This window comes from Capra hircus, chromosome 18 (genome assembly GCF_001704415.2).
Source record: "Capra hircus breed San Clemente chromosome 18, ASM170441v1, whole genome shotgun sequence".
NCBI lineage: Eukaryota > Metazoa > Chordata > Mammalia > Artiodactyla > Bovidae > Capra > Capra hircus.
In genome coordinates this window covers 59,343,339-59,487,517 of record NC_030825.1, presented here as the reverse complement: position 1 = coordinate 59,487,517, position 144,179 = coordinate 59,343,339, and the positions used below count along the sequence as shown (strand labels likewise).

The 144,179-nt window shown below is 42.5% G+C and overlaps 2 protein-coding genes, 2 long non-coding RNA genes and 1 pseudogene across 13 annotated transcripts; 2 read left to right on the top strand and 3 right to left on the bottom strand.

Annotated features, from left to right (window-relative positions):
• On the bottom strand, positions 28,101-32,824 carry LOC102184752 (zinc finger protein 665-like). Of its 2 annotated transcripts, none has more exons than XM_018062910.1 (2): positions 32,750-32,824; positions 28,101-30,845 (listed from the first exon to the last, which is right to left on the bottom strand). In XM_018062910.1, exon 2 carries the CDS (start codon positions 30,766-30,768, stop codon positions 28,429-28,431), a length of 2,340 nt encoding a protein of 779 aa, XP_017918399.1. In that variant the 5' UTR covers positions 30,769-30,845; positions 32,750-32,824; the 3' UTR covers positions 28,101-28,428. The 2 variants fall into 2 exon arrangements, with proteins under 2 accessions (XP_017918399.1, XP_017918398.1); XM_018062909.1 differs by lacking the exon at positions 32,750-32,824 and adding an exon at positions 30,937-31,572.
• Positions 40,704-43,732, top strand: LOC108638019. The gene is made up of 2 exons (XR_001919552.1): positions 40,704-41,050; positions 42,244-43,732. It is a non-coding gene; the product is annotated as an uncharacterized LOC108638019 (long non-coding RNA).
• LOC108638018 lies at positions 42,995-83,868 on the bottom strand. The gene is made up of 5 exons (XR_001919550.1): positions 83,778-83,868; positions 67,556-67,615; positions 54,205-54,292; positions 50,183-50,265; positions 42,995-44,951 (listed from the first exon to the last, which is right to left on the bottom strand). It is a non-coding gene; the product is annotated as an uncharacterized LOC108638018 (long non-coding RNA).
• LOC108638016 lies at positions 44,949-46,388 on the top strand (annotated as a pseudogene).
• On the bottom strand, positions 113,460-137,360 carry LOC102179511 (zinc finger protein 160). 9 transcript variants are annotated; one of them, XM_013971601.2, is made up of 5 exons: positions 137,286-137,360; positions 135,673-135,798; positions 123,284-123,372; positions 122,260-122,386; positions 113,460-117,935 (listed from the first exon to the last, which is right to left on the bottom strand). In XM_013971601.2, the coding sequence occupies exons 3-5, from the start codon at positions 123,296-123,298 to the stop codon at positions 116,260-116,262; spliced, it is 1,818 nt and encodes a 605-aa protein (XP_013827055.1). In that variant the 5' UTR covers positions 123,299-123,372; positions 135,673-135,798; positions 137,286-137,360; the 3' UTR covers positions 113,460-116,259. The 9 variants fall into 9 exon arrangements, with proteins under 9 accessions (XP_013827055.1, XP_017918417.1, XP_017918422.1 ...); XM_018062928.1 differs by having other exon boundaries at positions 136,460-137,354; XM_018062933.1 differs by having other exon boundaries at positions 122,260-122,383; positions 136,460-137,354.

The following is a 144,179-nucleotide window of genomic DNA, read 5'->3' as shown; positions in this document are numbered from 1 at the left end:
TTTTGTTTAGTTTTTTTGTTGTTTTTGAAATTTTTTTTTTAAATTTTTCTTTTTACTTTATTTTACTTTGGCCACCTCATGAGAAGAGTTGACTCATTGGAAAAGACTCTGATGCTGGGAGGGATTGGGGGCAGGAGGAGAAGGGAATGACAGAGGATGAGATGGCTGGATGGCATCACCGAATAGATGGACGTGAATCTGAGTAAACTCCGGGAGCTAGTGATGGAGAGGGAGGCCTGGCGTGCTGCACTTCATGGGGTTGCAAATAGTCGAACATGACTGAGCGACTGAACTGAACTGAAGGAACTGATAGATACACAACTGAAATTAATACATTTTGAGGAATCTTGTTCCCATTGTAATTCTCCCATTTTTGGAATTAAGAAGTAATCTAACAAATGTCGTCTTTTAACATATTTTCGAAAAGTTAACACATCTATGAAATCTATGGGTGCATTCCAACTGGGAATTCCATCACCTACCATTATTCCTCAAAACTGGCATATTATTATTATACATTTACAGGCTTGCTTTTTTAGTATACCCATGGATGTGAGAGTTGGACTATGAAGAAATCTGAGTGCCAGAAAACTGATGCTTTTGAACTGTGGTGTTGGAGAAGACTCTTGAGAGTCCCTTGGCCTGCACGGAGATCCAACCAGTCCATTCTGAAGGAGATCGGCCCTGGGATTTCTTTGGTGGGAATGATGCTGAAGCTGAAACTCCAGTACTTTGGCCATTTCATGCGCATAGCTGACTCACTGGAAAAGAGTCTGATGCTGGGAGGGATTGGGGGCAGGAGGAGAAGGGGACGACAGAGGATGACATGGCTGGATGGCATCACTGACTTGATGGAGGTGAGTCTGAGTGAACTCCAGAGGTTGGCAATGGACCGGAAGGCCTGCCGTGCTGTGATTCATGGGGCTGCAAAGAGTCGGACACGACTGAGCGACTGAACTGAAGTGAACTGAACTGATACCCAATTCATTATCATAATCATATCAGGCGTCATAAACGATACAAATGGACTGTGTTGCCTCAGTCCATTGAATGATGAATTCTCCCACCATGTGTCAGTATTACGTAGCCAAAGCCCTTGAACCTGTGAGAAAACAATTTCCCGACTTTCTTGTTTTTCGTTATATGGATGATATATTGTGTTCAGCTCCATCTATTTTAGAAACTCAACAGATGTTTGACATAGCTCAGTTCAGCTCAGTTGCTCAGTTGTGTTGGACTCTTTCACACCCCATGAATGGCAGCACGGCAGGCCTCCCTGTCCATCACCAACTCCCGGAATTCACTCAGACTCAAGTCCATCAAGTCAGTAATGCCATCCAGCCGTCTCATCCTCTGTCGTCCCCTTCTCCTCCTGCCCCCAATCCCTCCCAGCATCAGAGTCTTTTCCAATGAGTCAACTCTTCGCATGAGGTGGCCAAAGTACCGGAGCTTCAGCTTAGCATCATTTCTTCCAAAGAAATCGCAGGGCCAATCTCCTTCAGAATGGACTGGTTGGATCTCCTTGCAGTCCAAGAGACTCTCAAGAGTCTTCTCCAACACCACAGTTCAAAAGCATCAATTCTTCGGGCCTCAGCCTTGCTCACAGTTCAACTCTCACATCCCTAACTTGACCACTGGAGAAACCATAGCCTTGACTAGACGGACCTTAGTCGGCAAAGTAATGTCTCTGCTTTTGAATATGCTATCTACGTAGGTCGTAATTTTTCTTCCAAGGAGTAAGCGTCTTTTAATTTCATGCCTGCAGTCACCATCTGCAGTGATTTGGGGGCCCAATGTTTCCACTGTTTCCCCATCTATTTCCCATGAAGTGATGGGACCAGATGCCATGATCTTCGTTTTCTGAATGTTGAGTTTTAAGCCAAATTTTTCACTCCTCTTTCACTTTCATCAAGAGGCTTTTTAGTTCCTCTTCACTTTCTGCCATAAGGGGGGTGTCATCTGCATATCTGAGGTTATTGATATTTCTCCCAGCAATCTGGATTCCAGCTTGTGTTTCTTCCAGTCCAGCGTTTCTCATGATGTACTCTGCATGTAAGTTAAATAAGCAGGGTGACAATATACAGCCTTGACGTACTCCTTTTCCTCTTTGGAACTAGTCAGTTGTTCCAAGTCCAGTTCTAACTGTTGCTTCCTGACCTGCATACAGATTTCTCAAGAAGCAGGTCTGGTGGTCTGGTATTCCCATCTCTTTCAGAATTTTCCAGTTTATTGTGATCCACATAGTCAAAGGCTTTGGCATAGTCAACAAAGCAGAAATAGATGTTTTTCTGGAACTCTCTTGCTTTTTCTATGATCCAGAGGATGTTGGCAATTTGATCTCTGGTTCCTCTGCCCTTCTAAAAGCAGCTTGAACATCTGGAAGTTCACGGTTCACATATTGCTGAAGCCTGGCTTGGAGAATTTCGAGCATTACTTTACTAGCATGCGAGATGAGTGCAATTGTGTGGAAGTTTGCAATGCTTAAAACCTTATAAATAAATCATTGCCCCTGAAAAGATTCAAACGTCTACACCTTATTATTACTTAAGATTTGTTGTTAATAGACAACATATTACTCCCCAATTAATACAGATTCATATTCGTAAATTATCAACCTTGAATGATTTTTGAAACCTTTTAGGCGATATAAATTGGATTAGACCCTCTTTAGACATTACAAATTATCAACTAATTTATTTAACTCTTTAAAAAGAGATTCCGATTTAAATAGCCTTCATTCACTTTCACAAGAGGCACGAGAAAAAGTGTTTAATACAAAATAAATTGCAAAAACAATTTCCTACTCGTATTAGACTTCATTTACCTCTAGAATTATTTATACTTCCCTCTCTCCATTCTCCCACAGGACTTCTTAGTCAACAAGAATACCCAATAGAATAGATCTATACCCATTTTAGAGGGACAAAGTCACTTACACCCTATCTATTTGATCGCGCTAATCATTATCAATGGAAGAAAGAGAGCTAAGACTCTAATTGGCTCCAATCCTCATAAAACTGTAGAACCTATTAATAAACCTCAATTTGAGAACACATTACAAACTTCTACTGATTTCCAAATAGCCTTTCTGGAATATTTTGGAGAAATTTCATTTCATTATCTAACAAAATGGAATTTCTTCAAAAATACTGAATTTATTCTCTCTCACATTGTCACATCACAACCTATACCTCAAACTGATGTTTTCTATATAGATGGCACTAAAAACGCCGAAGCCTCATTCTGGTTTCTCAAAGAATATAAAATCTTTTATACTAAATTTCACTCTGCTCAACAAAACGAATTAGATGCTCTCATTTAGGTTATTCACCTACATTTTCATCCTATTAATATAGCTTCTGATTCCTTATATTCAGTTTTTGTATTAAGAAATATAGAAACTTCTACCATAAATTCTAATCAATCTATTATCCAACAACATTTTCTTGAACTACAATTATTGTAAAGAACCACACTTCCCCCATTTATATTCAGTTCAGTTCAGTTCAGTTGAGTTGTTCAGTCATGTATGACTCTTTGCGACCCCATGAATTGCAGCATGCCAGGCCTCCCTGTCCATCACCAACTCCCAGAGTTAACTCAAACTCACATCCATCGAATTGGTGATGCCATCCAACCATCTCATCCTCGGTCATCCCCTTCTCCTCCTGCCCCCAACCCTCCCAGCATCAGAGTCTTTTCCAATGAGTCAACTCTTCCCATGAGGTGGCCAAAGTACTGGAGTTTCAGCTTTAGTATCATTCCTTCCAGAGAACACCCAGGGTTGATCTCCTTTAGAATACACTGGTTTGACCTCCTTGCAGTCCAAGGGACTCACAAGAGTCTTCTCCAACACCACAGTTCAAAAGCATCAATTCTTCAGCACTCAGCCTTCTTCACAGTCCAACTCTCACATCCATACATGACCACTGGAAAAACCATAGCCTTGACTAGACAGACCTTTGTTGGCCAAGCAATGTCTGCTTTTCTATATGCTGTCTAGGTTGGTCATAACTTTTCTTCAAAGGACCCATATTCAAACACATTCTTTCTTGTCTTCCTGAACCGATGGTTCATGGCAATGAACAAGCTGATAAACTTCTCTTTTGTTACTCCTGAAGAGCATCATGCTCTATTATACAATAATGCTGGCTCATTACATCAAATTTGGAAAATTCCATACCAACATGCTAAAGAAATAATTAATATCATCTCTACTTGTAGGCCCCTACATCTTCGACCCTTTGCACACAGTATCAATCCTCGTGGATTACAACCCAATGAACTATGGCAAATGAATGTAACTCATTGCCCTGAACTTTCTCCCTCTTCCTTCTTACATATCTCAATCGATACAAATTCTTCTTTTATATGGGCCACACCTCCCCAAGGTGAAACTACACATGTTATAACCCACCTATTAACCTGCTTTACAATAATGGGAACACCTAGTTCTATAAAAGGAGACAATGGCCCTACCTATATTTCTAGGCCATTCAAACAATGTTTACAATCATTTTATATTAAATATATTACAGGTATTCCTTATAATCCACAATCACAGGGCATAGTTGAATGAGCACATCACACACTGAAACTACAAATCAAAAAATTTAAAAAGGGGGAATACACAGGAACACTTCTATCTTCCTTATCTGTTATGGTCTTTACAGACCGGGACTTGGGGACTGGAGTCGACGCAAAGAAGGCAAAAGAAGGATGCGGGGGACCCAAGTCTCAAGTGAAACAAGGGTACTTTATTTGCAGAAATGCATGCTTATATATCTTCAAGAAAATGATTACTCAGCCATTAAGAATGAAATTCCATCAGTTGCAAGAAAATGGATAGTCCTATAAGTAAAAGGTCACTGAAGGGAATCCAAGCAGGTGCTCTTTCCCATGATCTCAGTCCTGAGAACTGAGTGCAGCTCTGCTCATTCCTGTTTTCCAGGGGAACTGATAAGGAACAGAGAGTCTTGCGAAATGGCACACAAAGGAAGAAAATGCAACATATTGGATCCCTTAAAGTTGAACGTTCCTTGACAATTCCCCCTTTTTTATTTTTTCATAATTGGGGGTGACTGTAGATACTTTTTGTGAAAAAGGCCCTGACCAATTGAGTTTGTTTAGTTTGAACAATTTTAGTTAAAAAGCATCAGTATACTACAAATATAATCACCAGGATAATTATCAGCATTATAATTCCAGATCCAATACTACGTGTAATTCTTTGAAACCATCCTCGAGGGTCTAGCCTAGATAATCATCAGGTAGCTGTTCTGCTAAGGTTTCCAAATTGTTGGAAGAGGGTAGACTCTTAGAGAAGGTTTCAAAGATTTCCTTTTGTAATAATTGTACATTTAAGGAAGCATTATCACGTATGTCTTGCAAATGAAATTTGATTTGTTCCCAATAGTAGGCACTATAGTTGAACCAAACAGGGGTAATACAAAATTGAGTCGAATTCCAGTCACATTTTAGTATAACTTGCTTTTGTAAATCTATTAATTGATCGCTGACTCATTGGATGGCTGTTTTTATTTCCTGTATTTCATGTTGAACTTCCTCATTTATCTGAGCCTGAGTGGTCCTCATAGTATGAGCATCTTTGCTCCAATTTTGAATAAAGTTGTGTGTTTGAACTGAGGCTTGTAAAGCAATGCCTGAGACAGTGGCAGTCGTGCAAATGGCAGTGAATCCCCAAGTGCCAAGAATTAGCCATCCAATGAATCGTTTAGATCATCAAAGTAATTTAGTAAGTAACTGGGAGGCAAGTCCTGCCATGGGACCCTCTTCCCAGGGTCGTTGGAGATCTACTGGCAACCATAGATTATGTCGAGATTGAAGAATGAAAAGGGATTCGTTTTTCAAAGAAACATAGGAATTAAGACAAGTACACAATTTGCAATCTATACAAGCCACAGAACATAGAGTATTATTAAACTGCAAGTTCCCTATAGCTATAACAAAAGGAAGGGGAACACAAGCTTGTATGAAATATGAATGATTATAACGAAAGGAATAGTTACTATGACTACAGCTGGTCCCCATGAAATATCCAGTCCAAGTTCCAAGTTCTTCGGTGCTCGCGGCAAGTTTCCAGATGTCCCATTGTTCAGGCCCAATCCGTTTATTGAGGATGATTTGAGGGAGAAGGGGTGCCATTTCACCATCAAGCCAGCCAACAAGTCATTTGTCATGGTAATGTTCCATCATAGTATTAGTAACCTTCTATGCTACTTCAGTAGCATAATCACATACAGTGCTATTAATATCATCTGAACAGTTAGACAACCACATACCATGGGGTCCCCAATCAACTATGGTGTAATTGGCCACAAACATTAATTTCCCTGATTTTGCTTGACATCTGTGTATATATATGAACAGGAATATATTTTAAGTTCTTATATTTAAACCCTTTGCAAAATGATTTTTGTCCTTTTCTTACAGTTTCAGTAGTGTTGACATGGTTCTCATAGAAAGGGCAGTAAACAGTCCAAGCAATGTCTGAAAGTTCTTCTTTGCAGGCAGAACGAAAACCCATGTTTGTTGGCTAATGTTAATGCATAATTCTGCTGGACCCATGCAGAAAGGAAGGACTTCATACCCTAGAGAAATATTTAGTCTCCCTTCTTCCTCAGGATGAAGGGGCCCCTTCAAGCTCCAAGGAGGAGGCATATGTACTGAGTCATTGGTGGATTCGATTGGTCCTTTATCTGTCAATTAAACAACCTGCAGTAAAGGGGGTTAGGTATATAGGCCCAGTTGCTGCTGCTACTGCTAAGTCGCTTCAGTCGTGTCTGACTCTGTGCGACCCCACAGATGGCAGCCGACCAGGCTCCCCCGTCCCTGGGATTCTCCTGGCAAGAACACAGGAGTGGGTTGCCACTTCCTTCTCCAATGCATGAAAGTGAAAAGTGAAAGTGAAGTCGCTCAGTCGTGTCCAACTCTTCGTGACCCCATGGACTGCAGCCCACCGGGCTCCTCCATCCATGGGATTTTCCAGGCAAGAGTACTGGAGTGGGGTGCCATTGCCTTCTCCGATAGGCCCAGTAAGTATGATTAATTAATTCAGCTTGGGCAGGGGAAGCAAAAGCAAGCAAAGCAAGCATAGCAACAAAAATATTTTCTGGATTCCAAGACATTCCCTGTTGAGAAACCAGATTTTCAGCTTGATTAGTAAGGGATTTTATTTGTCCCCAAGTAGGGAGATCATGAAGTCAATGACATCAAGGGTGGTGCTTCTTGAAGATTTTTCGAGCCGCCATGACCCGTATTCAGGAGAAGGCAATGGCACTCCACTCCAGTACTCTTGCCTGGAAAATCCCATTGATGGAGGAGCCTGGTAGGCTGCAGTCCATGGGGTCACTAGAGTCAGACACGACTGAGCGACTTCTCTATCACATTCATGCATTGGAGAAGGAAATGGCAACACACTCCAGTGTTCTTGCCTGGAGAATCTCAGGGACGGGGGAGCCTGGTGGGCTGCCGTCTATGGGGTCGCACAGGGTCACGACTGAAGCGGCTTAGCAGCAGCAGTAGCATGACCTGTATTGGGATATTTTCCTCCTGGGGTTTTGTTTTTTCGTCTTTATCTTGAACACTGGAAGCTCCCCTGGGGCAGATCTGCCGAAGAGGAAGCTGATTGAGTACGTTGGATCCATCTGGAGAAATACTAGAATACCCCTTTCCCTGTAAGATTAATTTCCCAGATTTCCATTGCTTAGTTAGCCCATCTTGATACCAAATGGGCAGAGGAAGAGAGGTATCTTTTAATTCCTCGAAATGTTTTTCTGCTCGTGTCAAGATATCTCCTTGCGATAAGTTTAAAAAATTTAAAACGAATAAAGCTGTATTAACAATAGTTATAGGATTACAGAGTATATAGTGTTGAGATCTAGTAAAATTTGCTCTGGATAAGGAAGATAGAAATGTTTCTGTGTATTCCCCCTTTATAATTTTTTTATTTGTAGTTTCAGTGTTCGATGTGCTCATTCAACTATGCCCTGTGCTTGTGGATTATAAGTAATGCCTGTAATATGCTGAATAGAAAAATATTGTAAAAATTGTTTGAATTCCCTAGAAGTATAGGCAGGGCCGTTGTCTGTTCCTGTAGAGTCGGGAGTTCCCATTATTGCAAAACAAGCTAATGGGTGGGTTATAATGTTCTGTGTAGCCTCACCTCGAAGAGGGGTGGCCCATATAAAAGAATTTGTGTCGATACAGACGTAGGAAAGAAGATGGAGAAAGTTCAGGGCAATGAGTTACATCCATTTGCCATAATTGGTTGGGCTGGAATTCTAGGGGATTAACACCCTGTGCAAAGAGTTGAAGATGTAGGGGTGTACAAGTAGAGCAATTATTAATGATTTTTTTTTTTTTAGCATAGTTCAGTTCAGTTCAGTAGCTCAGTCGTGTCCGACTCTTTGCGACCCCATGAGTCGCAGCACGCCAGGCCTCCATGTCCATCACCAGCTCCCGGAGTTCACTCAGACTCACGCCCTTCGAGTCAGTGATGCCATCCAGCCATCTCATCCTCTGTCGTCCCCTTCTCCTCCTGCCCCCAATCCCTCCCAGCATCAGTCTTTTCCAATGAGTCAACTCTTCACATGAGGTGGCCAAAGTACTGGAGTTTCAGCTTTAGCATCATTCCTTCCAAAGAAATCCCAGGGCTGATCCCCTTCAGAATGGACTGATTGGATCTCCTTGCAGTCCACCAGTATGGAATTTTCTAAATTTGGTTTAAGGAGCCAGCATTATTGTACAATAGAGCATGTTGTTCCTCGGGAGTAGCAAAAGAAACAAGTTTATCAGCTTGTTCATTACCATGAGTCATAGGGCCAGGAAGGCAGGAATGTGTTCGAATATGGGTAATGTAAATGGGGGAAGTGCAGTCCCTAATAAGAGACTGTAGTTCGAGAAAAACTTGTTGAATAATAGGTTGGTTGGAATTTATAATAGAGGTTTCTATATTTCCTAATATAAAAACTGAATATAAAGAGTCAGAGACTATATTAATAAGGTAAGGGTGTAGGTGAATAACTTGAATGAGTATATAATTCGTTTTGTTGAGCAGAATGAAATTTAGTATAAAAGACTTTGTATTCTTCGACAGACCAGAAAGAGGCTTTGGTGTTTTTAGTCCCATCTATATAGAAAACATCAGCTCGAGGTATAGGTTGTAATGTGATAATGCAAGAGATAATAAATTCAGTATTTTTCAAGAAATTTCAGAGTTTGTTAGAAGGATTATGAAATGAAATATCTTTAAAATATTCCAGAAAGGCTATTTGGAAATTGGTAGACGTTTGTGGTGCATTCTCAAATTGAGGTTTATTAATTACAATGCTATGAGGATCGAACTAATTAGTGTCTTAGTTCTATTTCTCCCATTGATAATTATTAGAGTGATCAAATCAATATAGGGCGTAAGTGACCTCGTCCCTCTAAAATGGGTAGAGATCCATTCTATCAGGTGTTCTTGTTGGGCAAGAAGGCCCGTCGGGGAATAGAGAGAAGGGAGTATAAACAACTCGAGAGGTAAATCAAGTCTAATACGAGTAAGAAACTGTTTTTGGAATTTATTTTGTACCAAACAAGGGCTATTTAAATAGGGATCTCCTTTTAAAGTATTCAATAAATTAGTCAGTTGATCATTTGCAATGCCTAAAGTGGGTCTAATCCAGTTTATATAACCTAAAAGTTTCTGAAAATCATTCAAGGTTGATAATTTATTAACATGAATCTGTTAGTTGGGGAGTAATACGTTGTCTATTAACAACAGAGCCTAAGTAATGGTAAGGAGTAGAGGTTTGAATATTTTCAGGAGCAATGTTTAATCCAGAGTCTTCCAAGCACTGTTGAGCTATGTCAAACATTTGTTCAGTTTCTAAAACACAGGGAGCTGAAGACAATGTATCATCCACATAATGAATAACAAGAAAGTTAGGAAATTGTTTTCTCACAGGTTCAAGGGCTTTGGCTACATAATATTGACACACGGTGGGAGAATTCATCATTCCTTGAGGCAATACAGTCCACTGATATCATTTATTAGGCCCGATATGATTAGGATCGGAGAAGGCAGTGGCACCCCATTCCAGGACTCTTTCCTGGAAAATCCCATGGACGGAGGAGCCTGGTAGGCTGCAGTCCATGCTAAGGGTCAGACACGACTGAGCGACTTCCCTGTCACTTTTCACTTTCATGCATTGGAGAACGAAATGGCAACACACTCCAGTGTTCTTGCCTGGAGAACCCCAGGGACAGAGGAGCCTGGTGGGCTGCCTTCTATGGGGTCGCACAGAGTCGGACACAACTGAAGTGACTTAGCAGCAGTAGCAGCAGCATGATTAGAATAAGGAAGAAAGAAAGCAAATCTGTCTGGGTCTAGAGGGTGTAAAACTATAGTAAAAAAGCAACCTTGTAAACCTATAATAATAATATGCCAGTTTTGAGGGATAGTGGCAGGTGATGGAATTCCTGGTTGCAATGCACCCATAACTTTCATAGATGTTTTAATTTTTCTAAGGTCTGTTAAGAGATGCCATTTGCCAGATTTATTACAAAAATGGGAAAATTCCAAGGGGAATAAGATTCCTCAATATGCTGTGATTTCCATTGTGTTGATAAGTTCTTTAGTAGCCTCCAATTTATCTTTTGTGAGGGGCCATTGCTCTGTCCAAATAGGCTCGTCATTTTTCCAAGTAATTTTAATAATTGCATTGATTGTTAGGTGAGCAGTGGCCCCTAGGAAAAATGTGGAATATATATTTGAGTTTGCCGTTGCATAAGTAAATCTCTTCATATTAAATTGAGGGGTGTACCTATCACATAACGTTGTAATGTTGCAGGCTGGCCTTTTGGTCCCTCACATGGATATATTTGGACACTTTGATAAACCTCTTGTGCTTTGGTTTGAGAAACTGCTGCAGTTTGGCAAGAAATTCTCTGTATAGGCCAAGATTTGGGCCATAAATATTTGGAAATAATGGTAATATCAGATCCAGTATCAAGAAGACCAGAAAATCTTTTGCCATTAATTTTGATATTTATATTCGGTCGTGCACATTCAGATACTATGGACGTCCATAAGGACTGTTTTTGATCTGAACCGCCAAATCCACCTGTGCAGACGCCATTAGAGGAGCTAATAGGCATGTAAGGTGAAGGGAGTAGTTGGGCCATCTTGCCCCCTTTTTGAACGCCATAGTATCTGAGATGACATCATAATTTGAATTTCTCCCTCATCATCTGAATCAATTATTCCAGGGTGAACACTAATTCCTTTAGAAGTCAAACTAGATCGGCCAAGTAAAAGGCAGAAAGTTTGTGGGGGCAGAAAGAGTATCCACTTCACTAGTTTAAGTGGGACCTTCTATACTTCTCAACTAGCTGCTGAGAACAGATAAAAAGAATACCTCAACGTTGTAAGAGGTCTATTAGGCCCTTTCCCAAGACATACATCCTGAGATAACTTTGGTACAAGATTAGCCAGGGAGAACAGGTTCCGGCCAATGTCTCTATGCAAGATATACTGTTGCTGTGTAAGCAGGGGTACAAGTCTTGAGATATAGGTTCCCAGGCAAGATTTGTTACAATTATAATCATTACCATAGAGCCTAAGAAAAGCATTTCCATGAGTAAGACATTCGGCTGTCTAATCATTAGTTCTGGACCTAAAGAAAGGTCAGTTCTCTGGCAAGCTATGTTGCTGCACAAGGCTTAAGGAAAGCATGAGTGAGAATGTTTGTCTCCTCCTTACAGGGCCTTGGACTGCCTGCCTAAGCATTAACTCTTTCATTTCCTCCTGCTTTTAGGAGAATAGTGTTGGCAGGGAAAGGGGTGGAGAAATCGTTCTGTAACTTCTTCCTGCCGGGAAGGGGCATAGACCCTAAATTGTTGAGGCAACATATTCTCCTCATCCTACTATTGAGGGTCTCTGATCCAGTGGCCCTGAGTAATAGCTAGAGGAGGTAGCGGAAACTGCAGGAGCATGAACAATCACTTGTAATGTAAATGCCTAAGTTACTTAGATACAAAGTACATTATATAGTTACAGATACAAATGCAAACAGCAAGAACCAGATGACTACATTTATTACAGTCAAGATAGTTTTCCACCAAGGAGGGCTTTGTATTTGAGTTTCTATAGCATTACATTGCCCTGTACCAGTTAACATTTCAAAAGTAATTTGCTTTTGGGCAGTACCAGCTCGGGCATTAGAATTGGCACGATCTTGGGCCATACCCTGAAGCCACATGGTCCACTGAAGATATTCTCCCGGTTTAAGATGAGCGCTTATCAAAAGTCGCCAATCATAAGTTGCAAAATTTCCAGGAGAAGATGCCATAGTGTTTAAAAGTTTCTTAGTAAAAGGTGAATGACAGCCATACATAGTTACAGCTTTTTTCATTTGTTGCATGTGAGAAAAATTAATGCCTTCCTACTGAGGTATTATTTGCCATTGGGCGTTCAGTTCAGTTTAGTTCAGTTGCTCAGTCATGTCTGACTCTTTGCGACCCCACAAATCGCAGTATGCCAGGCCTCCCTGTCTGTCACCAACTCCCGGAGTTCACTCAGACTCATGTCCACCGAGTCAGTGTTGCAATCCAGCCATCTCATCCTCTGTTGTCCCCTTCTCCTCCTGCCCCCAATCCCTCCCAGCATCAGAGTCTTTTCCAATGAGTCAACTCTTCGCATCAGGTGGCCAAATTACTGGAGTTTAAGCTTTAGCATCATTCCTTCCAAAGAAATCCCAGGGTTGATCTCCTTCAGAATGGACTGGTTGGATCTCCTTGCAGTCCAAGGGATTCTCAAGAGTCTTCTCCAACACCACAGTTCAAAATTATCAATTCTTCGGTGCTCAGCTTCTCAAAAACAGGAAAAGCAGAGAAACCCATCGGCCTCAGAGATCCAAGACTGCAAAGCCAGTAACTCAGAAAGCCTTTGTCGTGAAGGAGAATGAGTGGATAGTATTTTCTCATAAATACAAGTGCGTGCCAAAGGCTTATCATTGTCATCAAGAAAAGTATTGTCAGCCTTAGTGTCCAAAAGAGACTCAGAAGAATTATTTTCAGTGTCAATTTGTACTTGAATTGAGGGGACTTTCGGTTTTGTGTCTGTTGCAAGAGAAGGAAGAGGAGCACTTGGGGCAGGGCTGGTGGGAAAACTCTGAAATATTTTATATTGTTCTAATTGAGCCTTTTCTAAAGTTTCATCATCTAATTCATATTCATGTAACAAGTGTTCTGCCTACTGTCGAATATTGGGGAGGGGAGGGGCTAGAATTACCTTGAAATGGCAGAATCACAGCTTTAATAAGAGCCCATAGGTCCAGAAATCTATTGGAATATTTTTTCCCCATCTTGAGGCTCGTTTAAGATTCTCTTTAATCTGGTTCCAAATTTCTAAATTGAAACTGCCTTCATTGGGGAACCAGGGATTATGTTCAACCACCGTTTGGAGATAGGCCTCTATTTGCTGACACGAAACTGAAAGTCTTTGAACTCACACAAAGGAAGAAAATGCAACATATTGGATCCCTTAAAGTTGAACGTCCCCTGACACTTATGCAGAGCAGAGGTTACTAGATTCCTGTCAGGGAATGTTTAACAGGAGGATTCCTATGTGCTATTTCTCATAAATCCTCTGTTTCTTATCAGTTTCTGTTGTCAGAAACCAGTGGAGTAGCACGCTGCTCCCAGGTCATAGACTGAGACAGGCTTGAATCTCCTTCAGTAAACATTCTCCTTACAACAAAACTGCTTAGTCTCGATCCTCTTCCTTAAGATATGGATTGTCTCCTGACCTTGTGACCATTATTAATCCATTGTTCCCTTGGTAAAGGTTGCTGTACGTTTGGTTTTCTGATCTTTATCATTATCGAAAGAAATTTCTTGTACAACAGCCTAATATATACTCAAAGAAAGATCACTAAAGCATCTTTGCTCCATCAGAGCTTGGGTCCCCGTGTCTGTCTTTCTCTTTCTCTTTTTATCTCTTTCAATTTCTTATCATCGACTCCAGACAGCCAGGTTCTGGTCCATTAAAGGACCCCAACAAGCGGCACTTGAACAGGGACTCTGGTATACGTGGCATTTAGGACGGAGGGACTCAGGGCCTACTGAGGTTGGGACCTATTGAGGTAGCTAAGTACTAAGACACAGGTCAAATGTCTGGAAAGCCCCATCATTTCTCTACTTTATTTACCATTTGTTTAAAGCTCAGGGACTTGTGGTTTCATGCCAATGAATAGAGGTTGCTTTCAAACAGTGGTTAAATGAAATCCTTGGTTTCCTAATAAAGGTAGTTTTGATTTAGAAATTCGGCACTGGGTGAAGGAAAATGTTGAATGAGCCACCAGGCAGGGAAAAAATATTTCAGTTGATTTCTGCCATTTCAAGGTAAATTCTAGCCCTCCGAATAGTCGATGACAAAACACTTATTGCATGAATATCAAGTAGATGATAAAACTTTATAAAAGGCCCAAGTAGAAGAAAATAAAATATTTCAAAATGTTCCTACTAGCCCTGCTCGGCTGCTTCAAATGCTCCTCCTCTGCCAACAGGCACAAACCCAGAAGTCTCTCCTTTGTTAGAACCTAAAGATTCTGACAATGACTCTCCTAGGACGTTTTTTCAAGGTTCTTCAGATGGCCCTCCTGCAAGCTCCTGCTTTGAGGTTGCCCACAGGGTCAGAATTTAATTTGTCACTGGAAGAAAAGGAGTGGCCTTGGGAGTTTTGCCACAACCCTGAGGGCCTCACCAGCAACCTATTGCTTATCTAAGTAGAGAATTGGATGTAACTTCACGAGAGTGGCCCCATTGCCTAAGAGTAATTGGGGCAGCAGCTTTATTAGCACCTGAAGCTTTAAAAATAACTGACAAAATCTTAATGTCCTGACTTCTCATGATGTGAGTGGAATCTTAAGTTCTAAGGTGAATATTTGGATGACAGACAGTAGGCTTCTTAAATATCAGTCATTGTTGTTAGACCAGTAACTAAGCTTAAAGTCTGTGGACATTTAAATCCTGCCACTTTCCTTCCTGAGAAGGAAAATGAAACACCTGATCACGATTGTTCCCAATTCCTAACTTTAAACTATGCAGCTTGGGAAGATCTAATGGATACACCATTAGACAATCCTGACATGGAAATATTTACAGATGGCAGTTCTTTTGTTCGGGATGGAAAGTATAAAGCAGGTTACTCCATGGTGACTGCTGAACAGGTTTTAGAAACAAAATCTCTCCCCCAGGGAACCAGTGCCCAGTTAGTGGGGCTTGTGGCTCTGACCCGAGCTCTAGAGTTGCACAAAGGGCAGCAAGTAAATATCTACATGGATTCTAGGTATGCTTATTTGACTTTACATGCTCATGCTGCAATATGGAAAGAAAGACAGTTTAAAACAGCAACAGGAGAACCTATGAAGCATTTCAGAGAGATCAAGAGACTTTTAACTGCTGTATATTGTCCTAAAGAAGTGGCTATTGTGCATTGCAAAGGGCACAGCAGGCATGGGAGTAAAGCAACTGAAGGTAATCAGCTGGCTGACTGTCAAGTTAGAAAAGCAGCACTTTATGAAACCCCTGCACTGCAGGCACCCTTGATCTGGTCAGTCCTATAGAACAAGAAAAACCAGAATATACTGAGGAAGAATTAGAAAGATATGAGAAAAGAGGAACTAAGATTATGGATCAAGGATGGTTACAGTCCAAGGATGGATGATTAATAATTCCTGAAAAGGCTCAATGGAAAATTCTTAAGGGTTTACACCAGTTTTCATGTGGGTTCAGAGAGTACTTACCAGATGGCATCTCGTTTGTTTGAAGGTAAAAATGTAATGAAAAATTTAAAGAACATTATCAAAAGGTGAAGTTTGTCAGAAAAATAACCCAAAGACTGAAAACTAGCAAAATTTGGATTACAACAAAGTGGAAAGTATCCTGGAGAAGACTGGGAAATTGATTTTACTCATATGCCAAAAGCTAATGGGTATTCTTACTTGCAAGTTTGGGTGGATACTTTTACAGGATGAATCTTTGCGAGGTTCAGCAACGACCTTTCATGCTCTTCTGAACAAAAACTCCTTGGCACAGACTCATATTTGCAAACAATCAGCACTTACTCACTCTCTTCCGTGACAGAGGCTCTCTGAATTACAGGCTTTGCAATCACAAGTTTCTGACGCTGATGGTTTCTCCATCTTTCCAGTTTTAGAAACCCTGACGCTCAAGGGCACATAATACTTCAATATGACGGTATTAATCTTTTTTTACATGCAACGAATGAAAAAGGCTGTAACTGTGTACAACCCACATTCACCTGTTACTAAAGAGTTTCTAAATGTTGTGGCATCTTCTATTGGAAATTTTATTCCCTATGATTAGCGAACTTTAATAAAAGCTCTCCTTAAACCAGGAGAATATCTTCAATGGACAATGTGGTTTCATGATATAGCCAGAAATCATGCTAAAAAGAATGCTCGAGCTGGCACTCTCCAAAATAAAATTACTTTTGAAATGTTAACTGGCGCCAGACAATTTGATACCATAGAGGCTCAAATACAAGCCCTCCCTTCAGTTTAGTTCAGTTGCTCAGTCGTGTCCGACTTTTAGCAACCCCATGAATCGCAGTACGCCAGGCCTCTCTGTCTACCACCAACTCCAGGAGTTCATTCATACTTGCGTCCATCGAGTCAGTGATGCCATCCAGCCATCGCATCCTGTCGTCCCCTTCTTCTCCTGTACCGAAACCCTCCCAGCATCAGAGTCTTTTCCAATGAGTCAACCCTTCGCATGAGGTGGCCAAAGTACTGGTGTTTCAGCTTTAGCATCGTTCCTTCCAAAGAAATCCCAGCGCTGATCTCCTTCAGAATGGACTGGTTGGATCTCCCTGCAGTCCAAGGGACTCGCAAGAGTCTTCTCCAACACCACAGTTCAAAAGCATCAATTCTTCGGTGCTCAGCCTTCTTCACAGTCCAACTCTCACATCCATACATGACCACAGGAAAAAACATAGCCTTGACTAGATGGACCTTAGTCAACAAAGTAATGTCTCTGCTTTTGAATATACTATCTAGGTTGCTAGTAACTTTTCTTCCGAGATTAACTGTCTTTTAATTCCATGGCTGCAGTCACGATCTGCAGTGACTTTGGAGCCCAAAAAATTAAAGTCTGACACTGTTTCCACAGTCTCTCCATCTATTTCCCATGAAGTGATGGGACCAGATGCCATGATCTTCGTTTTCTGAATGTTGAGCTTAAAGCCAACTTTTTCACTCTCCTCTTTCACTTTCATCGAGAGGCTTTTTAGTTCCTCTTCACTTTCTGCCATAAGGGTGGTGTCATCTGCATATCTGAGGTTATTGATATTTCTGCCGGCAATCTTGATTCCAGCTTGTGTTTATTCCAGTCCAGCTTTTCTCAAGATGTACTCTGCATAGAAGTTAAATAAGCAGGGTGATAATATACAGCCTTGACGTACTTCTTTTCCTGTTTGGAATCAGTCTGTTGTTCCATGTCCAGCTCTAAATGTTGCTTCCTGGCCAGCATACAGATTTCTCAAGAGGCAGGTTAGGTGGTCCGGTATTCCCATTTCTTTCAGAATTTTCCACAGTTTATTGTGATCCACACAGTCAAAGGCTTTGGCACAGTCAATAAAGCAGAAATAGATGTTTTTCTGGAACTCTCTTGCTTTTTCCACGATCCAGCGGATGTTGGCAATTTGATCTCTGGTTCCTCTGCCTTTTCTGGAAACAGCTTGAACATCAGGAAGTTCACGTGTCACGTGTTGCTGAAGACTGGTTTGGAGAATTTTGAGCATTACTTTACTAGCATGTGAGATGAGTGCAATTGTGCAGTAGTTTGAGCATTCTTTGGCATTGCCTTTCTTTGGGATTGGAATGAAACCTGACCTTTTCCAGTCCTGTGGCCACTGCTGAGTTTTCCAAATTTGTTGGCATATTGAGTGCAGCACTTTCACAGCATCCTCTTCAGGATTTGAAACAGCTCAACGGGAATTCCATCACCTCCAAGTAGCTTTGTTTGTAGTGATGCTTTCTAACGCCCACTTGACTTCACATTCCAGGATGTCTGGCTCTAGATGAGTGATCACATCATCGTGATTATCTGAGTCATGAAGATCTCTTTTGTACAGTTCTTCTGTGTATTCTTGCAACCTCGTCTTAGTATCTTCTGCTTCTGTTAGGTCACTACCATTTCTGTCCTATATCGAGCCCATCTTTGCATGAAATGTTCCTTGGTATCTCTAATTTTCTTGAAGAGACCTCTAGTCTTTCCCATTGTGCTGTTTTCCTCTATTTCTTTGCATTCATCGCTGAAGGCTTTCTTATCTCTTCTTGCTATTCTCTGGAATTCCGCATTCAGATGCTTATATCTTTCCTTTTCTCCTTTGCTTTTCACTTCTCTTCTTTTCACAGCTATTTGTAAGGCCTCCCCAGACAGCCATTTTGCTTTTTTGCATTTCTTTTCCATGGGGATGGTCTTGTTCCCTGTCTCCTGTAGAATGTCACAAACCTCATTCCATAGTTCATCAGGCACTCTATCTATCAGATCTAGTCCCTTAAATCTATTTCTCACTTCCACTGTATAATCATAAGGGATTTGATTTAGGTCATACCTGAATGGTCTAGCGGTTTTCCCTACTTTCTTTAATTTGAGTCTGAATTTGGTAATAAGGAGTTCATGATCTGAGCCACAGTCAGCTCCTGGTCTTGTTTTTGCTGACTGTATAGACATTATTTCCTTGGCTGCAAAGAAAATAATCAATCTTGTTTCAGTGTTGACCACCTGGTGATGTCCATGTGTAGAGTCTTCTCTTGTGTTGTTGGAAGAGGGTGTTTGCTATGATCAGTGCATTTTCTTGGCAAAACTCTATTAGTCTTTGCCCTGCTTCATTTCGCATTCCAAGGCCAAAAATGCCTGTTACTCCAGGAGTTTCTTGACTTCCTACTTTTGCATTCCAGTTCCCTATAATGAAAAGAACATCTTTTTGGGGTGTTAGTTCTAAAAGGTCTTGTAAGTCTTCATAGAACCGTTCACCTTCAGCTTCTTCAGCATTACTGGTTGGGGCATAGATTGGGTTACTGTGATATTAAATGGTTTGCCTTGGAAACGAATAGAGATCATTCTGTCTTTTTTAGATTACATCCAACTACTGCATTTCGGACTCTTTTGTTGACCATGATGGCCACTCCATTTCTTAATTATTCCTACACCCTAAATTCAGCAAACTTCCTTTGCCATAAACGTTGCCACAAACCTTCAGTCTTTTACTTGGCCAATCTAGTTCGACATCTAGAGGAATTACTGTTCACCCTGGAGTAAGTGACTCAGATTATAAAGGAGAGATTTAAATGATGATGTCATCTCAGATTCTATGGCAATTCAAAAAGGGGGACAAAATTGCTCATTTACTTCTTTTGCCTTACATTACTATTAACTCTTCTAATAACATATGGACAAGCAGATTCGTCAGATCAAAAACAATCCTTATGGACATCATTGGTATCTCAATATGCCCGGCCACATATAAATATCAAAATTAATGGTACAATATTTTTTGGTCTCCTCGACACTGCATCTGATATTACTATTATTTCCAAACACTTATGGCCCCAAACCTTGCCTATACAAAAAATCTCTGGCCAAACTGCAGGAATTTCTCAAACCAAAGTACAAGAAATTTATCAAAATATTCAAATCTACCCATATGAAGGACCAAAAGGCCAGCCTGCAACATTAAGACCTTATGTGATAGATGCACCCCTTTAATCTAATAGGAAGGTACTTACTTATGAAATGGCAAACTCAGATATACATTCCACGTTTTTCCTAGGGGTCACTGCTCATTTAACAACCAAAGCAATGATTAAAATAACTTGAAAGAATGACGAGCCTATTTGCACAGAACAACGGCCCCTTATGAAAGAAACATTACAGGCTACTAGAGAACTTATAGACACACAATTAGAATTAAAATATATTGAGGAATCTTACTCCCCTTGGAACTCGCCAATTTTTGTTATAAAAAAGAAATCTAACAAATGACATCTCTTAACAGACCTTAGAAAAGTTAATGCATCTATGAAACCCATGGGTGCACTACAACCAGGGATCCCATCCCCTACTACTGTTCCTCAAAATTGGCACATTATTATTACTGATTTACAAGACTGATTTTTAAATATACCTTTACACCCTTTAGACCGAGATGCTCTTTCTCTCTCCCTTTTCCTAATCACATCGGGCCTCATAAAAGATTTCAATAGACTGTGTTACCTCAACATATACTTAACAGTCTTACTTGTCAAAATTTTGTGCCCAAGGCTTTACATCCAATGTGACAGCAAGTCCCTCAGGCATATATCATTACTAATATACTGTAACTACAAAAAGGAGAAGTGATATTTTTGACACTGAATGGCCATGATATTCATTCTTTAGACTCCAGAAAAAACTGATTCAAATAAAATCTTTTTTGAAATTGCAAAACCAGTTCTTCTTACATGTGCAGTTAGGAAAAAGTTAACTTGTTAAAATACTTTTTTGGAGTTCCAATTCTGCCTGGGAAACAAAAACAGGCCTAAGAAGAAACCTAAAGTTAACTCTTATCATGTCCTTGGGATACACAGCCCACTCTATCTGGGACTCCAGCCATAAAGAAATTGGTGGAACTCAGGAAAAAAAAAATATATATACATATACACGCACACATACACACACACACACACATATATATATTGAGATATTATATATATATATCAAAAAGATATTTTAAATGTCAAGTGGAAAACTATATCTGTCTATCTAAAATTATCTATGTCTCAATGTATGCTTTTGTTTTTGGATGATATGAAATTAATGAGCTCTTTAAATTCAAGTTCATGTGAACTGAAATATATTCAATATTAAATATGTTTATTTAAATATAATTGTTTGCTAGTCTATTTAAGACATGTCTTAAATCATCATTATATAATATTTTTATTGTGCCTAGATTTAAGGTAAAGTAAGTTTGTCAACAAAATAGTAACTCTTTATATATATATATATATATATATATACACACACACACATACATATATATGTAAATATATAAATGAGATGAAAACTTTTAGATAAACTCTAATAATTATATTTTCAAAATGTCTACCTAAAATAATCTCTTAGGACTGGGTTAACTTAAATTCATAAAATTGTACTAAACGAAATAATGTTTATTAAATAGCTAGGTCATTTCCAAATAAAGTAAGATTTTAGAACATTAGTTACTGAACAATAACTTTCGCTTACAAGAAGTTTTTCTTACAGGAAAACTAAAGAGATTTTAGACTATTAATAGATATATTTTTTATTTGCCATAATGATGAATACAAACATATAAAAAAGGTTTCTGACAAATGAAAGAGAATTTTATGGCAAATGGATGGAACTCATTGCTCTGAACTTTCTTCCTCTTCCTTCTTACATGTCTCGATTGATACAAATTTTTCTTGTACATGGGCCACACCTCTCCAAGATGAAACTACATGACATGTCATAACCCACCTGTTAGCTTACTTTGCAATAATGAGAACAGCTAATTCTATAAAAACAGACAATTATCCTGTCTGTATTTCTAAGCATTTCAAACAATTTTTACATTCATTCTCTATTAAAAAGATTACAGACATTCTTATACTCCACAAACACAAGACACAGTTAAACAAACACATTACACACTGAAACTACAAATAAAAAATTAAATACGGGGGAATACACAGGAACACTTTTATCTTCCTTATCCAGAGCACTTTACTAGATTCCAACGCAATATATTCTTTAAGCCTATAACTATTGTTAGTATAGCTTTGTTTTAAATGTTTAAAACTTACTGCAAGGAGTTATCTTGACACGAGCAGAAAAACATTTTGAGGAATTGAAGGACTCTTCTCTTCCTCTGCCCATTTGGTACCAAGACAGGTTGAATGAACAATGGAAATATGGGAAATTAATCTTATAGAGGGGTATGCTTGTATTTCCCCAGATAGATCCAATGAACTCACACGGCTTCTTCTCTGGAAGATTCGATCCAAGGGGGACCCCGGCCTTCAACATAGAAATGAGACAACAAAAACCCCAGGAGGAAGAAATTTCAATACAGGCCATGGTGGCTCTAAAGATCTCCAGAAAGCACCGCACTTGGTGGCATCAACCTTAGGATCTCTGGTCTTGGGGAACAAATAAAAACCCTTACTAATCAAGCTGAAAACCCGGTTTCTCAATAGAGAATGACTCGGAGTCCTGAAAATGTTTTTGTTCCCCTGCTTGCTTTGCTTGCTGGTACTTCCCCTCAACTCAAGCTGAACTAATCAATCACACTGGGCTTATATACCGAACCCCCCCTTTACTTCAGGTTGTAGAATGGACAGAGAAAGGACCAATCGTATTAACCAATGACTCCATATATATGCTTTCTCCCTGGAGCCTTAAACGGCCCTCACACCCTGAAGAAGACAGGAAACTAATATCTCTCTAGGTTATGAAGTCCTTCCTTTGTGTATGGGCCTAACAAAATTATGCATAAATGTTAGCAGACAAACTTGGGCTTTTGCCCTGCCTCCAAAAGAGGACTTTCGGATGTTGCTTACATTATTTACTGCCCTTTCTTTGTCAGTGAACCATGTTTATACTACTGAAACGTTAGGGAAAGAGTTAGGGAAAGAACAAAGAACACTATGCAACGCATTTACTAATAATAACTTTAAATATACTCCAGTTCATTGGGACAAGTGTCAGGGCAAATCAGGAAAATTAATGTTTGTAGCTAATCACACAATTGTCGATTGGGGACCCCATGGTATGTGGTTAACTGCTCAGATGATATTAATAGCACTGCATGTGTTTATGCTACTCAAGTAGCATAGAAGGTTAGTAACACTATAATGCAATATTACCATGACAAAGGACTTCTTCGGTGGCTTTACGGTGGAATGGCATCCACCTCATCGTCGAATAGTCCTCGATAACCAGATTGGGCCTGACAATGGGACACCTGCGAGCACCGAAGAACTTGGGACTAGGACTGGACATTTCACAGGGACTAATCGTAGTCACAGAAACTATTTCTTTTGTTATAATCAATCATATTTCATACAAGCTTCTGTTCCCCTTCCTTTTGGTCTAGCTATAGGAAGTTTACAATTCAATAAGATTTTACGTTCTGTAACTTTTATAAATTGCAAATTATATACTTAACTCTTCTGTTTCCTTAAGAAATGAATCCCTTTTGATTCTTTGATGTCGATGCAGTCTGGGGTTACCAATAAATCTCCAGCGGCCCTGGAAAGAAGGCCACATGGTTGGACTTGCTTCCCGGTTACTTACTAAACTGCTCCAGTGATCTAGACAATTCATTGGATGGCTGATTCTTGGCATTTGGGGATTAATAGCTATTTGCACCACTGCTGCCATCACTGGCATTGCTTTACAAACCTCAATTCAAACACATGATTTTATCCAAAATTGGACTAAAGATGCTCATACTATGTGGGCCACTCAGGCTCAGATAGATGAGTATATTCAAGATGAAATACAGGAACTAAAATCAGTCAACTGGGTTGGAGATCAATTAATAGATGTACAAAAAAAGGTGATGCTAAAATGTGATTGGAATTCTACTCAATTTTGTGTTACACCTGTTCAATTCAATAAAAGTACCTACAATTGGGAACAAATCAAATTTCATTTATAAAACACATGATAATGCCTCTCTGAATGTACAATTATTACAAAAAGAAATGTTTCAAACCTTTTCTAAAAATCTGCCCTCTTCCAGTAATTTGGAAACTTTAGCTGAACCACCAGCTGATCAATTATCTGGGTTAGACCCATGTGGATGGTTTCAAAGCATTACTCACAGCCCTGGGTCTGGAACTGTAATTTTGGTGATTGTTTTGACAATTATATTTGTTGTTCACCGTTGCCTTCATGCAAAATTGTTAGAACTAAACAAACTCAAATGGTCAGAACCCTTTTTACAAATAAGTGGGAATTGTCAGGGAATGTTTAACAGGAGGATTCCAATGTGCTGTTCCTCATAAATCCTTGTTCCTTATCAGTTTCTGTTGTCAGAAACCAGTGGAACAGCACACCACTCCCAGGACTGTGGTCATAGGATGAGACAGGCTTGAATCTCCTTCACTAAACATTCTCCTTACGACACAACTGCTTAGTCTTGATCCTCTTTCTTGAGATATGGATTGTCTCCTGACCTTGTGACCATTATTAATCCCTTGTTTCCTTGGTAATGGTTGCTGTCCATTTGATTTTCTGATTTTTATCAAAAGAAATTTCTTGTACAACAGCCTATACATACTCACAGAAAGACCATTAAAGCACCTTTGCTGCATCAGAGCTCGCGTGTCCATGTCTTTCTTTCTTTCTCTCTCACTTTCTTACCGTCAACTCCGGACCGCCAGGTTCCAGTCCATTAATCCTTTAACAGATCCATTTAACCCCAACAGATTCCAACACAATATCCTCTCTAATCCTATAACCATTGTTAATACAGCTTTATTTGCTTAAAATTTTTAAACCTGCTGCAAGGGGATACTTTGACAAAGCAAAAAAAAACATTTTGAGGCACTGAAGGATACCTCCCTTCCTCTGCCCATTTGGTATCAAGACAGGTTGACTAAACAATGGAAATCTGGAAAATTAAATTACACGGAAAGGGATATGCTTGGATTTCTCCAGATGGACTCAACGAAATCAGTTGGCTCCCTCTTCGGAAGATCCGCCCCAGGGGAGCCACAGGCATTCAAGATAGAGAAGAAACGGTGAAATCCCCGAGGAGGAGGAGTTTCCAGTACAAGCCATGGTGACTTGAAAAATTTCCAAGAAATGCTGCACTCAAGGTCATCGACCTTATGATTTCCCCACTTGGGGACAGATAAAAACCCTTACTAATCAAGCTGGAAATCTGGTTTCTCAACAGAGAATGCCTCGGAATTCTAAAAATATTTTTGTCACTATGCTTGCTTTTGCTTCCCCCACTCAGGCTGACCTGATTAATCACACTTACTGGGCTTACATACCTAACCCCCCTTTATTGCAGGTTGTAGAATGGACAGATAATAGGACCAGCTGTATCCACTAATGACTCAGTACATATGCCTCCTCCTTGGAGCTTGGTTGGAGGGGCCCTCTCATCCTGAGGATGAAGGAAGATTAACATTCCTCTAGGCTATAAATTCCTTCCTTTATGCATGGGCCCAGCAGAATCATGTATTAATGTTAGTCGACAAACGTGGGCTTTCATCCTGTCTCCAAAAAAGAACTTCCACACATTGTTTAGACTGTTAACTTCCCTGTGCTTTTATGAGAACCATGTCAATACTACCAAAACTCTAGGAAAAGGACAAAAGTTGGAATGTAAGGGGTTTACTTGTAAGGATTTTAAATGCACTCCTATTTATTGAGATAGATGTCAAGTTAAATCATGGAAATTCATGTTTGTGGCCAATTACAGCATTGTTGATTGGGGACCCTATGGTATGTGGTTATCTAACCTCTCAGATGATATTAACATTACTATGTGTGATTAAGTTACTCAAGTAACATGGAAGATTACCAACAGTTCAATGGAACACTTCCATGACAAAGGACTCCTTGGCTGGATTGATGGTGGAATGGCACCTCCTCGCCCTCAAATTGTCCTCAATAAACAAATTGGGCCTGAACAATGGGACATCTGGAAACTTGCTACAAATACTGAAAACTTGGAACTTGGACTGGATATTTCACAGGGACCAGTCATAGTCGTAACTATTCCTTCCACTATAATCATTCATATTTTATACAAGCTTGCATTCCTCTTCCTTTTGTCTTTGCAATAGGAAAATTACAATTTAATAAGACTTTATGTTCTGTGACTTGTATAGATTGCAAATTGTATACTTGTCTTAATTCCTCTATTTCTCTAAAAAAACGAATCCCTTTTGATTCTTTGATCTCGACATAGTCTGTGGTTGCCAGCAGATCTCCAATGACCCTGGAAAGAGGATCCCATGGCAAGATTTACCTCCCAGTTACTCACGAAATTACTCTGACAATCTAAGCGATTAATTAGATGCTTGACTCTTGGCATTCTGGGGTTAATAGCCACTTGCACCACTGCCGCTGTTACAGACACTGCTTCACAAACTTTAACTCAAACACAAAACTTTATTCAAAATTGGACTAAAGATGCTCATACTATGCGGGTCACTCAGGTTCAGAAAGATGAAAAAGTTCAAGATAAAATTCAAGAATTAAAAAACAGCCACCCAATGGGTTGGAGATCAAATAACAGATTTACAAAAACAAGTATTATTAAATTGTGATTGGAACTCTACTCAATTTTGTATCACTCCTCTTTGGTTCAACCATAGTGCTTATAATTGGAAAAAAATTAAATTTCATTTGCAAGATATGCATAATAATGCTTCCTTTAAAGTACAATTGTTGCAAAAGGAAATCCTTGAAACCTTCTCTAAGAATCTACCCTCTTCCAACAATTTGGAAACCTTAGCTGAACAGCTAGCTGATCAATTATCTGGGCTAGACCGTTGAAGATGGTTTCAAGGCATTATACATAGTATTGGATATGGAACTATAACGCTGATAATTATCCTGGTGATTGTAATTGTAACATACCGATGCCCTTCAACTATAAATGTTCAAACTAAGCAAACTCACTTGCTCAGGGCCTTTTTCTCAAAAGTATCTAGTCATCCCCAATTATGAAAAAGTAAAAAAGGGGGAAGTGTCAGGGGACATTCAGCTTTAAAGGATCCAACATGATATTTTCTTCTTTTGTGTGCTGATTCTCAAGGACTCTATTCTTTATCAGTTCCTGGAACACAGGAAGGAGCAGAGCTGCATGCAGTTCTCAGGACTGAGGTCATGAGAAAGAGCATCTGCTGGGATTCCCTTCAGTGACTCCCTTCAGTGACCTTTTACTTGAAGGTAATCTATTCAGTTATGACCCTCTTCCTCAGGATATGGAATGCTTTCTGGCCCTTTCAAGATTGCTATTTGCTTGGCTTTGTTTATCTTCAATGTTTTTACTGCTTAAAGCTCCCTTGTATAAAGATATATAAACATGCGTTTTTGCAAATAAAGCACCTCTGTTTCACTCGAGACTTGGGTCCCCTGCTTCCTTCTTCTCGTCGACTCCATTGCTCAGTTCCCGGTCTACAAAGATCGTGACAGCTCTGTCTTCAATTTCCACAAATAAGAGTAACTCTTCTTTAATCATACATACAACAGTTATTTCTATCCAATGGAGAACATGACCCTACTCGTATGCATCTTTCCTAGCACACCATCAGTCCCTGGTAACTGTCCCTCTCCTCCTACAAAAAGCCCAGGCCTTTTAACATCTTGCCTACTCTGTTCAAGGTCAGTTGGTAGAACATTATGTTTTATAACAGGCTGGACTATGTACAGAAGGGCTTCCTGATCCTATTGACCATGATGAGTCATGTCCTAGTTTTACATTATTTTCTTCCCTCCCTGTTGCTAATTCACACTCACTATTGCATTTTGTAATTCAGGCTGTGTTTTTCCAGGGAACATGGATGTGAATGAATTGAATCTAATGAAGTCAGTCCCTTCATCTCATTGATTCCTTTCCAGAGACCATCATGAAACACATGTAGCAAATGCATTTGATCAATGTATTACCAAAGCCAAGCTCTTAGAGCTCACCACACAACAGGCCAATAAACTGAGAGACTACTTGTTGGGAAAAGAATAGTGACTTTATTCAGAAAGCTAGGAGACCAAAAAGATGGCGGACTACTGTCCCAAAGAATCATATTTGCTGAGGTAGAATTCGGGTTTCTTTTACATGAAAAGATTTCTATAGCTTCTCTTCAAATATGGACTTACTGCAGTGGCTGAGTACCTGAACTAAAGTCATCAGAGAATACATAGAGTGAAAAAGGTAAAGGATTTGCCACAACCACTGAGTCTGGGAAGCATGGCCCCACTATGTTCCTATCTTGTGACTTTTGGGTAAGATCCTTGCCACAAACATTACATTGTTGTGTTTTCTCCAGGATAAATAGTCTGATGCTACTGGTGAGATGAGAGGATAGGGTTTTTTTGTTTGTTTTTGTGTTTTTTAACATTTGTGAAATTGGTGAGGAATCTTTCTAGAATGAATTCATTTTCTAAAGACCTGAGTAATAAATACATATATATCTGGCTTCTATCCAATATGAATATTCTCATAAAGCCTAATATGTTGCCACACTCACGATATTTGTATGGTTTCTCAGGAGGATGATTTTCTGAGCAACAGTAGGGTGTGAATTTTGAACTTTGACATTTGAAGACTTCTACCATATACCACATTCACATGAGTTTCCCTCATGTATGGATTTTCTGATGTTTAGTGAGTGCTGAGACCTGAATAAAGGATTTTCCACACTCGAAACATTTGAAAGCTTTCTCTATATGTATTTTCTGATGTTTTTTAAGGTTCGCATTTTGACTGAAGAACTTGCCACACTCATTACATCTGAAAGGGCTCTCTCCAGTATGAATTCTCCAGTGAAGTTGAAGGTGTGATTTTTGACCAAAGACTTTTCCACACTCATCACATTCGTAAGATTTCTCTCCAGTATGAACTGTCTGATGACTTAAAAGGGTTGACTTTAGACGAAAGGCCTTGCCACACTCATCACATTTGTAACGTTTGTCTCCAGTATGAACTGTCTGATGACTTACAAGGATTGACTTTACACAAAAGGCCTTGCCACACTGATCACATTTGTATGGTTTCTCTCCAGTATGAACTGTCTGATGCCTTAAAAGGGTTGACTTTAGACGAAAGGCCTTGCCACACTCATCACATTTGTAAGGTTTCTCTCCAGTATGAACCGTCTGATGACCTAAAAGGGTTGACTTTTCACGAAAGGCCTTGCCACATTCATCACATTTGAAAGGTTTCTCTCCAGTATGAACTGTCTGATGCCTTAAAATGGTTGACTTTACACAAAAGGTCTTGCCACACTCATCACATCTGTAAGGTTTCTCTCCAGTGTGAACTGTCTGATGACTTAAAAGGTTTGACTTTACACAAAAGGCCTTGCCACACTCATCACATTTGTAAGGCTTCTCTCCAGTATGAACTGTCCAATGACTTAAAAGGCTTGATTTTACACGAAAGGCCTTGCCACACTCATCACATTTGTAAGGCTTCTCTCCAGTATGAACTGTCTGATGACTTAAAAGGTTTGACTTCACACGAAAGGCCTTGCCACACTCAGCACATTTGTAAGGCTTCTCTCCAGTATGAACTGTCTGATGACCAAAAAGGCTTGACTTAAGACGAAAGGCCTTGCCACACTCATCACATTTGTAACGTTTCTCTCCAGTATGAACTGTCTGATGCCTTAAAAGGGTTGACTTTACACGAAACGCCTTGCCACACTCATCACATTTGTAAGGTTTCTCTCCAGTATGAACTTTCTGATGCCTTAAAAGGTTTGACTTTATACGAAAGGCCTCGCCACACTCATCACATTTGTAAGGTTTCTCTCCAGTATGAACTGTCTGATGACTTAAAAGGCTTGAGTTTAGACGAAAGGCCTTGCCACACTCATCACATTTGTAAGGTTTCTCACCAGTATGAACTGTCTGATGAATAAAAAGCTTTGACTTTACACAAAAGGCCTTGCCACACTCATCACATTTGTAAGGTTTCTCTCCAGTATGGACTGTCTGATGACTTAAAAGGGTTAACTTTACATGAAAGGCCATGCCACACTCATCACATTTGTAAGGTTTCTCTCCAGTATGAACTGTCTGATGACTTAAAAAGCTTGACTTTATACGAAAGGCCTTGCCACACTCATCACATTTGTAAGGTTTCTGTCCAGTATGAACTGTCTGATGACGTAAAAGGCTTGACTTCAGACGAAAGGCCTTGCCACACTGATCACATTTGTAAGGTTTCTCTCCAGTATGAACTGTCTGATGCCTTAAAAGGCTTGACTTTACACAAAAGGCCTTGTCACACTCACCACATTTGTAAGGTTTTTCACCAGTATGAACTGTCTGATGCCTTAAAAGGGTTAACTTTACATGAAAGGCCATTCCACACTCATCACATTTGTAAGGTTTCTCTCCAGTATGAACCCTCTGATGACCAGCAAGGTTTGAATTTCGGCTGAAGACTTTGTCACATATATCGCATTTAAATAATTTCTTTCCTGTATGAATTTTCTTATGTCTCCTGAGGTGTGAGCTGTGAGTAAAGGCCTTGCCACACTCATCACATTTGTAAGGTTTTTCCCTGTGTGCTTTGAGTTCTTCTCTTATTCCTGAAGGATTCATAAAATCACTCCCATATATGTTAGAAACACTGGTTTGGACACAAGGAGGAATTCTTTGAAGTGGTGAAAATGAGAAACTGTTGTTGACAGAACTCTTAACTTCATTATATTCAGAAATTATTCTGCTAGTTTGAAATATCTGCAGTTTATCCTGAAAGTTAAATCCAAACCTCTTTCCAAAGGGCTTGATGCCTCCATCCTTTCTATCATGCGAATCTCTTCCATCAGGCACATTTCCATTAAGGCTTATAGGTGAGCCTTTGTAATTTCTTTTGTCATCTCTCCCCTGACACTCAAAGTCACACATGTTCTCCTGACTTTCCCAAAGATGAACATGTTTGATTTCACAGCTTTCAGGGCTTCCCAGCATCAATGTTTGGAATGTTTCTAGTTTATCACTGTTCGCTGTGGGTTGTAAATGCTTGATCACATGTGTAGGAGAGATATCTACAAGATGAAAAGAATCATAGGTATCCTGCTCACAATAATTCAAAAATAAATGTTTCATGCTGTATATTACACCAAAAGTAATACTTACATCAAGTTATGAAACACCACAATGATCACCATAACGGTTTAGAAACACTAAAGAAATAGAATTCTTAACTTAAGAAAGTATAACAAATTCACCATTAATGTAGCCCTAGTTTTAAAAACTATATGCCAAACACATTCACATTAGACAATCTTATGCCAACTCTCAAAAACAGAGTGTTTTTCTACCAGGACCCTTAGGAACCTATTGCTGGGAGCCAGCACCAGGAGTCCCACCCGTGGCAAAGGTCATGAGGTTAAGGGGTCCGACAGGCAAAGGTGAGTCCAGCCTTAAGGGAGCCTCGCTGGGTTTTCTTGAGCATCTACCCCCCAAAACCAGAGTCTGCCTGCCGTAATGCATTATGCTTTTCGCTTATGCATCTGACATTAACAGAGGCTGTCCCCCACCACCTTCCTGTAAAAGGAATTAACTTAGAGCTCCACTCAGTAAGTCTCCTGGGTGTAAAAATAATGTCTAGGCTTAAACCCCTCTGATACCTTTCTAACTTACCTGACCGGTCTGTCCAGACTTTTACAACTATGCATGTGACTGTTTACAGGCCCCCAACTGCGAGAGGCACGAAGCTTAACACATCTTAAAGATACAGAGCCTTTTTTAAAGAGCTAAGAATTACGTCGGTGTAGGTTTTCATTGTTGAGTTAATGACTGCCGCCAGGCCTCCATATCCTTTATCTTTTAGGCACCTGGAGGATATTAGTCAATGTAATTGGGATGTAGAAAAAAGAATATAGTAGTTTTGATGTTAGCAATACTAGACTTTTGAGTTAATGAATTTTCTCTTTGTTATAAATCACTGTACTCCTCTTTCCTTGTTATAAATTGTTGTGTCCTTGCTATGTAAGAATGTAACCTTAATTAGTGCTTTCTAAGAGTGGCACCAGACTTTAGTAAGAACAACACTTTTAGGGCAAATAAGTTTTCTGGTTGACGGATCCTTATCAGAAAAGGGCCATAAAATGCTAACAGGCCTCCTGGCTAGAAGATGATATAAATCACCTAAGACCTGTGTATAAAGCGAAGCATGCAGAGAGAAAGCCTGGTGTCGATAAGGGTCAGGGCTGCTGACCCTACATGACTTTGTATTATCCATTAATATCTATGTACAACTAAAAGTATAAAAGCTTTTCCTGGAAAAAAAGGACGGACCAGTTTCTTGGACAGTTCCTGGAAAGACTGGCTTCCCCCATGTCTTCTTTTCTTTCTTACTCTATTTTCTGGCTGATTCCCATCTGGAGCATAAAGGATCACCGAGTCTACTTATTTGCCTGGGCTTCTAACACCCACTCAAGAGGGAGCTCAAGGTGGGTCACCCTCTCCTATTCAAGCGGGTGCCTGTGGCTTTACACAGATGGTGAAAGTCTCTTGACTGAGGCTTTACTAGCTTTCTATGCAAACCAAGGAATACAGCCTCTTTCTCTCCTCTATTCTCTTAACTGCAAAATCTTTCCTTATCTCTCTCTACATTTATATATCTCTCTCGCCATGCCGTCCCGGCTTCAAATTACCCTCGATCCACCCAGGCTGCTCCCCGGCAACATTATCAATCAACAGTTGTCTCAAGTTGAAAAGAAAAATATTACACTATCATTGTATTCTGCAAACTTACAGTACATAAATAAATTCTAAACAATATATTTTCTAACAATAAATAATCCAAAACCAAGCTTATCCAATTAATAATTAACTGTTCATAACGGGTTGTTTGCAATTAAAAACAAATGAGAAAATGAAGAATATGACTAAAACAATTTTTTGGAAACAATATACTTTTTAAATCTGCTATAGAACTACGTACCCAAAAAGAAAAGGCATTTTACAATGTTAACAAGTAGTTGTGTCCGCTGTATTGCAGAATAAATGCTAAAAGACCATCATCTGTAAATGACAAATAAATTAAGACGTAAAATATTCACCGGTTTTCTAACAGCCAACAAACAATGCAATCCCCACCTATGTTGTTGTTGTTCAGTCAGTCGTGTTTGCCTCTTTGCGACATTGCAGACTATAGCACATGGGACTCCTCTGTCCATGGGATTTCCCAGGCAAGAATAGTGGAGTGGGTTGCCATTTCCTTCTCCATGGGATCTTCCTGACTCAGGAACCAAACCTGCATCTTCTGCATTAGCGGGTGAATTCTTTACCACTGAGCCACCAAGGAAGGCTAATCTCTAGCCATGCACTATTGTTAATTACCTAGTTTAATGGCACCAAAATATAATAAATTAAAAGTGAGTGCTTTGTGTATTTATTGACTAGGGTCAGACACAATATTGCTGAAAAATGTTGGAAGTGAAACACATACAAGATATAATGTAGTTGAGGTTTGACAGAAAACAAAATTCCGAAAAGCCATTATCCTTCAATTAAAAAATAAATAAAATTTTAAGAAGATATAATGTAGACCTAGAACAAATAATTTCACAATTTGCATGGAAATACAAAAAAACCTCAAATAGCCAAAGCAATCTTGAGAAAGAAGAATGGAACTGGAGAAATCAACCTGGCTGACTTTAGGCTCTACTACAAAGCCACAGTCATCAAGACAGTATGGTACTGGCACAGAGACAGAAATATAGATCAGTGGAACAAAATAGAAACCCCAGAGATAAATCCACGTGCCTATGGACACCTTATCTTTGACAAAGGAGGCAAGAATACACAATGGATTAAAGACAATCTCTTTAGCAAGTGGTGCTGGGAAAAATGGTCACCACATGTAAAAGAAAGAAACTAGGTCACTTTCTAACACCATACACAAAAATAAACTCAAAATGGATTAAAGATCTAAACAGAAGACCAGAAACTATAAAACTCCTAGAGGAGAACAAAGGCAAAACACTCTCTGACATATATCACAGCAGGATCCTCTATGATCCACCTCCCAGAATACTGGAAATAAAACCAAAAATAAACCAATGGGACCTAATTAAACTTAAAAGCTTCTGCACAACTAAGGAAACTATAAGCAAGGTGAAAAGATAGCCTTCAGAATGGGAGAAAATAATAGCAAATGAAGCAACTGACAAGCAACCAATCTCAAAAATATACAAGCAACTCCTGCAGCTTAATTCCAGAAAAATAAATGACCCAATCAAAAAATGGGCCAAAGAACTAAATAGACATTTCTCCAAAGAAGACATACAGATGGCTAACAAACACAGGAAAAGATCCTCAACATCACTCATTATCAGAGAAATGCAAATCAAAACCACAGTGAGGTACCATGTCAGAATGGCTGTGATCCAAAAGTCTACAAGCAATAATGCTGGACAGGGTGTGGAGAAAAGGGAACCCTCTTACACTGTTGGTGGGAATGCAAACTAGTACAGCCACTATGGAGAAGAGTGTGGAGATTGCTTAAAAAACTGCAAATAGAACTGCCTTATGACCCAGCAATCCCACCGCTGACATACACAACGAGGAAACCAGAAATGAAAGACACACGTGTACCCCAATGTTCATCGCAGCACTGTTTATAATAGCCAGGACACGGAAGCAACCTAGATGTCATCAGCAGATGAACAGATAAGAAGGCTGTAGTACATATACACAATGGAGTATTACTCAGCCATTAAAAAGAATTCATTTGAATCATTCTAATGAGGTGGATGAAACTGAAGCCTATTATACAGAGTGAAGGAAGCCAGAAAGAAAAACACCAATACAATATACTAACGCATATACATGGAATTTAGAAAGATGGTTATGATAACCCTGTATGCGAGACAGCAAGAGAGAGACAGATGTATAGAACAGGCTTTTGGACTCTGTGGGAGAGGGAAAGGGTGGGATGATTTGGGAGAATGGCATTGAAACATGTATAATATCATATATGAAACGAATCGCCTGTCCAGGTTCGATGCATGATACTGGATGCTTGGGCCTGGTGCACTGGGATGACCCAGAGGGATGGTACAGGGAGGGAGGAGGGAGTGGGGTTCAGGATGGGGAACACGTGTATACCTGTGGTGGACTCATGTTGATGTATGGCAAAACCAATACAATACTGTAAAGTAATTAACCTCCAATGAAAAATATATTTATATTTTAAAAATATACATAATGTAGATAAAGTCATATCATAAAGAACATGATAAAGTATAGATATTAGCTTTATTTAAACAAATCAATTCTGAGTATTTACTATAAAACATGTTCTACTGACAGCACTAATTTGCTTCAAAAGGCTTGAGGTAAACTAACATGCTTTTCTCTAATCAGAGCAGGAGACACACCCAATTAGCCCACAAAGTGGTAAGAGAACCAGGATATGAATCTGAACCTACTGGGATGACTGAAAAAACTTATTTGTAAACAGGACCACCCACCAAATGAATAGACTAAAAAATATTTTTCAAAAAATATATGGAACTTAGAAAGAAAATTAAAAAAAAAAAAAAAAAGAAAGAAAATATCAAGGAAGATACAAGACAGAAGTAGTCTGTTTAACTATTATTCAACCATCCCATCTCGAAATGGGTTGTGAGTCATCATGGATGCACAGAGTGATTTAGGTCATGTCCTGAGAAACCTATTCAATAAATGATCAGAGATTATCTTTATAGTGAGAGTATGTAGAAGGTGGAGGAACGTGATAGGTAAGAACAATGTTTCCATCCATATCAAGGTACTACGTGAGGACTGGTCAGGACTAAGAAAGGGCCTGCGTGGAGCATAGGGTACACAGGTTTATGTCAGATATCAGCTTGTGACTGCATGTCTCTGTGAAAATAACTGAGAGCACAAACTAACATACTGACCTTAAAAGAAAAGAACTGGTTCAGCAAGTTTATGGGCATTATACTATGTGTATGGGACAGAAATAAGAGAGATTTTTAAAGTGACTGTGATATATGGAGAAAGCAGGATAATACCTGTTATACTATTTACAATGTAATGTATCCAACTGTGAATTTTGTAAGTTACAATGGAATGCTTATATTCAAGAAAAACATACACAATATTCCAGGATATTGTGTAAGAATCTTATTAGCAGAAATCAGAAGGAAAATCCAGGAAAAAGCTATCTAAACCTGGGTTCCTCTGCCAAGAATGATTAACCTCTCCATTGGACATTTATTTCATTTCTTCTTCCACACGTGGTCATCTCAAGATCGAGGAGTATCAAAGGAAAGGAGGGATTGACACTGACTCTGGAAGACGTTCCCAGTTACAAAAGCCTTTCTGAGGCATCCAACTCTTTTTTGTAGAAAAAGGCTTTATTCTCCTAGACCTTCCCTGAGTTCAAAAGAGCAGATTCAAACAGTTACTAATACATTAAAGGACATTAAAGGATCATACCATGATCAAGTGGGATTTATTGCAGGGATGCAAGATTTCTCAATATCCACAAGTTAATCACTATGATACACCACAGTAATAGTTGAAGACTAAAAACCCTTCAGAAAGTCAGCACAGATGGACCCTACCTCAAGATAATTAAGACTGTATATGTCAAACACACAGCTAACATCATACTCAACAGGGAAACACTGAAAGCACTCCCCTTAACAACATGAATAAGACAAGAATGTTCACTATTGCCACTTTTATTCAACATATTTTTGGAAGTCCTAGCCACAACAATCAGAAAAGAAAAAGAGATAAAAGGAATTCAAGGTAAAAAAAAAAAATTAAAAACAAGTAAAACTCTCACTATGATGCTACACACAGAAAATCCCGAAGGTGCCACCAGATGACTACTAGGCCTCATCAATGAACAGAGTAAACTTGCTGGATACAAAATATATAGAAAACTGCTGCATTTCTATACACTAATAATGATATATCAGAAAGTGAAATTAATGAAACAATCCCATTCACCATCTCAGAGAAAAGAATACAATTCTAAGGAATAACCCCACCTAAAAAGTCAAAAGAACTGTACTCATAAAACTATAAGATGCTAATGACTGATACCAAAGAAGACACAAACAGATGGCACAAACATACCATGTTCTTGGATTGAAAGAAGTAACACTGTCAAAATGACCATACTATCCAAGTCAATCTACATATTCAGTGCAACCCTTATCAAATTAACAATGACATATTTCATAAAACAAAGAAAAACTTAATTTGTACCAAAATAAAAAAGACTCTAATATCTAAAATGATCTTCAAAAAGAAGAACACAGCTGGAGGAATCATGTTTCCTGAGTTCAGACTATACTACAAACTGACAGTCAACAAAGTGAAAGTGAAGTCGCTCAGTCATGTCCAACTCTTTGTGACCCCCATCAAGTGTAGACTACCAGGTTCCTCTGTCCATGGGATTTTCCAGGCAAAAATACTGAAGTGGGTTGCCATTTCCTTCTCCAGCAGATCTTCCTGACCCAGGGACTGAACCTGGGTCTCCTGCATTGTAGGCAGGTGGCTGTACCATCTGAGCCACCAAGGAAGTGGTATGATGATGGCACAAAACAGAAACACAGTTCAGTAGAACAGGACAGAAAACCCAGAAATAAACCAATTTACTTAACAGTCAATTATTCTATAACAAAAGAGGAAAGAATATAGAATGAAGAAGTCTCTTTAATAAGTGGTGCTGGGATAAATGGATAGTTACATGAAAAAGAATGAAATTACAACATTCTCTAACACCATACACAAAAATAAACTCAAAATGTGTTAAACATCTAAATGCAAGACCAGATACTATAAAATTCATAGTGGAAAACAAATGCAAAACACTGACATAAATGTCAGCAAAATTTTTTTGAATCTATCTCTTAGAGTCATGGTAATAAAAGCAAAATCAAACAAATGAGACCTAATTAAATTTAAAACCTTTTTGCAAAGCAAAGGAAACCAAAAAAAGAACAAAAATTTAACTTTTGGACTAGGAGACTATACATAAAAATGATGCTACCTATAAGGGATTTATTTCCAAAATATACAAACAGTTCATACAGCTTAATATCAAAACAAGCAAACAACCTCATCAAAAACTGGGCAGAAGATCAAAACAGATACTTCTCCAAAGGAGACAAACAGATGACCAACAGTCACCTGAAAAGATGTTTGACGTCTCTACTTATGAGAGAAATGCAAATCAAAACCACAAAAATGTATCACCTCACACTGATCAGAATGACCACCATCAAAAAGTCTACAAACAATAAATGCTTGAGAGGGTATGGAGAAAAGAGAACCCTCCTACACTGTTGGAAGGAACATAAATTGGTACTGCCACTTTGGAGAATAGCATGGAGGTTCCATAAACAACTAAAAATCCAGCTATCACATGAACCAGCAATTCCAATCCTGGGCATATATCCAGAAAGGATGAAAACTAACTCAAAATGATACATGCACCCCAATGTTTTTAGCAGCACTATTTATACCAGCCAAAACATGGCAGCAACCTAAATGTTCACTGACAGACAAAGGGATAAAGAATATGTGGCACATATATACACAAGGGAATATTGTGAAGTGAAAGTAGCTCAGCCGTGTCCAACTCTTTAAGACCCCATGACCTGCAGCTGCCAGACTCCCCTGTCCCATGAAATTCTCCAGGCAAGAACACTGGAGTGGGTTGCCACCTCCACAGCATAAAACACAATGAAGTAATGCCTTTTGCAGCAATATAGACAGACTTAGGCATTATTCTAAGTGAAAGCAGACAGAGAAAGACAAATATCATTGGATATTTTGTTTTGAACTGAAATAAATGATACAAATGAACTTATTCACAAAATAAACTCCCCAGAATAAAAAACAAACTTATGGTGACCAAAGGGGATAGTACAGGATGGTGATGGGGGCAGGAAAGGGAGAGATAAATTAGGAGTCTGAATATTTACAAACTAATGTATATACAAAATAGATAAACAACAAGAACCTACCATATAGCTCAGGGAACTATATTGAGTATCTTGTAAACTGCTGTATACCTGAAACACAACATTGTAAATTAACTATACTTAAAAAGTGGAGAAGGAAATGGCAACCCACTCCAGTATTCTTGCCTGGAGAATCCCAAGGACAGAGGAGCCTGGTGGGCTGTCGTCTGTGGGGTTGCAGAGTCAGACACAGCTGAAGCGACTTGGCATGCATGCATGCATGCATTGGAGAAGGAAATGGCAACCCACGCCAGTGTTTTTGCCTAGAGAATCCCAGAGACAGAGGAGCCTGGTGGGCTGCCGTCTGTGGGGTCACACAGAGTCAGACACGACTGACGCAACTTAGCAGCAGCAGCATACCTAAAAAGAATTGTTAAAACAAAATCACCTCTTGCAGAGATGTTCAAAAGATGTTTCACAAGGGTATAAAAACTACTAAATGGGGAAGCAGTCTATGAAACAAGACATGTTGACAAAACTGAATATCCACCAGCAAAAGAATTTACTTGGGACATTATCTTACACTACAGACAAAAACGAACTCAAAATGGTTCAAAGACCTAAACCTAAGTCCCAAATGTATAAAACTCCTAGAAGTAAACGTGCAGGAAATGTTTCTGGAAATTGGACCCACAAATGATTTACCAGATATAACACCAAAAGCACAGGCCACAAAATAAAACCAGATATTAGTAAATTGAACTATATCAAAATTATAAACTACTCTGCATTAAAGTGCAGTGAGTTTGAAAAGACAATCAACAGTAAAAGAGAAAATATGTGGAAATCATACATCTGATAGTAAGTTGAGTACAAAGAATATATAAAGAATTTTAAGAGGGACTGATCACCAGTTCCACCATAGGGACCATTTCACAAGCAATCATCCAAAGCATTGCAAATACAAAACAGAAACACTAAGAGTAACACAGAAATTTGAACTCAATGATAAAATAAAAAACACCTACAATGCACAGAACAACAGTGCAGCCAATAGCTTCATAGATATGAGAATGTGAACTTGGACAAACCTGTCCTGGGATAAATTCCCATACCATTTACAGAGGCTAAAATATATGGTCCTTGATACACATCAACAACACTGTCATGGTGCCCTTGACAGAGTTCCCAAAGCCAGAAAATAACCTGGAAAGATGTTATCAGGCTCTCATGATACTTTCTCTCTCATCATCCTAGAACATACTGACCACTTTACTGGATAGCATCAAGTGGTGACTTTGTACAGAGCAAGAAAATAACATTAGGAATAGTGTCTCCATCACAGTTTTCTGTTACCTACTAAATCCACTCCACACAGACTCACCAGAGGCTGCCAATTAAACATAGGTGGATTATCACAGCAAGGAAACCAGATAAAATTTCAGACCCTCAGAAATATATTTCAAGGAAGTTGAAGAGGTAAAATGATACAAAGTAAGGAGAATGGAACATCAGGAACAGCTGACATTCCCAGACGGGGCAGAGCAGCACAAGAGTAAAACTAACACAACATGAAGGTCAGACATTACAGCATCTTGAGATGGGACCATGCGTTCAGCCTACAGATGGCAAGCTAAGAGCCTGCGAGATTCACATATGCTCCCCTCGTAGGATCTAGGATCAAAAAGACGATCTCTCTACACACTCTTACATTTTCCTAAGTAACAACCACAGAGGATCCAATCCACCAACTTGTCCCACTCCTAAACAGAAAAAAACAGCCCTTTTGAGATACTCGATTTTCTTTATATGTTGTAGTTTTGGCTACTTTTACATCACTCCCCACTGTAGGGAACAAGGTATAAGGAAGGTTGGGAAGTGCTTGCAAATGAGACTCTCAACCAGGGCTGAACATTCTTGCAAACGAGATGTTCTACCCAGAATCTTGTTTGTTCCCGTGGGAAAAGAACATTTCTTGCACACAAGGATGTTTCTCTGATTCCTCAAAAGGAACGGACCCAGGGACAAAATGGTTTCTAAGCTGATAAGGAAGTTCTCAAAACAAAGTCTTAGCTGCAGCAAATAAGTTAAAGAAAAGGTTATCTCGCCCCGCGCCTGCGCACTGTATAGTTGCTGAATCATAGTGCTTGGCAACTTGCCCTGTAGATTGTTGTGCAAAAGATATAAAGTAAAGCAGCTGCGAGAAGTCAGAGGAAAAAGTAGAAAGATTCAAACCACTCTGTAGGGTTGGTGTTTCATTCCGTCGCTAGCATCTGGTGCCCAGCGAGGGGCACAACAGAACCGAAAGGGTAAGCACCCTGGGGCGAGACGCTGAAAGGGGGACTTTCGGGAAAAAGAGAAAAAAAAAAGAGAAAAAAGAAAAGAACCAAAAGGGTAAGCACCCCGGTGCGGGATGCTGAAAGGGGGACTTTTGGGAAAAAGAAAAAAAAAGAGAGAGAAAAGAAAAGAACCGAAAGGGTAAGCACCCTGGTGCGGGACGCTGAAAGGGGGACTTTTGGGAAAAAGGAAAAAAAAGAAAAAGAAACAGAAAAGAGAAAAGGAAGAAAAAACCATGGGGAATTCCCCATCTTTAAAGTCACACTATATGGAGCTGGTTAAGGGGCTCCTGCATTCTATAGGAATTAAAACGTCTACTCGCCATTTGAGTGAGTTGTTCTGCCTCATAGAGCAGCACTGCTATTGGTTTCAATATCAAACAAAAGTACAGCTGAATTTGAAGGAATGGAAAGTAATACAAAAAGAGTTAAGAAGGCAGCATCAAAAAGGAAATGTGATTCCTTTAAAGCTGTGGACTCTCTGTAGCGCTATAACACAGGCTTTAAAATTAATGGCTGCTGATAGTGAGGCCGTCTCATGTTCTCTTAAGAAGGATGATCCCCTGTATGAGGATGTGCCTGTGAGTGGGGAGAAGGAAGGCGAATGTGAAGGGGGGGGGCTTCACCTCGGCCTCCGCCCAAACCTTCAGATGATAGTACAGATTCATCCACAGAGTCAGATAGAGATGTGAGTTCGGGAGAGGATTCAGATTCTGTAGAGGCAATGACTGCTGCCTTTTGGAAGCTTTTATTAAATAAAAAACAAACTTCCAAGGCTGTTAAACGTTCTGCACCACCTTATGCATCCCTATTTCCAGTAGCTGCCGACAAGGCTGAAGTAGGGAGAGAGTCCGTGGTTTTGGAAGTACGGGACAAAGTATATTTTGGGAAATGCTTGTTAATGACTCTCGCCCTTTAACGCCACTGATTATTGAAGATAGACAATTTGAAGGATTAGCGGATACAGGAACAGATATTTTGGTTATTTCTCTCCAGCAGTGGCCTAATGACTGAAAAAAAGAAAAAAGTCCTCTTGTATTAACAGGCTTAGGATCTATAGCAGATGTGTGGAGAAGTGCTCAACCTTTGTCATGCCAATTGTCTAATGGAAAAAAAGGATTTATTTCTTTTTACATTGTTAATATACCTATTAATATCTGGGGAAGGGATCTTATTTTCTTTAGGAACAACGCTCACCATCTCGTTGGAAAACTTGCAGCCACTGCTCAGATTCCTCGAGCTCTCCCATTGAAATGGTTAACTGATGTCCCTAAATGGGTTGAGCAGTGGCCGCTTCCAAAAGTGAAGCTCGAGGCTTTAGAACAATTAGTAGAAGAACAGCTTCAATCTGGCCATATTGAACCTTCCACGTCTCCTTGGAATTCCCGCTTTTGTCATCAAGAAAAAAATCTGGTAAATGGAGAATGTTGACTGATTTAAGGGAAGTTAACAAATGTATAGAGCCTATGGGAGCTTTGCAATTAGGTCTCCCTTCTCCTGCCTTGATTCCACAGAATTGGTCTTTGATGGTTTTAGATTTGAAGGATTGCTTTTTTACTATTCCTTTGCAAATAAAAGATAGAAATAAATTTGCTTTTACTATTCCAGTGTATAATCATGGGCAGCCCGTAAAATGTTATCAATGGACAGTGTTGCCTCAAGGAATGATTAATAGCCCTACACTTTGTCAGCAGTTTGTTGATCGTGCTCTTATCACTGTGAGGCAACAATTTTCTAATTGTCTTCTCTATCATTATATGGACGGGAAACTACTTTGAATATTAATGATCCTAGAGGGCTGTTTCAAGTTCATTTGCATATTAATAGATCTTACTCTGCTATAGCATGTGTAAAATTTCCTTATTCTTTACTGTATGGGCAATGGATTTGGAATGAAATTTTGGGAGTTATATCATGTTCTGATTGTAACTTGACTCAATGTATAAACCGTTCCTGGTGGGAAAATGTTGAAGACAAGATGGTCCATTCCAGTAATCACTCTTCGGTCACTGTGAAAGCACAGACTGACTCTGGTTGCCTGTTAATCTTACTCGGCCTTGGTCGGACTCTTTTGCTGTCGCTCCTCTTGTGAATGCTGTACAAACTCTTCTCCATTGATCTCGAAGAATGCTTGGCATCGTCATCGCATCAATTCTTGCCGTGGCTTCAGTAACAGCAACAGCAACTGTAGCAGGTCTTGCTTTGCATCAGGGAATACAGACTGCTGATTTTGTCAGGGAGTGGCATAAAGATGCTCATTTATTGTGGCAACAACAGCATGATTTGGACGCTCAATTGGCTACTGATGTATTAAATTTACAACACACTGTTTCCTGGTTAGGAGATCAAGTGACTGTGTTAGCTACAAGGAGTGTGTTAAAATGTGACTGGAACTCATCTCACTTATGCGTAACCCCATTCCCTTTAATATGAGTGAGGGTTGGGAAAAGGTGAAAAGGTCTTTGATGGGACACCAGAATTTAACTGCTGAAATTATGGAATTGGAACAAACTATATTGTCAACTTTTACTAAGACGCTGCCTGATATTCTTGGTTCTGATATACTAAAGAGTCTTCAAGAAGGATTAGATAACCTCAGTCCTTTAGGGCACGTATCTACATTGTTAACAACATCCTTTGTGAATACTTTGTTAATTGTTGCTTTATGTTTTATTGCTTTTATAGTCAACTGGCGCTAAGGAAAAGGGAAACAATTAAAAGAAAAAGCTTTACATATTCAAGTGCTTATTCAGCACCTACAAGAAAAGAAAGGGGGAGATGTAGGGAACAAGGCATAAGGAAGGTTGGGAAGTGCTTGCAAATGAGACTCTCAACCAGGGCTGAACATTCTTGCAAACGAGATGTTCTACCCAGAATCCTCTGTTCCCATGGGAAAAGAACATTTCTTGCACACAAGGATGTTTCTCTGATTCCTCAAAAGGAACAGACCCAGGGACAAAATGGTTTCTCAGCTGATAAGGAAGTTCTCAAAACAAAGTCTTAGCTGCAGTAAATAAGTTAAAGAACAGGTTATCTCGCCCCATGCCTGTGCACTGTATAGTCGCTGAATCATAGTGCCTGGCAACTTGCCCTGTAGATTGTTGTGCAAAAGATATAAAGTAAAGCAGCTGCGAGAAGCGGGAGGAAAAAATAGAAAGATTCAAACCACCCTGCAGTGTTGGTGTTTCATTCCGTCGCTAGCACCCACTGTCCAGAGCTTTTCCTCATGCTCCAATGTGGAAATAATATTCAGATCAGAAACAGAAATTCTGGGACTTCCCTGGTGATCCAGTGGTTAAGACTCTGCATTTCCAATGCAGGGGGTACAGGTCTGATCCTTAGTCAGGGAACTAAGATCCTACATATGGAATGGCACAGCCAAAAATAGTAAACAAGCAAGCAAAAACAAACAAGTAGATATTCAGTGTTATCAGAAGAAAGAAATCTAAAGTGCTCTGGATTTTTTTAAACACTGAGCAAAAGTCAAAAGGCAGAAAATAGGAAATTGGGTTTTTTGGTATTTTTTTTTAACATTTGCCAGTGAGCTTTGTAGATAATTAAGCTCTGGGACAACCTCAGATATGACATGAAATAGACACAGAATCTGAAGAGGGTCAGTCTAACCTTGTGAAGCTGTGTCATGCCCCAGTCACCAGAACTCTCACATGAAAGACATCAGGCCTCCCAAGGGGCACACAGGGAAAATGCAGATACCCAAGGGCACCTCTGGAAGGAAGTCATCCTCACCCACAGACAGAAGGTTCCTATAGGTCTCCAGCATCACGTCCCTGTACAAGGCCCTCTGAGCAGGATCCAGGAATTCCCACTCCTCCGGAGTGAATTCGATGGCCACATCCTCAGAGGTCAATCGTTCCTGAAATGAAACCACATGTCACCAAAAGAGCCATGAAAAGTTCTCATTTTCATGCAAAAGAGAAATGGTGGTAAGGGGCAAGGATTGACTTGGTTGAAGTATGTGTTCTAACAGATCCATGCAGGGGTATCTGGAGGAACTATGGATCTCTAATTTTAATTTCTTATGCTTTTTTCTAAGACCTTCTGAGATCCTCCAATTAATATGGATTTTTCATCACTGTTCAAAATCCATGAAATATATATAAATAAAGCTCAACACTGTTTTGGCTATACAGAAGTGTCAGATATTATGTTCTACCCAGTGAGTGCAACTCATTATCTTGATGAGGTACAGCATGAGTGGTGTCTTCAGAGATGACAAAGTCCACGGCACTTTTAATGGAAAGGTCAAAATTTTCAGGTGTGATGTTGATAATAGCAGCAAGGACCAAAAGTGTCTCAAGGCTTCCTGTTGCTCTAAATTACTGTAGTATTACTCTAAACATTAAATAAGTACTTTACAGGCAAGAACCTGTCATCAACGTAATAGCTCATTAAAGAACCACCTGTTTCCACCTTAGAGAAAAAAACCTGTGTCACAGACACTCTGAGAAACTCGACTCAGATCAAGAAGGTAAGAAATGCTACGTGAAGCACCTGAACTCAGAAGCTTGGGATCAGCAACTGAAGCTTAAGCATCTAACAGTGAAGTAATACAGAGAACATTACAAGTCCTTTGACAGAGGGCTCCTAAAGAAAACTTGAAAGGAGTCCAAAGTGAGACTCCTCCCTGCCCCTCTGTCTTCTCTGCAGGAGGAGCAGCTCTTGGGCCTCGGGCCTTCATCCCTTGAAAATGGATATCTGTGCCAAAGTAGTCTCTACCCACTCCCTGACTGGGAGAACCTCCCCCTTGTTGAGTGATCACTGTCCACAGTGGTGGTGAAGGACCAGAGACACTGACCCATGAGAGCCACAGCAGCTTGGCAGCCCCAGGTCCCCAGACTACCTCACTTATTCCTAGCCACAGCTTCCAAACCAGTGCCATTTCAAAGGACTTTGACACAGCAGCCAAGTTCCCTGGAGCAAGAGCTGCCACAGCAGGGGTGGCTGGCTCCAGGGCTGGAAGTGGGACTGTGTTCGGGAGCCTCATCACTGTTATGCCAGGAACCCTTCTCTGAAACAGTAGCTCTTCTACGCCACAGGCTTGGCCCTCTCAAAGGCCATGGGGCTCTTTTGCCTGACGGTGGTCTAGTTCATCTTCTTCACGATATGAAGGAGCTATTTCCACCTCCCATAGTTCTTTCTCCTGTGTCTGCCCTGTACGTTCCCTTTCCTGTAACTCCCCAGGCAGCCTGGGGAAAGTGGTGGGCTCAGGGTTTGACAGAAGGAAAACAAATAAATATTGTATTAGTATGAAAAAAAAAAAAAGTCCAAGGTGAACAATGTGGAATGGCATGAAAGGTCATTATAGATGTGGATACAGAAACACAACTGTTAGTAATTTACTACTTAAAACACTAACAGGATTGTTCAGAAAATTTCAAGGCCACAGATTATACTGATAACATAATTTCAACTGAAAAAAAAAAGGTGATATGTAGTTTTTAAATCATGATGTCTTCTATCTAAACCACAGACTTGCACATGCATGCATACTTATGTATAAAAAATTAACTGGAATGAGAGGATTTGTCTTTTGACAGACTTTTTGGACAATTTTATATTATCCTTCTATTCACATGTATTTCAGCATTCTTCAGACGATAAATACGTATCCTTTGTACTCAGCTGAGTTTGTCAACAGGATTCTATGCTAGGATACCAAAAGAAAACTGGTAAAAACATTAAAAAAAAAAAAAAGAATACTTGAACTCAAGTCATAATAAAATTACCATATATAAAGATAAAATTTTACCTATTTAAATTTACATAGCAAGGCATTAACAGAAGCCAAAGACTTTCTTTGCTTTTTTTCCCACTAATAAAACAGATCTGAAATTAGAAGAGTCATTAGATTATGACAAAAAAGAATTATCATAAAAGTAAAGTAAAAAAACTTCTCGGAGAATTAAAAATCATGTCAAAAAAGAATATGGAAAAAGATATAGTTATTAACCAAGACTATCTGAAGAAACATCATGATAGGAAGGAAACATTCAATACATTCCTTCTGAAATTACAGTGGCATGAATGGAGCTGTCCAGGGTGCCTGTCTTTCACCACCACAGGATGCACAGGAAGAGGGGACACTAGAAGAAGTAAGAGGAGGTAAAACACAGGGCAAGAGACACAGAGTTTGTCAGAGCTGAAACAGGTAGTACTCACAAACCTAAGGACATGGAAAGGTGAACAGTGAAAGGATGGAAAAAGACAGTCCATCCTAAAGAGAGCAGGGGAGACTGTTATATCAGACAAAATAAACTGAAGAAAAAAAAGTGCAATGAGATAAATATTGTATAATGATAAAATGGTCAATTTACCAAAAAGCTGTAACAAGTAAAAATATATACACATCTAACATTAGATATCTCAGAAAAATGAAGCAAATATTGAACAGGCAGGTACAGATCACGGCACAACAAAACTATAAAACACATGTATCTCAAGGACACATAAACCATTCTCTATGAGAGACCACATGTTAGGCCAAAATTAACCATTTTAAGAGACTGATACCATAAAAGTATCTTCCCTAACAACAATGAAATAAAGACAAGAAAAAAAGAAAATTCCTCAAATGTGGACATTAAAAAACTCACTCTTATACCACAAATGGGTCTAAGAAAAAAAAATCACATGGAAATTTTAAAATACATGGATCAAAACGAAAACACAACATTACAAAATTTATAACACACAGAGACCACTGTACTAAAAGCAAAGTCTGAAAGGTTAAATGCTTACAGTAAAAAGAGAAAAGATATTAAATCTGAAATCTATTTTTAGACCTCTAGGAAGCAGAAAACAGAAAACAAACTGAACTCAAGTTTAGCAGAAGGAAACATGTAAATAAGAAAGATTAAACCAGAGATACAATAGAAAGTAGAAAAATATAAAAATCAACAAATCAAGAGTTGAAGTTTTGAAAAAACTGTATACGAAAACCCCAACCTAGACTAACGACAAGAGAAAAAAAGATCCAAATAATTAAAAGCAGATATGAAACTAGTGATTATAACTCATGTCAAAGAAAGTTTCTAAAGATAAGGAAGTACTATGACCAATAATGCCTATAAGTGACAGTATATAGGAGATACTGGCAAATTCTTGGAAACATACAAACTATTTTACTTATTAAGAAATAAAAAAGTTGAGAACTGTTGAAAGTGAAAGTGTTAGCCACTCAGTCGTGTCTGACTCTTTGTGACCTCATGCACTGTAGCCCACAAGACTCCTCTGTCCATGGAATTTCTCCAGACAAGAAGACTGGACTAGAGAACCATTCCTTTCTCCAGGGAATCTTCCAACCCAGGGATAGAACCTGGGTCTCCCACAATGCGGGCAGATTCTTTATGATTTGAGCCATCAGGGAAGCCAATTATAACTAGAGAGATTTAAAAAGTAGTCAGAAACCTCTAAGAAAAATACAGTGCCAAATTCTACCAAACATTTACAAAAGAATTACCACTAATCCTGCTAATTCTATGGAGCAAGCATGATTCTAATAGTTTGATGACTTCCCAAAGACACAAGAAAGGAAAACTAGAAACCAATACCCCTGATGAATACTGATGCAAAATTAAAATACTTGCAAACCAACTTCAACACATATTAAAATGATCTGGAGAAACAGACACAAATGGGAGGAAGGAGAGGGTGAAATATATGGAGAGAGTAACATGGAAACTTACATTGCCATATATAAAGTAGAGAGCCAATGTGAATTTGCTGAATGACTCAGGGAACTCAAAGAGGGGCTCTCTAACAACCTACAGGGGTGGGATAGGGAGGAAGATGGGCAGGAGGGGACATACGCATACCTATGGCTGATTCATATTGGTATTTGGCCGAAAACAACAAGTTCTGTAAAGCCATTATCCTTCAATTAAAATAATTTAAATAAATAAATAAAAAGATCTGATACCATAACCAAGTGGATTTTATTCATATAAGGCAAGGAGAAGTCAACATACAAAAATCAATTAATATGACACTACATTAACAGATTAAAGGGGAAAAAACAGGATCATCTCGATGCAGAAAAAAAACATTCTATAACAATTTGACAACCTTTCAAGATGGAACACTCAACAAACTACAAACAATAAATTATACCAATATCAACATAATAAATGCCATTATGAAAAGAGCACAGCAATGGAGAAAGAATGAAAGCTTTTCCTCTGAGGTCAAGAAGAAGGCAAGGATGCACACTCTGCACTACAGTTCAACAAAGCACTGAAACCCTTCGAGCAAGTAGATGAGAAAAGGAAATCAAAGGTCCCCAAATTGAAAAAGAAGTAAATGTATCTTCTCTTCCACATGACAAAGTTTCATCAGTAAGAATCACAAAGATTACAAAAGAAACATGTAATATCAAAAAGATTCTTTAATAACCACACAAAGGGTCAATCAACCAATTAACTCATTATCAAAACTGCCATGGCAATCGTTGTAGAAGCAGAATAAAACATCGTGAAAGTCATAGAACTATTCTAAGAGCAAACAGCAAAACTCTTGAAGAAGGAAGATGGAGGTCTTTCTTTTTCAACACCTATTACAAGGTAATCAAGGTGATGTGGTACTGGTATAAAAACAGACAAATAAACCAACTGAACACAACACAGTACTCAGAAATAATTCTTTGTGTATATGTAACATATATTCACAAGGATGTCAAGATACACAAAAGGGAAAGGACAGGCTCAACTGATCTGTTTCCCAGATTTAACCAGCTATTGCGCATACTAACACCTGACTTCCCCGAGCAGTTTCCTTACCCTGGTTGACAGAGGAGACAGCGCATCCAGATAGGCCCTAAGCAATCCCTGCTGCCCAACAGCACTGAGACCGCATATCCAACCCGTGGGTGACAAGCCCCGCCCAGGACAGTGCCCAGGGGAGCCTCCCCACAAGTGTCAGGTCACTGGGCCATGGGGAGAAGGGATCTAAGTGGAGACGACAGGGCCTGAGGGAGGGCCCCGGGTGAGTATGCCTGTACAGGAGTCACACAGGACATTCCAGAGTCAGACATGATTAGCGAGTCCAGAGAAGGGCATTTCAGGAAGGACAGACTAAATATGACCTTACCTGAGAAATAGCCATGTCTCGATCCTTTTCTTTCCTCTTCCTTAACTTCAGGGCTTCCTCAGGCAACACGAGTCTTCAGAGGTCTATCATCATGTTGAAAACATGCTGTTTAATGCTTAGAGTCAACACATCCCCTTCCTGAGCCCCAACCACACACACAGGGAAGCCCTCACCATGAGGAACAGACAGTCCCCTGTGGTCACTGTCTCAGGAGGGTCTCAGGACAGTTAACTTCCGCAGAGAGTCCCAACATGGGACTTTCGCACACTTTCCCTCAGATCACACTCCCCTCCTGCTGAGGCCTCAAGTACACAGCAGCAGGAGGCAACTCCGCTGACCAGACAATCTCCTTCAGGTCACAGAGCAGGCCCTGATCCAACCCCCAAAACAGAGCACACCCTCCTCAGCCAAGATCTCAGCTGTCACGAAAGGGAGGACTCAAGAGTCCTGATGCTCAGTGAGGGATCCAGAATGGAATCAACTGGGCCATCTTAAACATTCTCAAGCTGTGGACCAACACAAACTACCTGAAGGGGAATCTCTGGTCAGAGGGTACAAAACATGTGTGTCGGGAGCCATATTACACGTTACTGACAAAACGGAGGCACGGCCCCAAAGCCCTCTACTTATCCCGCAAGCACGAACAAGAATGAAGGAATTAGGTCTTGTGATTATGACTTGTTATTTCCTTTCCTCAGTAGAGCTGACTGAAAAGAATGTTAAGGTGCTTTTTGATCTTGACAGGAGCATGAGAAGGCACAAAGCCTTCTGCAGTTGTGCCCAGAGAATAATCCATAAAGTTAACCATTGACATTTGTTCAAGGATCTTTACAAAGAGTGTTCCAGGATGCTCACGTAGGCCACAGCTTGAGGCCTTGGGAAGGATTGTCATCTGAGACCTATTTGTGAACAAAATGTTTATGGCAAAGGAAGTTAGCTGAATTTAGAGTCTAGGAATAATTAAGAAATGGAGAGGCCATCATGGTCAACAAAAGAGTCCGAAATGCAGTACTTGGATGTAATCTAAAAAAGACAGAATGATCTCTGTTCGGTTCCAAGGCAAACCATTCAATATCACGGTAATCCAAACTATGCCCCAACTAGTAATGCTGAAGAAGCTGAACGTGAACGGTTCTATGAAGACTTACAAGACCTTTTAGAACTAACACCCAAAAAAGATGTTCTTTTCATTATAGGGAACTGGAATGCAAAAGCAGGAAGTCAAGAAACTTCTGGAGTAACGGGCAAATCAGGCCTTGCAATGCGGAATGAAGCAGGGCAAAGACTAATAGAGTTTTCCCAAGAAAATGCACTGGTCTTAGCAAACACCCTCTTCCAACAACACAAGAGAAGACTCTACACATGGACATCACCAGGTGGTCAACACCGAAACAAGATTGATTATATTCTTTGCAGCCAAAGATGGAGAAGCTCTATACAGTCAACAAAAACAAGACCAGGAGCTGACTGTGGCTCAGATCATGAACTCCTTATTACCAAATTCAGGCTCGAATTGAAGAAAGTAGCGAAAACCGCTAGACCATTCAGGTATGACCTAAATCAAATCCCTTATAATTATACAGTGGAAGTAAGAAATAGATTTAAGGGCCTAGATCTGATAGATAGAGTGACTGATGAATTATGGAATGAGGTTTGTGACATTCTACAGGAGACAGGGATCAGGACCATCCCCATGGAAAAGAAATGCAAAAAAGCAAACTGGCTGTCTGGGGAGGCCTTACAAATAGCTGTGAAAAGAAGACAAGCGAAAAGCAAAGGAGAAAAGGAAAGATATAAGCATCTGAATGCAGAGTTCCAAAGAATAGCAAGAAGAGATGAGAAAGCCTTCTTCAGTGATCAATGCAAAGAAATAGAAAAAAATAACAGAATGGGAAGGACTAGAGAACTCTTCAAGAAAATTAGAGATACCAAAAGAACATTTCATGCAAAGATGGGCTCGATATAGGACAGAAACGGTATGGATCTAACAGAAACGGAAGATATTAAGAAGAGGTGGCAAGAATACATAGAATAAGAGTACAAAAAAGATCTTCACAACCCAGATAATCACGATGGTGTGATCACTCATCTAGAGCCAGACATCCTGGAATGTGAAGTCAAGTGGGCTATAGAAAGCATCACGACAAACAAAGCTACTTGGAGGTGATGGAACTTCAGTTGAGCTATTTCAAATCCTGAAAGATGATACTGTGAAAGTTCTGCACTCAATATGCCAGCAAATTTGGAAAACTCAGCAGTGGCCACAGGACTGGAAAAGGTCAGTCTCCATTCCAATCCCAAAGAAAGGCAATGTCAAAGAATGCTCTAACTACCACACAATTGCACTCATCTCACATGCTAGTAAAGTAATGCTCAAAATTCTCCAAGCCAGGCTTCAGATATACATGAACCGTGAACTCCCTGATGTTCAAGCTGTTTTCAGAAAAGGCAGAGGAACCAGAGATCAAATCGCTAACATCCACTGGATCACCGGAAAAGCAAGAGAATTCCAGAAAAACATCTGTTTCTGCTTTATTGACTATGCCAAAGCCTTTGACTGTGTGGATCACAATAAACTATGGAAAATTCTGAAAGAGATGGGAATACCAGACCACCTGACCTGCCTCTTGAGAAACTTGTATGCAGGTCAGGAAGCAACAGTTAGAACTGGACATGGAACAACAGACTGGTTCCAAATAGGAAAAGGAGTATGTCAAGGCTGTATATTGTCACACTGCTTATTTAACTTCTATGCAGAGTACATCTTCAGAAATGCTGGATTAGAAGAAACACGAGCTGGAATCAAGATTACCGGGAGAAATATCAATAACCTCAGATATGCAGATGACACCACCCTTATGGCAGAAAGTGAAGAGGAACTCAAAAGCCTCTTAATGAAAGTGAAAGAGGAGAGTGAAAAAGTTGGCTTAAAGCTCAACATTCAGAAAATGAAGATCATGGCATCCGGACCTATCACTTCATGGGAAATAGATGGGAAAACAGTAGAAACAGTGTCAGATTTTATTTTGGGGGGCTCCAAAATCACTGCATATGGTGATTGCAGCCATGAAATTAAAAGATGCTTACTCCTTGGAAGAAAAGTTATGACCAACCTTGATAGCATATTCAAAAGCAGAGACATGACTTTGCCTACTAAGGTCCATCTAGTCAAGGCTATGGTTTTTCCAGTAGTCATGTATGGATGTGAGAGTTGGACTGTGAAGGCTGAGCAACGAAGAATTGATGCTTTTGAACTGTGGTGTTGGAGAAGACTCTTGCGAGTCCCTTGGACTGCAAGGAGATCCAACCAGTCCATTCTGAAGGAGATCAGCCCTGGGATTTCTTTGGAAGGAATGATGCTAAGCTGAAACTCCAGTACTTTGGGCATCTCATGGGAAGAGTTGACTCATTGGAAAAGACTCTAATGCTGGGAGGGATTGGGGGCAGGAGGACAAGGGGACGACCAAGGATGAGATGGCTGGATGGCATCACTGACTCGATGGGCGTGATTCTGAGTGAACTCTGGGATTTGATGATAGACAGGGAGGCCAGGCCTGCTGTGCTTCATTGGGTTGCAAAGAGTCAGACACGACTGAGCAACTGAACCGAACTGAACTGAAGAATAGTTAGAACCTAAAAATTTAAGGAATGTGGTAGTGCTAGCATGTTTTGCTATAGCTTATACAGATTAGGAATTTCAGAGATATTAATAGCTAGAAGCCTTTTTAGGAGGTAGTGTGCTTAGGATTCTAAGGGCAAACAGGATTTAGAAATATAAGAAATAACTGAGGAATGTGGTATGCAGCCCAACACAAGCATGAGTTACAATGTAATCACAAGTTAAAGTAAACAGGATTCTGAGAGAATTGCTGAAGCAGAAACTCTGTTTGAAGGGCAACAATGTTTTATGGAGACAATAAATCTGGGTGAGGGGAAACTGAAAATGCCAAACCTCTGACCTAATGCTTTTGTCAAAGTATAAAGGAGAACCTGAAGCTTGAAATAAACATGCAGTCCCTTACCTTGAGTCAGAGGCTGCATCATTCTCCACCGACACCGCTCATCTCTTCAGGCTGATTTCCTGGCTGCTGGAGCTGGATTCCGGGATATCTGTATGCAAAACACGTCATCAATGAAACGTGAAGCCTGGACTGAGCACCATTCAGAGAAAAGCACCTCCCAACTCTCTCTTTCTTTCCCAGCCTTACTAAGGTGTAACTAACAAAAATGGTATAAATGTACTGTGTACAAAGTGATCATGTGATAGACTCACACGATGAATAATTATATAGTGAAGTAAGTTACACATCCACCTATGACTATACTGTATTATTTCTCTCTGGGCAAATTTCAAGGATATAGAAACACTACCGGCAGCATGCAGTACCTCAGATCCCCAGAACTTACTTATTTTACAATGGAAAATCTCTACTCTTTGACTACCAGTGCCTCATTTCCCCCTCTACCCAGCTCCTGGTAACAGCCTTATTACTCGATAGCTCTATGAATTTGACAATTCTAGTTTCGACACAGGGTCTGTCCTCCTTTGCCAGGCTTATTTCACGTGGCATAATGTTCTCTAGGTTCATTCATTGTGGCATAAATGCAGGATCCTTGATTTTTATATTAATATACAGAGAAAAAATAGTTCATGAATATACAGTATACAACACTTTTGAAACCCATTCTTTTGTCAAGAGACATCTGGGCTGTATCTATGCCTTGGCTACTGCAAATCCAGTCACACTCATAGGACTGTGGACATATCCCTGAAAAACTGATTGCTTTTCCTTTGGATATCTGTCAGAAATGGGTTTGACAGAGTGTAGGCCTGTTCTATATTATTTGTTAAGGAACTTCCATTTTATTTTCCAACATAGCAGTACCATTTACATTACCACCAACAGTGCAGTTAAGATTCCGTGTTTTCTGTACTGTGCCTGTATGTGTGCTTATTTTGGGAGGGACAGGAGTGGATAAAACAGAACCCAGCCTGGTAGCTGCATCTTCTAGAGGAAAAGCCTCCAGGCTGCAGATCACTGTGGCATCACTGCCCTCTGATTTTTTGAAGACATCCTCCCCTATGTCACAGGACTTTATGACTCTTCTCAGGTTGGGCCCAGAGATCCCTACCAAGCAGTACCACCTTTTAATAAGCATTCTACGATCTTAACTTTCAGTTCAGTTCAGTTCAGTTGCTCAGTCATGTCCGACTATTTGCAACCCCATGAATCACAGCACGCCGGGCCTCCCTGTCCATCACCATCTCCCAGAGTTCACTCAGACTCAACTTCATCGAGTGCGTGATGCCATCCAGCCATTTCATCCTTGGTCAACCCCTTCTCCGCCTGCCCCCAATCCTTCCCAGCATCAGAATTTTTTCCAATGAGTCAACTCTTTGTATGAGGTGGCCAAAGTACTGGAGTTTCAGCTTTAGCATCATTCCTTCCAAAGAAATCTCAGGGCTGATCTCCTTCAGGATGGACTGGTTGGATCTCCCTGCAGTCCAAGAGACTCTCAAGAGTCTTCTCCAACACCACAGTTCAAAAGCATCAATTCTTCAGTGCTCAGCCTTCTTCACAGTCCAACTCTCACATCCATACATGACTACTGGAAAAATCATAGCCTTGACTAGACGGACCTTAGTAGGCAAAGTGATGTCTGTGCAAGGGTGTGAAGGACCCTTTGGAAGTTCCAGAGGTTAGGTGTGATTAGCCTCGAGACACCTCAGCGGAAATGGGCCTCATCTCGCCTGGAGGGGAGAACCTCCTGGATTTTCTCGAGTTGCGGCAGGTGCTCTCGACTTACGATGGGGACCTCAGGGACCCGCTCTGGTGGCCTCAGGAAAGGCCAGTCCCCATGCGAGTTGCTCGGGGGCCTCTCTAGGTTGGTCATAACTTTTCTTCCAAGGAGAAGTGTCTTTTAATTTCATGGCTGCAGTCACCATCTGCAGTGATTTTGGAGCCCAAAAAAATAAAGTCTGACACTGTTTCCCCATCTGTTTCCCATGAAGTGATGGGACCAGATGCCATGATCTTGGTTTCCTGAATGTTGAGTTTTAAGCCAACTTCCTCGCCTTCCTCTTTCACTCTCATCAAGAGTCTTTTTAGTTCCTCTTCACTTTCTACCATAAGGGTGGTGTCATCTGCATATCTGAGGTCATCGATATTTCTGCCAGCAATCTTGATTCCAGCTTGTGTTTCTTCCAGTCCAGCCTTTCTCATGATGTACTCTGCATATAAGTTAAATAAGCAGGGTGACAATATAAAGGCTTGACACGCTCCTTTTCCTATTTGGAACCAGTCTGTTTGTCCATGTCCAGTTGCTTCCTAACTGTTGCTTCCTGACCAGCCTACAGATTTCTCAAGAGGCAAATTAGGTGGTCTCGTATTCCCATCTCATTCAGAATTTTCCACAGTTTATTGTGATCCACATAGTCACAGGCTTTGGCATAGTCAATAAAGCAGAAACAGACGTTTTTCTGGAACTCTCTTGCTTTTTCGATGATCCAGCGGATGTTGGCAATTTGATCTCTGGTTCCTCTGCCTTTTCTAAAACCAGCTTGAACATCAGGGAGTTCACGGTTCACGTATATCTGAAGCCTGGCTTGGAGAATTTTGAGCATTACTTTACTAGCATGTGAGATGAGTGCAATTGTGCAGTAGTTAGAGCATTCTTTGATACTGCCTTTCTCTGGAATTGGAATGAAAACTGACCTTTTCCAGTCCTGTGGCCACTGCTGAGTTTTCCAAATTTGCTGGCATATTGAGTGCAGAACTTTCACAGCATCATCTTTCAGGATTTCAAAAAGCTCCACTGGAATTCCATCACCTCCATTAGCTTTGTTCGTAGTGATGCTTTCTAAGGCCCACTTGACTTCACATTCTAAGATGTCTGGCTCTAGATAAGTGATCACATCATCATGATTATCTGGGTCGTGAAGATCTTTTTTGTACAGTTCTTCCGTGTTTTCTTGCCACCTCTTCTTAATATCTTCTGCTTCTGTTAGGTCCAGTACTCCTATTTTCCCAGCAGGACTCAAACAAACTTACAAACTTTCATGGTGTCCAACACAGTGTCCACAGAGCCCAAAATGAGCCTCTAATGCTCTTATACAAACACAAAGCATTCCAAGCCCTGATAGCTCATGCATGAGGCAAAATACAAAAGAGGACACCCAAGGATCCGCAGACACAAGACACCATATTTTCATTTACAGTGAGTGATCCAGGTCAAACATCGAAATCTCCAAAGACCATGAAACAAAGGGATAATTCCAATGATGCACATGGCCCACTGGACCTCAGCATCTTCCAAGGAAACACTCCAGATTCTCTTGGCATCGTCCCAAATGCACATGAACCTTTCTGCACCGGAAACCCCAAGTACACAATGATACCAAAGTTGATGCAAAAAATCACCTGAGATTTTGCCTGTTACTCTATGCTGCCTGCCTGGTAAAAGAGCCAACAAAAGCCAGGGAGTGGAGTGGATGCTGGGGGCACCTGCTAGAACCAGCCCCTCAAGCCCAAGGCTCCCATCTTCCTGCACCCACAGGTGCCTGAGGGCTCAGCCGAGGCCACCGTTCTAACAGTGGGAAAGACTTCTCTTGGCTGAATGCCACGTCCTTCATTGCTGCTCACATGTGGTCACAAGTTGTCAAATCAAACCTGTGCAGGCACATATCAGCCTCAGCACTGCTGTCCTGGGGAACACGAGCTCAGGCAGTAGAACCTCAAACCACTCCATGCGGGCTCTCCAACAAACCTGCTTCCAGGTGCTCCAGCCTGAATGGAGACATTCTCCTCCAACAGATCCACACACCCCTTGTCCCTGCAACTAACTTGGGATGGGCACACGCTCCATTCACTGGGCTCACCTGGATGCCCCCAAGTACTGCCACAACCCTCGTGCAGACCCCACCAGGCTCCCTCTACTTTCCCCATTTGTCTACCTCTCCTCCCTGATGACTGGACAAAGCAAGACTAAAGCGCACAGGGGTTTCCTGGCAAAGGGGATCACAAGAGGAGTGCCCAAGAGCTACCGCCCAAAGGACACTGCACATGCAGTACGAAAATCAAGAGACTGGCCCTCCTGGGAAAGTCTGCCACCACCTGGGGACATTATGGAGTCCACGTACAAAGGCATTTGAGATCAGGAAGTCTCAAAGCAAGGGTCTCCAGGTTGATCTCCTGTTTTCTCCACCAACACCTACTTGGAAGATATTCTAGCTCTTGGGGGCGCAGGGGGCAGCATCTCCTTCTTGCCCCATTAGATTTGGATTTCTGCTCATCCTCACAGCACTGAAATCAGAACACTGACACTGACCACATGAACTCCTAGATGGCAAAGCTGCTGTCCACGATGGTGACTGGTCCTGGTTGGACAGAGCTTAGATCTGGGGGCTGCAGAGGATGAAACCCAGCAGACGAAACAGGGGGACATCTAAGCCCACTGCTTCAGGACACCAGTTCTGCAGGGCTTTTCAGGACTTCCTATATTTCTTGGCTCATCTTTTGAGTAATTAAGTAGTCACATGGGGTAAAGATCAATTACAGCTGAAATGTCCAGAACATGGGAAACATCTTCATCACCTGCCCTGTTCTCTTGGTCTTCCCTGAGGATTATTCAGCCCAACCCATAGTCCTTTCATCTAAAGACATTTCCAGTAACAGGTACTGTAGCCATGCTGGGAAGAAGAGGAACACTATAAGCCCAAAAAATAGGGGAACCAGGAAGGACTCAAAATAACCCATGAAGAGGGGCACTGATTTCTTCTGATGGCAACTGATACAGAGCCAATAAAGTTGGGTAAAATGAGAGAGACTGTTAGGAGGGGATGGGTAGATCTCTCTGAGCCTAGACTTGAAGGGTGACAAAGGGCCTGAGGCATGGTGACCTGAAGGTGAGAAAAGGAACTACAATGTCAGACAGAGAAAACGTAAATGAGACCGGGACAGGCTGAACCATAAGCAAAGGGTCAACTCCCAGGAAGAGGCTGGAGACACTGACAGGGCCCTGAGCTTGACAGAGGGCTGTGGAGAAACCGCGAGGAGTCAAGCTTTTGACCCAAGAACAATGAAAGCCAGTGGAGATCTGAATATCAGGATGTAAAAAAAAAAATCTCCCTTTAGATTTAGCCTTATTCATAGAAGTCATCTAATTCTGAGCCTGTGATCCTGCCTCCATCCTACAGTTTTCCTTTTCCTTTTTCATTCAGGGAGGACTGGGATCTATTTAAAATTCTCATTACCACTAGAAACTCCCTCCAAACCAGAACTGCCACACACAGACACACAGCCAATTGGCTAATCATTTCAGGGGTCAGTGTTGCTCAGACTCAGAGATTCCAGTCTAGTCTCTCATCTGCATGTTACAAGTGGGCTCCCTCAGGCCCAGAGAGAAGCCATTTATGAGAAGGTCTGAGCTGAGTGAAGAGAACCAGGTATAACTGAATAATGAAATGGGAGGCTGAAGGGCAAGTGGGCCAAGTTTGTCATTATTGCCCATCCCATTTAAGACCAGGAACATCTGTCATGTATCTGAGCAAAAGAAACTTTTCTTTCAAGATTGGGTCAAACTGATATCAAGCAGGTAATCCTTTATTATACGATTGCACTAAAATATTTTAAAAATACAGAATTGCAAATATACATCCACTGGTACAAAAAAACATTGTAAGGGCTCAGCTTGGAAATAGGATCTGAGCAATCTTTTTCATTATGAAGAGAGAGGCTCTGTTGGAAGTTTCCAGGTCAATCCAGCCCATCCTTCCTCATTTGCACAGAAAAGTCACAAAGGGACCTGAGGGAAACAGCTTCATATCACCGCACAGCTCACTTTTTTTCACTGATCATAGAAAATGGAGAAAACAGAACATTATACTTACCAGTTAAACTAGGTGTTTTTCTTTTTTTGAAAGGGAAGAATGAAGCATTTTGTTGGTTTTATCATGTTAAATGTTCTTTTATTTTCCCATTTCTCAAAGAAATGCCTTTAATTTCACAAGATCTAACGTCATACCTCCGTTATTCTATGGTAAAGAGCTGAGACCAGAAATATCCATTTGTGTGTGCACACATAAACACATACACACAATTCATGTCTTTGGTAAAACCACACTTGAAAATATGTCTATTTTATTATAAGATGTTGAGAAGGTAACAGGCAGGAAGGCCAGGGGTCTCCAAAATAGGCTGCAAGTGTCAGACATTTTTTGCTCTCTTAAGCAGCAGGACGAAACAAACTAGCAAGATTTTTTTCCTTCGCTATACAAATCTAAAAGGAGGTTTCTCTTAAAATACTGGATTGTCATAATGACACCTGGGGTCAGACTCTCAAGACAATCAGGACTGAAGGCGCCCGGGGGTCCCCACACAAGCTCCCGTCCTAATTACACCTGAGGAACCCCGGGTATTAGTAACTGTGGGGGGCCAATCCATATATTTCCTTTTAGATACCAGGCAACATAGTCCGTGTTTACTGAAGCCCCTGGCCCACTTCCTTCCGGATCCACTTCCATAAGGGGACTGTCTGGACGAGCCAAAGGGTATTATTTCAGTTATTCTTTATGTTGTAACTGAGATTCTCGGCTATTTTCACACGAGCTTCTGATCATGCCAGAGTCTCCCTCACCCCTTTTGGGGAGGAAGATACTGAACAAGGTCCATGCCTCTGTTTTCATAAAGATGGAGCCCTCCCTTTCTCTCCCTTTAGTTGAACAAACTGTAAATCCTAGAGTATGGGCTGATGGAAAATCTGTGGGTCAAGAACAAAATGCTATTCCTGTAGTTGTCAAGCTCAAAGACCTACCTATTTCCACATAAGAAGCAGTATCCACTGAAACCTGAGGTTAAGGGATAAAACACATCATCGAAAATTTAAAGGAACAGGGACTATTAGTTCACTGTAACAGTCCATGCAACACTCCTATTTTGGGTATAAAGAAATCAAATGGTAAATGGAGACTAGTTCAAGATTTACAAATAATAAATGAGGCTGTAGTTCCTTTATACCTCATGGTGCCTAATCCTTATACTCTATTGTCTGAAATTGCTGAATGAGCCAAATATTTCTCAGTAATTGATTTGAAGGATGCTTTCTATTCTGTGCCTTTGGCGGAGGAAAGTCAATTTCTATTTGCCTTTGAAGACCCTATGCAGCCAGCTTCTCAGTTAACCTGGACAGTTTTGCCCCCGGGATTTTGTGACAGTCCTCACTTATTTGGACAAAGTTTGTCACGGGATCTACAAAACTTTAATAGCTCCGAAGCGGTGGTGTTACAATATGTAGATGATATTTGGCTCTGTGCTGAGACAGAGGAAGCTTGTTCAGGAGCCTCAGAAGACTTATTAAACTTTCTGGCAGGCTGCAGTTATAAGGCATCAAGAGAAAAGGCTCAGCTTTGTCAACAATCTGTTAGATATCTGGGCCTAATCATATCAGAAGGGACTAGGGCCACAGGCCCTGAGAAAATTAAACCTGTACTAAATTACCCCCTACCTATGACTTTAAGACAATTGAGAAGATTTCTGGGAATCACAGGCTACTGTCATATTTGGATTCCGGGTTATGAAGAACTTGCCCAGCCTTTATATAAACTTATAGCTGAAACTCAGCAGGCCCAGACAGACAAACTGCTTTGATCTCTATATACTCAAAAGGCTTTTAAGGTTCTTCAGACTGCCCTCCTGCAAGCTACCACATTGAGCTTGCCCACAGGGTCAGGATTTAAACTGTTTGTCACTGAAAGAAAAGGCATGGCCTTGGGAATTTTGACACAAGCCCGAGGGCCTCACCAGCACCCTATTGCTTATCTAAGCAGAAAATTAGATGTAATTTCACATGGGTGGCCCCACTGCCTAAGAGTAATTGGGGCAGCGGCTTTATTAACACCTGAAGCTTTAAAAATAATTAATTAACGAAATCTTACTGTCCTGACTTCTCATGATGTGAGTGGATCTTAAATTTTAAGGTTAATATTTGGATGACAGAAAGTAGGCTTCTTAAATATCAGTCATTTTTGTTAGATGGACCAGTAACTTAGCTTAAAGTCAGTAGACATTTAGATCCTGCCACTTTCCTTCCTGAGAAGGAAAATGAAACACCTGATCACAATTGTTCCCAATTCCTAAATTTAAACTATGCAGCTTGGGAGGATCTAATGGAAACCCCATTAGACAATCCTGACATGGAAGTATTTATAGATGCCAGTTCTTTTGTTCGGGATGGAAAGCATAAAGCAGGTTACCCCATGGTGACTGCTGAACAGGTTTCAGAAACAAAATCTCTCCTCCAGGGAACCAGTGCTCAGTTAATGGAGCTTGTGGCTCTGACCCGAGCTCTAGAGTTACACAAAGGGCAGCGAGTAAATATCTACATGGATTCTAAGTATGCTTATTTGACTATACATGCTCATGCTGCAATATGGAAAGAAAGACAGTTTAAAACAGCAACCGGAGAACCTATTAAGCATTTCAAAGAGATTGAGAGGAGTGGAGCTATGCTGCTGCTAAGTCGCTTCAGTTGTGTCCAACTCTGTGCGATCCCATAGACGACAGCCCACCAGGCTCCCCTGTCCCTGGGATTCTCCAAGCAAGAACACTGGAGTGGGTTGCCATTTCCTTCTCCAGTGCATAAAAGTGAAAAGTGAAAGTGAAGTCGCTCAGTCGTGTCTGACTCTTAGTGACCCATGGACTGCAGCCTACCAGGCTCCTCTGTCCATGGGATTTTTCAGGCAAGAGTACTGGAGTGGGGTGCCATTGCCTTCTCCGTTTAACTGCTATATATTATCCTAAAGAAGTAGCTGTTTTGCATTGCAAAGGGCACAGCAGGAATGGGAGTAAAGCAGCTGAAGGTAATCAGCTGGCTGACTCTCAAGCCAGAAAAGCTGGCACTTTATGAAACCCCTTCACTGTAGATGCCTTTGATCTGGACAGATCCTGTGGAACAGGAAAAACCGTAAAATACTGAGGAAGAATTAGAAAGATATGAGAAAAGACGAGCAAAGATTACAGATAAAGGATGGTTACAGTCTGAGGATGGGCGATTAATAATTCCTGAAAATGCTCAATGGAAAATTCTTAAGGATTTACACCAATTTTCATTTGGGTGCAGAGAGTACTTACCAGATGGCTTCTCGTTTGTTTGAAGGTAAAAATGTAATGATAACTTTAAAGAACATTACCAAAAGGTGTGAGGTTCATCAGAAACATAACCCAAAGACTGAGAATTAGCAATATCTGGATTACAACGAAATGGAAAGTATCCTGGAGAGGGCTGGGAAATTGATTTTACTCCTAGGCCAAAAGCTAATTGATATTCTTGCTTACAAGTTTGGGTAGATGCTTTTACTGGATGGATGGAGGCTTTTCCCTGTCATAGTAAGCAGCGTAAGGAGGTTATAAAGATTTTAATCCATGAAATTATCCCCAGGTTTGGGCTGCCATGGAGTCTTCAGAGTGACAATGGCTCCGCATTTAAAGCTGCTCTAACTCAGCAGGTATCTAAACCTCTAGAAATAGAATATCACTTACACTGTTCCTGGAGACCCCAATCCTCAGGAAAGGTTGAAAAATCTAATGACATTATCAAAAGACATCTGCGCAAATTAACTCAAAAAAAGCAGGACAATGGATTAAAGTCCTACCCACAGCTTCAATGAGGGCTTGAACTGCCCCCCAAAAGGAGGGAATTTCCCCCTTTGAAGGTATTTATTGAAGGACTTTCTTATGCACAGATGTTATAGATCCTGAAGCCTTGGAATTAACTAGTTATGTAACTCAGCTCTCAGCTTTTCAACAGGCAATAACAGAACTCAGGGCGAGGACTCCTGACCCAGCCTCTGAGTCAAGCAAGCCTCTATTTGAGACAGGAACCGAGGGCCTCATTAAAACATTGGAATCTGGGGGCCCATCCCTTGAGCCCCTCTGGGAAGGCCCTTACCAGATTATTCTTTCTTCTTCCACAGCTGTCAAAGTGCCAGGAATTTATTCGTGGGTACATTTCACTTGAGTTAAGAGGTGGCACCCTGACCAGAACTAAGTAACTTCATTTTATGTTTCTACTTTCTATGCTATGACTTTGTACTTTTCAGATGGACTTGATAATCTACGTGAGTCTACTTCTGCTGACTCCAAAAATCCTGAGTGTGCCGTTTGATCCTCAAGACAATGCCTTCATGCCCTGGGCTCACTCCTACGCTGCATTCCACAACTGCGGAATGCTCCCCTCTTCATGATGAAAGGCTTTTGTGGTGGACATCTCCACTTCAAGAAAAAGACTTTCTCCATCTCTCCGAATACCTTCCACAACAATCATATGTGATGCCTCTTCTTCATCTGATGACATCTACCAACCCTAAAATGGACTGGTGCACCACTTTGTACTTTAACTATGGACATAACGTGACTTTTAATTTTGATTATACATTGTCTCGGTTTAATGACTATTTCACTACACATAAGGCAAATAGGTCTGGATCTAATGGTTTTTTACCTGACGTTTATCAAATATGGGATGAGGTTATATGGCTAACTCCTGAAAAAGGACGTCTAGTATCTACTGCCCCTATATCCTGAGAACAAACAGAGCTAATCCCAAAAGTTAACCAACAACTTCATTACAATGATTGGAAACAATTGGGATTTTTGCCTCAGGAAGTATGCAACATAATCATTCCCATGTTTTCCAACCCCAATTCAGGTCCTCCCTTTGTCTGGCCAGGCACTAACTGGGACTGGATATCTCAGTCAGCTGGCTTGCTCCAAACGGGACCTATTGGATATGTGGCTCTTACCTATAGGCATGGCCTCCCCTTGGTTGGATAGGGAGATGCACCCTGGGTCTAGCCTTTACTCACGGCTTTATATTTTCAGAGCTTCCAGAAAAGTCTGCTACTTTACCCCACCTTAAAACTTGGTGGGCAAGGTCTGTACTTCACTGATATGATTATTTGGTTACAGTCTTTGTTCCCTTTTTGGGAACTACAGATGATATGCTACGAGTGGATGCTTTGACTAATTTTACTCAACAGGCATTACAAGATTCTCAAAAAGCTATTTCAGCTCTTAATGCTGAACAAGAACAAATTAGAAAGGTGGTTTTACAAAACAGATTGTCTTTAGATATTCTGACAGCTGTGCAAGGAGGAACGTGTGCTATTATTCATACCCAATACTGTACATATATACCTGATATGAGCACTAATGTTATTCATTTTACTAAACACATGAACAAGATGATTGGGGCTATGGATATTCCTGAAGCCTCAATTGCCTCATTTTTAGGAGATGTTAACTAGTGCCCCATGGTGGAAAACTATCTTACTTACAATAATTCTGATTGTTTTGTTTTTGCTGTTTGCTCCCTGCATCTGTAACTGTGTAACTGGATTTGTTTCTAGTTGCATGAAAGCTTTTAAGTTACAAATGGCTGTGTTAGGGGAAGCACACTGATTGAAACCCCCCTCCCTGGCCAGGCACCATAGTAACCATTTGCATGAGTTGTTTTATGACAGGAGATCCTGATAAGGAATACCGAACTAATGAACCACCACCAAACTGAAGAGTTCGGGAAAGGTCGAAAGGAGACAGGGAGTGTCTGTCCACTTCCCAGAATCTCTCTCGCTAGCATCCATCTTGGCTGAGAGATGCGTGCCCCACCAGGAAAGACTCCGAATTAGAATGATTGGCCAAAGACCACCCAGAAACTAATCTCACCACCTTAAAATCCAAGACTGCGGACAGTGTGGCAGAGCAGTTCTCCTGGGTTCCCTTACCCTGTTGCTCTCTACCCAAGTGCCCTTCCCAATGAAATCTCTTGTTTGTCAGCACATATGTCTCCTCGGACAGTGTATTTCCAACTGTTAGACAAGAGCTCAGTTTCGGACCCTGGAAGGGATCCCCCTTCCTGAAATAGTTGCTCAAACTCCTGCTAATGCTACAGCTGCTTCCAACTACCATTTGGGGGCCCTGGATCAGACATCTTCGGTATGAGGGTTAGGAGAATACGTTGCCTCACCAACTTAGGGACAATGCCCCTTTTCAGCTCGGAAGCACTTATGAAATGAGAATGATGCCCCTTTTCCCTAGGCAACATAATTCTTCTAAAAGAAAAGGGGGGACTGACAGGGTAACAGGCAGGAAGGCCAGGGGTCTCCAAATGGAGGAAATAGGCTGTGTCAGACATTTTTATCTCTCTTAAGTGGCAGGAGGAAACAAACTAGCGATACTTTTTTCCTTCTATATACAAATTTAAAAGGTTTCTCTTAACATATGTGTTGCCATAATGACACCTGGTTTCACCTGAAGTTAACTATTCTCAAACCTTGAGTTAACCAATGCATTTTTCTTACGGAAATGTTAGTCTTAAGTTATGTGAATGGACTATGCACTTACCCCAGACTCTGTCTTCAAGTCAGTTCCGCCTAATGGCTCAGAACCTACTTCACAAACCAGTATGTTATACTCACATATTGTTCCCCTAACCTATGTAAACAAAACTATTTGTATGGTAATCTGCCCTTCAACAAGATTCAAGTTAATCATTTTACGGCCTAGGATGAATCATCTGCTGCCAAGATTATCCCAAAATGCATTTTATAGATGAGGGGCCTGGTGGCATTCTGAGTGTTAAAACCTTCCTTTCCTTCATTAACAGACTGCTAGTGACTATAATGGCACCCCACTCCAATACTCTTGCCTAGAAAATCCCATGTATGGTGGAGCATGGAAGGCTGCAGTCGATGGGGTCACTAAGGAGTCTAAGAGTCGGACACGACTAAGTGATTTCACTTTCACTTTTCACTTTCATGCATTGGAGAAGGAAATGGCAACCCATGCCAGTATTCTTGCCTGGAGAATCCCAGGGACAGAGGAGTCTGTTGGGCTGCCGTCTATGGGGTCACACAGAGTCGGACACGACTGACACAACTTAGCAGCAGAAGCAGCCCCTCCATTCTGAACCCTCTTCCACCTCCCTCCTCACAAGATCTCTCTGGGTTGTTCCAGAGCACTGGCTTTGGGTGCCCTGCTTCGTGCATTGAACTGGCACTGATAATTCTGTTTTACACATGGTAATTTACATGTTTCAGTGCTATTCTCTCAAATCATCCCACCCTCACCTTCTCCCACTAAGTCCAAAAGTCTGTTCTTTACATCTCTGTCTCCCTTTGTTGCCCTGCATGTAGGATCACTGGTACCATCTTTCTACATTCCATATACATGCATTAATATACAGCATTTGTCTTTCTCTTCTGACTTATTTCACTCTGTATAATAGACTCTAGGCTCATCTACCTCACTAGCACTGATAAACGAGGTGACATTTTTGCTAAGTATGGCACAAGACAGTCTAAGATGATTTACTACTTACCAAAGAAAATTTCAAACGTATGAGAATGAAGGGAAGAAAGCACTCAGGCAAGGAATGAATCTGGGAAAAATTTTGAAAAAAAAGAACTGGAGAATTATTTTTAACCTAAAAATCTGGTGTCAAAGTTTAAAAAATGTGGAGAATAACCATATTTAGAAAAGGATGATAAGAGTAGAATACTGGAAACTAAAAAAACTTATTTTCTGAAGTTAAAAATCAGTACAGAAACTGAAAGAATTAAGACCTTTTCCAAGCTACAAAAAGCACCATTCATAAAGAAAGGAGAAACTGTGAATCAGTTTCAAAAAAAAAAGTGTTTCCATTAAAAATGCTACCCAATAATGATACAGTGGATAAGAATCTGCCTGACAATGCAGGGGACATGGGTTCATCCCTGGTTCACCAAGATCCCACAAGTACAAGCATCTAAGCCTGTGCACAACTACTGAGCCTGTGCTTTAGAACCTGGGAGCCACCTCCTGAGGCACGGCAAGCCCAGCCAAAAAAATTCATTTAAAAAAAAAAAAGCTACCACAGAGTGACACTCTAGAGTCAGTCATTTCTTGCCCCAGGTCTCTTCTTCCCTGACCTCTATCTTATGATAGGACAAGGGAAGGGGGTCACTCACAGCTCAGTCAATCAAGCCACTGCCCCAGGCTCAACAGGGTTTGCAAATGAAAGTCATCTTCTGCCACAAGTAATAAATTAAGACACAAGCCTTATAGACAGGAGTTTTGGAATTCTCATCCTCCTCTGCATAACTAAAAAGATCATCTGTATCCAAACGGCTGGCCACACCTGCATAGAGCTTACCCCTCTGTTCACCTATCTCCCTATTTCATCTGGGTCTTAGTGTCTCTTTTTCTCCCTCTCTGCTCTCCTGCTGTTCGAGTCCTATTTCCTCCTCAAACGTGTCCTGTCCTCAGGCTGCTGCAATCGTTCCCCCTCGAAATGCTCTCTCTCTCCAACCTTCCTGAGTCTTTCAAATATCCATACCTATGTCTGCCTCTTTCTTTCCCCATTTCGGCTCTGTCTCTGCGCTGCAAATTACTCCGCTTCTCTCGCTGTGACTCTCCCTTCCTCCCACTCTCTGGCAGGCCATGTGGCTATGCTTCCTTCCAGCACTTTCTTCCTCTGCTCCTTACCTTTCTCTGCCAGCACCTTAAAACGGTCACCTCAGATTGAGACTTGAACCTTTGTGGCAGGACTAACCGGCAGGCTACTGTGCATATTTGGAATTTCCGGGTTTATGAAGAACTTGCCCAGCCTTTATATAAACTTATAGCTGAAACTCAGCAGGCCCAGACAGACAAACTGCTTTGATCTCTATATACTCAAAAGGCTTTAAGGTTCTTCAGACTGCCCTCCTGCAAGCTACCCACATTGAGCTTGCCCACAGGGTCAGGATTTAAACTGTTTGTCACTGAAAGAAAAGCATGGCCTTGGGAATTTGACACAAGCCCGGGGCCTCACCAGCACCCTATTCCTTATCTAAGCAGAAATTAGATGTAATTTCACATGGGTGGCCCCATGCCTAAGAGTAATTGGGGCAGCGGCTTATTAACACCTGAAGCCTTTAAAAATAATTAATTAACGAAATCTTACTGTCCTGACTTCTCATGATGTGAGTGGATCTTAAATTTAAGGTTAATATTTGGATGACAAGAAGTAGGCTTCTTAAATATCAGTCATTTTTGTTAGATGGACCAGTAACTTAGCTTAAAGTCAGTAGACATTTAGATCCTGCCACTTTCCTTCCTGAGAAGGAAAATGAAACACCTGATCACAATTGTTCCCAATTCCTAAATTTAAACTATGCAGCTTGGAGGATCTAATGGAACCCCACTTAGACAATCCTGACATGGAAGTATTTATAGATGCCAGTTCTTTTGTTCGGGATGGAAAGCATAAAGCAGTTACCCCATGGTGACTGCTGAACAGGTTTCAGAAACAAAATCTCTCCTCCAGGGAACCAGTGCTCAGTTAATGGAGCCTTGTGGCTTCTGACCCGAGCTCTAGAGTTACACAAAGGCAGCGAGTAAATATCTACATGGATTCTAAGTATGCTTATTTGACTATACATGCTCATGCTGCAATATGGAAAGAAAGACAGTTTAAAACAGCAACGCGAGAACCTATTAAGCATTTCAAAGAGATTGAGAGGATGTGGAGCTATGCTGCTGCTAAGTCGCTTCAGTTGTGTCCAACTCTGTGCGATCCCATAGACGACAGCCACCAGGCTCCCCTGTCCCTGGGATTCTCCAAGAAGAACACTGGAGTGGTTGCCATTTCCTTCTCCAGTGCATAAAAGTGAAAAGGAAAGTGAAGTCGACTCAGCTCGTGTCTGACTCTTAGTGACCCATGGACTGCAGCCTACCAGGCTCCTCTGTCCATGGGATTTTTCCAGGCAAGAGTACTGGAGTGGGGTGCCATTGCCTTCTCCGTTTAACTGCTATATATTATCCTAAAGAAGTAGCTGTTTTGCATTGCAAAGGGCACAGCAGGAATGGGAGTAAAGCAGCTGAAGGTAATCAGCTGGCTACTCTCAAGCCAGAAAAGCTGGCACTTTATGAAACCCCTTCACTGTAGATGCCTTTGATCTGGACAGATCCTGTGGAACAGGAAAAACCGTAAAATACTGAGGAAGAATTAGAAAGATATGAGAAAAGACGAGCAAAGATTACAGATAAAGGATGGTTACAGTCTGAGGATGGGCGATTAATAATTCCTGAAAATGCTCAATGGAAAATTCTTAAGGATTTACACCATTTTCATTTGGGTGCAGAGAGTACTTACCAGATGGCTTCTCTTTGTTTTGAAGGTAAAAATGTAATGATAACTTTAAAGAACATTACCAAAAGGTGTGAGGTTCATCAGAAACATAACCCAAAGACTGAGAATTAGCAAATATCTGGATTACAACGAAATGGAAAGTATCCTGGAGAGGGCTAGGAAATTGATTTTACCCTAGGCCAAAAGCTAATTGATATTCTTGCTTACAAGTTTGGGTAGATGCTTTTACTGGATGGATGGAGGCTTTTCCCTGTCATAGTAAGCGCAGCGTAAGGAGGTTATAAAGATTTTAATCCATGAAATTATCCCCAGGTTTGGGCTGCCATGGAGTCTTCAGAAGTGACAATGGCTCCGCATTTAAAGCTGCTCTAACTCAGCAGGTATCTAAAACCTCTAGAAATAGAATATCACTTACACTGTTCCTGGAGACCCAATCCTCAGGAAAGGTTGAAAATACTAATGACATTATCAAAAGACATCTGCGCAAATTAAACTCAAAAAAAGCAGGACAATGGATTAAAGTCCTACCACAGCTTCAATGAGCGGCTTGAACTGCGCCCCCCAAAAAGGAGGGAATTTCCCCCTTTGAAGGTATTTATTGAAGGACTTTCTTATGCACAGATGTTATAGATCCTGAAGCCTTGGAATTAACTAGTTATGTAACTCAGCTCTCAGCTTTCAACAGGCCAATAACAGAACTCAGGGCGAGGACTCCTGACCCAGCCTCTGAGTCAAGCAAGCCTCTATTTGAGACAGGAACCGAGGGCCTCATAAAACATTGGAATCTGGGGGCCCATCCCTTGAGCCCCTCTGGGAAGGCCTTACCAGATTATTCTTTCTTCTTCCACAGCTGTCAAAGTGCAGGAATTTATTCGTGGGTACATTTCACTTGAGTTAAGAGGTGGCACCCTGACCAGAACTAAGTAACTTCATTTTATGTTTCTACTTTCTATGCTATGACTTTGTACTTTTCAGATGGACTTGATAATCTACGTGGTCTACTTCTGCTGACTCCAAAAATCCTGAGTGTGCCGGTTTGATCCTCAAGACAATGCCTTCATGCCCTGGGCTCACTCTACGCTGCATTCACACTGCGAATGCTCCCCTCTTCATGATGAAAGGCTTTTGTGGTGGACATCTCCACTTCAAGAAAAAGACTTTCTCCATCTCTCCGAATACCTTCCACAACAATCATATGTGATGCCTCTTCTTCATCTGATGACATCTACCAACCCTAAAATGGACTGGTGCACCACTTTGTACTTTAACTATGGACATAACGTGACTTTTAATTTTGATTATACATTGTCTCGGTTTAATGACTATTTCACTACACATAAGGCAAATAGGTCTGGATCTAATGGTTTTTACCTGACGTTTATCAAATATGGGATGAGGTTATATGGCTAACTCCTGAAAAAGGACGTCTAGTATCTACTGCCCCATATCCTGAGAACAAACAGAGCTAATCCCAAAAGTTAACAACAACTTCATTACAATGATTGGAAACAATTGGGATTTTTGCCTCAGGAAGTATGCAACATAATCATTCCCATGTTTCCAACCCCAATTCAGGTCCTCCCTTTGTCTGGCCAGGCACTAACTGGGACTGGATATCTCAGTCAGCTGGCTTGCTCCAAACGGGACCTATTGGATATGTGTGCTCTACCTATAGGCATGCCTCCCCTTGGTTGGATACGGAGATGCACCCTGGGTCTAGCCTTTACTCACGGCTTTATATTTTCAGAGCTTCCAGAAAAGTCTGCTACTTTACCCACCTTAAAACTTGGTGGGCAAGGTCTGTACTTCACTGATATGATTATTTGGTTACAGTCTTTGTTCCCTTTTTGGGACTACAGATGATATGCTACGAGTGGATGCTTTGACTAATTTTACTCACAGGCATTACAAGATTCTCAAAAGCTATTTCAGCTCTTAATGCTGAACAAGAACAAATTAGAAAGGTGGTTTTACAAAACAGATTGTCTTTAGATATTCTGACAGCTGTGCAAGGAGGAACGTGTGCTATTATTCATACCCAATACTGTACATAATATACCTGATATGAGCACTAATGTTATTCATTTTACTAAACACATGAACAAGATGATTGGGGGCTATGGATATTCCTGAAGCCTCAATTGCCTCATTTTTAGGAGATTTAACTAGTGCCCCATGGTGGAAAACTATCTTACTTACAATAATTCTGATTGTTTTGTTTTTGGCTGTTTGCTCCCTGCATCTGTAACTGTGTAACTGGATTTGTTTCTAGTTGCATGAAAGCTTTTAAGTTACAAATGGCTGTGTAGGGGAAGCACACTGATTGAAACCCCCCTCCCTGGCCAGGCACCATAGTAAACCATTTGCATGAGTTGTTTTATGACAGGAGATCCTGATAAGGAATACCGAACTAATGAACCACCACCAAACTGAAGAGTTCGGAAAGGTCGAAAGGAGACAGGGAGTGTCTGTCCACTTCCAGAATCTCTCTCGCTAGCATCCATCTTGGCTGAGAGATGATGCACCCACCAGGAAAGACTCCGAATTAGAATGATTGGCCAAAGACCCCAGAAACTAAATCTCACCACCTTAAAATCCAAGACTGCGGGACAGTGTGGCAGAGCAGTTCTCCTGGGTTCCTTACCCTGTTGCTCTCTACCCAAGTGCCCTCCCAATGAAATCTCTTGTTTGTCAGCACATATGTCTCCTCGGACAGTGTATTTCCAACTGTTAGACAAGAGCTCAGTTTCGCGACCCTGGAAGGGATCCCCCTTCCTGAAATAGTTGCTCAAACTCCTGCTAATGCTGCAGCTGCCTTCCAACTACCATTTGGGGGCCTGGATCAGACATCTTCGGTATGAGGGTTAGGAGAATACGTTGCCTCACCAACTTAGGGACAATGCCCCTTTTCAGCTCGGAAGCACTTATGAAATAGAAACCGCGAGGAGTCAAGCTTTTGACCCAAGAACAATGAAAGCCAGTGGAGATCTGAATATCAGGATGTAAAAAAAAAATCTCCCTTTAGATTAGCCTTATTCATAGAAGTCATCTAATTCTGAGCCTGTGATCCTGCCTCCATCCTACAGTTTTCCTTTTCCTTTTTCATTCAGGGAGGACTGGGATCTATTTAAAATTCTCATTACCACCTAGAAACTCCCTCCAAACCAGAACTGCCACACACAGACACACAGCCAATTGGCTAATCATTCAGGGGGGGGTCAGTGTTGCTCAGACTCAGAGATTCCAGTCTAGTCTCTCATCTGCATGTTACAAGTGGCTCCCTCAGGCCCAGAGAGAAGCCATTTATGAGAAGGTCTGAGCTGAGTGAAAGAACCAGGTATAACTGAATAATGAAATGGGAGGCTGAAGGGCAAGTGGGCCAAGTTTGTCCTTATTGCCCATCCCATTAAGACCAGGAACATCTGTCATGTATCTGAGCAAAAGAAACTTTTCTTTCAAGATTGGGTCAAACTGATATCAAGCAGGTAATCCTTTATTATACGATTGCAGTAAAATATTTTAAAAATACAGAATTGCAAATATACATCCACTGGTACAAAAAACATTGTAAGGGCTCAGCTTGGAAATAGGATCTGAGCAATCTTTTTCATTATGAAGAGAGAGGCTCTGTTGGAAGTTCCAGGTCAATCCAGCCCATCCTTCCTCATTTGCACAGAAAAGTCACAAAGGGACCTGAGGGAAACAGCTTCATATCACCGCACAGCTCACTTTTTTTCACTGATCATAGAAAATGGAGAAAACAGAACATTATACTACCAGTTAAACTAGGTGTTTTTTTTTTTTGAAAGGGAAGAATGAAGCATTTTGGTGGTTTTATCATGTTAAATGTTCTTTTATTTTCCCATTTCTCAAAGAAATGCCTTTAATTTCACAAGATCTAATGTCATACCTCCGTTATTCTCTGGTAAAGAGCTGAGACCAGAAATATCCATTTGTGTGTGCACACATAAACACATACACACAATTCATGTCTTTGGTAAAACCACACTTGAAAATATGTCTATTTTATTATAAGATGTTGAGAAGGTAACAGGCAGGAAGGCCAGGGGTCTCCAAAATAGGCTGCAAGTGTCAGACATTTTTTCTCTCTTAAGCAGCAGGACGAAACAAACTAGCAAGATTTTTTTCCTTCGCTATACAAATCTAAAAGGAGGTTTCTCTTAAAATACTGGTTGTCATAATGACACCTGGGGTCAGACTCTCAAGACAATCAGGACTGAAGGTGCCCCGGGGGTCCCCACACAAGCTCCTGTCCTAATTACACCTGAGGAACCCCGGTATTATAACTGTGGGGGCCAATCCATATATTTCCTTTTAGATACCAGGCAACATAGTCCGTGTTTACTGAAGCCCCTGGCCCACTTCCTTCCGGATCCACTTCCATAAGGGACTGTCTGGACGAGCCAAAGGGTATTATTTCAGTTATTCTTTATGTTGTAACTGAGATTCTGGGCTATTTTCACACGAGCTTCTGATCATGCCAGAGTCTCCCTCACCCCTTTTGGGGAGGAAGATACTGAACAAGGTCCATGCCTCTGTTTTCATAAAAGATGGAGCCCTCCCTTTCTCTCCCTTTAGTTGAACAAACTGTAAATCCTAGAGTATGGGCTGATGGAAAATCTGTGGGTCAAGAACAAAATGCTATTCCTGTAGTTGTCAAGCTCAAAGACCTACCTATTTCCACATAAGAAGCAGTATCCACTGAAACCTGAGGTTAAGGATAAAACACATCATCGAAAATTTAAAGGAACAGGGACTATTAGTTCCTGTAACAGTCCATGCAACACTCCTATTTTGGTATAAAGAAATCAAATGGTAAATGGAGACTAGTTCAAGATTTACAAATAATAAACGAGGCTGTAGTTCCTTTACACCTCATGGTGCCTAATCCTTATACTCTATTGTCTGAAATTCCTGAACGAGCCAAATATTTCTCAGTAATTGATTTGAAGATGCTTTCTATTCTGTGCCTTTGGCGGAGAAAAGTCAATTTCTATTTGCCTTTGAAGACCCTATGCAGCCAGCTTCTCAGTTAACCTGGACAGTTTTGCCCCTGGGATTTCGTGACAGTCCTCACTTATTTGGACAAAGATCACGGGATCTACAAAACTTTAATAGCTCTGAAGCAGTGGTGTTACAATATGTAGATGATATTTCGCTCTGTGCTGAGACAGAGGAAGCTTGTTCAGGAGCCTCAGAAGACTTATTAAACTTTCTGGCAGGCTGCAGTTATAAGGCATCAAGAGAAAAGGCTCAGCTTCGTCAATAATCTGTTAGATATCTGGGCCTAATCATATCAGAAGGGACTAGGGCCACAGGCCCTGAGAAAATTAAACCTGTACTAAATTACCCCCTACCTATGACTTTAAGACAATTGAGAAGATTTCTGGGAATCACAGGCTACTGTCATATTTGGATTCCGGGTTATGAAGAACTTGCCCAGCCTTTATATAAACTTATAGCTGAAACTCAGCAGGCCCAAACAGACAAACTGCTTTGTCTCATATACTCAAAAGGCTTTTAAGGTTCTTCAGACTGCCCTCCTGCAAGCTACCACATTGAGCTTGCCCACAGGGTCAGGATTTAAACTGTTTGTCACTGAAAGAAAAGGCATGGCCTTGGGAATTTTGACACAAGCCCGAGGGCCTCACCAGCACCCTATTGCTTATCTAAGCAGAAAATTAGATGTAATTTCACATGGGTGGCCCCACTGCCTAAGAGTAATTGGGGCAGCGGCTTTATTAACACCTGAAGCTTTAAAAATAATTAATTAACGAAATCTTACTGTCCTGACTTCTCATGATGTGAGTGGATCTTAAATTTAAGGTTAATATTTGGATGACAGAAAGTAGGCTTCTTAAATATCAGTCATTTTTGTTAGATGGACCAGTAACTTAGCTTAAAGTCAGTAGACATTTAATCCTGCCACTTTCCTTCCTGAGAAGGAAAATGAAACACCTGATCACAATTGTTCCCAATTCCTAAATTTAAACTATGCAGCTTGGGAGGATCTAATGGAACCCCATTAGACAATCCTGACATGGAAGTATTTACAGATGCAGTTCTTTTGTTCGGGATGGAAAGCATAAAGCAGGTTACCCCATGGTGACTGCTGAACAGGTTTCAGAAACAAAATCTCTCCTCCAGGGAACCAGTGCTCAGTTAATGGAGCTTGTGGCTCTGACCCGAGCTCTAGAGTTAACAAAGGGCAGCGAGTAAATATCTACATGGATTCTAAGTATGCTTATTTGACTATACATGCTCATGCTGCAATATGGAAAGAAAGACAGTTTAAAACAGCAACCGGAGAACCTATTAAGCATTTCAAAGAGGTTGAGAGGAGTGGAGCTATGCTGCTGCTAAGTTTGCTTCAGTTGTGTCCAACTCTGTGCGATCCCATAGACGACAGCCCACCAGGCTCCCCTGTCCCTGGGATTCTCCAAGCAAGAACACTGGAGTGGGTTGCCATTTCCTTCTCCAGTGCATAAAAGTGAAAAGCGAAAGTGAAGTCGCTCAGTCGTGTCTGACTCTTAGTGACCCATGGACTGCAGCCTACCAGGCTCCTCTGTCCATGGGATTTTCCAGGCAAGAGTACTGGAGTGGGGTGCCATTGCCTTCTCCGTTTAACTGCTATATATTATCCTAAAGAAGTAGCTGTTTTGCATTGCAAAGGGCACAGCAGGAATGGGAGTAAAGCAGCTGAAGGTAATCAGCTGGCTGACTCTCAAGCCAGAAAAGCTGGCACTTTATGAAACCCTTCACTGTAGATGCCTTTGATCTGGACAGATCCTGTGGAACAGGAAAAACCGTAAAATACTGAGGAAGAATTAGAAAGATATGAGAAAAGACGAGCAAAGATTACAGATAAAGGATGGTTACAGTCTTGAAGATGGGCGATTAATAATTCCTGAAAATGCTCAATGGAAAATTCTTAAGGATTTACACCAGTTTTCATTTGGGTGCAGAGAGTACTTACCAGATGGCTTCTCATTTGTTTGAAGGTAAAAATGTAATGATAACTTTAAAGAACATTACCAAAAGGTGTGAGGTTCATCAGAAACATAACCCAAAGACTGAGAATTAGCAATATCTGGATTACAACGAAATGGAAAGTATCCTGGAGAGGGCTAGGAAATTGATTTTACTCCTAGGCCAAAAGCTAATTGATATTCTTGCTTACAAGTTTGGGTAGATGCTTTTACTGGATGGATGGAGGCTTTTCCCTGTCATAGTAAGCAGGGTAAGGAGGTTATAAAGATTTTAATCCATGAAATTATCCCCAGGTTTGGGCTGCCATGGAGTCTTCAGAGTGACAATGGCTCCGCATTTCAAGCTGCTCTAACTCAGCAGGTATCTAAACCTCTAGAAATAGAATATCACTTACACTGTTCCTGGAGACCCCAATCCTCAGGAAAGGTTGAAAAATCTAATGACATTATCAAAAGACATCTGCGCAAATTAACTCAAAAAAAGCAGGACAACGGATTAAAGTCCTACCCACAGCTTCAATGAGGGCTTGAACTGCCCCCCAAAAGGAGGGAATTTCCCCCTTTGAAGGTATTTATTGAAGGACTTTCTTATGCACAGATGTTATAGATCCTGAAGCCTTGGAATTAACTAGTTATGTAACTCAGCTCTCAGCTTTTCAACAGGCAATAACAGAACTCAGGGCGAGGACTCCTGACCCAGCCTCTGAGTCAAGCAAGCCTCTATTTGAGACAGGAACCGAGGGCCTCATAAAAACATTGGAATCTGGGGGCCCATCCCTTGAGCCCCTCTGGGAAGGCCCTTACCAGATTATTCTTTCTTCTTCCACAGCTGTCAAAGTGCAAGGAATTTATTCGTGGGTACATTTCACTTGAGTTAAGAGGTGGCACCCTGACCAGAACTAAGTAACTTCATTTTATGTTTCTACTTTCTATGCTATGACTTTGTACTTTTCAGATGGACTTGATAATCTATGTGAGTCTACTTCTGCTGACTCCAAAAATCCTGAGTGTGCCGTTTGATCCTCAAGACAATGCCTTCATGCCCTGGGCTCACTCCTACGCTGCATTCCACAACTGTGGAATGCTCCCCTCTTCATGATGAAAGGCTTTTGTGGTGGACATCTCCACTTCAAGAAAAAGACTTTCTCCATCTCTCCGAATACCTTCCACAACAATCATATGTGATGCCTCTTCTTCATCTGATGACATCTACCAACCCTAAAATGGACTGGTGCACCACTTTGTACTTTAACTATGGACATAACGTGACTTTTAATTTTGATTATACATTGTCTCAGTTTAATGACTATTTCACTACACATAAGGCAAATAGGTCTCGATCTAATGGTTTTTTACCTGACGTTTATCAAATATGGGATGAGGTTATATGGCTAACTCCTGAAAAAGGACGTCTAGTATATACTGCCCCTATATCCTGAGAACAAACAGAGCTAATCCCAAAAGTTAACCAACAACTTCATTACAATGATTGGAAACAATTGGGATTTTTGCCTCAGGAAGTATGCAACATAATCATTCCCATGTTTTCCAACCCCAATTCAGGTCCTCCCTTTGTCTGGCCAGGCACTAACTGGGACTGGATATCTCAGTCAGCTGGCTTGCTCCAAACGGGACCTATTGGATATGTGGCTCTTACCTATAGGCATGGCCTCCCCTTGGTTGGATAGGGAGATGCACCCTGGGTCTAGCCTTTACTCACGGCTTTATATTTTCAGAGCTTCCAGAAAAGCCTGCTACTTTACCCCACCTTAAAACTTGGTGGGCAAGGTCTGTACTTCACTGATATGATTATTTGGTTACAGTCTTTGTTCCCTTTTTGGGAACTACAGATGATATGCTACGAGTGGATGCTTTGACTAATTTTACTCAACAGGCATTACAAGATTCTCAAAAAGCTATTTCAGCTCTTAATGCTGAACAAGAACAAATTAGAAAGGTGGTTTTACAAAACAGATTGTCTTTAGATATTCTGACAGCTGTGCAAGGAGGAACGTGTGCTATTATTCATACCCAATACTGTACATATATACCTGATATGAGCACTAATGTTATTCATTTTACTAAACACATGAACAAGATGATTGGGGCTATGGATATTCCTGAAGCCTCAATTGCCTCATTTTTAGGAGATGTTAACTAGTGCCCCATGGTGGAAAACTATCTTACTTACAATAATTCTGATTGTTTTGTTTTTGCTGTTTGCTCCCTGCATCTGTAACTGTGTAACTGGATTTGTTTCTAGTTGCATGAAAGCTTTTAAGTTACAAATGGCTGTGTTAGGGGAAGCACACTGATTGAAACCCCCCTCCCTGGCCAGGCACCATAGTAACCATTTGCATGAGTTGTTTTATGACAGGAGATCCTGATAAGGAATACCGAACTAATGAACCACCACCAAACTGAAGAGTTCGGGAAAGGTCGAAAGGAGACAGGGAGTGTCTGTCCACTTCCCAGAATCTCTCTCGCTAGCATCCATCTTGGCTGAGAGATGCATGCCCCACCAGGAAAGACTCCGAATTAGAATGATTGGCCAAAGACCACCCAGAAACTAATCTCACCACCTTAAAATCCAAGACTGCGGACAGTGTGGCAGAGCAGTTCTCCTGGGTTCCCTTACCCTGTTGCTCTCTACCCAAGTGCCCTTCCCAATGAAATCTCTTGTTTGTCAGCACATATGTCTCCTCGGACAGTGTATTTCCAACTGTTAGACAAGAGCTCAGTTTCGGACCCTGGAAGGGATCCCCCTTCCTGAAATAGTTGCTCAAACTCCTGCTAATGCTGCAGCTGCTTCCAACTACCATTTGGGGGCCCTGGATCAGACATCTTCGGTATGAGGGTTAGGAGAATACGTTGCCTCACCAATTTAGGGACAATGCCCCTTTTCAGCTCGGAAGCACTTATGAAATGAGAATGATGCCCCTTTTCCCTAGGCAACATAATTCTTCTAAAAGAAAAGGGGGGACTGAGAGGGTAACAGGCAGGAAGGCCAGGGGTCTCCAAATGGAGGAAATAGGCTGTGTCAGACATTTTTATCTCTCTTAAGTGGCAGGAGGAAACAAACCAGCGATACTTTTTTCCTTCTATATACAAATTTAAAAGGTTTCTCTTAACATATGTGTTGCCATAATGACACCTGGTTTCACCTGAAGTTAACTATTCTCAAACCTTGAGTTAACCAATGCATTTTTCTTACGGAAATGTTAGTCTTAAGTTATGTGAATGGACTATGCACTTACCCCAGACTCTGTCTTCAAGTCAGTTCCGCCTAATGGCTCAGAACCTACTTCACAAACCAGTATGTTATACTCACATTTTGTTCCCCTAACCTATGTAAACAAAACTATTTGTATGGTAATCTGCCCTTCAACAAGATTCAAGTTAATCATTTTACGGCCTAGGATGAATCATCTGCTGCCAAGATTATCCCCAAATGCATTTTATAGATGAGGGGCCTGGTGGCATTCTGAGTGTTAAAACGTTCCTTTCCTTCATTAACAGACTGCTAGTAACTATAATGGCACCCCACTCCAGTACTCTTGCCTAGAAAATCCCATGTATGGTGGAGCATGGAAGGCTGCAGTCGATGGGGTCACTAAGGAGTCTAAGAGTCGGACACGACAAAGCGATTTCACTTTCACTTTTCACTTTCATGCATTGGAGAAGGAAATGGCAACCCATGCCAGTATTCTTGCCTGGAGAATCCCAGGGACAGAGGAGTCTGTTGGGCTGCCGTCTATGGGGTCACACAGAGTCGGACACGACTGACACAACTTAGCAGCAGAAGCAGCCCCTCCATTCTGAACCCTCTTCCACCTCCCTCCTCACAAGATCTCTCTGGGTTGTTCCAGAGCACTGGCTTTGGGTGCCCTGCTTCGTGCATTGAACTGGCACTGATAATTCTGTTTTACACATGGTAATTTACATGTTTCAGTGCTATTCTCTCAAATCATCCCACCCTCACCTTCTCCCACTGAGTCCAAAAGTCTGTTCTTTACATCTCTGTCTCCCTTTGTTGCCCTGCATGTAGGATCACTGGTACCATCTTTCTACATTCCATATACATGCATTAATATACAGCATTTGTCTTTCTCTTTCTGACTTATTTCACTCTGTATAATAGACTCTAGGCTCATCTACCTCACTAGCACTGATAAACGAGGTGACATTTTTGCTAAGTATGGCACAAGACAGTCTAAGATGATTTACTACTTACCAAAGAAAATTTCAAACGTATGAGATGAAGGGAAGAAAGCACTCAGGCAAGGAATGAATCTGGAAAAATTTTGAAAAAAAGAACTGAGAATTATTTTTAACCTAAAAATCTGGTGTCAAAGTTTAAAAAATGTGGAGAATAACCATATTTAGAAAAGGATGATAAGAGTAGAATACTGGAAACTAAAAAAACTTATTTCTGAAGTTAAAAATCAGTACAGAAACTGAATGAATTAAGACCTTTTCCAAGCTACAAAAAGCACCATTCATAAAGAAAGGAGAAACTGTGAATCAGTTTCAAAAAAAAAAAGTGTTCCATTAAAAATGCTACCCAATAATGATACAGTGGATAAGAATCTGCCTGACAATGCAGGGGACATGGGTTCATCCCTGGTTCACCAAGATCCCACAAGTACAAGCATCTAAGCCCGTGCACAACTACTGAGCCTGTGCTTTAGAACCTGGGAGCCACAACTCCTGAGGGCACGGCAAGCCCAGCCAAAAAAATTCATTTAAAAAAAAAAAGCTACCACAGAGTGACACTCTAGAGTCAGTCATTTCTTGCCCCAGGTCTCTTCTTCCCTGACCTCTATCTTATGATAGGACAAGGGAAGGGGGTCACTCACAGCTCAGTCAATCAAGCCACTGCCCCAGGCTCAACAGGGTTTGCAAATGAAAGTCATCTTCTGCCACAAGTAATAAATTAAGACACAAGCCTTATAGACAGGAGTTTTGGAATTCTCATCCTCCTCTGCATAACTAAAAAGATCATCTGTATCCAAACGGCTGGCCACACCTGCATAGAGCTTACCCCTCTGTTCACCTATCTCCCTATTTCATCTGGGTCTTAGTGTCTCTTTTTCTCCCTCTCTGCTCTCCTGCTGTTCGAGTCCTATTTCCTCCCTCAAACGTGTCCTGTCTCAGGCTGCTGCAACTCGTTCCCCCTCGAAATGCTCTCTCTCTCCAACCTTCCTGAGTCTTTCAAATATCCATACCTATGTCTGCCTCTTTCTTTCCCCATTTCGGCTCCGTCTCTGCGCTGCAAATTACTCCGCTTCTCTCGCTGTGACTCTCCCTTCCTCCCCACTCTCTGGCAGGCCATGTGGCTATGCTTCCTTCCAGCACTTTCTTCCTCTGCTCCTTACCTTTCTCTGGCAGCACCTTAAAACCGGTCACCTCAGATTGAGACTTGAACCCTTGTGGCAGGACTAACCGGGTGAAAACACAACTCGGGACTCTTAACCGAAGAGGCCAGGACTCAAACCCGGCCTAAACCCCGTCCACCTCTGACGACCTCATCGCCCTTCGCCTCCCCGCTCCCATCACTGAGACAGGGCAGTTCTCCCAATCCCTGGAGATCTGGCTTCCTAATTTATTAATACTTCTCTATTTTACTCACCTGGCTATTTTCAAGGCTTAACTTCTTTGACTTGACTATCCCTTTGCAAATCCCTCAGCCATTCTGTGTTCCCATTGGTTCTCCCTGATGCTTTTCTCCTCAGTTGCAGTTATTTCTCTCAGTCCTTCTGACTGAGGAACTGCTTCTCCTGATCCTCCTGCCTCCTTAATTTACTGAGTTGGCGACAGAATGAGACGCCCCCGGACCGGAAGAGTTGAACTTTTCCCCCGAGTTGAATTGGGCACGGAACAGCACTGGCAGTCACATGGCTGGCCCAGGTCACCGACCCTGCGCGGGGTGAGGGGACGGGCTGACAGGAAAGGGGGCTGCTGCGGGGTAGAAGGACCGGCCTCAGGAGACGCGAGGACAGAGGGGCTGGGAGGGAAGGGGCTCAGGAGTGGGGCGGCCTGTCCGGAATCCCAGGACCGGGGAGAGGGCGCGCAGCCTATCTGGACTCTGCCTCCAGTGGTCGACAAGGCGACGCGGCGGGCGTGACTCCAACTGGCGAGAGAGGGCTTTACTTGGCGAGGCCAGAGGTCAAAATGAGTTTTAAGCAGGAAAATGTCGCCAGAGGCGGTGTCTACGCGCACCCAGGGCCAAAACCGCCTCAGCAACACTTAAAACCCAAACGAAAAGATAACTGGGCCGCAACGGCAGCGGCAGCGTTTATTGGGGGCCGAGCACCGGGTGCCAAGGTTTGCAGGTCGCTGGCAATTCCCACACCATGAGGACGAGTGAGCGGGGGCGGAGGTGGGGACTGGAGGGGTGGCGAGCTCTACAAACTTACTCTAGAAGGAAGCGTAGGCGCCGCTCAGGGACCTCGGCTCCCCGCTCTCCAACTTCCGGCTCCGTGGGAAAGGGCTTGTGGTATTCGAACCGCGGCTTCCGACCAGGGGCGGGGCGAGCGCACGCTGTGCGCAGAGTTCGTGGGAGGGGCGGGGCGCGGAGGGGGCGGGGCCTGTTACCTTGACAGCATTCAGTTACAGTCTGAAACACTGCTCAGGTAAAAGCTTCAAGTTATGTCGGAAACCAAGATACTTCCTCTTAAGATTAAAGGGGCTTATTCTCAATAAAAAGCTGTTTTTCACAGCATGTTGTGCTCAGATCCTGCTAGTGAAGCTGAAGCAATTTAGGGATCTGGGAACTTGGGCAGTTTTAAGAAACAAGAATGGGACTAGTCTCTATATTACAAATACAAAACTCTGCCTGGTAGAAATGGGCTATTCCCTACTCACACCCTACAAAACAGCAAACTTCGCATAGTGGTGAGTTCAACAAACTCAGGGTCAGTACCTGGGTGTCTGAGATGGAGGACTTAAGGGATATCATTTGGGTCACTAACCACAGCCTTTTAAGAGCAAGACACTTTAAATGAGTATAAACTGCGTTCTTGTTTCTTTTATCCAACGTGTTTTAATTATTTCCCCTTTCTAAACCCAACTCTAAACAGTGACATAAAAGGGGTTGTATAAGCAACTCTTACAATGACAAATATCATTGTGTAAGTTTAAGCTACAGACAAAAAATTAACTGATACGTATACTGTGAAACGATTATCACAATGTTTGTCTAGCATCCATAATTTCGTATAGGTAACCTAAAAATGATTCTCGACAGTGGATTCACCAATGATTTATCAGATACAACACCAAAAGTTCACGCCAACAAAATAAAAAGAGGTAAACTAAACACATCCTAATTATCAAATATTGGGCAGTAAACCATCCTCAGCAGTGAAAAAACAATGTACACTATAATAACAAAAAATTGCCAAGCATATATTCAATAATAGTTTAACATCAAGAATACATAAAGAACTCTAAAATGTACTGATCACCAATTCCACCACAGGGGTGGGGGAGCTTTCTTAACCAACCATCCCACATATGACAAATAAAATACAAAGAGTAACGTAAAATAGAAACTCAATGGCAAATATAAAAGACAATCATTTATAATGCATACAAATATTAAAAAAGGAAAGTAGCTATGCCTTGAAAAAAATGATGGTTCATCACTGAAGTTATCACTCCACTACATAAGCTCTGTCATTAAGTTGCTACAAAATTAAGTGTGGAGGCAGAATGATCAATAGCACCCAGGTGACAAGCATGCAGCATCAGCAACAGCTTAGTCAACAGCCTCACAAATATGAGGGTGTGAACCTGGACAGTACCCTTGTCAGGAGAAGTTCCTACACCTCTTGGCTCAAAGCGCATGGTGATAGTACACGTGAACAACACTATCACAGTGGCCTTCACCCAGGCTTCTCTGACATCACTCAAAGCCAGAAAAAGATGTACAGGTCAAGGTCTTCAGATACTTTCTCTTATCACAGAACACGCTGACCACTATGCTAAGTAGCTTCAAGTGGTAATTCTGTATGCAGCAGGAAAATATTACAACCAATAAGGGAAAGTATTCTCCTTTAAAAATTTTCTCTTACCCAGTAAACCCACACCACAGAGTCTATGAGGAGCTGCTCCTTAAACACAGGTGTATTACCACAGCAAAGAAACTGGACATGACTTCAGACCCTAGAGCCACATACTTCAGAATCAAATTTAAAAGGAAAAATTATACAAACTAAGGAGAAGGCAAAGTCAAGAAGAGTCTACACTCCCAGACTAGATAGACCAGTACAAGAGCAGAAAACTATGAGATGTGGGGGTCTCATATCCTAAGACCTTGAGATGGGACTATTTGGTCCACCCAGAGATGCCAAGCTAAGAGCCTGAAAGATTCACACATATTCCCTTTGTTGGACTGCTGTCCTTACAGTTTTCCCAAGTAACAGGCACAGAAGATCCAATCCACCAGCCTATTCCACACACCCTGACATGTATGGCAGCAAAAGGAGAACAGCAGAAATGGCTGAGCGATCTCAAGAGGCAGACAGGGACTGAGACAGTTCATTACAGGTTCTGAGGTGCCAGATAAAATTAAAGAGCAGTCAGTACTTTCCTATTTGCCAATTCTATCTCCCAAATATGACAGCTGTGATGAAAGCAGCACCGGATCAGGGGTTAGACGCTTGGGCATCAGCTCTGATCTATATGGACTAAGAATTGAGTAGCCAATAGATCCAAGCCCACAAAGAGAGAAGAGGGGGCAAGGCAGCCCACCTCATGCTCCTCACACTCAAGAACAACCAGCTCACAGCAGGGAGATGGCGAGTATTGTGGATACAAACCGTGCCTTTGTGTCTGATGGAGCTGCAGCACCACTGGCGGGTGAAAGAACACATGATACATGTTGAAGGACAGGCTGAGGACTCGGGGAAAGGTTAAGCTTCCTCTGGGACTTTAATAAACAAACTTCTGTGTGGCCAAAGAGCTGAGAGAGTCAATTTTGAGGTAGGTTGAGAAGTCCGGGGTACCCGAGGAGGAGAAAGGGGTCTGGGGCTCTCGGGGAGGATAGAAAGCAGTCTGGAATTATGAAGGAGGAGAAAAGGACAAACTTTTTTCTTTAAGCCCAGAGCTGATGATTACACAACAAGACAACTCCACTTAAAATCTCTACTAAGCAGAGACATTACTTTGCCAACAAATGTCCGTCTAGTCAAGGCTATGGTTTTTCCAGTGGTCATGTATGGATGTGAGAGTTGGAATGTGAAGAAAGCTGAGCCCCGAAGAATTGATGCTTTTGAACTGTGGCGTTGGAGAAGACTCTTGAGAGTCCCTTGGACTGCAAGGAGATCCAGCCAGTCCATTCTAAAGGAGATCAGTCCTGGGTGTTCTTTGGAAGGAACGATGCTAAAGCTGAAACTCCAATACTTTGGCCATCTCATGCAAAGAGCTGACTCATTGGAAAAGACTCTAATGCTGGGAGAGATTGGGGGCAGGAGGAGAAGGGGACGACAGAGGATGAGATGGCTGGATGGCATCACCGACTCGATGGACATGAGTTTCAGTGAACTCCGGGAGATGGTGATGGACAAGGAGGCCTGGCATGCTGCAATTCATGGAGTCACAAAGAGTCGGACACGACTGAGCCACTGCACTGAACTGAAGATAATAGAACAGCAATGTTTCCTGCTTGAGGACAGGTTTCTCCTTCTTGAGAACCTTCTGACTAATCCTGTCATCTTGAAATGTAAATTCAGGGCATGGGTCTGGTAAGACCTTTATGACTTTGAGACAGTCTTTTGACTTACTGTAATAACTAATTGTGAAAGTATATAGCTCCCTTGCTAAGACTAGCGAGGGGGGGCATTCTCCATCCCCCTTCTGATGTCTACATCAGAAGCTTTCTCTGTCCCATTTCATACTTTAATAAAACTCTGCTACACAAAAGCTCTTGAGTGATCAAGCCTGGTCCCTGATCCCAAAACTATATCTTATTCTTCAGAGATCATGAATTTGATGTTGTTCACCGTAAGCTCATCTCTATGTACCATTACAAGAGGTTTCCAACCACTATTAATGATGTGCTTTCCTCTCTGCCCTGAGAGCTCATCTCTGTTCACACTTTTGATACATTCCCGTCCATTTGGAGGTTTTGTTTTGTTTTGTTTTCAAAACAAGTATCTCAAACTAAAATATATGATGCATGAAAAGAGCACACCTAACATTGTTTTCAATGGTGAAAGACTGAGAACTTTTCCTCTGAGATCAGGAAGAAGGCAAGGACATGCACTCTTCATCACTGTTCAACAAAGGACTGAAACTGCTAACCAGAGCAATTAGACAAGAAAAAGAAATCAAAGCTTCCCAAAGTGAAAAATTAGAAAGTTACCTTCTTTCCCAGAGGACAAGGTCTTTTGTGTATAAACTGTAGATTCCACACAGAAACAAAAAACCTCCTGCCATGTCAAATAGCAATTTTAGCAAACTTGCAGGATACAAAAGTCAACGTGCAAATCAGCTGCATTTCTATACACAATGAACAATGTGAAAAGAAAATCACATAATTTTATTTACTATTGTATTAAAAATGGATGAAATATTTAGGAATAATTCACCAAGGAGGTGAAACATATACACTGAAAACTACTTAACCATTTCTACAAGAAATCCAAAATAAACAAATAAATCTAGTAGTCATGGGCTGGAGATCTCAGTATTCTGTATTTCCAAGTTACTCAAAGTGTTCCACAGATTTAATGAATTCATTATGAAATGTACAATAGAAATGTTTGCAGAAACAGAAAAAATTTGCCAGAAGTCATAAAGAATCTCAAGGGGACCATAAACTGCAAAAATACTCTTCAATAAAAGATGAAGGCCACCCTTTTTAAAATTTCAAGCATATCACAATATAATCCAGATGCTGTAGCACTGGCATAAACACGGATTTATACACCAAGGGAACAAAAGGGAATGTCCAGAAATAACCATTTGCATAGATTTAAAATCTAATGACAAGGATGCTAAGAAAACCCAGTGGAAAAAAGACAGCTGCCATAACAAATGGTGAATCTATGGGTTAAACAATGAAGAGGAAACCTCACCTGCATCAAAAGTAAAAACATCTCTGTGCCAAACCACAAAATGAACACAGTGAAAAGACAAAATCTGAATAATGAAGGCAATGAAAGTGAATTTCAGCTCTCAGAGATTTAGATTCATGTCACAGTTTCAAACAGATGATGGAATAGCACACTGTCACTGATACCTGACTCTGAATTTTCCATCCCATTTCCAATCAAGATTTTGAAGTCAGTGACTCACTCACTTAGCTTCAACTACCTTAGAACAAATTTCCCTTTTTAGGTCTACTTCCAGATTTTACCAGGTACTGTACATGTTAATAACTGACTTCCACCCACAGCTTCTTAATCCTGATTGACAGAGAGCAGACTGCACATCCAGAAGGACCCGAGGCAATCCCTGCTGCCCAACAGCACTGAGACCCCTTCTCAAACCTGTGGGTGTGAAGCCCTGCCCAGGATGGTGCCCTCCACACAAGGTCCAGGCCACTAGGTCATGGGGAGATGGGATCTAAGTGGAGATGACAGGCCCTGAGGGAAGTTCCCTGCTGAGTGTGCATGTGCCAGTGTCAGGAAGGATACTTCAGAGTCAGAGATGATTAGTCAGTCCAAAGAAGGGATTTCAGGAAGGACAGACTGAGAATCAACTGAGAATATGATTTTACCTGAGAAAGAGCCATTCCTCCTTTCTTGCCTTTTTTCCTCCTCTTCCCAGCTTCTTCCTCAGACAATGTAAGTTTTTAGAAGTTGATCTGGCAAGTGGAAAACAGGCTGCTTAGGGCTTAGAATCAACGTTCCCCCTTCGTTTGCCACAACCACAAAAACAGGAAGACCTCACTATTGTAAGGTTGGACCCTGGGACCATGATGGGCCGCCCCTTCTCTCCCCCACAGGCAGGGGAAGTCCCTAACGGAAGGAGCCTCCCAGATCCCGGGACCAAAGACAGCACACTTCGACAGCTAAAGCCGCCCCACCCCAGCCACGTAGAAGGACCTAGCAGCCCGCGAAGCCTTAGCCTGGCGACCTATCTGAACCCCTGTCCATTAACCTGACCATACCTCGCAACAAACTTACATAAGCCGCTTCTAACACGGTCCGGGCACGGACTTCCTGGACCTGCCTTGTTCGGGTCTGGGAACCCCGCCCGGGAGCACTTACCCATTAAAGCCTGTTAGACACTCTTTTGGTGTCCTAGTCGTCCTTACCTAACATTTGGCGCTCAACGTGGGGCTCGGGGCAAGGGCCCATCCTGCGATGAGCGGGATTTGCGCCCACTTGGGTCCGGCCTGCACCTGACCAGGTCACCCCGCCACCCCGCCAGGACCACCCAACCATCTGGCAGGATACGGGATAAGTTCCATCGGTCGGGCTCTGGGGGGTGTTTCTCCCATGTCAATTATTCCTAGTGTGTCTCGGTCCTTTTAAATCGCGGTCGCCTCCGGACCCCTACCTCTACATGCCAGGCTTCCTGTTTCTCGGCGCCAGCCAACTCGGAGACGTCTGCCTTGGCTGAGTGGCCCTCTCCTCACCTCGCTGGCTGACGGCCCGTTCAGGGACGCCTGACCGGACCGCTCCCAGCCCCACTTTCCAATTGGTCCAGGACCTTTCATATTCGCCATGGGGGAGGCTGCCTCCAAGGCTGATCAACCCTGGTCTACACCTCTGGAATGTTTACTTGCCAACCTCAGAACTCTACATATCTCTGGGGAAATTCGCTCCAAACGCTTAACCTTCCTCTGTTCTGAGGCATGGCCCCTATATTCTCTAGATAATGGCTCACAATGGCCACCAACCGGAACTTTCGATTTTAACATCCTCCGTGACTTAGATAATTACTGCCAGAGGACGGGAAAATGGTCTGAGGTACCCTACGTACAGGCTTTCTGGCTGTTGTGCTCCTGCCCGACCCTATGTACCCGCTGCTCCCCCTCTGAAATTCTCCTAACCATGGCCCTTCCTAGCCCTACAACACCAAAGGGGCCGCCAGCGGCCCCCCCGGGGATGCCCGAGATAGAAACTTCTGCCCTCACAGTGCCTCTGGAAGACCTGGTGCCCCCCCCACCTTACACTTTGGCCCCTGCTACTCCCTTGACCCCCTTCACCCCTGCCACACCGACCCCCCTTCTACTGCCCTTGCCAACTTCTCCCATGTCTTCCCCTCCTCCACTGCCCTCACAGCCCAGCCCTCCTGTGACAAAGCCACCTCTATATCCACCCCTCCCTTTGTGCCCGGCTTCACCGACCTCCCCCACACCAACCTCCTCTTTATCGGCCTTGCCAACTTCTCCCATGTCTTCCCCTCCTCCACAGTCCTCACAGCCCAGGCCTCTTGTGACTACGCCTCCCCCTCCTGTGACTACGCCTCTCGCCACTCCCTTGGCTCTGCCTCAATATCCACTCCTCCCTCCGCGCCCACCCCCTTCTGACTCGCCGGTCAGCTCACACACAAGGTCCCAGACCGCTCTCAATCTACCGCCAACTCCTCTGCTTCCTCTCTGCCAGGTGGCCAGCCCGGAGGGTCTCGCCCATGTCCATGTGCCCTTTTCACTCCAAGACCTCGCCCATATCGAACAATGGCTAGGTTCCTACTCGGCCAACCCCTCCAACTACATCAAAAACTTTACCCAGCAGTCTTGGTCTTATGCCCTCACCTGGCAAGACGTATTTGTCATACTGGGGTCCACCACTATCCCAGAAGAAAGAAAGGCTATTTGGGCTGCGGCAAGAGTGGTGGCTGACCAAAAACATCTAGCTAACCCAGCAGACTCTGCCTGGCCACCTGGAGCGGCTGCTGTTCCAGAAGTAGACCCAGACTGGGACTATCAGGAGGGACAGAGAGGAAGGGCCAACATGCGGTACATGGTAGAATGCCTAGTAGAATGGATGGAGACCACCTCCCTTAAGGTGGTGAACCTACTTAAGCTAGATGAACTAACTCAGGGCCCCGACAAAAACTTGGCAGCCTTCCTTAACAGGCTGACAGAGGCTCTCACCACCTATACCCGAATTGCCCCAGATTCTCCGGCGGGGGTCACCACCCTAGCCAACCATTTTATATCCCAATCAGCTTCAGACATCAGGAAAAAACTCTCCAAGGCTGAGGATGGGACTCTGACCCCCCTCCGAGACCTGGTAAAAATGGCCTTTAAGGTTTATAATGCCCAAGAAGAAGCCGCTGAAGCCAGCCGCAAGGCAAGGCTTAAACAAAAAGCCAAACTCCAGGCTAACCCCCTTGACAGACACACCCAGGCACTGGTAGCAGCCCTGCGGCCGGCCACAGGACAAAAGGTGGGTCCCCAGAAGCCACCACCGGGAGCCTGCTTCAAATGCGGTCATGAGGGCCCCTGGGCCTGCCAATGCCCAAACCCCAGGCCCCCGACAAAGCCATGCCCCTGTTGCAAACAACCAGGACATTGGGCGAGTGATTGTCCCTGGGCAACTCAGGCCCTGGCCTTACCGGGCCGAAGTCTGGGCTCCCAAAAGGACATTTCCTCCCCACACCCCGCCTTGGAACTTCTCTCCTTTGATGAAGATTGATGGCGCCCGGACTCGGGGACCCCCATAACCCAAGCTGAGCCCAGGGTAATGCTTCAAGTGGCAGGTAAGTCTATCAATTTCTTAATAGATATGGGGGCTACTTACTCGGTTCTTCCCTCCTTCGGGGACACCTTACATCCTTCCCAGGTCTTGATGGTGGGTATAGATGGCACGTCTTCACGACCCTTACAGACTGGGCCACAGCCCTGTCAGCTTGACCACTTCCTGTTCACACACTCTTTTCTGATAATCCCTTCATGCCCCACTCCCCTGCTGGGGCAGGACATTTTAGCTAAGCTTAGGGCCACCATTCACCTACCTCTCTCATTTTCCCAGTCTCTCACCTTGCCCCTACTCTTCCTTTGCTCCCCTGAGGCTCCAATTGTCAACCCTACCATCTAGGACACTGAAATCCCTCTGGTAGCAACCCATCACACCTCCATCCTGATTAAACTACATGATCCTTCCCACTTCCCAAGCCACCCTCAATTCCCCATCTCTCAGACTCACCTACACGGTCTTAAACCAATCATAGACCGTCTCTTAGGCCAGGGCCTCCTAGTCCCCACGGCCTCACCCTGCAATAGCCCCATTCTCCCGGTGCGGAAAACTTCTGGCAGCTACCGATTGGTCCAGGACCTTCAACTGATAAACGAGGCCGTAATCCCTGCTCATCCGATTGTCCCCAATCCTTATACCTTGCTTTCTGACATCCCTAGCAGTACGACTCACTTTACTGTCATAAACCTCAAAGATGCCTTTTTCACTATTCCCTTACACCCAGACTGCTAGTTCCTCTTTTCTTTTACATGGACTGTCCCAGAAACCTGACAGTCCTCCCAGCTAACGTGAACAGTCCTCCCCCAAGGGTTTTGAGATAGCTCCCCCCCCCTTTTTTTTTTTTGGCAGGCTCTGGCCCGGGATCTGGCTACGTGCCCTTTGGCCCCTAGTGTCCTCTTACAGTATGCGGATGACTTTCTGCTCTGTAGCCCCTCACAAGCTCTCTCTCTGATGCATACCACTGCTCTTCTTAACTTCCTTAGCTCTAAAGGATACCGAGCATCTCAACAAAAAGCCCAACTCACCCAGACCTCTGTAACTTACCTAGGTCTAAAAGTTACCTCAACAACTAAGGCTCTAACTACTGACAGACTCAGCCTTCTCCGAGACCTCTGCCCCCCTTCCACTGGGGAACAAATCTTGTTCTTTTTGGGGTTAACAGGATTCTTCTGGCACTGGGTACCCAACTATGCTTCACTGGCTAAACCCCTCTACGCAGCCACAAAAGACACCCCTACTGGACTACTCTCTCAGAAACAGAGGTCCAAAAGGCTTTCTTCCCCACTCTTCCTGCCCAATCCAACCTCCCCTATCACCTGTATACTGATGAAAAATGGGGCATAGCCTTTGGAGCCCTCACACAGCCTGCAGGCCCTGAAATGCTGCCAGTGGCATTTACCTCCAAACAGTTAGACCCCACCACCCAGCGATGGTTCCCCTGCCTACACGCCCTGGCAGCAGCAGCTTCTCTATACGCAGATGCAAAAAAAAAAAAAGGCAAATTTTAAATCAACCCCTAATTATATTCTCACCACACCGCCTGGCTGACCTCCTGGCTTCCAAATTCCTGTCAGACCTTAGTGACTCTCGGCTCCAGCTATTCACCATTACTAACACACCCCTGCCTCCTGCCAGTGAGTGACACGCCCTGTCCAATGCTTGTCTGGCCTCATCCGCTGTGGCTGTTGCCAATCACAACTTTGGCTATACTCTTCTCCATTGGACTGGCTGTCACAGCTCCCGCCCCCCAGGACTCCCCACCCACACTCTGACTTTCACTGGCCCTTATTTACCTTATCATCTGTTCACTGCTCCTGGGGTGCTATTCCTTTGGAACGGCCTGACCTGGCCATATATCTCTAGCCTGCCTTGAAGACTTTATCTTGATCCTACTACAAGACCTCTGGCTGGCTACCCTGATTATTGACTGTGACTGTTTCATCCAGGCAATTTTTGATCTGCACTTACAGGAGACCTTCCTCCTTTTCACAAAAGCTCAAATTGAGTTTTTCTCCTTTATCACTCTCCTCCTAATATCATAGCTAAACATGCTCTTGTCACTATTCCTCCAGGCTGAGATAACATGGGTGGGACAACCTACGCCCTGCCCCCGGGGCTACACCAAACAAGACCACTAAAAAACTGGGTTCACAGCCTACACTTATGTCCACCAAGATTCTTATGTCTCACCTGCCCAGCCATGCTCCCGTGGGGGTAAATGGTATTGGACGGCCAAGAGCCTTGAGACTGCCAAATCAAACTCAACCTCTAACTGCTATAAAGCTAGAGACAAAGACCTCTGTTTCACCATACAAACCCACTACGGAATGACAGATGGAAACGGGGACTAAGATCAGAGACAAAAACAAATCCAACATAAGCTCCAACAGGACTTAATAAAGTTGACAACTAAAGCCTCTAATCCACACCATGAGCCCAATAAACTCCTACCCTGAGTTGTACATACAGCAAGGTGAAAAATGCAGAGTCAACTCAACATTCCACCAGTATTAACTTTTATCGATATCAGGTTCCTTCCTACAAGAGTCTTATTTTTTGTACATTATCTTCTGGCCCAGAGGCCTGTTGATATTTTATGACTGCTTTTTGATAAAGGTTGGTCAGACAGAACAATAATTTTCCCTTAAAGTGTTTCTTCTTAAATTCCTAGCCTGCGTCACCCTTAAAGTACAGAGTTACATTTTTATGGAGCAAAGATTCAGTGGGTTACAGAAAAGAAAGAACTTATTAACTCAAAGTCAAATGTTGCTAATGCTAAAGCTGCTGCTTGTTTTTTCTACACGCTGACTATATGCACTCCCAGGAACACAATGGATAAGGGATGTGAGAACTTGGCACCAAGCATTGGCTTAACAATGTGGCAAGAGTCTGGATAAACCTGCCAAGTAAGCTAGAATGCTAATATGGGGTTTGAAACACTCTTCATGCCCAGGAGATTTATCAACTAGAGCCCTAAGTTAACTCTTTCCAGAGAAAGGTGGTCGGGAACAGCCCCCTGTTAATGTCAGAAGAGTTGGTGAAAGGCATAAAATAGTAAGACAGACAGATTCCGGTTTGGGGGTAGATGTTTGAGAAGGTCCAGGGGGTCCATCGAGTCCTGAGGCTTTGTTTATCAGGACTCTTCCTGCATGACCTCGTCATGGGTGGGATCTCTCGTGCTGGCTCCCAGCATCTCCCCCCTTTTAGAGCAGCCACAACAGCATAGCTAAAAATAGTAGACAGAATGTTTTTTCCTAAAATAAAGTTAGAGAAAGTATGGGAAAAACCACCTGCTACTCCTGCAGCAGCAAAGTCTAATCGGGAGTGTTCCATGGTTTCTATCTTCCCTTGAGACCCCGACCATTCCTCACCCAACTGATCCCCAAAAAATAGATAGAGGCCCAAAATCTCACTCAAAATCCCACTGAAGTAACCTGGTCAATGGGGTCCTTGACCACCGAGGTACTGTACTTCCCAGCTAACACCTCTTGTGTCCTGGCCAACGACACCTCATTAACCACAGTGGCCTGTGTAGGCTTGAGACGAGACCCCCATCCCCAAACCCTCTGGTATGCAGAAAGCCTGGGATATTCTTTCTCTGCAATCAAACCACCTTATTACAATGCTTCCCACCCAACTGGACTCAGCCTTACACCCCAATCTTCCTTACTCCCTACCTGACCATTCTGACACCCCAGGCAATGGAGGACCAAACCCAGTCAACCCGCCACTGGAGGGCACTAACTGCAGCTACCCTGCTCCTCGAGGGAGGTTTATTCACAGCCTTAGGACTCGGGGCAGGAGGATTGGGATCAGCCACGCACTTTTACTATAGGCTGTCCGCAGACCTCAATCGAGACCTAGACAAGGTGGCAGACTCCCTGATGGCATTACAGACCCAGATAACCTCTCTGGCAGCAGTGGCTCTCCAAAATTGAAGGGCCCTAGACCTGCTAATGGCTGAAAAAGGGGGAACCTGTCAGTTCCTAAGGGAACACTGTTGTTTTTTCATTAATGCCTCGGGGATAGTTCGGAACAAGGTCCGAGAGCTGAGAGAGAACATCAGACTTAGACAGGCCAAGTCCGGCGGTTCCGGTTTCTTGGGATGGTGGAAGTTATCTTGGGCAAAATGGCTTCTCCCACTTCTCGGACCCCTCACAGCCTTGTTCCTCATCCTGTTGATAGGACCTTGTGTTTTTCAGATCATCCTCCGGAGGGTCAGGGACCTGACCCAGAAGCTACTGGACAGATGTTGATGGTGGCCGAATACTCCAAACTCCTGTCCAGAGACCCTGAGGCCCACTAAAGGTCACCGGGATCCGGCCATGACCCTCAGCCCCAACGATGCCCCAGTTCAGCAGGAAGTAGCCAGAAACGATAACAGCGCCCCTTATCCTATTAAAAGGGTCAGAATGTAAGGTCAGACCCCGGGGGCCATGATGGGCCGCCCTCCTCTCCCCCACCAGCGGGGGAAGTCCCTAAGGGAAGGAGCCTCCCAGATCCCAGGGACCAATGACAGCACAATTCGCCCGCTAAAGCCGCCCTACTCCAGCCACGTAGAAGGACCTATCAGCCCGTGACGCCTTGGCCTGGCGACCTATCCTAAGCCCCGTCCATTGACCTGACCATCCCTCGCAACAAACTTCTATAAGCCGCCTCTAACACAGTCCAGGCGCCGACTTCCTCGACCTGCCTCATTCGGTCCGCGAACCCGCCCGGGAGCACTTCCCCATTAAAGCCTGTAGACAGTCTTTTGGTGTCCTGGTCGTCCTTACCTAACAACTATGTGGAACAGTCCTTTAGTGTCCACTGCCTCAGGTGGGATGCTGTTTCTGCCCTCCTATTTCTTCCCTCACACCTGTCCTGCCCCGCCTCCGCAACTTGTTTCTCCTCTTGCTGCTCTTCTCCCCACCCCCACCCTTCTAATTGTCCTAAACATCTATACATCTGTCTCTTTCTTTCTCCAACTCTGCTCCCTCTCTGCCTTCTAGTCACACCCCTTCTCTCCCTGTTACATTCCCACTCTGGGGCACTCCAGGTGTCTAGGCTTACTTCCTTCTAGTCAACACCTATCCCTGTTTCTCTCCTAGGATCTCCTCTGTCAGCCCTCCTACCGCAGACGCGGAGCCCGCCTCCTTGTCTCCAACTCCTGGAGATCCCACGCCTTTGTCCATTATTCTTTCACCCACCGCTGCTTTAAGGGCCAACTCTATTTCATTTTACCATCCCTTTGCAACTGCCTCAGCCATCCTGGGCGACCCCGTCGGTTCTCTCATTGTTTTCCACTTCTGAGTTTGCCTTTCACTCTCAGTCACTGCTTCTTCTGATCCCCCTCGCCCACGTATCTACAGAAATGATGAGTAAATGAAACGCCCGCCTACCAAAAGAGCACCTTTTCCAACGAGACGGACTCGTGACGGAAAAACACTGGGTGCCACACGTCCAGACCAGGGGTGAGGAAAAGGGACTGACCAGGAAGGGAGGCCTTCAGGGCAGAACGATCGGCCTGAGACGCGAGGGCAGAGGCTGGGAGCCAGTGGGGGTCTCGGGCCGGGCGGGCTCTCCAGAATCCCAGGACCGGGGAGAGGACGCGGCTTCTCCGGGAGCGGGGCTGTCGACGCGACCTCCAGGGGCCGACAGGGTGAGGCGGTGGAGGTTGCGTGCCCGAATCCCCCTCGCGCCCGGGAACTTTACAAGGCACAGGCGTAGGTACTAACGGTTAAGTTTTAAGCAGGAAAATTTCCCTAAAGGCGGTGTCTCTGGGGCCGAAGGCCGAAAAGCAAACGGCAAGGACAAGCCTCAGAGCGATTTCGAACACTCGACCTGCAAACGCGGCCTCTGGGTTTATTTGGGGCGGACGGCGGGGTATCGGGATATTACTGCCGCAGAACTAGGGGGACGCTGAAGATGGGACTAGGGAGGGCGGGTTGCACGGCTAAGCGCGCAGCACACCTTTACAATACGAGGAAAAAAAGGGCCTCCCGGCGACCTTCTCTCGCGGCCTTCCGCTGCCGCAGGAAACTGCGCACGCGCGGATTCCGAGGCGGAGCATCCGGGTCGGGGGCGGGGCGGATCGCTGCAGGCGAGGGGCGGGGCGAGGAGCGTCCAGGTCTCCAGAGTTAGAGCAAGGCGCTGCAAGGGGCCGGGAGGTGTGAAACAGTCTGTGATGCCCAATAAATAACAGCCTTTCTTTTCTAATCTGTTGCCTTTAACATCTAAATAGCATATTCTTCTATAATTACAATATAGAAATGTCTATGAACAAAATAAACTCTTTGTCATACGTTGAGGAAAGAATGGTGCTAGTAGTGAAAATCGCTCAGTCGTGTCCGACTCTGCGACCCCATGGTCTATACAGTCCATGGAATTCTCCAGGCCAGAATTACTGGAGTAGGTAGTTTTTCCCTTCTGCGTGGGATCTTTCCAAGCCAGGGATCTAACCCAGATCTCCCGCAATGCAGGCAGATTCTTTACCAGCTGAGCCACAAGGGAAGCCCCTGTTAATAAGATTCATCCAGTGTTTTAGCCAGGGTATGATCAGTGTTTGGGGACAGACTTAAAAATCTGCAATCCGTGCCTACCTTTGATTTCTTTTAGTGCCTGTTGGCTGCTAGACAGTTCTCTTCTCCTTAAATTCTTCCGACATAATTTGAATTTTATACATTCCACCACAACCTCCTGGAAATTTAGAGGATTTCGGTCACTTTCAGCTCCCCCCTCAGGATGCCAGGAAAACATGCACTGGGCACAGTGGAGAGGAGGAAGCTGGTGGGTTCCGCGGACCAGAGGCACTGTTACGGCGGGGCTCCACGCTGCCATGCAGGCAGAGGCGGCCAGCCGTCCCAGGTCGCTGTGTCAACCCGTTACACAAAAGTGTGTCAAAGTTATAAGGCAAAAGCTTATAACTTTGGAGACCAGTATGTTGGAAACTAGGATATGTCCTCCTAACAAGTAGAAAAGTTTCAATAAAGATTTTATTTTCCTTCTTAAAATTTTTTGAAATTACAAAAGCATGACATTTACATGAGGCTTTGAAAGTAGTTACAGACAGTTCCACTATATATTACAATTTTTTAAGTAGACAAATTAAGATTTTTAGTTGGAATTTCAATATTAAACTCTCAAAAATTAATAGAATGGACAGGAAAGTAGGATATACTAGACCTGAAAAGAATTGTGAACCAATTCAACATAATTAAGACTTATACAATTTTCACACAAGAGCAGGATACAAATTTTATTCAAGTCCCCATAGATTATTAACCAGGAGACACTGGAACATGACATAAAACAAGGTGCAAAAGTTTCACGGCCTAAATAAAGAGTATTGAAATCATACAGGGCCTGCTCTCTTCTTACTGTGAAACTATGTGAGAATCAATACCAAAGGTATTTGAAAATAACCCACATAGTTTCAAGTGCAATAAATAAATAAATAAATGGTTTGTCAGCAGGTTCTTGCCTGTCCTGCTCCTGGCAATTCAGGGGTTGGGAACCTGGGTCTCCAAAGAGTTCCTATAGGGCGGTAATTGGATGCAGAACATTTCCTGCCATTAGAATAATCTAACCATCTTAAGAAAACAAGAAAATTTTCTGGACTTTTCTCTGTACTGCAAACTAAAATAAGAAATACAAAACTATCCCTGGGGAAAACATGTCATTTTACAGTGACATCCGGTATCACAACTTTTCCTCTTTCCACATGGCTCAGTTCCAGAGACACAAGGTCAAAACATACAGTCTGAGACTGGAGGACTAAGGTATGTGATGGGAACTTCTGTCAGTATCTTTTTTTCTATTTTGAAATTGATAGAGTTTACTAACCGTTGCTTTAAAAAGAGCAATTTTCGTTAATCAGTTGCTAAGTTGAATCTGACTCTTTCCAACTCCATGAACTGCAGCACACCAGGATTCCCTGTCCTTCACTATCTCCCAGGGTTTTCTCAAACTTGTGTTCATTGAGTGGGTAATGCCATCCAACCATCTCATCCTCTGTCACCCTCTTCTCCTGCCCACAATCTTTCCCAGCATCAGGGTCTTTTCCGTTGAGTCTGCTCTTTGCATCATGTGGCCAAAAAGAGCAATACATCTTTAAAAATTGATGAAAACCTCATTGTTCCTTTAGTACACATTCTAAGCTTCTACTGCTCTCCACACAACAGGCCAATAATTGAGGACGAGTTGCTGGGGCAGGAATAATGGCTTTATTCAGAAAGTCAGCAAACCGAAAATATGGTGGACTGTACCCCCAAAACCATCTCATCTGACTTAGAACTCAGTCACCTTGTATACTAAAAGAAGAGGCAGCAAAGTCAAGTCAAATTCCCTTGAACCTAAGGAATCAGTTAAGTAACAGAGCATAAAAGTACATCAATAAGAGTTCCCTGAGCAAACTATAATAACATCAAGGAATTTGAAGAGCAATGGAAGGCCTTAAAAGGTCATTGTATAAGGTCACTTCTCAACCCCTCCCCCACACACAATATCAGTAGTCTTGTTACTATTTAAATCATTCCTGTGCTGGGGTAGAAAAAATTTAAGGCTACATAATATATTTAAGATATAATTTCAACTGTTAAAAAGTACAAAGCTTATTTATGAGATGATGTTTTGTAATAAAACCATGGAGCTGCATATCCATGCACACATGCATGCACATGTAAACACACAATTGACTGAAATGAACAGTTGCCTCTTGACACATTTTTAAATCATTTTCTCACTATCACGTTTAGTCATATGTATTTCAGCATCTCTGGGGCCATGAAAATGAATCAACTGTACTTAAGTGTGTCAATATTATCTTTTTTAAAAAGCTTGTTTATTTAGGTTGTGCTGGTCTTTGTTACTTTGTGTGGCTTTTTCTAGTTGTACTGAGGGGGAGATACTCTGTAGTTGTGGTGAGGCGGCTTCTCACTGCAATGCCATCTTTTGTTTTGTTACAGAGAACAGGTTGCAGGTGAACTGCAGGCACAAGGCTTCTGTAGTTGCAACACATGGGGTCTGCAGTTTTGGCTCACAGGCTCTCGAGCATGGGCTCAGTAGTTACGGTGGATGGGCTTAGTTACTTCTGGGCATGCGGAATCTTCTCAGACCAGGGAGATCCAACCCATATCCCCTGCGTTGGCAGGCACATTCTTATCCACTGTACCAACAGGGACATCTCAACTCTAATACTATATTAGTTTAAAAGAAAAAGTAGTAGACACATAAAAAACATATATAGAATACTTTGAGTCCAATCTCTATAAAATACCTGTCTTCACAAATAATATGAGGGCATCTCTCCTGGCGCAGTGGTAAAGAATCCACCCGCAAATGTGGAAGACATGGGTTCTGCTCCAGGATAATGCCACATGCCTCGGGGCAACTAAGACCAAGTGACACAACTACTGAGACTGTGCTGTAACACCCAAGGGCCCAAACTACAAGGCCCACGTCCTGAAACTACTGTAGCCCAAGCATCATACAGCCCATGCTCTGCAACAAGACACGAGAATCCCATGCACCACGACTAGAGAACAGCCCCCACTGCTGGCAACTAGAGAAAAGAGCAAGCAGCAACAAAGACCCAGAACACCTAAATAAATAATTGTTCTAAAAAAATGATTTTATCTGCAGTTAATTTTAGGTATGTAGTTATTAACAAAAACCAAAGTTTATTTGTTAATTCCACAATGAAACAATGAACCAAGGTTAATAAAGTGGGGACTTCCCTGGCAGTCCCGTGGTTAAGACCTCGCACTTCCATTTCCAGAGTTTCATGTTCAATCCATACTCAGGGAACTAAGACTCTGCAAGCTGCACCATGTGACAAAGAAGACAAAAAAAATCAGTAAACTTGGATTTCATAGTGAAAAATAGATGATGGAATGAAAAGCCCCCTAGCCCTGAGGTCTCTTTCCGAACTTTCCATACCATTCTCAAACACTAAGATTTTCAAGGAGGTCCTCATTTAGCTTTAAATGTACCATAAATAGTCAGGACTGATTTCCCCTTATTGGCCTCTTTTCCAGATTTTACCACATATTGTGAGTGTTAATACCTGATGTCCACGTGCAGCTTCTTTATTATGGTTGACAGAGAGCAGACAGCGCATCCAGATGGGCCCTAAGCAAACTTGCTGCCTAACAGCACTGAGACCCCGTTTCCAACCCGTGGGTGAGAAGCCCTGCATGGGACGGTGCCCAGGGGAGCCTCCTCACAAGGGCCAGGTCACCAGGTCATGGGGAGACGGGATCTAAGTGGTGATAACAGGCCCTCAGAGAAGGCCCCCAGTGAGTGTGCATGTACAGGAGACAGACAGGATACTCCAGAGTCTGACACGATTAGCAAGTCCAGAGAAGGGCACTTCAGGAAGGACAGACTGAGAACCAACTCAGAATATGACACCTGAGAAAGCCATTCCTGCCTCTTTTTCTCCCCTCTTCCAGGTTTTTTCTCAGGCATCCTACACAGGTTGATACTGAAAGTTGAAAATATGCTGTTATGAAGCCCTCCATGGGGAACAGACAGTCCTCTGTGCCCACTGTCTCAGGAGGGACTCAGGACAGTCAATTCCGGCACAGAGACCAACACAGGAGCTTTCCCACACTTTCCCTTGGATCGCAGTCCCCTCCTGGTGAGGCCTCACATACCCAGCAGCAGGGGGCACCTCCGCTGACCCCACAATCCCCTTCAGGTCACACAGCAGGCCCGGGTCCATCCCCACTCAGAGCAGAGTGGCCTCCTCATCTCTGGGGCTGTTCTCAGTCTCAGAAGTGGAGCCTAAGAGCCTTGGTTCTCAATGTAGGATCCAGATCAGATTTGCTGCACTGTGAACATAGCTGGGACTAGGACCCACACAAGTATCTGAGGACGTCTGATAGGGCAGGGGGTACCATACATGGTTTTGCAAAATGCTTCATGGATCTCATGGGAAACATGGGTTGAACACCATTGAAGGTGGCAAACCCAGCCCACCTCCTACTTTCTCCTTTTCCGGCCTTACTGAGATAGAACTAATGAAATGGATATGCGTATACTTATCATGCATGATGTGACCATTTGAGAGGTATACACTGTGAAATATCTATCACAATCCAGTCATCAATACATCCATCAACTCCCAGGTCCCATGTTTTGTATGGTGAGAACACTTAAGATTTACTCTACTGGCAAATTTAAAGTATGTAGTGTCACAGAAGAATTTACTGCAGTTAAAATGCTGCACATAGTTCCACCAAACTTACTCATTTTATACCTCAAAGTTCATACATTAACATCTTCCCATCTATAGATTCCTTTGGGTAGAATACTCATTTTCACCATATTGATTCTTCCAACCCACAAACATGGTATATTGTTCCATCTGTTTGTGTCATCTTTCTTTCACTAGTGTCTTATAGTTTTGTATACATGTCTTTTTGTTTCTTTAGGTGAATTTATTCATAAGTCCTTTATTCTTTTCATTGCAATGGTGAATGGGATTGTTTCCTTAGTTTCTCTTTTTTCATTGTTAGTATATAGGAATGCAAAAGATTTCTGAGTATTAATTTTATATCCTGAAACTTTACTATGTTCATTGATTAGCTCTAGTAATTTTCTGGTGCTATCTTGAGGGTTTTCTATGTAGAAGATCATGTCATCTACAAACAATAAGAATTTTACTTCTTTTCCAATCTGGATTCCTTTTATTTCTTTTTCTTCTCTCACTGCTAGGACTTCCAAAACTATGTTGAATAGTTGTGGTGAGAGTGGGCACCCTTGTCTTCTTCCTGATTTCAGAAGAAATAGCATACACAACTTTCGTGTGGTTTCTTTGAAAGACATATATTTTTAAGTCTAATACACTCTGATGTCTTGAGAAAGCCCTTGGCTACACAGTTCATGACTTCTCTTCAATATGGAATCTTATTGCATAATACACTTCAACTCAAGGCGAAACTTTTTCCACTCTGATTGCATCTGTAACTTCATGGCAGCAGTCACCATCTGCGGTGATTTTGGAGCCCCCAAAAATAAAGTCTGACACTGTTTCCACTGTTTCCTCATCTATTTCCCATGAAGTGATGGGACCGGATGCCATGATCCTTGTTTTCTGAATGTTGAGCTTTAAGCCAACTTTTTCACTCTCCTCTTTCACTTCATCAAGAGGCTTTTTAGCTCCTATTCACTTTCTGCCATAAGGGTGGTGTCATCTGCATATCTGAGGTTATTGATATTTCTCCCGACAATCTTGATTCCAGCTTGTGTTTCTTCCAGTCCAGCGTTTCTCATGATGTACTTTGCATATAAGTTAAATAAGCAGGGTGACAATATACAGCCTTGACGTACACCTTTTCCTATTTGGAACCAGTCTGTTGTTCCATGTCCAGCTCTAACTGTTGCTTCCTGACCTGCATACAGATTTCTCAACAGGCAGGTTAGGTGGTCTGGTATTCCCATCTCCTGGAGAATTTTCCACAGTTTCTTGTGATCCACACAGTCAAAGGCTTTGGCATAGTCAATAAAGCAGAAATAGATGTTTTTCTGGAACTCTCTTGCTTTTTCAATGATCCAGCGGATGTTGGCAATTTGATCTCTGGGTCCTCTGCTTTTTCTAAAACCAGCTTGAACATCAGGGAGTTCACGGTTCACATATTGCTGAAGCCTGGCTTGGAGAATTTTGAACATTACTTTACTAGCATGTGATATGAGTGCAACTGTGTGGTAGTTTGAGCATTCTTTGGCGTTGCCTTTCTTTGGGATTGGAATGAAAACTGACCTTTTCCAGTCCTGTGGCCACTGCTGAGTTTTCCAAATTTGCTGGCATATTGAGTGCAGCACTTTCACAGCATCATCTTTCAGGATTTGAAACAGCTCAACTGGAATTCCATCACCTCCACTAGCTTTGTTTGTAGTGATGCTTTCTAAGGCCCACTTGACTTCACATTCCAGGATGTCTGGCTCTAGATGAGCGATCACACCATCGTGAAGATCTTTTTTGTACAGTTCTTCCGTGTATTCTTGCCACCTCTACTTAATATCTTCTGCTTCTGTTAGGTCCAGACCATTTCTGTCCTTTATCAAGCCCATCTTTGCATGAAATATTCCCTTGGTATCTCTAATTTTCTTGAAGAGATCTCTAGTCTTTCCCATTCTGTTGTTTTCCTCGATTTCTTTGCATTGATCACTGAAGAAGGCTTTCTTATCTCTTCTTGCTATTCTTTGGAACTCTGCGTTCAGATGCTTATATCTTACCTTTTCTCCTTTGCTTTTTGCCTCTCTCCTTTTCACAGCTATTTGTAAGGCCTCCCCAGACAGCCATTTTGCTTTTTTGCCTTTCTTTTCCATGGGGATGGTCTTGATCCCTGTCTCCTGTACAATGTCACGAACCTCATTCCATAGTTCATCAGGCACTGTATTTATCAGATCTAGGCCCTTATATCTATTTCTCACTTCCACTGTATAAGCATAAGGGATTTGATTTAGGTCATACCTGAATGGTCTAGCAGTTTTCCCTACTTTCTTCAATTTGAGTCTGAATTTGGTAATAAGGAGTTCATGATCTGAGCCGCAGTCAGCTCCTGGTCTTGGTTTTGTTGACTGTATAGAGCTTCTCCATCTTTGGCTGCAAAGAATATAATCAATCTGATATCAGTGTTGACCACCTGGTGATGTCCATGTGTAGAGTCTTTTCTTGTGTTGTTGGAAGAGGGTGTTTGCTATGACCAGTGTGTTTTCTTGGCAAAACTCTATTAGTCTTTGCCCTGCTTCATTCTGCATTCCAAGGCCAAATTTGCCTGTTACTCCAGGTGTTTCTTGACTTCCTACTTTTGCATTCCAGTCCCCTATAATGAAAAGGACATCTTTTTGGGGTGTTAGTTCTAAAAGGTCTTGTAGGTCTTCATAAAACTGTTCAACTTCAGTTTCTTCAGCATTACTGGTTGGGGCATAGACTTGGATAACTGTGATATTGAATGGTTTGCCTTGGAGACGAATAGAAATCATTCTGTTGTTTTTGAGATTGCATCCAAGTAGTGCATTTCGGACTCTTTTGTTGACCATGATGGGTACTCCATTTCTTCTGAGGGATTCCTGCCCGCAGTAGTAGATATAATGGTCATCTGAGTTAAATTCACCCATTCCAGTCCATTTTAGTTTGCTGATTCCTAGAATGTCGACGTTCACCCTTGCCATCTATTGTTTGACCACTTTCAATTTGCCTTGATTCATGGACCTGACATTCCAGGTTCCTATGCAATATTGCTCTTTATAGCATCGGCTCTTGCTTCTATCACCAGTCACATGCACAACTGGGTATTGTTTTTGTTTTGGCTCCATCCCTTCATTCTTTCTGGAGTTACTTCTCCACTGATCTCCAGTAGCATATTGGGCACCTAATGACCTGGGGAGTTCCTCTTTTGGTATCCTATAGAAGGGAATGGCAAGCCACTTCAGTATTCTTGCCTTGAGAACCCCATGAACAGCAGGGACATTACATTGCCAATAATGGTCTGTCTAGACAAAGCTACGATTTTTCCAATAGTCATATATGGATGTGAGAGTTGGACTACAAAGAAAGCTGAGCACCGAAGAATTGATGCTTTCGAACTGTGGTGTTGGAGAAGCCTGTTGAGAGTCTCTTGGACTGCAAGGAGATCCAACCAGTCCACCCTAAAGGACATCAGTCCTGAATATTTGTTTCAAGTACTGATGCTAAAACTGAAATTCCAATATTTTGCCCATCTGATGCAAAGGACTCATTGGAAAAGACAGTGATGCTGGGAAAGATTGAAGGCAGGAGGAGAAGGGGACGACAGAGGATGAGATGGTTGGATGGCATCACCAACTTAATGGACATGAGTTTGAGCAAGCTCTGGAAGTTGGTGATGGACAGGGAAGCCTGGCATGCTGCAGTCCATGGGGTCACAAAGAGCTGGACATGACTGAGCGACTGAACTGAACTGATAGGTGGAATCTGAAAAAACACCAATGAACTCATTTACAAAACAGAAACATCTCACTGTATAGCACAGGGAACTCTGCTCAATGTCATGTGGCAGCCTGGATGGGACAGGAGTTTAGGGGAAGAATGAATACATATATATGTATGCGAGTCCCTTGATTGTCATTTATCCCGACCCCTTAAAAGACTGAATCTTCTTGGAACCCAGAAGAACCCTGCACTCATCCCCGCCCCACCCCCAAGTACAAAGGCCCTTCCATGTCTTCTCTTTTCTAAACATTTTTACTGGAGTATAGTTGATTCACAATATTGTGTTAGTTTCAGGCGTTTAACAAATTCAATGTTATCCACATCCCAAACTTTGTTAGATTCTTTCCCCCATAGCTCATTAGAGAGCATTGAGTAGAATTTACTGTCCTATACTGTAGGTCACTATTATCTACTTTATATACACTAGTATGTATATGTCAATCCCAATCTCCCAATTTATCCCTCCACACCTCACTCCCTGATAACCATGTTTGTTTTGTATGTCTATACCTCTATTCTGGTTTTGTAGATAAGTTCATTTGTACCCTTTGTTTAGATTCCACAGATAAATGAAACCCTAGATTTGTCTTTCTCTTCTGTCTCTTGTTGATAGAAAAGCTGAAGTCTCCCAGACCTCCCTGAGGCACAAAAGAGAAAGACTCAAGCATCTAATAAATAGGACAAAGGAACCACAGACTCAGTATCTGATGCACATTTCTGAGTTCTTTAAAAAAATACTTTATTTATTTGACTGCATTGTGTCACAGTTGTGGCACATGGAATCTTTGGTGTGGCACGTGGGATCTTTTGTTTTGGCGTGCCAGTTTAGTTGCTGTGTGGCATGTGGGATCCTAGTTTCATGACCAGGGCTGGAACCTATGTCCCCTGCATTGGAAGGGAAATTAAATTCCTAACCACTTGGGCCACAAAGGAAGTCCTACATTTCTGAGTTTTACAGATACGGTAACTGCCACCAGAGGGAAAAGGCCAACTGCATGATGACCCGACTGCACCCATGCCATAAAGTGCTTCATCTTGAGCCAGCATCGAGTCTGTGCCTAGGGTAGTTCCCAGAACTGGCCTTAAGAGAAGTGGATTAACACTACTGTTCATAATAATCTGTATCTTTGGGGGAAGCAAAATAATTGTAGCTTGTTCTGCCTGTGCACATAAAGAGGCATGCACACCTGGAGGTAAAGAGATGCTACACAACAGTCGGGACATGAAAGCAACCCAGATGTCTATCAACAGATGAATGGATAGAGAAAATGTGGTATGTGACTACAATGAGATATTACTCAGCCATAAAAGGAATGGAGCTGGAGTCAGTTGAAGTGAGGTGGATGAACCTAGAGTCTGTTATACAGAGTGAAGTCAGAAACAGGAAAACAAGCATGATACATTAACACATATATATTGTTGTTCACTCACTCAGTTGTGTCTGACTCTTTGTGGCCCCATGGACTGTGGCATGCCAGGCTTCTCTGTCCTTCACCATCTCCCAGAACTTGCTCATAATCATGTCTATTGAGTCGGTGATGCCATCGAACCAGTTCCTTGTCTGTCTTCTCTGTAAATAGGTTCATCCGAAAAAAATAGTACTGATGAATCTATTCACAGTGAAGACATGGAGACCCAGACTTGGAGAACGGACTTGTGGACACCAGCAGTGGAAGGAGTTCAGTTCAGTCGCTCAGTCATGTCTGACTCTTTGCAACCCCATGAATCACAGCACGCCAGGCCTCCCTGTCCATCACCAACTCCCAGAGTTCACTCAGACTCACACCCATCAAGTCGGTGATGCCATCCAGCCATCTCATCCTCTGTCGTCATCCCCTTCTACTGCCCCCAATCCCTCCCAGCATCAGAGTCTTTCCCAATGAGTCAGCTCTTCACATGAGGTGGCCAAAATACTGGAGTTTCAGCTTTAGCATCATTCCCTCCAAACAAATCCCAGGGATGATCTTCAGAATGGACTGGTTGGATCTCCTTGCAGTCCAAGGGACTCTCAAGAGTCTTCTCCAACACCACAGTTCAAAAGCATAGATACTTCGGCGCTCAGCTTTCTCCACAGTCCAACTCTCACATCCATACATGACCACTGGAGAAACCATAGCCTTGACTAGACGGAACTTTGTTGGCAAAGTAACGTCTCTGCTTTTGAATATGCTATCTAGGTTGGTCATAACTTTTCTTCCAAGGAGTAGGCGTCTTTTAATTTCATGGCTGCAATCACCATCTGCAGTGACTTTGAGGCTACAACAGATTGAGAAAGTAGCACTGACATATATACACTATCATGTGTAAAATACATAGCTAGTGGGAACATCCTCAGCCATCTTGCATCTTCCACTTGGTTCTCCCTTTTTCTCAGTTGTTCTACTTCTATCTCGGTCGCTCTGTCTCTGCTTCTTTGGAACCTCCTGGCCCACATTGAGTTGGTGATGCCATCGAACCAGTTCCTTGTCTGTCTTCTCTGTAAATAGGTTCATCAGAAAAAAATAGTCCTGATGAGTCTATTCACAGTGAAGACATGGAGACCCAGACTTGGGGAATGGACTTGTGGACACCAGCAGTGGAAGGAGTTCAGTTCAGTCGCTCAGTCATGTCCGACTCTTTGCAATCCCATGAATCGCAGCACGCCAGGCCTCCCTGTCCATCACCAACTCCCAGACTTCACTCAGACTCACATCCATCAAGTCGGTGACTAAATGGTCACAGGAATGGTGACTAAAAAAGATGCCCGCGGATGGGAACAGACCATCTGCAATTGAGAACCGAAGAGTGGGTAGTAAAAGGTTGGCCCAAGTCACCTGCCCCTATGCGGGGTGAGGGAACGGGAAAGGCCTGCGAGGCAGAAGGTGCCTGAGACTGAAGAACAGAGAGGGACAGGGTCTCAGGAGCCGGGCGGGCTCTCCAGAATCCCAGGACCGGGTAGAGGATGCGGCCTCTCCGGGAGCGGGGCGGCCGGCGAGACCTCCAGGGCGACGCTGAGGGCCACGAATCCATCTGGCGGACGAGGGCTTTATATGGGGCGGAGGACAGAGGTAGTAAAGGATTTTAAGCAGAAAATGCAGTGAAAGGCGGTGTCTACGTGTAACGATCGCAGAAATGTCAAGAGAACTGGAGAGCCTCACACCATCAAACCAAAATGAACACATACCCGACGAGTAACAGCGATGTCTGGGCGTACTCAGGTTAAGTGCCGGCTGCTGGGCTGTAAGGTCGAGAGTCACTCCCAAGACCTTAAAGAAAGCATAGGGCAGACAGTGCGGCACAGATTTACACTAGAAAGTTGAAACAACGGCTTCACACAAGTCAATCACCGTTTGGTACTCCGTTTGCGTACTGCATTTGGGTTCCCAGGGATAGTGTCTGAAAGGAAGAGGCGGGACTTCCAGAGGCAGGGACTGAGCCGAGCGTTACTGCTGGGAGCGGGGCGAGGAGGGAGCCCAGAAGAGCTGGGAAGTGAAGGTGCTTCACCTTACTTTCACCTGCTTACTCTATCTGTAACAGTTTTAAGGTAAAAGCATATTTTATAAGCCAGTTACTTTACAAATGAAAACCAATATGCATGAGACTTATGATATATTCTGAATAAAGGAGTAGCTAAACATAATGGCAGCAATTAAATATGAAACAGACACACACACATACCTCTCTGGGTCTTTTGATTACTCAAGAAAACTGCCCTCTACAATTTCCAAGAATAAGACTAAGTTTCCATTGATATACAACAGCTATTGCCAATTAAAGGAGAAAGTGATCACAATTCTTGTACTAGTTCCACCACATTCTCAGTCATAACCTGTCAGTCTCCTCCCATGAAGAGCCCATGTCCTTTCAGCCTTCTCTATTCAAGGTCAATTTATACAACATTCTTTCCTATAACCCACAGTTGCCTATCTATGGAAGGGCAGCCTGAACATAATGGGCATGATGAGTCATCACAGTTGTACATTATTCTCTTTCCCTCCCTGACTAATTCACACTACTGAAGTTGATAATTTTGTGTCCTTGTTTCTCCAGGGAACACAAATGTGAACAAACCACACCTAATGAAGTCAACTCCCTCATCTGATTCCTTCATGAAACCATCATGAGACTGTAACAGAGCAAGTGGAGCACAACCCTTAGCAGGTAGCCACTGTTGTGTCTCATTACTCTGCACCCTGTTACCAGGCAACAGGTCTTGCTCAGTCATTGCTTGGTGCCTCAGTGGGCCCCACCAACTATCAATGAGTGACCCGTTAGTTGTCCTGCTTGGTTACTGGCCAGCACCACAGTGGGCCCTGCCCACTGGTAACTGTCAATGAAGAACCACTGGGGAAGTGATTAAGACAAGGGTCAGTGGTGGTCATCAGGTGGAGAGTGAGGTAAGAGGCAGATTCAGGGCTTCTCCTGGAGGCCCTGCAGGTTACCCAGCCTTGGGCCAGTGGGTGAGCTGGAGGGCCCAGGGAATAGCCTGGGGACTATATTCTACAGGGCTCCAGAGCCCTCACTAAGACCTTCCACTAGTCTTGGCCCAGGCCTTAAGGCCGCAGTGAACCTTTCCTCCATTCCTGTCTCTGCGACCTAATAGCAGTGGCCGTCTGCATGGGTCACAGTCTGTGAGACCTGGTCTCCTCCTTTGGGTAGCCTAAGGAGACTGAGGGCCAGTTGGGTTGGATGCTGGCTCCCTAAGGGATGACAGCTGGGAAGGATATGGGAACATGGCCCTGAAGGAACTGCCAACTGAGATCTGCCTCCTCTTGGTCAGGACTGGGACCTTGAAGAGTGAAAGTTGTGCATTGGGACTTTGTCCTTTTTGTTCAGGATAGAGAATAACATTCATCTGGTAGAGAGGTACAGGAACACCATTACCTGACCACGACCAGACCTCAAGAACAAAGGCTCTGACACTGAGAAGTCTCCAACAACTAACCATGCCCATCTCTTACCTTTTGCTTTAACGGGATCTGCTGAAAGTTTGCAGTAACTCTGGGGTTCTTAGGGCATGAGCCACCTGTCTCCTTGTACAAGTCTGTAATAAACTTTTCTCTGGTCCAAACTCTTAATGTTTAGTATTGATGAGCTTCACTGTACGTTGGGCACACGGACTTATGATTTTTGTAACAAGACCATTGTGAAAGGCCTGTATTGAATGAATAAGATCAAAAGATTTCAAACATCAAGTTTAAAGTCATAAATAGAAGTCTTTTCAAGAAAATTTAAATATTTAAATATACACTGGAGATAATGAACCATTTCCACACAAGTAAGTCCTTGTTCCCAGGATAACTGTGTCATGAGTTTTAATATATTTTGACTTTGAATTATTCTGCAGTATATAGTATCTCAGACGAATCTCAAAAAATTGAAGACTTAGTTATTCCCAGTATAGTTTCCTCTGAGGTGTGGTCCATTGGGAAAACTGGTTAAGAAATTTACCACATACTTTTTAAAATATTCTCCCCAATATGAATTATTTGGTGAGTCCTGAGAACACACTGTTTCTTAAAGGTATTTCCACATTAAGTATATCTGTGTATTTTCTGTCCTGCATTAATTCTCTCATTATGCCAAAGGCATGGACATTTGAAGCTTTACAACATTCATTATAGTTGTAAGGGTGCTCTCAAATATAAATCCTCTGATGCTCCATAGTTTTCATCTTTGGGTCATAGGGAAACAGTGTCAGACTTTATATTTTTGGGCTCCAAAATCACTGCAGATGGTGACTGCAGCCATGAAATTAAAAGACACTTACTCCTTGGAAGAAAAGTTATGACCAACCTAGATAGCATATTCAAAAGCAGAGACATTACTTTGCCGACTAAGGTCCGTCTAGTCAAGGCTATGGTTTTCCCTGTGGTCATGTATGGAAGTGAGAGTTGGACTGTGAAGAAGGCTGAGTGCCAAAGAATTGATGCTTTTGAACTGTGGTGTTGGAGAAGACTCTTGAGAGTCCCTTGGACTGCAAGGAGATCCAACCAGTCCATTCTGAAGGAGATCAACCCTGGGATTTCTTTGGAAGGAATGATGCTAAAGCTTAAACTCCAGTACTTTGGCCACCTGATGTGAAGAGTTGACTCATTGGAAAAGACTCTGATGCTGGGAGGGATTGGGGACAGGAGGAGAAAGGGATGACCGAGGATGAGATGGCTGGATGGCATCACAGACTCGATGGACGTGAGTCTGAGTGAACTCAGGGAGATGGTGATGAACAGGGAGGCCTGGCATGCTGCGATTCATGGGGTCGCAAAGAGTCAGACACGACTGAGCGACTGAACTGCACTGAACTGGTGTTGCACCTTTTTTCCCATAGAGTCCAGTTGTTTTTAAACATGGCTGTTCATTAGAAATACATCTGGAGCTTTGGAGAAAAAAAGCTATACCTGGACATTTGTATTTTTCAAAAAATTCCAAGATAATTCTGGTATGCATCTGGATTTTAAAAAGTGATTACAGGTTTTTCCATTAAATGGCAATTTTGGTGATATAGAATTCTATTATTTTCTGTTGACCAATCATGATAGAATGGTATTAAGTGAATAACAGTTACATAATCACAATAGTAAAAGATGTTTATCAGTTTTCACAATCAATAGCCATCCAAGATTCATAGATAATTATAACCGCAAGCCATAAAAGGAACATGATTAACCTAACAATATAAAATAATTACCTACAATTTGGGGGATTAAGGAGAGTGATGTGGTAAGCCAAAGTGCATACATGCACATGTTTTTATTGCTCCAGCCAGTCTGTCTTTTGGTTGGTACATTTAATCCATTTACATTTAAGGTAATTATTGATATGTATTACCATTTTAATTGTTTTGGGTTTATTTTGTGTAGGTCTTTTCTTTCTCCTGTGTTTCCTTCCTAGAGAAGTTCCTTTAACATTTGTTGTAAAAGTGGTCTAGTGATGTTGAATTTCTTAACCTTTGCTTGTCTGGAAAGTGTTTGCTTTCTCCATCATATCTCATTGAGTCTTGCTGGTTAGAGTATTCTTGGTTTGTAGGTTCTTCCTTTCCATCACTTTAAATATATAGTGCCATTCCCTTCTGGCTTCTATAGTTTCTGTTGAGAAATCAAGTTTTTAACCTTATGGGAGTTCCCATTTATGTTGCCATTTTTCCTTTGTTGCTTTTCATATTTTATCTTTGTTTTAATTTTTGTCAGTTTGATTACTGTGTGCCTCAGTGTGTTCCTCCTTAGATTTATCTTGCCTGGGACTCTGCACTTCCTGGACTTAGTTGACTATATCCTTTCCCATGTTAGGGAAGTTTTCAGCTATTATCTCTTCAAATATTTTCTCTGGTCCTTTCTCTCTCTTCTTCTGGGAATCCATATCATGCAAATGTTAATGCATTTAGTGTTGTCCCAGAGGTCTCTTAGGCTTTTTTTTGTTTTTTTTTTTCATTCCTTTCCCCCCTATATTCTGTTCTGCAGAAATGATTTCCACCATTCTGTCTTCCAGGTCATTTATCCGTTCTTCTGCCTCAGTTACTCTGCTATTGATTCTTTCTACTGTATTGTTCATCTCTGTTGGTTTATTCTTTAGTTCTTCTAGGTCTTTGGCAAACATTTTTTTTGCATCTTCTCCATTCTATTCTGAGATCCTGGATCATCTTCATGATTATTCTGAATCATGAATAATCTGGAAGGTTGCCTATCTCCACTTCATTTAGTTGTTTTTTGGGGTTTTATCTTGTCCCTTCCTCTGTGATATAACTCTTCTTTTTCATCCTAATTTACTTAGAGTAATATGGCTTTTGCTCTAGCTGCTGTGGAATTGTGGTTCTTCTTATTTCTTCTATATGCCCTCTGGTAGATGAGGCTAAAAGGCTTATGTAAGATTCTTGATGGGAGAGACTGGGTGGGAAAAACTGGGTCCCACTCTGGTGGGCAGGGGCTCACCAAGTAAAACTTAAATCCAATTATCTGCTGATGGGTGGGTGGGGCTGTGCTCCCTCCCTGTTGGTTGTTTGGCCTGAGGCGACCCAGCTCTGGGGTTTATGGTCAGGTTAATGGCGACCTCCAAGAGGACTAACACCAAGGAGGACCTTCCCAGGCTGCTGCTATCAGTGCCCCTGCCCCCATGGCGAGCCATTTCTGACCCATGCCTCCAGAGAAGACCCTCCAACACCAGTAGGTAGGTCTGGTTCAGTCTCCTGTGGCGTCACTGCTCCTTTCCCTTGGGTCTTGGTGCATGCCAAGATTTTATTTGTGCCCTACAAGAGTGGAATCTGTTTGGAACTGTGGAAGTTCTATAATCAAATCCCGCTGGCCTTCAAAGTCAGATTCCCTGGGTATTCCCAGTTCCTTTGTTAGATCCCCAGGCTGTGAAGCCTGAGGTGGGGCTCAGAACTTTCCCTACAGTGGGAGAACTTCTTTGGCATTATTATTCTCCAGTTTGTATGTTGCCCACCCAGCCAGCATGGGATTTGATTTTAGTTTTTGCGCCCCTCCTACCATCTTGTGGCTTCTTGGTCTTTGGACCAATGTCCTCTTGTTGATGACTGTTCAACAGCTAGTTGTGATTTTGGTGCTCTTGCATAAGATGAACACTTGTCTTTCTACTCCATCATCTTGAACCGTAACTAGCATGCACATTATTTTTTTGTGGCTTCTCTCAAGGATGTATAGTCTAAAGTTTAGTGATTTCTCTCCAATATACTCTGTTGTTGCACAGTATTTGAATTCAAGGGAAAGTCTTTACCATGTTTATTGTATTTTGAAGGTGTCAACTCTATATCTTCCCCCAATGTTTGCTATATGGGTAAAATTCTTACCACACACTACACTTGTGTGCTCTAACTCCAGAATACAGATCCCTTTATTTAGTGAAAAGTGAGCAATAATTTGAAACGTTGCCACATTCATTACATTTGTTTTGTATGGACTACTCGGTGAACCCAGAGTTTAAGGCAATAGCTAAAAGCCTTGCAAAACGCAGTACATCTGCAAGCCTGTATGGATTATGGATTATCTGATGATTAGGGAGGTGTAAACCCTGAACAAAAGTTTTCCCACACTCATGGAACTGGTAAGGTTTCTCTCCGGAATGAATTCTTTGGTGAATCCTGAGGTAGGACTATTGTCTAAAGGCTGTGCCATACTCAGTACATTGGTATGGTTTCTCTACAGTATGAATCCTCTCATGAAGCCTAAGGTGTGAACACCTGCTAAAAGCCTTGCCACATTCATTGTTTGTAAAGTTTCTTTCCAGTATGGGTCATCTGGTGTTTACTGAGGCTTCAAAGGCTAAAGGATTTGCCACACTACACTTACGTTTCTAAGATCTATCTCCAGCATGAATTCTTTGGTGAATAGTGATGTCAGACCATTGCTGAAAGGCCTTGTCACATTCAGTACACTTGTATGGTTTCTTTACAGTATGAATCCTCTCATGATACCTAAGATGCGAAAGCTTGATAAAAGCCTTGCTACATTCATTACACTTGTATGGCCTCTCTCCAGTATGAATCCTCTCATGATGCCTAAGATATGAAGGCTTAATAAAAGCTTTGCCACATTCATTACATTTGTAAGACTTCTCTCCAGTATGAATTACCTGATGGTAAGTTAGGCTTGAACGATCACTAAAGGCTTTGCCACACTCATTACATTTGTAAGGTTTTTCCCCTGTATGAGTTCTCCAATGACCTGCAAGATGTGAATTCCGACTGAAGACCTTGTCACAGACCTCACATTTATATGGTTTCTCTCCAGTATGGATGATTTGATGTCTAGTGAGGTGTGAACTCCGAGTAAAGGATTTGCCGCACTCGCTACATTTGAAAGGTTTCTCTCCAGCATGGATTCTTTGGTGAACTTTGATATCAGACCATTGCCTGAAGCCCTTGCCACATTCAGTACACTTGTATGGCTTCTCTCCAGTATGAATTCTCTCATGAAGCCTAAGGTGTGAACTTTTGATGAACGTCTTGCCACATTCATTACATGGGTAAGACTTCTCTCTAGTATGGACTACCTGATGGTTGATTAGGCTTGAACGCAAAATAAAGGCTTTGTCACATGCATCACATTTGTAGGGCTGCCCTCGAGTATGAATTCTTTGATGTTTTAGAAGCTTGGAATTACGGGAAAAAGCCTTGTTACATTTACTACAATGGTAACGCTTCTCTCCAGTATGGATTACTTGATGGCTCCTGAGGCTTGAACACAGCCTAAAGGCTTTGCCACACACATTACATTTGTATGGTTTCTCCCCAGTATGAATTCTTTGATGAGTTTCAAGGTTTGATTTTCTATTAAAAACCTTGCCACACTCATTACATTTGTAAGGTTTCTCTCCAGTATGAATTCTCCGATGAGTTGCAAGGTTTGAACTCTGACTGAAGTCCTTGCCACATGTATCACATTTGTATGGCCTGTCTCTTGTATGGACTACCCGATGTTTAGTGAGATGTGAGACATGAGTAAAGGTTTTGTCACAGTCATTACACCTGTAAGGTTTTTCCCTATGTGCTTTACGGTCTTTTGTCAGTATTGAAGAATGGATAAAATCATTCCCATACATGTTAGAAATGTTGGTTTGAACACTCGGAGGAATTCTTTGGAGAGCTGAAATTGAGGAACTATTGTTGATAACCTTCTCAACTTGATTACATTCAAAAATTTTCCTTTCCATTCGAAATATCTGCAATTCATCCTGAAAGCTTAATGCAAGTTTATTTTCAATTGCATTGTTTCCTGCATTGCTTCTACCACATTGATTTTTTCTATCGGTGAGCTTTTCATTATGGGTTACAAGCACTCCTTTGTAATTTCTTTCGTCATCTCTCCACTGACACTCAAACTCAAGCATATTGCCTTGGATTTCCCTTAAGTAGAAATCTTTGACTCCAGGGCTTTCATGTCTTCCCAAAATCACTGTTTGGAATGTATCTGTTGAGTTAGTGTTCTCCTTTGGTTGTAATTTCTTGATAATATGTATGGGAGAGATATCTACAAAATACAAAAAATCATAGGTATGTTATTAATTATAACTCATAAATAAATATTTTATGTTGAAAACATATTATACCAAAAATAACACTTACACTGAATGTAGTTATGAAACTTCCCAACCACGATCTTCAAATTTTGAGAAACATTAAAGAAATAGGATTCTTTAATAAAGAAAGTATGTTCACATAAAATTCAAACTGATTTTAGGGTAGCCTCATTTCAAACAGTGTATGACAAAACCACTCAGGTTGTGTAAACTTAAGTTAGCTCTTAAAAAATGGCTAATCTCATGCCCATGAACCCAAAGCATATAAATACTGACTGTAACTGAAGAGAAACATATCAGACATATTTTCCATACTTATTACACATAATCTACATACAGTATCTATATCATTACTGTATATAAATTAATTCTTAAAATAAGTAATATAATGGTAAATAATCCAAAACAAGCTTATCTAACAAATAACCTAAATAAATGGCAGTTTAGAATTGCAAAACAAATACAGCACTGAGAAAATGAAGAATTTACTAAGGATATTTAAAAAATTAAATATTTTCCTGAATTATATGTTATAAAAGCATCAATATCCATGAAAAACAGGCATTTTATAACATTAACAAGTAAATGTCAATTATATTGCATAATATGTTCTGAAAGACCGTCAACTGTAAATCACAATAAAAATTAATAAACACACTATTCTAGTAACCCTTTCTATTCTAGTAAAGTAACCGTTTACTATTGTAGTAAAACAACCAGTAATAAGTAACCATGTTGTACATTATATTCTATGGAATTCTAAACACTCTTCCTTAAGAATAAAGAAGAGAATTTTACCCTGGAAAGGGCACACAATATGAAAACTGTAAAAGGTATTGACATAACTGACTTCTAAAATATTAGGTGGGGAAAATATATAACATTATGGGAAAGACTGGAAAAGGAAAAGGCAACCCACTCCAGTATTCTTGCCTGGAGAATCCCATGAATGGAGGAGCCAGGTAGGCTGCAGTCCATGGGGTCGCAAAGAGTCGGACACGACTGACCGACTTCACTTTCACATGGGAAAAATGGAAGGCAAAAGGAGAAGGGGGTGGCAGAGGATGAGATGGTTAGATAGCATCACTGACTCAGTGGACATGAATTTGAGCAAACTCCGGAAGATATGAAAGACAGAGGAAGCTGGCATGGGGTCGCAAAGAGTTGGACACGACTTTGTGAATGAACAACAAAGGAACAGAAACTGAAGAAAGAAGTCGAAAGTCACATGATTTCATGATTGCCATTATATAATAACCAAGCAGAGCAATTTCTTATCTATGCAGTGCCCTTTAATTCTCCAGCTTATTGTCCCCAGATATGTAGTATGAAGTGTGTGCTTAAAATATATATTAACTAAGGTCACAGACTGCATTGTTGAGGACAAACTGCAAAATAAAAGCATATAAAATATAATGCACACAAAGGGATATGGCATAACAAAACATGACAAAGTAGATATATATCATTAAACAACAGTAACAAAGTTTTTCTATAAAATGTGCAATATTATTTTATCTAAGCTATCTAACAGTACTTATTTGTTTTAAAAGTCTGAGGTAAACTACCATTATTTTTCAAATGAGGGCACAAGACTTAGAAGGCTATGTACACAACCCCAAATTACAAAGAAAGAGAAAGAAGCAGGAGCTTGATGCTTGGAGTCCCTGGTGGTCTAGTGTTTAGGATTTGGCACTGTCACTGCTATGGCCTGGGTTTGATCCCTGGTCAGGGGACTGAGTTCCCACAAGTTCTGAGGTGTGGCAAAAATAAAAAAATTTTTAAATGAAAAATAAGTAAAAAAGACTCTTTTCAATATGCATGTACCCCTATGTTCACAGCGGCACTATTTATAATAGCCAAACATGCAAACAATCTAAATGACCATCAACAGATGAATGGATAAAGATGTTGTGTGTCTACACATAAATACACACACACACTGGAATATTACTCATCCATAAAAAAAGAATGAAATAGTACCATTTGCAGCACCATGGATGGACCTAGAGATTATCATACTAAGCAAAATAAGTCAGAAGGAGAAAGACAAACATCATATGATACCACTTGTATGCCCAATCTGAAATGCAGCACAAATGAACTTATCTATGAACAGAAACAGACTCACAGACATATAGAAGAGACTTCTGGTGGCCAAGTGTGCATGCACAGGGACAGGATGGGAGTTTGCAAATAGCAGATGCAAGCTATTATACATAGGACAGATAAACAACAAGGTCCTACTGTACAGCACAGGGAATTATATTCAATATCCTGTGATAAAAACAATAAAAAAAAGAATGTATACATATGTATTACTGTATTACCTTGCTTTACATCAGAAGACAATACAACATTGTATATCAATTATACTTCAATTAAAAAAAAATCTCGGGGTGGGGGGGTAATTTTCTGTCACCAAATAACCCTATTCCATAGGGAGAGTCCCTAGAAGTTGTCTATCCCTTAAAAGTGTTATTATCACAGCAAAAAAAATATAGGATAAAATCTCAGATCCTAGGAATGTGTATTTCAAAGGCAATCATCAGAGGCAACTTAAGACAATAGGCAATTAGGAAAAGTCTACATTCCCAGACCAGGTAGAGCAGTGGAAGAGTGATGAAAATACAAGACAGGAGGGGGGATCCTCCAGGATTTTGAGATGTGTGCTCTCCTCACAGACATTGAGTTAAGAATCTCAAAGGCCGACATATGCTCCCCATGTAGGATCTAGGATCAAAGAGAAGATCTGTCTACTGTCTTTACAGTTCTCCTAAGTAACAATCCCAGAAGGGCTGAGGGATCTGAACAGGCAGATGGGGCTTGAGACAGCTCCGTGCAGGTTCTGGGGTAAGAGATGGAATCAGAGAGCACCAGTGGTTTCCTACCTCCTTGACTACATCTTCCTAGAACAGCGAGCAGGGATGGAACTAGGACAGCGTGGTGCTAAAGAGCAGTTCAGCTCTTACTTGCAGGGACCAAGAACTGAGCAGCCAATGAAAGCACACACAGAAGTGGAGACGCAGGGGCAAGAGACCCTTTTGAAAGGGCCCATCCCACGTTCTTCAAAGTCAAGTGACAAAGCTGGAAGGAGTCAAATGACAGGCTGTTGTAGATCATACAAAGACCTTGCCTTTGTCTCTGTAGGAGCTGTGGCACCACTGGAGGACGAGATACATTTTACATACTAAAGAACAGAGTGAAACAATGGGGAGAACAACAATTTCCTCTGAGAGTTTACCAAAAAATAAATTCTTTTCCCACAGAACTCTACCACTTGGGGAAAGATTCCCTGAAACTATTAATGGTGCGGTTTCTTCTCTGTTCATCTGAGATCTGACCTGTGTCTACACCTGGTACTTTCCACCCCTCTAGTGGTTTTTTTCCTTTCTTTCTTTTTTAATTTTTATTTTTTGCTATTTTCACTTCCCTCGCCAGGGTCCAGTGCTCTCTTTTCTTTACTCCAAAATGGACATAAGAATATTCAGGTCAGAAACAGAAATTATTGCTAATTGCAAGAAAGAAACATCACATGCTATATTGTTTCTAGAACCCCAGCTCTTTGTTCAGCTGAAGAGTGAGGACAATATGAAGTGGTTGTGGAAAACACTTTAATGCACAGCTTGCCTCCTTCTGAATGCACAGGGGAATCACTTCTTAGCCTTTTGGCTACGATCAAGTGAATGCACAGGGAAGAGTGTAATATGCAGACATCTTGCTTGTAGTAAAAAGGTAAGTGGGACTTCCCTGGTGGCTCAGTGGTTAAGAATCTGCCTGCCAGTGCAGGGGTCACAGGTTCAATTCTTCGTTCGGGAAGATCCCACATGCCGCAGAACAACTAAGCCCGTGCACCACAACTGTGGGGCCCCTGCACCCTAGAGCCCGCCTACCCCAGCAAGAGAAGTCACCACAATGAGAAGCCCGAGCACCGCAACTGGTGAGTAGCCCCTGATCACAGCAACTAAGAAAGACCCAGCACAGCCAAAAAATAATAAATAAAATTTTCAAAACAGGGAAGTGTAGGTTTTAAGTTTGCTACAGGCTTTATGCACTTTTAAGCTCTGGACCCACCCTCGAGGTATCATAACATGGGCAGATCAAATGAGGAAAGGGCAATTTCAAAGTCCTCATGCCACATTATGAGGCTTTGGCCTCTCATTCAACAGGGCTTCGAGCTCAGCCAAGCAAGGTAGGGGCTCCCAAAAGGCATGCGAAGGAAAATGTAAAGATACCCAAGGACAGATCCCAACTTGAGAGGGAAGTGATCCTTACCCACAGAGAGCAGGTTCCTGTAGGTCTCCAGCATCACATCCCAGTACAAAGTCCTCTGTGCAGGGGCCAGGCATTCCCACTCCTCAGGAGTGAATTCGATGGCCACGTCCTCAATGGTCAGCTGCTGCTGAAATGAAAACACATATCATTAATGGGGTCATAAGGAGAGTTCTTATCTTCATACAAAATGAGAAGAAGATTGATTCAGTTGAAGTGTATATTCTGACAGATTCATGTAAAGGTATTTAGAGAAAATTATGCATCTCTAATTGCTTTCCCATAAGAGATTACAATGGCCTCCAAATCAATGTGGATTTCTCATTTTTCTGTATGACACGTGAAATACACAAACAGAAATTCAACACTGGGTCATCTATACAAAGGTGTTAAAGAAAGCTCAGAGTCTAAAAACTGTGATGATGATTAACAGCAATGACTAAAAGTATTTGAACACTTCCTGTATGTTATGAATTACTCTAGTAGTAGTAGTGGGAGTAGTAGCAGTCGTTTCTGACTCTTTTGTGATCCCATGGACTGTAGCCCGCCAGGCTCCTCTGTCCATGGGATTCTCCAGATAAGAATACTGGAGTGGGTTGCCATTTCCTTCTCCAGAGGATCTTCCCAACCCAAGGATCAAACACGGGTCTGCAGTATTGCAGGCAGATTCTTTACCATCTGAGCTACCATGGAAGCATTACTTTAGATGCTTTTCATGAATTAACTTGTTGTCAGTGTAGTAACTCATCAGAGAAAGATCCGTTTCCATTTTACAGAGTAGAAAACTGAGTCACAGATGGAATCTAAGGGTACGTGTCAGTGACTGAGAGAAGGTCCTGGGTGAGTGTGAATGAACAGGAATCAAGCAGGCTACTTCTTGAGTCAGAGATTAGCAACTGCAAAGAAGGAAGGAGAATAGCAGAGACTAACACAACATTGCAAAGTAGCTCTACGCCAAAAAAAAAAAAAAAAAATTAATTAGAAAAGAAAGGAGAAACAGAACAATCAACTAAGAATATAAGTTCACCTGAGAAAGAGCCATTCCAGACTCTTCCTTCTTTCACCTTCCTCCTCTTCTGGGCTTCCTCAGGCAATATGAGTCTTCAGAGGTCTATCCTTAAAATTGAAAACATGCTGTTTAATGTTTAGAGTCAACACACCCCCTTCCTGAGCCCCAACCACACACACAGGGAAGCCCTCACCATGAGGAACAGACAGTCCCCTGTGGCCACTGTCTCAGGAGGGATGCAGGACAGTCAACTCCCGCACAGAGTCCAACACAGGACTTTCCCACAATTTCCCTCGGATCACACTCCCCTCCTGGTGAGGCCTCATGCACACAGCAGCAGGGGGCACCTCCGCTCACACCATGATCCCCTTCAGGTCACACAGCAGGCCCTGGTCCAGCCCCACTCAGGGCAAAGCAGCCTTACCCTCAGCCCAGATCTCATCCCTCAGGATGGACAGACTTAAGAGTCCCGCTGCTCAATGCCAGCTGCACCAGTTCAGTTCAGTTCAGTTCGGTCGCTCAGTCGTGTCTGACTCTGCGACCCCATGAATCGCAGCACGCCAGGCCTCCCTGTCCATCACCAACTCCCAGAGTTCACTCAGACTCACGTCCATCGAGTCAGTGATGCCATCCAGCCATCTCATCCTCTGTCGTCCCCTTCTCCTCCTGCCCCCAATCCCTCCCAGCATCAGAGTCTTTTCCAATGAGTCAACTTTTCACATCAGGTGGCCAAAGTACTGGAGTTTAAGCTTTAGCATCATTCCTTCCAAAGAACACCCAGGGTTGATCTCCTTCAGAATGGACTGGTTGGATCTTGCAGTCCAAGGGCCTCTCAAGAGTCTTCTCCAACACCACAGTTCAAAAGCATCGATTCTTTGGCGCTCAGCCTTCTTCACAGTCCAACTCTTACATCCATACATGACTACTGGAAAAACCATAGCCTTGACTAGACGGATCTTAGTCAGCAAAGTAATGTCTCTGCTTTTGAATATGCTATCTAGGTTGCTCATAACTTTTCTTCCAAGGAGTAAGCGTCTTTTAATTTCATGGCTGCAATCACCATCTGCAGTGATTTTGGAGCCCCCCAAAATAAAGTTTGACACTGTTTCCACTGTTTTCCCATCTATTTCCCGTGAAGTGATGGGACCGGATGCCATGATCTTCGTTTTCTGAATGTTGAGCTTTAAGCCAACTTTTTCACTCTCCCCTTTCACTTACATCAAGGGGCTTTTTAGTTCCTCTTCACTTTCTGCCAGAAGGGTGGTATCATCTGCATATCTGAGGTTATTGATATTTCTCCCGGCAATCTTGATTCCAGCTTGTTTCTTCTAGTCCAGCATTTCTCATGATGTACTCTGCATATAAGTTAAATAAGCAGGGTGACAATATACAGCCGTGACGTACCAAGGCCCCTTAAATACCATTGAGGCTGAGCCCCACTTGGACTTTTCGAAGGGGAATCTCTGGTCAGGGCACAAATGTATTTGTAAAATGCCTCATGGATGTAATGTGTAGCCTGGATGTGCACCACTCAGTGGAGGCAAGCACAGCATACCTTGCACCTTTTTCCTTTAAAGTTTTACTGAGGTATAATTGACAAATAAATATCTTGCATATTTAAGACATTCAGTGTGACATTCGAAATATGTATATACACATATATTGTGAAATAACTACCAAAATCAACTTCTGCATTTTCCTCCAAATAGCTGGAAAAATCCTCCTACATGTTAATGCATGAATTACTCAGCTCATAAAAACTAAGTATGCCCACAGCCCAGGGTCATTCTCCCCTTCAGAGACAACCATATTCTGCCTATGGAATGTGTATTTCTCTCAATAAACCTGCTTTATCATTCTTGGGGTTCTCGAGGCAAAAATACTGCAGTCTGCCATTCCCTTCTGTAGTGGACCACGTTTCATGAGCACTCTCCACCAAGACCCGGGCATCTTAGGCAGCCCGGCACAGCATGGCTCACTCTACTATGTCTCCCTCTTGAATTCTTTCCTGCAGGAAGCCAGGAACCCTTACTTGGAGACCTATCCCAAGATTTCCCCTGGGACACGACCATTCTCTCGCACCCCCATTCTTCTGCAACAGTACATCGTGGCATTTAATAGTAGAGGAAAATGTAGCTAATTGAGAACACTGTATTTTAAACAGGAAAGAACTGAGTGTATAAAAAGGTGTGGGGTGTATGTGAGTGCCCATCTTTGTGTTTCAGAGAGACAATGCCACCATGTTGATCAAAGTAACTTTCGAGAAGTAAAAATACATGATGCCACACGGCCCTGACCCAGACAGTGGAGCTGGCAACCGGGGCACAATTTTAGGGACAGCAACAGCCAGAGGCAGTTTCAGACTATTCGCAGTCAATTATTAAGGACAGAGCACAGGCCCTGAGGCCGACAGTTGAGGCAGTTAGAGGAGATCTCTTCCCTTTGCTCCTGGAGCTCAATGGAGAAGAAACAGGGTTTTTGAGAAAAAAAGATGGGAGAGGCGGAGGTAGACTTTTGAGGAGCTCCATAGGAAAGGTATGGAGTAAACACACAGGTAATGTGAGGGAACAGAGGAATCTGAAGCAAGACCAGTCAGTTCAGGGGCGTGTTTTTCTCCAGCTGTGATGAACCACACAGGGACAAGGTAGAGCTGGTATGATGGGGGTGTCGGGAGAGCAGTGGGTGTTGGGGAGAATCCACGTCCACACACCAGGGCTTCGCTTTGGGGCATTTGACTTGCATGACTGTAAGTGACAAGGTGGGTTTGTCTCCATTTTGGGGGAGTGGGGGTGAGGCGCTGCACCAGGCAGCATGCAAGATGTTAGTTCCCTGACGAGGGATCAAACCCGTGCCCCTGAAGTGGAAGCACTGAGTCCTAACCACAGGGAAGTCCCAGGAAGTAGAAAGTCTTAAAGACTCTTAAACACTAAAACACTCTGCAGAGCCAGGGAAGTCCCTGTTTCCATCATTTATGGAATATTACTCAGTCATTAAAAAAAAATAATGCTATTTACAGCAGCACAGATGGACCTAGAGATTCTCACACTGAGTGAAGTAAGTCAGACAGAGAAAGACAAATATTGTATGATATCAATCATACGTGGAATCTAAAAAAAAAAAAGGCTACAAATGAACTTATCTACACAACTGAAATAGTTACAGATGTAAAAAATAAGCTTATAATTATCAAGGGGTAAGAGGGGGAGGGATAAACCAGGAGATTGGGACTGACACATACACACTACTATATATAAAATAGATAACTAATTAAGCCTTAACTGTGTAGCACAGGGAATTAAACTCAGTCCTCTGTGATGACCTACATGGGAAAAGAATCTAAAAGAGTGGATGTATGTGTTTGACAATTTACTTTGCTAAACACCCGAAACTAATGCAACAATGAAAATCAACCATACCCCAATAAATATTAAAAAACCAGCCTCCGTTGCGGCTCAGGTGATAAAGAATCCATGTGCAATGCAGGAGACCAGGGTTTGATCCCTGGGTTGGGAAGATCCCCCGGAGGAGAGCATGGCAATCCACTCCAGTATTCTTGCCTGAAGAATTTCACAGACAGAGGAGCCTGGAGGGCTACCGTCCACATGGTTGCAAAGAGTTGGACATGACTGAGCAACTAAGCACACACACACAGAAATTAAAAATATGGTACTCTATGTAGTGAATAAGTGAATGAGATGGACATAAAATTACACTAGTTTCCACTCTGCCATCGTCTTCACGTTGGGGGACTGACGTGGGCAGGGGACCTTTGCCCTGGAGGAGTGAGGACAGGCCAAACAGGAACAGCTGAGGACGGTGGAGCCAAGGGTCCTCCATTTAGAGGTGCAACGGTCATGTGCAAGTCCAACTAGGATGGCAGTGAGCTCATCCCAGCAGTAGCTGCTTGAGGCTGAGCAGACCCAGTCTGGCAACAGAGAGTCGAAAACTGGGACTTCCCTGGCAGTCCAGTGGTTAGGACTCATCAGCTTTCACTGCTGTGGGCCCGGGTTCAGTCCCTGGTAGGGGAACTAAGGAGCCCACAAGCTGTGCAGTCAAACATAATATAAAACAATCCACAGAAAAAGGAGGAAGCTCTTGGCTGCCTTGACACTTAATCAGGAAAAAGGTTCCTGGAATCTAAGGTTTCTCACTCTGCATTGATACTGTCTGTGTGCTTAGTCGTGTCTGACTCTTACGACCCCATAGACTGTAGCCTACCAGGCTCCTCTGTCCATGGGATTCTCCAGGCCAGAATATCGGAGTGGGTTGCCATTTCCTTCTCCAGGAGATCTTCCTGACCCAGGAATTGAAACCAGGTCTCCAGTATTGCAGGCAGACTCTTTTACCGACTGAGCTACATTGATATAAGCTGAAGAAAAATCATAGCCTGAAATGCTGACTTGACTGGCTTCATTGGGATTGTGCAAACCAACAGTGAGAAGAATGAGAGGGTAACAGGCAGGAAGGCCAGGAGTCTCCAAGTGGAGGAAATAGCCTGCAAATGTCAGACATTTTTATCTCCCTTAAGCGGCAGGAAGAAACAATTTAGCGATATTTTTTTTCCTTCTCTATACAAATTTAAAAGGAGGTTCTCTTAAAATTCTGTGTTGCCATAATGACACCTGGTTTCACTTGAAGTTAACCATTGCCTTTTTCTTATGAAAATGTTTATCTTAAGCTATGCTAATGTACTATGCATTTACCCCAAACTCTTTTAAGTCGGTTCGCCTTTTGGGCTCAGAACCTACCTGATAAACCAGTATGTAATACTCTGATATCTTTCCTCCAATCTACGTAAACGACACTATTTGTATGGTGCTCTGCCCTTCTTCAAGATTCAAGTTAATCCTTTTATGGCCCAAAATGAACCATTTGGAGCCAAGATTATCCCAAAATACATCTTATGGGCGAGGGGCCTGGTGCCATTCTGAGTTTTGAGACATTCCTTTCTTTCATTAACAGACTGCTGGTGACTATATAACATCCAGCTAAAGACTAGCAGGGGGGTACTCTTTCTGCCCCCTTCTGATGCCTATGTCAGAAGCTTTCTCTATCTCCTTTATACTTTAAAACTTTGTTATACAAAAGCTCTGAGCGATCAAGCCTCGTCTCTGGCCCCGGATTGAATTCTTCTCCTCCGGGGGCCAAGAACCCCGGCGTCGTAATTCAACAACAACCTTTCAAGAACAGCAGGGAAGTGGGTGTCTGATAGAACAGTGGAGGAGAAGCTGAGGCCGCCAGGGCACAAAGAGAGAAAACACTTTACTTTCTCAGGTCATCTACTGGGGACACCACCATGAGTGCCATTCTAGAGAAGACAATGAAGACATGTGCACAGAGGGTGAGTGGGTGTTGAGTAGAAAGACAAGATCCTTTCTCTAAATGGGGCCCTGATACCTCACCCCCTTCTATTGGGCTAGTTGCTGAGCACTGGTGAGTAGGAACAGAGCTTTTCCTTTACCTCTTTCCTGAGCTTTCCTGCTATCGCCAGGGCTCTGAGTTCCCAAACACTGTCCCCCTTCCTGTTTCCTCCCCAGAACACAGCAGCCCTCCTTCTCAAAGAAATACGCTTGTTCCACATTTAGTTTAAAACATCTTGCCCCTCCACACCACAGCTTCCTTATGACTGTACTGCGTGTGTGTGAGTTCCAGGACTGGCAGGCAGAGGCAGCAGAGTGACCACCACTGGTCTGGCAGAAAGACAAAAGCAGCTGGGTCTTCCCAAGGCTGACGTCTCTCCGCTGTGACTGCCCCTGATCAGCTGAACAATCTTTCCCTGAGTCATGAGTTCTCACAGCCCTTCTCCCGTTGGTCCCATCCCCAGCAGGCCCTCGCTGATAACTCTCTGCCATGTGAGTCTTAACACCTATCATTTCCCTTCTGGACTCAAACAAACCTATAGTCTTCCCTGGGGTCTGACACACTCCCCAGGAACATTAGAGCCATCCCCTTACCTGCTACACAACCCCATCAAACACTCTAAGGCCCCATGACTCATGCATTCACGATGGAATGATTACTCATGAAGACCACTAGACGTGACACCACGTTTTCATTCACAGTGACCCCAGTCTGAGCACTGTCACCTCCAAAATCTAATAACAAAACAGAGCTTTGGCCCGTGATGCCAATGAGACCTCAGCATCTTCCCAGGAAACATTCCAAATTCTCCTTTGTGTTTTTCAAAATGCACCTGAAACTTTGCTGCAACTTTGCCCAAATATCCCAAAATACCAAAGATAACCCACAAAATGGCCTCTGAGATATTCTCTGTAACTACACTATGGGTTGCACAATGATTTCTGCCCCCCACAAAGACCCCACACTTCGCTGGTGGCTCAGTGGTAAAGAAGTCACCTGCCAATGCAAGAGATGTAGGTTCGATCCCTGGGTCGGGAAGATCCCCTGAAGAAGGATATAGCAACCCACACCCGTATTTTTGTCTGGGAAATCCCATGGACAGAGGAGCCTGGTGGGCTACAGTCTATGGGGTCACAAGAGTCAGATATGAGTTAGGGACTAAACCAGCACCAAAAGACCCCACAAAATCCACGGTGTGGAGTGAGTGCTGTGGGGCACCTCTTGAATCCACCCCCTGTCCCAAGGCAGCCATCCTCCTGCTCCCAGAGCTTCCTGTGGGCTCCTCTCAGGCTTTAGTTAACAATACGGTATAACATTCCTTTTTCTAATTCTACTTCCTCATTCCTTTTCAGGTGTGATCATGGCTTTTATAAAACCCATGCCTAAAAATCTGAACTTCAAAAAACAAAACCAACAACTCAGTCTCAGCTTCTGCGTCCCAGGGAACCTGAGAAAAGACACTATGGCACCAAGCCCGATCCATACAGCCCCACAGCTCCCTGTGAATCCATGTCTAGGTACTCCAGCCAGAACTAAGATGCCCCTTTCCAAAAGTTCCACACACCCCTTGAACCCCAAGCCATGCATGGGACAGGCGCTCATACAGCTCACTGGGCTCCTCTAGAGGCCCACACTTGCTGCCATATCCCTCCTGCAAACCCCTAAAGTCTTTCCTCCACTTTTGTGCAGGTCTTGACATTTCCTCCAGGCTTCCCAGGTGGCACTAGTGGTAACAAATCTGCCTGCCAATACCAGACATGCAAGAGATGTGGGTTCGATCCCTGGGTGGGGAAGATCCCTTGGAGAACAAAAAGGCAACCCACTCCAGTATTCTTGCCTGGAAAATTCCATGGATAGAGGAGCCTGGTGGGCTATAGTCCATGGGGCTGCAAAAGAGTCGGACATGACTGAATGACTGAGTACACACACATACCTCAGGCGCGTACGAACAAATCAGGCTAAAACAAACCCATATGCAGAGGCATTGCAACAGGAGTGGACAGTGCTGCAAACAGTGGGACACTGGGCATTCAGTATGGAGATCAAGAAGCGGGCCCTCCCTGGAAAAGGAGGCCCTCACCAGCAATTGGGGACATGATGGAGTCTAGTTTTAAAGGTGTTTGAGGATTGGCTGGATTGTGTTTGGTGAGGATGTCACTGAGAGAGAGAGAGAGAAAGACAGCCCCGCTCTCACTGTCTCCTGTCTTCCCCACTCAGAGAAAACTGCAAGGTACCCCAGCTCCAAGGCGGGGCCCTCCTTCATGCCCATCCCCATACTCCTAAGCTTCTCTGCATCCTTAGCAAAGTGTAGTCAGTATCCCTGACTCTGACCAGATGAACTGCTGTAAGGCAAGGCTCCCGTTCAAGATGGCACCTCACCCCAGAAGCACACAATTTGGAAGACCTGGGGGCTATAGTGGAGCAGAGACACAGTGGAATGAACACAGGACACCTTAGCACACTGCATGGGGGACACTGGTTCTGTAGAGCTAAGCCTCAGTGCATATAATTTTGCTCTTATTATAAGTAAATAAGTAGTCATACCAGGTTTAGTTCAAGTTGAAATTTCCAGAAAAAATATGGGAACTAACCTCATCACCTGCCCAAGCTCCTCGATCTTCCCTGAGGAGTATTCCATCCAATTACAGTCCCCAGCATCTAAATCTTCCCAAAGGAAAGTGTCACAGGTGTCCTGGAAAGAAGACAGAGACCAGGCACCCTCCAATGGAGGGGAAACAGGAAAGACCCAAAATTATCGATGAAAAACATTTCTGATAGAGGAGACCAATGTGGGAGCAATAAAATCTGGGTCATGAGACAGAGAATGGCAGGTGAAGGGAACTTCAGAAGATGAGCAGGAGAAGGTGGGGAGACAACTCTGGCCAAGACCTGAGGAGGAGCAAGGGCCAGAGCAGCGATGCTTTAGAGACAAAGGGTTAAGCAGGAGGTGAGATCTGAGACAGAAAAGGTGTTGATGTTTGGGAGCAGAGAAAAGGTGAATGTGACCAGGGCAGAGGGAACTGTGAGAAAAGGGTCAGCTCCCAGGATGCGACTGGAGACATCTGCTTAGGAGCTCATGGCTCATGTTGTAGTAGATTATGTGAAACCAGAGAAAACGGAGTATCAGACTAACTAGGTAAAATCAGCTTCCAACACTTAAAAGACCATGGACGTCTTTACCCAGTATCCATTGGGAGACAGTCTAAACTTCTTTACTAGTTACAGAAGAATATTTCCAATATATAAGATAAAAGAAGAAAGTCACAGACTTTCTCTAAACCAGAAACAAATTTAAAAGGGAAACAATTTGCAATTAAAAAAAAAAAACCCAAAACCCTACAAAGGGATGTCCATGGTGGTCCAGTGGCTAAGACTTGGAGTTCCCAATTCAGGGAGCCTGGATTCAAACCCTGGTGGGGGAATTAGATCTCATGTGTTGCAACTAAGAGTTTACATACCGCAACGAAGACCAGGCACAACCAAATACACACACACACACACACACACACACACACACACACACACCCTACACACATATATATATCCTACACAAATTTGTGTATATATATATATATATATATACACACATATATATACAGGACCTTATATATAAGACCTTATATATATATATGTGTGTGTGTGTGTGTATATATATACGTATGTATACAGGTGTGTATATATATGTATACACTACACTCTGTGGGGTTGCTGGGTCCTGGTGTGCACAAGGTTTGGTTTGAGCTCTCCAAGCGTCTCTGGCGGGTATGGTGTTTGATTTTAAATGTGATTTTGCCCCTCCTACTGTCTTGCTGGGGCTTCTCCTTTGCCCTTGGATGTGCAATATTTCTTTTTGGTGGGATCTAACATTCTCCTGTCGATGGCTGTTCAGCAGTGAGCTGTAATTTTGGAGTTCTCAAAAGAGAAGATGAGTACACGTCCTTTTACTCTGCCCTTTTACTCTGCTGTCTTTAAGCAGTTTTGCATAGGAACCTTGAATGTTAGGTCCATGAATCAAGGTAAATTGGAAGTGGTCAAACAGGATACAGCAAGACATTTTAGGAATCAGTGAACTCAAATGGACTGGAACAGGCAAATTTAATTCAGATGACCATTATATCTACTACTGTGGGCAAGATTCCCTTAGAAGAAATGAAGTAGCCCTCATGGTCAACAAAAGAATCCAAAATGCAGTACTTGGGTACAGTATACAAAAATGACAGAATGACCTTGGTTCGTTTGCAAGGCAAACCATTCACAGTAACTTAAATCTATGCCCCAATCAGTAATGCTGAAGAAACTAAAGTTGAACGGTTCTATGAAGATCTACAAGACCTTTTAGAACTAACACCCAAAAACTATATTCTTTTCATCATAGGGGACTGAAATGCAAAAGTAGGAAGTCAAGGGATACCTGGAGTAACAGGCAAATTTGGCCTTGGAGTACAGAAGGATGCAGAGCAAAGGCTAACAGAGTTTTGCCAAGACAACACACTGGTCATGGCAAACACTCTCTTCCAGCAACACAAGAGAAGACTCTACATATGGACATCACCAGATGGTCAACACCGAAATCAGATTGATTATATTCTCTGCAGCCAAAGATGGAGAAGCTCTATACAGTCAGCAAAAACAAGACGGGGAGCTGACTGTGGCTCAGATCATGAACTCCTTATTGCCAAATTCAGACTCAAATTGAAGAAAGTGGGGAAAACCACTAGACCATTCAGGTATGATCTAAATCAAATCCCTTATGATTATACAGTGGAAGTGAGAAATAGATTCAAGGGACTGATAGAGTGCCTGAAGAACTATGGATGGAGGTTCCTGACATTGTACAGGAGGCAGTGTTCAAGACCACCCCCAAGAAAAAGAAATGCACAAAGGCAAAATGGTTGTCTGAGGAGGCCTTACAAATAGCTGAGAAAAGAAGAGAAGCTAAATGAAAAGGAGAAAAAGAAAGATATACTCATCTGAATGCAGAGTTCCAAAGAATAGCAAGGATACATAAGAAAGCTTTCCTCAGTGATCAATGCAAAGAAACAGAGGAAAACAATAGAATGGGAAAGACTAGAGATCTCTTCAAGAAAATTAGAGATATCAAGGGAACATTTCATGCAAAGATGGGCACAATAAAGGACAGAAATGGTATGGACCTAACAGAAGCAGAAGATATTAAGAAGAGGTGGCAAGAATACACAGAAACTATACAAAAAAGATCTTCATGACCCAGATAATCATGATGGTGTGATCACCACCTAGAGCCAGACATCCTAGAATATGAAGTCAAGTGGACTTCAGAAGCATCACTATGAACAAAGCTAGAGGAGGTGATGGAATTCCAGTTGAACTATTTCAAATCCTAAAAGATGATGTTTTGAAAGTGTTGCACTCAATATGCCAGAAAATTTGGGAAACTCAGCAGTGGCCACAGGACTGGAAAAGGTCAGTTTTCATTCCAATCTCAAAGAAAGGCAATGCCAAAGAAAGTTCAAAACCATACAATTGCACTCATCTCACATGCTGGCAAAGTAATGCTCAAAATTCTCCAAGCCAGGCTTCAACAGTATGTGAACTGTGAACTTTCAGATTTTCAAGCTGGTTTTAGAAAAGGCAGAGGAACCAGAGGTCAAACTACCAACATCCGTTGGGTCATTGACAAAGCAAGAGAATACCAGAAAAATATCTACTTCTGCTTTATTGATTATGCCAAAGCCTCTGACAGTGTAGATAACAACAAACTGTGGAAAATTCTTAAAGAGATGGGAACACCAGATCACCTCACCTGCCTCCTGAGAAACCTGTATGCAGGTCAAGAAACGAGTTAGAACTGGACATGGAACAACAGACTGGTTCCAAATTGCAAAAGGAGTACGTCAAGGCTGTATATTGTCACCCTACTTATTTAACTTATATGCAGAGTACAGCATGAGAAATGCTAGCCTATATGAAGCACAAACCGGAATCAAGATTGCCAGGAGAAATATCAATAACCTCAGATACGCAGATGACACCACCCTTATGGCAGAAAGCGAAGAAGAACTCAAGAGCCTCTTGATGAAAGTGAAAGAGGAGAGTGAAAAAGTTGGCTTAAAGTTCAACATTAAAAAACGAACATCATGGCATCCAGTCCCATCACTTCATGGCAAATAGATGGGGAAACAATGGAAACAGTAACAGACTTTTTATTTTGGGGGGCTCCAAAATCACTGTAGATGGTGACTGCAACCATGAAATTAAAAGATGCTTGCTCCCTGGAAGAAAAGCTATGACCAACCTAGACAGCATATTAAAATGCAGAGACTACTTTGCCGACAAAGGTCCATCTAGTCAAAGCTATGGTTTTTCCAGTAGTCATGTATGGATGTGAGAGTTGGACTATAAAGAAAGCTGAGCACAGAAGAATTAATGCTTTTGAACTGTGGTGTTGGAGAAAACTCTTTAGAGTGTCTTGGACTGCAAGGAAATCCAACCAGTCAATTTTAAAGGAAATCAGTCCTGAATATTCACTGGAAGGACTGATGCTGAAGCTGAAACTCCAATACTTTGGCCACCTGATGCGAAGAACTGACTCATTAAAAAGATTCTGATGCTGGGAAAGATTGAAGGCAGGAGGAGAAGGGGACAACAGAGGATGAGATGGTTGGATGGAATCACCAATTTGATGGACATTAGTCTGAGCAAGCTCCAGGAGCTGGTGACAGACAGGGAAGCCTGGCGTGCTGTAGTCCATGGGGTCGCAAAGAGTCAGATTGACTGAGTGACTGAACTGAACTGATAGGTTATGTATATAGCCTACACCATTATATACACACATACATATATAGCCTACACAATTATATATATTACATATATATATATATATCCTACAGAATTCTGGTGTCAAAGTCAGAAAATATTATGAATATAAATTTAGAAAATCACATGAGTTGATTACAGGATGCCCAGCAATTTCAGCAAAGCAATTCAGAAGTTATTATTTATAGGAAAATAGAAATTGAACGATAAGATTTAGTTCAAGCTACAAAAAGAACAATGAAAAAAATTACCAGAAAAAGGAGTTGTAATTTTCCTTTAAATAGGCACCATGAAGTGACAATTTTCTCTTGCTCCAAACACACACGCACACCCTATTCCATGTCTCTGGTTGAAGGATTGCAAATGAAAGTTATCTTCTGATAAATATAAAACAACACAAGCATTAGAGAGTAGAATTTTGCAATTCTCATCATCTATTCCAACTTTTAAATTTATTAGACTACAAAGTCATGATATCACAACAATAGTTTATACCCATTTATATCCAAATTCATATCCAACTGACTCACATGGGTCCAGGTCACTTCTCTTTCTTCACTAATACGCGTTCCCCTCTGTCATTCTGTTTATCTCCCTATTTCTTTTTTTCTTCTCTCTCTCTCTCTGTCTTTTTGTTCCCCCTCTGCTCTGGGCTGTTACTGCCCTTCTATTTCTCCTCTCACACCAGCCCTGCCCACTCTGCCACTCAGTACTTCTCTGTTGCTCTTTTTTTCTCCAACCTGACTGTCCTAAATCTCCAAGTATTAATATTTCTGCCTCTTTCTTCTCCCATCTGAGCTTCCTCTCCTCTCCCTCCCTCTTATCCCTGTGACATTCCCCTCGACCCCCTCCACAACCACCCCCCACCCCGCCCCGCCCCGCATCCTTGGGGGCAGATTTTCGTTCAGGTCTCCTTCTGTTCCAGCACCACCAAGGCTCCAAGTCTCACCCTCTCGCCTGCCCCATCAGAATGATGCGCTTCACCACTCTTTCCCCGCTGCTACCGCTGAGCAAGGGCCCCTCTCCTATTCTGCTCACCTTCATTTCTCCGGAGATCCTGCTTTTCTCTAAACTTCTCTCCTTTCCCCACCCGCTACCTTCAAGGCTTATTCTCTTTCATGAAGGTGTCTCTTCCAAGTGCCTCACCGATCCTCTTCATTGCCATCGCTTCTCCCTCATGCTTTTCTGAACTTTCTTTTTCTCTCGGAGTCGCTGTCTCTGCTTCTCCTGAACCCCCCTCGCCCACTATTTACAGGGATGGCGACTGAATAAGAAGCACCCCCTTCCGCAAGAGCCTGTTTTCCAGAGGGTGGAATTTGGAACCGAAGACCATGGGTGTCACATGGCTGACCCAGGTCACCTCTGCCAACACGGGTTTAGAGGAGAGGTCACTATGAAGGGAACGCCTGCGGGGCAGAATGACCGGCCTGAGGAGACTCGAGGACAGCGGGGCTGGGAGGGTGGGGGGTCTCAAGACGGGGAGAGGACGCGGCCTCTCCGAGAGTGGGGTGGCCGGAGCTGACCTCAGGGGCCGAGAGGGCGAGGCTAGGGCCGGTAGTGCGAGTAAATCCACCTCATGGGAGAGAATTTTATGCGGTGCAGGAGGGGCAGAGGGGTCAGTGAGGTCAGTGAAAGGTTGTAAGCCGGAAAGGGGTGCGAAAGGCAGCGTCTAAGCGGACCGAAGACAGGAACCGGCTCCAGAGCGACTTTAAACCGAAAGGTAAGTACCTGGGGAGACGCCTGAATTTGCTGCGGGGTGGTGGGGCGGGCGCGGAGATTCATGATCTGTAGCGACCCTGAGACCCCGGATACAGAAGAAAGGAAACTGCGAGGCTCAGATTTGACTAAAAAGACAGAAACTCACGCTGCGCAGCGAGAACTTTCCTCTCAGCTTTCAGCTTCCGAGTGTGTAAGAAACTGAAAACGCTGAGCGGCCTAGAGGGCGGGGCCTAGACGGGGCGAGGCCGTAAGGGGGCGGGTCGTGGAGAGAATCGGGCCTGCGTGGGGACCCCAAGCGCGGAGGGCGGGGCTTGCATGAGGACCTTGGGTTGGGAGGCGGGGCCTCGGGGCCCGGTGGGCGGGGCCAGCGGCGGGTAATCATTGATAGGCCAAAGGATGGAATTTTGGACAATCTGGCTTTTTCCCATGTAAACAAGGGACCAAGCGGGAGTCTTAAATCAGTGATAATGGGGAAGGGTGGGTCTTGACAGTAAGCCATTTCCTGGAACTTGAAATCTTTAACCTTTGCTATTTTCCACAATTAGAGGGTCTGAAGTAAGCTTCAACTCTGTCACCATAAACTGTAACAACAGGCAAAAGTCAAAAATGATAAATACACATGCTATAGTTGAAAATGGAACGTTAGGAATATTAAACTAATAATAATAAAGACAATAACAAAGGCCCAAGAACCTTGGCATATATACCTTTGAAGGATGGGGAAAGGTCCTGCGTGTCCGTATGTGGCTGTGTTGTGTATGGTCTCGTCACATCCTAGAGACATCGGTACGTGTTGAAGGAATGTTGCTCTAAATCATTAAGTCAAGTCAGAGGTCTGGGTTGCTCTTAAACTGAACAAGAACCCAGAGGTTATATTGATGCCAAAATCTTGGCTCTCAGTGCCCTAAGGCCAAACTGAAATGTGGAGACAAGAGTTATGGAGGAGAAGAAACAGTAGCTTTATAACTTTTCTAGACAAAGTGGGGATACAGTAGTCTAGCACCTCAAGAACTGCTTGATGAGCAGCGAGCAGGGAGAGTTTATATAGTCAGGGGAGGATATGTGATAAGGATCAGCAGTAATAGTCTTGCTGTCTTCTTCTTCAGAGTTTCAAAACAGTAGGGTTGTTGACAAGATCAGGGTGTTAATAGTGAAAGTCGCTCAGTTGTGTCCAGCTGTTTGCACCCCATGAACTATGCAGTCCATGGAATTCTCCAGGCCAAAACACTGGAGTGGGTATCCGTTCCTTTCTCCAGGGGATCTTCCCAACCCAGGGATGGAACCCAGGTCTCCCACGTTGCGGGCGGATTCTTTACCAGCTGAGCCACAAGGGAAGCCCAAGGGTGTGAATATATATATGTAAAACTGAATCACTGTGCTATACCCCTGAACCTAAAAGAACACTGTAAATCAACTATATTTCAATAATTAAAAGCATGAAAAAAGAAAAAAAATACAAATGAAAACCAACCTCTGGACCGAGAAATTCTCTCCACAAAGGTAGCAGAGAAAAAAATGCAGAGCTGCATTTAGTTTTTTAAATTGAAGTATAGTTGATTTACAATGTTAATCTTTGCTATTCAGTTATACATACATGTACTTTCTTTTGTACTTTCCATTATGTTTTAACACAAGGTATTGAATATAGCTCCCTGTGCTATATAGCAGGACCTTGTTCATCTATTTTATTTATAGTCCAGACCATACTGTTTAAAAGCAAGTAATTAATGCAGGCAACACTGAAGAGAGTTGGGAATTATAGTCCACCTCTTTGAGTATATATTACAAAAATGATTTATAATTATGCTGTTATTCTCTACATGCTCCTCACACAGCTTCAGAAAACCTCAAGTTAACTTAGTGCCTACCATGCTGTTAAGGAAATTAAAATGAAGGAAGCCTTGTTCAGGGTTCAGTAGCAGGAGAGCAGGCTTCTGACCTGCTCAGACACAGCCCAGATTCCATGCCTGCCCCCAAGCACAGCAAGTCAGGCAGCGCTTTAGATAAGGTAGTATGTCTTGGAATTCTTGAGCCTCTGGGGCCCTGGCCAGCTTCCTACCCAGCCTCCACAGAGCTGCATTTTTGCACACAGACTGATGATCCCATTTTGTGGCCTGGGATTATAAGCAGGAGTCCTCAAACTGCAATTTTAAGTCTCACCTGTGCGGTGGACACACTGCCTGGGACCCCTTTCCCAACTGGGACTCTAGATTGCTGTCATTCATAACTTCCCAGCACTGTTCAAGTCTGAATGTAGGATCGGCCCAACTTGGTGATATATATGCTGTTACTTCTCTTGTTTCTAACTTCTTTTCTTCTAATGACTGTATATTGAAATTAATTAAGTTGAATAATCTATTAACAATTGAAACTTTATTTGTGTGTAATGAGTGGTTTTGTTGTTGCTGTTAACAAATCCTTTGAGCCTAAAACAAATTGAGAGAGTAGTATTGAAACATATACATTACCATATGTAAAATTAGATAGCCAGTGGAACTTTGCTGTATGACACAGGGAGCTCAAATCTGGTGCTCTGTGACAAGCTAGAGGGGTGGGATGTGGTGGGAGGTTCAAGAGAAGCGGACATATGTATACTTATGGCTGATTCATGATATATGGCAGAAACCAACACAATATTGTAAAGCAATTATCCTCCAAATAAAAATAAATTTTAAATAAAAAAAGAAAATGAAAGTAAAACTTTTGGCAAAACAGCTGTATGGGTTATCTGTCTTGTCTCAATCATTTCTTTTAAACACAATATGTTATCTCATTTGTTTTGGATAGAAGAGTTGATGTACCATATTATATGTTTCAAGTGTACAATATAGTGATTCACAATTTTTAAAGGTTATATTCTACTTAGAGTTATTATAACATATTGAATGTATTCCCCATGTTGTACAATAGACCTTGTAGCTGATTTTTCACCTAGTAGTTTGTACCTCTCACTCCCCTGCTATCTTGCCCCTCCCCTTCCCTCTCCCCACTGGTAACCCCTAGCTTGTTCTCTATATCTGTAACTCTGCTTCCTTTTTGTTATATTCACTGTTATACTTTTTACATTCTACAGATAAGCAGTATCATATAGTATTTGTCTTTCTGTCTTATTCCACCCAGCACAATGCCCTCTAAGTCCATTCATATCCATGTTGCCACAAATGTCAAATGTCATTCTTTTTTTACGCCTGAGTAGTATTCCTGCATCTTCTTTACCCAGTCATCTGTTGCTGGCCGGCTATCTAATGTTTTTATATTTCAATTCTTGACATTATCTCTCCTTTCACTTTTACCCCATTTGCTAGTCCTTCTCAGTTTCTTTTGTGTCATCCCATTTCTCTTCCTGTAACTTAGAAGGGGTCTGGAAGCTTGAGAGGGGTCTGAGCGACAGGAAAGAACAAGAGTCTTCAATAGAACTTCTCAGGAAGTTTTTGCTTTGCTGAAAGTCCCTCATGGCTCTGCCCTCAGGGTTTCCTGATCTTTATCTGTAGGATCTTCAATGCTCCAGAGACACAGACATGAAAAAGACTCTTCTTACATACCCTAATGGCCTTCTGGGAGATACTCACTAGACATGTTGTTTTTGGTACTCAAGAACTGGGATGAATGGCTTAAAAACATTATCAGCTCCCCTAGCGTGTACTGCCATTGCTGCTACAGGTGAAATAATAATTGTAGTTCTGTGGGGAGGTGAGGTCATAGCATCACAAGGTTTTATTTCAGTGCCTGGCTGTCTCCCTCTCACATATACTGGCTGTGGGGACTCTGGCACCGAGCCCACCCATCCTGGCAGCCAGAGGACTCTGGTGAGTATCTTCTTTTTTATTCTGAATATTTTCTGTTTTATTCTGAGCCCTCTCCCACCCATAAGGGCAGGAGTGTATCAAGAATCTGGAGAGGTGCTCATTTCAGAAACAGGATTTTCCCAGGTAGAAAGCAGTCCAGTGTACAGAGTCCTTGGGATGAAGAAATAATTCCTGGAGTATGTGCTGAACTCATGGAGAGAGATGGATAGTTCCTGACTCTATATATCAATTCCTGATGCCTTTTAATCCACCCCGAGGAGGATGAGTGCTGTTTTACTCTAGTATATTTTAAAATATATATTTTATATATTTATTTAGGCTGAGCTAGGTCTTAAGTTGTGGCATGCGGGATCTAGCTCCCTGACTAGGGATCGAACCTGGGCCCCCTGCATTAAGAGTGCAGAGTCTTATCCATTGTACCACCAGGAAAGTCCCCATGTAACTTTTTAGAACAAGGGTCCCCAACCTCTGGGATCTAATGCCTGATGATCTGATATGGAGCTGATGTAATAATAATAGAAAGAAAGTACACAATAAATGTAATGCATTTGAATCATCCTGAAACCATCTCCACCCCCTACCTTCTCCCCCAGGTCTGTGGAAACCACTGTCTTCCATGAAACTGGTCCCTGGTGCCAAAAAGGTTGAGGACCACTGCCTTGGAACATAAGGTTCCTTTCTCAGTCCTGTGAGGGACCATGGTGACTCACCATTCACCTCATGCGTACAGGCATCTTTGGTGAAAACTTATGTACAATAATGTTATATCATTTCCCTTAAAGATAACAATTGGTACAGAACAGACTAGTCAGACAACTGGGGAGATAATGGGACACACTTAAGGGAAGTTTAGTTTAAACATACATCACCTTCCTTAGAAATGTTACTAGCTACACTGCCTGTGTCCTGCGTATTTCACAAGACAACAGTTTCCTGCATACTAGATGTATGTCTTACTTAGCCTCTGAGCAAACTGATTAGATAACTTGAAATCACTGTCCAAATACCTAGTCTTTTAAGATCAATGACTGTAGTTGTGTAACTCCAGATATGGAAAGAAATAACCAAGGGCCATCATTTCCAGGCTTGTAACAGACTAGCGAGACAGAAGGTCCAGAAACCTTTGGCTACTGTTACAGGGTCTAGACTAGTGATGGCACATTGAGTAGCCCGCCAACAAAATCCTTGGCGGACCTAGGAATGAGCATTCGCAGCTCCTAGCACTGGGGGACAAATTGGTCACAAATGCCTCCCAAACCTTGAAATTAAGACGGAAGGAGAAGGGACTGTAAAAATAAAGAATGTTGCCCACCAGCCAGTTCTACAAGAACCACGTCAGTCACCGCGGTCACTGACCTACAGCTGCCCTGAGAGGATGAAGCGCACTCTATTCTGGAAAACTGGCAGAACTGGCCTTCAGAGACAGAGATATTTCCAGGAGAAATGTTTTCATGAACCTGGGTCCTTGTATCTTCCTATACTTAGAAAAGCACTGAAACCATTCCCTGGGATGTCTGCTCCTGGTGACCAGCAGCAACCTTCCACTAAGAGGCATGCTTGACCAGGGATTTCAGAGGGGATTTCACAGCCCCTTCCCGCAAATCACATGTAAACTGACCTCATCCAGAATAGTTTTCAAAACTCTCAGTTTGGCTGGTAAAGTTGTCATTGGTTAATTCTTCTTTAACACTGCAACATAAAGATCTTCTTTCTTCCCTCTTAAGCTGAGCACATTAATTTTATCTCCATGTGGGTTTAAGACAACACCCAAACAGAAACCCCCTGTGCTCTGATTATGGAGAAACTGTTATCCCTCTTTAAATTAGGCCAGGACTGACAATCTAGGGCTGCCTGGGAGATGCCGGGCTTAGGGCGCCCTGCAGCCAACAGCCACTGGTAGGCGTGGGTTTTTTTCTGCTTTGTTCTTCCGGAGGCTGGACACCCACACGCCTCATCCCTCCTCCTACCCTTCTCTGCTCCTCGTCTCTTCCCAGGGCACATGCTCCCTGGCTCCCACCGCACCTCTCCCCTCCTATCCTCGCCCCTCCCCTCTCCCTCGCGGACCCTTTTGTTTTCCGGGCAGAGATTCACAGGGGATTTCAAAGCACCTTACTGCCGTGGTAGGGCGCAGTAGTCTCTTGATTAATGGGCGAATGGGCCCGACCGCTCCCCATTTTCCAGGAGCACTAAGGATGAGGGAGCTTACTTCAGTCATATTTCCAGAGGAAGGGAGAGTCCCAGTTCAGTTCCTTGGTATCCTAGGTCGGTTTGAGACACATACCTCAGTTCTCATGCCTTCAGGCTTCTCTCCTGGTTACAAGGAGGCAGCCCCAGAGTTTTCCTCTCTGGGTTTTCTCAAGACCCACCTACGCGTCTTGCCTGAGTCAGAAAGATAAACTCAGTCTCGTGTGGAATTTTTTCCCTCTGCTCTTAGAGCAAGTGGAAGGCATCAGCAAAGACTCATTATTATCCACCTTAGCAGTCTTTCTTGTGGATTTTTGTGTAGAAAATTGGAAAACCAATGAGAGATCACACTTAACCCACCCCTCCACCCCCCCAAATAGAAATTAGTCAAAGACTATTTCAGAAAAAACATTGTTTGTGGGTTTCAGAGCAAAATGATCTTGGTAGTTTGAAGCTTCAGATGTGTTCTCCTGGTACTTCTCTGTTAAATGTTTTTAGGGATTTCCCTGGTTGTCCAGTGGTTAGGACTCTGTGCTTTCAAAGGGGGCACAGGTTCTAGCTCTGGTCAGGGAACTAAGGTCGAACATGCCACAGGGTCTGGGGAAAAAAAAAAACTTTTAATGTCAATCCTAAATTCATACCAAATCTCCAATTTAAATTTATTCACTGCACTTGTTTCCCTGCCTCCTGCATGTCATTTGAAATACTTGTATATGAGTCTATTTCAATAATTATTACATTGTTCCTCACAGTTTCATTTAATCCTTTCATTATTAATCAATTATGCGCTATGTAATCAATAATAATTTGGTCTTTTACAGTGTTTTGTCTCATATCTATTTCAAAGCCTAGAGTTTAGCCCATCATATTACAGTACAAAGATTTTGGTGGTTACTCTCATTTTATGCTTGTTCTTGGAATAAGGACAAATGCATCTCTGTTACATCATGTTTAGCCACTCTTGCCCCTATAAACCCAACACTTCATCTGGGATAATCATTCTTACAGGGTTTTATGGTAGTCGGTGCTTTATCATCTGATTTTCATTT

Excerpts from the sequence above, each read along its gene's own strand:
- LOC102184752 (XM_018062910.1), bottom strand. The coding sequence starts at position 30,768 with ATGCTGGGAAGCCCTGAAAGCTGTGAAATCAAACATGTTCATCTTTGG.
- LOC102179511 (XM_013971601.2), bottom strand. Across the intron at positions 117,936-122,259 it reads CAGGAACCTGCTCTCTGTGG|ATATCTCTCCCATACATATT; the intron begins GTAAGGATCACT and ends TGTATTTTGTAG.